General features: G+C 52.4%; 6 protein-coding genes, 1 long non-coding RNA gene and 1 other non-coding gene across 80 annotated transcripts in view; 3 read left to right on the forward strand and 5 right to left on the reverse strand.

Annotated features, from left to right (window-relative positions):
• The first annotated feature begins 4782 nt into the window (after positions 1 to 4782).
• On the forward strand, positions 4783 to 22943 carry PDE4C (phosphodiesterase 4C). 18 transcript variants are annotated; one of them, XM_081496399.1, is made up of 16 exons: positions 10609 to 10783; positions 10907 to 12539; positions 14212 to 14403; positions 14937 to 14973; positions 15061 to 15134; positions 15320 to 15372; positions 15639 to 15751; positions 15831 to 15924; positions 16454 to 16617; positions 16816 to 16914; positions 17338 to 17502; positions 17589 to 17688; positions 18280 to 18434; positions 19822 to 19944; positions 20200 to 20382; positions 20887 to 22943. In XM_081496399.1, the coding sequence occupies exons 2-16, from the start codon at positions 12511 to 12513 to the stop codon at positions 21256 to 21258; spliced, it is 1953 nt and encodes a 650-aa protein (XP_081352525.1). In that variant the 5' UTR covers positions 10609 to 10783; positions 10907 to 12510; the 3' UTR covers positions 21259 to 22943. The 18 variants fall into 18 exon arrangements, with proteins under 18 accessions (XP_081352520.1, XP_081352521.1, XP_081352522.1 ...); XM_081496401.1 differs by having other exon boundaries at positions 15642 to 15751; XM_081496405.1 differs by having other exon boundaries at positions 10907 to 12483.
• LOC145508838 (uncharacterized) lies at positions 8640 to 15204 on the reverse strand. Its single transcript, XR_014055620.1, has 3 exons — positions 14543 to 15204; positions 11772 to 11870; positions 8640 to 10777 (listed from the first exon to the last, which is right to left on the reverse strand). It is a non-coding gene; the product is annotated as an uncharacterized LOC145508838 (long non-coding RNA).
• A 3631-nt stretch (positions 22944 to 26574) lies between the features above and the next one.
• RAB3A (RAB3A, member RAS oncogene family) lies at positions 26575 to 32382 on the forward strand. The gene is made up of 5 exons (XM_081496412.1): positions 26575 to 26723; positions 27825 to 28052; positions 29190 to 29308; positions 30469 to 30593; positions 31539 to 32382. Exons 2-5 carry the CDS (start codon positions 27825 to 27827, stop codon positions 31727 to 31729), a joined length of 663 nt encoding a protein of 220 aa, XP_081352538.1. The 5' UTR covers positions 26575 to 26723; the 3' UTR covers positions 31730 to 32382.
• A 50-nt stretch (positions 32383 to 32432) lies between these two features.
• MPV17L2 (MPV17 mitochondrial inner membrane protein like 2) lies at positions 32433 to 35566 on the reverse strand. Its single transcript, XM_081496411.1, has 5 exons — positions 35341 to 35566; positions 34520 to 34690; positions 33453 to 33529; positions 33187 to 33315; positions 32433 to 32921 (listed from the first exon to the last, which is right to left on the reverse strand). Exons 1-5 carry the CDS (start codon positions 35525 to 35527, stop codon positions 32829 to 32831), a joined length of 657 nt encoding a protein of 218 aa, XP_081352537.1. The 5' UTR covers positions 35528 to 35566; the 3' UTR covers positions 32433 to 32828.
• Positions 35567 to 47069: 11503 nt separating this feature from the next.
• TRNAW-CCA (transfer RNA tryptophan (anticodon CCA)) lies at positions 47070 to 47142 on the reverse strand. The gene has a single exon. It is a non-coding gene; the product is annotated as a tRNA-Trp (tRNA).
• Positions 47143 to 60397: 13255 nt separating this feature from the next.
• On the reverse strand, positions 60398 to 79073 carry PIK3R2 (phosphoinositide-3-kinase regulatory subunit 2). 2 transcript variants are annotated; one of them, XM_081496389.1, is made up of 22 exons: positions 78931 to 79073; positions 76358 to 77102; positions 73520 to 73612; positions 73152 to 73193; positions 72913 to 73044; positions 72609 to 72822; positions 72042 to 72127; positions 71784 to 71892; positions 71605 to 71703; positions 71281 to 71461; positions 71044 to 71169; positions 69638 to 69780; positions 69228 to 69404; positions 68358 to 68429; positions 68006 to 68176; positions 67522 to 67687; positions 62512 to 62694; positions 62342 to 62416; positions 61991 to 62083; positions 61000 to 61152; positions 60779 to 60832; positions 60398 to 60689 (listed from the first exon to the last, which is right to left on the reverse strand). In XM_081496389.1, exons 2-22 carry the CDS (start codon positions 76677 to 76679, stop codon positions 60627 to 60629), a joined length of 2754 nt encoding a protein of 917 aa, XP_081352515.1. In that variant the 5' UTR covers positions 76680 to 77102; positions 78931 to 79073; the 3' UTR covers positions 60398 to 60626. The 2 variants fall into 2 exon arrangements, with proteins under 2 accessions (XP_081352515.1, XP_081352516.1); XM_081496390.1 differs by lacking the exons at positions 67522 to 67687; positions 68006 to 68176; positions 68358 to 68429; ... (11 more) ...; positions 76358 to 77102; positions 78931 to 79073 and adding an exon at positions 63709 to 63887.
• A 1099-nt stretch (positions 79074 to 80172) lies between these two features.
• Positions 80173 to 121561, reverse strand: MAST3 (microtubule associated serine/threonine kinase 3). 46 transcript variants are annotated; one of them, XM_081496352.1, is made up of 31 exons: positions 116730 to 116967; positions 116006 to 116066; positions 115398 to 115435; positions 115123 to 115154; positions 112302 to 112660; positions 111940 to 112029; positions 103640 to 103728; positions 103485 to 103554; positions 102683 to 102761; positions 102070 to 102230; positions 101801 to 101876; positions 101285 to 101494; positions 101074 to 101175; positions 100677 to 100809; positions 99085 to 99152; positions 98586 to 98671; positions 97598 to 97806; positions 96829 to 96967; positions 92312 to 92444; positions 91991 to 92156; positions 91000 to 91101; positions 90183 to 90305; positions 88975 to 89084; positions 86998 to 87137; positions 86221 to 86465; positions 85566 to 85772; positions 84797 to 85023; positions 84448 to 84570; positions 83549 to 83685; positions 83254 to 83435; positions 80173 to 82234 (listed from the first exon to the last, which is right to left on the reverse strand). In XM_081496352.1, exons 5-31 carry the CDS (start codon positions 112346 to 112348, stop codon positions 81702 to 81704), a joined length of 3987 nt encoding a protein of 1328 aa, XP_081352478.1. In that variant the 5' UTR covers positions 112349 to 112660; positions 115123 to 115154; positions 115398 to 115435; positions 116006 to 116066; positions 116730 to 116967; the 3' UTR covers positions 80173 to 81701. The 46 variants fall into 46 exon arrangements, with proteins under 46 accessions (XP_081352478.1, XP_081352469.1, XP_081352513.1 ...); XM_081496343.1 differs by lacking the exons at positions 115398 to 115435; positions 116006 to 116066; positions 116730 to 116967 and adding exons at positions 103277 to 103297; positions 121510 to 121561 and having other exon boundaries at positions 103485 to 103557; XM_081496387.1 differs by lacking the exons at positions 112302 to 112660; positions 115398 to 115435; positions 116730 to 116967 and adding exons at positions 103277 to 103297; positions 121510 to 121561.
• An 8058-nt stretch (positions 121562 to 129619) lies between these two features.
• IL12RB1 (interleukin 12 receptor subunit beta 1) overlaps positions 129620 to 137206 on the forward strand; it is a 19742-nt gene continuing 12155 nt past the window's right edge. For 2 of the 10 annotated variants that reach the window (XM_081496418.1, XM_081496420.1), the window contains exons 1-6: positions 129620 to 129767; positions 133264 to 133326; positions 134237 to 134458; positions 134752 to 134921; positions 136175 to 136314; positions 136725 to 136758. In XM_081496418.1, the coding sequence (XP_081352544.1) occupies positions 134298 to 134458; positions 134752 to 134921; positions 136175 to 136314; positions 136725 to 136758 (505 nt within the window). In that variant the 5' untranslated portion in view covers positions 129620 to 129767; positions 133264 to 133326; positions 134237 to 134297. The remainder of the gene's footprint in view (positions 129768 to 133263; positions 133327 to 134236; positions 134459 to 134751; positions 134922 to 136174; positions 136315 to 136724; positions 136759 to 137206) is intronic. The other 8 variants (XM_081496419.1, XM_081496421.1, XM_081496414.1 and 5 more) reach the window with 4 other exon arrangements.

Below are 137206 nucleotides of genomic sequence, written 5' to 3' on the forward strand. Positions count from 1 at the left end.
ACCGTGTGACTAGTCACCCATCGAAATCATGAGTTACCTTTGAATGCCCTTGAACATCCTATAGCTATGGCCTGTCTCTCAACCACCAAAACATGTCCCAAATCCACTCATGGGCCCCAGGCTGGCCCATGTCCCCCCCCCAGATGCTGCCCCAGCCTCTATTCTCCCCCAGAGGTCCCTGCTCCCTGGCAGGCACAGGAGGCTTCTTAAAATCATAAAGGGAAGGACTTCCCTGGTAGTTCAGTGGATAAGACTCTGAGTTCTTAATTCAGGGGGCCCAGGTTTGATCCATGGTCAGGGAACTAGATCCCAAATGTCACAACTGAGACCTGGCTCAGCCTAAATAAACAAATAAAATATATACATTTTAAAAAGTCATAAAGCAAGTGGTGTATCTTGAGAGCTCTCAATCCACACCCAGAAGCAACACCCAACTCATCACCCCACCCCTGAGGCCCCACATCAGTTTCCCAGCAACTCACCTCCTCACTCTCCATTCCCTCCTTCCCTCACTGTTCATCTAATCTGCCAGCTTGATCCCACCTCAGGGCCTTTGCATGTTCTGTTCCCTCTGCCTGGTACACTACTTCCCTAGCTCTCTCCTGGCTAGCTCCTTTCCCTCTTTCCAGTCTCAGCTCAAAGTCCTCTCCTCAAAAGACCCTCAATTACATCTGAGCAACATTAATGGCCCCTCCTCCAATCACACTCCTAGTCCCTGACGTGGTTTCCTTTTCTTCCTAGCACCATACGAACTATCTTCTTGTATTCAATGAATAAATGAATGAACATAAATGTGGGCAAATGATTTTCCCATTTGGAAATCAGTTTCCTGAAGAAGAGGCAGCTGACGTCTCCATGGGCCTCTCATTCTGGGAGGAGCCCACTGTTTCCACGCTCCCCACCGTCAGCTTTCCCTGCACATCCTCCAGCTGCCAGGGATCCTCCCTGGGGAACCTAGGATGGAACACTTCGATTTCTGCATTAGAATTCAGATGCCCCTGGGAGAGAGGGATGACGTGTGTGGGGGGGAACAGTCAGGTGTCCTGCATCCTAGGAAGATCAAATTCATGCAAAGAGCTGAAGGGAGAGTGGGGAGTTGAGCTGCCCCCAGCTGCATGACCCTTAGCAGCTCATTTCCTCTCTGAGCTTTAACATCCTCCTCTGGGGCATGGGAATAAGAGGGACCACCTCACAAGGAAGGAAGTGAACCTAGAAGAGGTTCAACTGATATCCCCTTCTCCTACCTTCTTCCCCATCCCCCCTTGCCCTGACTCTGGCCCAGATTAGCCTTCTGGTCTTGGCCTTCAGGACTTCCCCGGTGGCTCAGTGGTAAGTAAAGAATCTTTTTGCAAAGCATGAGCCACAGGAGATGCTGGTTCGATCCCTGTGTTGGGAAGATCCCCTGGAGAAGGAAATGACAACCCATTCCAGTATTCTTGCCTGGAGAATCCCATGGACAGAGGAGCCTGGTGGGATACAGTCCATAGGGTTGCAAAGAGTTGGACACAAGACTCAAGTGACTTAGTATGCACGCACACTTGGATCTCAGTTTCCCCATCTGAATATTGAGTCTGATGGTGGGGACACACTCACTTGCGTGGTGCAGGGACAGAGCAGCAGAAGGCTGGTTCTGAGTTCTGCCTCTCCCAAGTCCTCATTTGTGCCTTTGGCTCCTACCCCCATCCCCATGGCCGTGGGTTCCAGTTTTGACGCTACTTCCTGGGGTCAGCACTGAGGACAGTTCCCAGCCTATGGCTGGCATACGCCTGCTGGACGATTCTGTTATTAGCAACTTCAAGGAATCTGTGTGGATTTCATTACTGGTTGACAGATGAGGAAACTGAAGCATGCTTGGCCTAGACCATATCACATGGATTGAACTCAGATCTGCTGGGCTGGAGAGTGCATCAGTTCATCCCGATTCTGTTTGATTTATATATACATATATTCTGGCTATGCACAAAGTGGGATCTTAGTTCCCTGACCAAGGATCAAACCCATCACCCTTGCATTGGAAGCTTGGTGTCTTAGCCACTGGACCACCAGGGAAGTTCCCTGTTTGATTTTTAAATGTCTCAAGTGTTTACGCAGAGCACGTTTGCAAACACTATCTCATTTAATTTTTCTTGTTCAGTCCTTCCAACAAGAAACCTCAGAATCCAGAATCTCATCTCCACCATTTCCTTTCCACCTGCAACCTTGGGCAAGTTACTTAACCTCTGAGCCTCAGTTTTCTTGTTTGTACAATGGGGATAATTGTACAAAATGATCTCATTGTGTTCTTGTGAGCTGATCCATGAGGGATCCTTAGAACACTACCTATGTGGAATGAGTGTGTAAGAAAGAGTAGCTATTGGTACTGTCATTATTCACTTGTTTATTTACTGCATGTCTTATCTTTACATTTTAATAATAATAAGACATGCTAGAATACCATTACAGTGCATATTATTATAATAAATAGTGATATATATATGTAATGTTATAAACAATAAATATACTGTATATGAGTTGATTGGTAAAAAATATTTTTTCAGTGCCTACTGTGGGCCAGGCACTATTCATATCCTGCAAAGTTTGAGATCCACATCCCCATTTCATTGGTAGGGTAACTGAGGCTGAGAGAAGGAAATTCACTGAGGGGAAAAGAAGGACTGAGATACAATTCTCTGCATCAGTCCAGGAATCTGGACTGACAGAATGTCAGTTCCTGGAAGAATGTTTTCTGGAAGAAACAGAATGTGCAAAGTCTTGGAGTCAAGGGGATCAGCTGCATGAGTTGAACATAGACCAATGTGGCTGGAAGATGGGAGGGGAGCCTGGAGAGGTGGGCAGGGGCTTGATCACACAGGATCTCATGGGGTATAAGGGGGAGCCATGGGTGGGTTTTCAAGGGAGTGAGTTGATCAGATTGGCATTTTAAAAAATTCCCTGTGGCTACTGTAGGGAGCACTGTCAAGAGCAGACGTGAAAATAACAGGAGTCCAATTAAGACATCTTGGAAGTTCTAGGCAGTAGATAGTGGTGCCTGGACCAGGGTGGGAGCCATTGGCTGGAGAGAAATAGGCAGATTCCAAAGTTATTTATAAAATAGACACACCAAGCTTTGGTGGGCACCAGCAGTGGGTAAGAGAGAGGGGATCTGGTGTGGACAGCTCCTGGTCTTTGACACTTCACATGTGACATTCCTTTTCATCCTTGTAACAAAGCCAAGAGAACACTATCATTATCCCCATTTTCTGGAACAGAAACAGGTTTGGGGAGGGAAAATAAGAGTCAGCCAGCGGCAGAACCCACATCCCCCACCACCGGACCAAGTTGTCTCCCACTATCAGCTTTGGAGGGCAGGGGACTGAGCCAGATGTAATGGACAGAGAGGAGCAATTTGTTTGGCACCACCCAGCAAGACATGATAGTATTGTAGCTGGGGCTCAGTCTGTCTGATTCCCTGGTACAAGCATTTTCCATTCTTCCCACTCGGGGACACAACTAGGGTAGAGGATAGACAGTCTTCATGGGAAATATCTTGAGATGACCTTGTGAGCTCTTTGAAAAGATCAGAGCTCTTCCTACCTCCAAATCTGTTGCACCAAATGGTCCCAAATACCTCCCTGCCTCAGCCCACACCCACCCTCTTAGACATGCTCTTGTCCATGTCTACTTCTGTTAACCATGATAGAAAATATGGTCGCCTTCCCTTTGCCACTTCCCAGAAAATTACCCCTGAGATTAGAATGCCCTGGTGGGCAGGACCTCGAGTTTCTAGAACTAGGGAAGGGAGGGGCAGGCCTGAGATTTGAGAACAGGAATTGTGGCTGTGAGGAGGGGCCCAGGGCGTCAAGGGGCAAATGAGATCCTGCCATTTCCGCTAAGGGTCTGGGCGTCAGTGTGGTTATAAAAGAGTGCCCCTCTCTACCCACCCCAACCAGAGGCAGCTTCTTGTGTGCGCACCTCAGGCATTGGAGCACCCTTCCATAGCCCTTCCCCATTTCTCTTTACTTCCCCGATTCCTGCCCAGCATGTATGAGGCTTCTAAGATCCCAAAGAGACCTGATCTGGGGCTGAACTGCTAAGCCTACCTTCCTGAGTAGAGAGACCGCCATCTGTGCCTACCTCTGAAGAATAGAGCCCTTGATTCTGCTTCCAGACACCTCTTTGCTACAGTCACAGGGGAAGGCTGAAGACCCACTACTGCTTTCAGCATTTCCTGGGCCATCGACGCCCCGATCTGGAGGTCTTCCTGAACCCCTGTCTGTCTTCCTGCCCTGCTTTCAGAACCGACAGGTCGCGGACAGCTCCTCTCTGTCTCTGCCACTGGGAGCTCCTGAATCTACTACACTTTCAGCATCAGGAGTAGGATCAGTGCTTCGGTGCTGGAGGTTTCCAGAGACCCTGTTTCCCTGCTCTCTGGCAGAAAACGGGAGGACAATTTCTGTCTTCACCCCAAGTCCATGTCTTGAACCTCTTTCGTTCAGCTCTAGAGGGGACGGCAGACCATTCTTGGCGCAGGGGTCCTCCCCAGCCCCTTTCTCCAACCCCCACCCTCAAGTTCTTTTTGCTCTGCTATCTATCCTTGAGCACCACCTCAGTGAGGACAGCTCCTCGGGATCAGCCCCACCTTGAGGCCCTGTTGCTACCTTTTCCTGCCTCAGCACCTTCAGCGTGGACAGCTCCTCGCTGTCGTCTCCACTCCCGACTCTGGCCGGACTTCGGCTCAGACGCTCTTCCCTCCCGGGAACGGCTCTCGCGCCCTGCTCTCCGCTTGGTCCCCAGTTCTGGCGCATGGAGACCCCGGGGGTCCAAGAAGGGCTAGAGGCATCCCACGAGTTGAACCGCGCTCGCAGCCGCCAAGGCATAGCCAGGGCCCCGAAGCACCTGTGGCGGCAGCCCCGGCGCCCCATCCGCATCCAGCAGCGTTTCCACTCAGACCCGGACAAGTCTGTGGGCCGCAGGGAGCGGGACTTGAGCCTGCGGCCGGCGCTCGAGAAGTCGCGGCGCTCCTGGCCCACCTCCTTCCACAGGCGGTAGGTGGGCGGGGGCAGGGCCCTCCCGCGGAGCGGGGGAGGGACGCGCAGGGCCCGGCGGGAGTAAGGGAGGGTCTCTGCTTTTCCAGGGGCGGGGGGTCTCTGCCTCGGGGCTGCGGCCGGCGCTTTAAAGGAAAAAGCTGTTTTACGCGGGGGTGGAGCTGGGGGGCTGTGGTGTCATGATTGCTTCTAGTCTGTGTGACACCGTGCTGCTGCATCCGAGCATGTGTGGGTCTGAGCAGTTACGATTCCGAGTGTGCGCCGATCTGTTGTCCACAGCTGGCTGTGTCTCTGTGGGTGATGGGATGTGTTCGGGTGTGTGTATACCCGTTATGTGCCTACTTGAGTGTTTCCCCTTGTGGTGTCCGTGTGTGTTTGTGGCCGGGTGTGTCCTCGCTGTCATCTAGTTGGGTGTCCAAGGGTCCTCCAGACCCTGGATTGTCCTCGGGTGTTTGTGGTCACAGAAAACATTTGAGGGGAGCTTGGGCTGGATATACTAGAGGGACAGGGTCAGCTGTCTGCTGTGCTGGGGGGAGGATCCTCCTCTGTTGCATATCCTGCCACACACACACACACACACACAAACACACATGTCCCCTGCTATCAGAGGGAAGCCTCTTGGGGAGCCTGAGCACAGGATGTTTCTTCCAATGTGAGAATGAGGTGGAGAAGAGAGGAGTAGAGGTGTGTAGGGGACTGCTCCTGATTCATATAAACTGAGAGAGGGGGGCAGAATAAGACAAAGACAGAAGAGAAACACAAAGAAACAGGGGCCTTGGGGGGGCCAGAGAGGCCTCAGCACCACCAAGGAGCAGGGTCCAGGAGTCCCAGACCCTCCTTGAATGGGTGTGTGTGTGTGTGAGTGTGTGCTCACTCCTGTTAGACTCTTTGCAACCACCTGGACTACATGTAGCCACCAGGCTCCTCTGTCCAGGGGATTTCACAGGCAAGAATACGGGAGCAAGTTGCCATTTCCTCCTCCAGGGGATCTTTCCGACCCAGGGATTGAGCCTGCGTCTTCTGTATCTCCTGCATTGGCAGGCTGATTCTTTACCACTGTGCCACTTGGGAAGCCCTTGGATGGGAGGGGGAGCTAAATCAGGCCAGACCTAGAGCTCTGGGTTTGAGGCCAGGCTGGGTGACCTTGAATGAATCATCTTCTTCTCTAGCATGCGTGCTTAGTCGTTCAGTCATGTCTGACTCTTTGTGTCCCTGTGGACTGTAGCCTGCCAGGCTCCTCTGTCCATGGGATTTTTCAGGCAAGAGTACTGGAGTGGGTTACCATTTCCTCCTCCAGGGGATCTTCCCAAACCAGTGATCAAACCCATGTCTCCTGTGTCTCCTGCACTGCAGGCAGATTCCTTACCTGCTGAGCTATTGGGGAATCCCTTCCTCTCTGGGCTTGTCTCCTATTAATACTTTGGTCCACAGACCTCCCAGGGCTACTGACTTCTTGGTCAACAAGCCTGGCCTAACACCCCAGGCTGGCCCCCTTTGATTGGTGTTTGGGGCAGCTAGGCCCCACCACCTGTAGTGCTGGAGCTTTCCCAGGTGACCCAGCAGGCCCCTTGCCCCCACCCTCCAACTCGGCTCCTCCTCCCCCCCACTCTTGGTGACTCATGATTTTCCATCTTCCAGAAAGAACAAACAGAAACTAGGTTTGGGCCCATCTGGGGGGAGAACCACATGGCTCTGGAAGGCAGGAGTGGTGGGTTGTGTTCCTGTGAGTGTGTGTGTGTGTGTGTGTCCTGCCTGTGCGCATATGTGCACATATGGTGGCAGAGGCTCAGCCCTCGGTGAAGCTAGGTTCAAGGCTGATGTTCTGCGCACTTCCAAGCAAGTGGTGGTGCTTCCCTGAGTCTCAGTGTCATCAGTGCAATGCAAACACAAAAACTCATAGGTTTGGAATTTTGTCAAGAACATTCTATGCCAGAGCATAGTCCTCAGCTGTGGCTTGCCTCCCTACCACCCCAGGCGGATCACGTAAGTCTGGGAGGGTCTGAGTATCTTGTTCAGCAAACATTTATTTAGCAGCTATTGTGTGCCACACCCTGGACTGGGGACACAGCCCAAGGGCAAACAGGTGCTCATAGGCTAATAGTAGAGACAGAGATACCAGCTGAAGACCATACAGAGTGATCTATACTGTGGTGGAATGAGATCAGGGTGCTGTAGGGCCCAGAGGAGGCTTCTGACCCAGCAGCTGGGGCCAGGAGGTGAGGAAGGACTGCTTGGAAGAAGTGACGTCTAAGCTTAGCCTGAAGGATAAAGTGAAGTCTGCTGAGGAGTGTAGGGAAGGGTATGCCAAGGAGAAGGAACAGAAAGTGCAAAGCCTCAGACTCAAGAAGATCAGATGCATGAGGAGCTGAACACAGATCAGTGTGGCTGGAGGGTGGGAGGGGAGGTTCTCTAATCATTTCTCAAGCATTTACTGAGTACCTACTAAGTGCTGGCCATGGAGGGCACAACTGGGAACAAGGCAGACCTGGTCCTTCCCTCAAGGGGCTGGTGGGTGAAAGTGAAAGTTGCTCAGTCATATCTGACTCTTTGCAACCCCATGGACTGTAGCCTGCCAGGCTCCTCTGTCCATGGATTCTCCAGACAAGAATACTGGAGTGGGTAGCCGTTCCCTTCCCCAGGGGATCTTCCCAACCCAGGGAATGAACCTGGGTCTCCCTCATTGCAGGTGGATTCTTTACCAGCTGAGCTACCTGGGAAGCTTTGGTGGGTGAGGCAGACACAGATCAAATAATCAGGACATTACATAGGAAATTTGTACCAATAAGAGGAGGGTGCTCTGAGGATATTCATTTATCTAGCTGGTCAGGGAGGGCTTCTTGCAGAGGACAATGCTTCAACTGTTACCTAAAAACCAAAAAAGTTAGCAGGGGAAGAGGCTTCCGGCGAGGGCATGGGATAGGAATGAGCCTGGATGCTTCCACAAAAACAGCAAGGAGTGGGAGATGATGAGCCTGGAGCAGAGTGAGCCAAGAGGAGGAGGCTGGGGAGACAGGCAGGGGTTAGGCTACACAAGGCCTCCAGGGAGGTGAGGACAATGGGAAGCCAAGGGAGGATCTGGAGCAGAGGAGAGTGAGATCTTACCCCTATGAGCACCTGCACGTGGGACTCAGCCTCCACTCTCCTCTCTCTCTAGATTCTTCAGGGAGACTTGGGCAAGTCATCCCTCCTCTCCAGACCCAGGTGTATTTGTTCGGAAAACGGGGTAACAGCACCCACCTCCTGTCTCACTAGGGCCACCTAGTGGCAGAGGAGATAAGTGCTTGCCCAAGGAAGAGGCTCACTCAAATAGGGGAAATGGAAACATTGCTGTGTTAAGGGCGCTAGAGACTGCTGGTCACCTCCCCAGGTCACATAGCATGCAGAGAAAATGTTAGGGTGAGACAAAGTCATGTCAGCAGCTCCTTTGGCCTCTGCCCTCCTGGGTGAAGCTTGGAGTCTCCCAAGGTCAGGCAGGCCAGGCTTTGAATGCTGAGTCTTGGCTCTGCAGCTGTTTCTCCATCCAAAGAGCAATTGATAACAGTAAAAGCATTACTGTTAAAACTGGTCATAAAATATTTAAAGTTGAATCTATTAATGAAACATTAACATTAAAACTTTCGATAAAGCATTTAATGTCAGCGTAGCATCTGGGACTACACAGGGGATGGAGCTCAGTTCAGTTCCGTTGTTCAGTCATGTCCAATTCTTTGTGACCCCATGGACTGCAGCACATGAGGGTTCCCTGTCCATCGTCAACTCCTGGAGCTTACTCAAACTCAGGGGATGGAGCTAGTTAAGCATTAAGTTGGGAGAGGCTGGGGAGCCTGCCAACCCAGGCTTGAGTGACTTCAGGCAATGAGCACCCTTCTCCGTGCCTCAATTTCCCCATCCACAAAATGAGAATACTAGTCCCCACTTTATAGAGCTGCTCTGAAAATCAAATGACTTTTACATGCACAGCCCTTGGCTCAGCACCAGAAGAGCAAGAAATGCTCAGTTTGTACCCATGTGTTTAGTCTTAACCTTCTATTTTGTGTCTGTGAGCTCAGGAAAGGGACTGAATCTCTCTGTGCCTCAGTGTCTCCTTGGGGCCACGAGAGCATCCTGAGCCTCTCCCACAGGGCTGGGGGTGGTGTCAAGCCTCCTTGGCCCCAACCCCAGTCTCTCCACTAGGCTGAGCCTGGCGGCCTTTATCCCCTGGGGACCAGCTATAATTAGGTCCAGTCACAGCCGCTACAGATGGTATTTTTGTCTTGGGGACAGAGAGTCTGATTCCCACCAGGTGTCCGGTTGCAGGGCCCTGGGGACAGAAGGGGGTTCCTGGCCAGACCCTTGAGACTCTCTGTCCTCCTGGGCCCCAGCATGGCTCCTCTGTGAGTCTCCAGTTTCTCATCTAAACAACAGGGACAACAGTATGATCTAGATGTCAGGGGAGGGTCAGGGTCTCCCCACTGAAGCCCAATCTCCTGAAATAATATCTCACATCCCCCCAGGACTGCCAGAAACCTGGGTGGCATTTGTCTGGGGACTCCCAAACTGGTGAAGTCCCCTGGAGCAAGGCTCAGGCAGGGGGTTGTTATCACACAGCAGGACACAGTCAAGCCCAGAGCTCCTGTGGGGCCTCAGCTGGGAGGCCCAGCCTCCTTGCACCTTGGTGACTTCTGTCACCAACAGGTGGGTGTTCTGGGTCTCACCTCCAAGCATGACACTCTCTGAGACTTGGTTTCATTTTCTGAAGAATGAGGCAGGACCACCTGATCCCACCAATCCGAGGGTAGGCCAGTTGGTACAGACTCTTGAATGCCTCCCCATCCCTGACACTAGGGGCAAAGCTTCCCTTTTCGGGGGTCCTTCCTGGGGTGGGCTGTGGCAGCTGAAGCTTCACAGGGCGGAAGGCCTGGCAGGAGGAGAGTGCGGATGTTTGTCCAGCGGAGACAGCAGGAGAGGGGAAAGGATCCAGAGACAGGGACTGGAGAATGTCAGAGCAGGTGGAGGTCACGTGGGGGCTTGTGGAGGTGGACAGAAAGAGGGGGAGGAGACTTGCAGTGAAGACTTGAGTCTGTTTCTACCTTTCTCCAAGCCTCAGTTTCCCCACCCAACAAAAGGTTCAAGGATTGCAGTTTCTGAGCAGGCTCTTGGTGGCTCTGGCCTCAGTTTATCCATCTGGAAAATGGGCAGAGGGGGACTGAAAGTACTGTGTGGGATCTGGGCAGCCCCTCGGCATACTCGGAGACTCCCTGATAATGGAGGGACCTTCCTTTTCTGACTTCCGTATCTCTCTTTTCAGCCCAGCAAGCTGCACCTCTGGGGGATACGCTGACAGAGGGAAGTGGTGTAAGATGCGGTTTCTGGGCTCCCCCAAAGAAGGGAAGCAGAGAGCCCTGTCTAGCTCAGTGCCTCAGTTTCCCCATGTGTCCCCGTGGGGGCGTCCCTGAGCGGGTCCCGCCGCGAAGGCGGGGCGGGTGCGCCTTGGGTTCGCTCCCCGCCGGGCCCCGCCCCCATGGCTGTCCAGAAAAGGTCCGGCGCAGCCAGTGCTGCGTCCAGCCTCCACGCGGTCTTGGCGATGCAGGGTCCCCCTGCTCCCGCCCTGGCCCCTGGGCCCAGCTCCCCTCGGGGCTCCCCGCGTGGCTCCCCCGGGCTCTTCAGGAAGCTCCTGGTGAACCAGAGCATCCGTCTGCAGCGGCGCTTCACCGTGGCCCATCCGCTGTGGTGAGGCGAGACAGGGCCTCGCAGGGGTCATCGGAACCGCCGGGCTGGAGGTGGGAAGGGCAGAGTCAAGGACAGTGGGAGCCAGGTTGGAGGGTCAGGGCATAAAAGCTCTGCTCCTTTGCCCTTTTTTCGGGGTTATCTCTCTGCCCCTGCTCTATCTCTGTCTCTTTTAGTTGATGACTGCCTCTCTCTCTCCATCTGTTTCCCTCCACCCACCGCCTGGATACATGCCCAGGGGACCAGCCGTCTGTCCCTTTCCAGCTGCGTGGCCTGGAGCAGGACGGGCCGAGGCTCACGTCTCCTTCTGACCCTTGCCAATCCGGGACGGGCGGGCTGAACGTTCAGGCAATGAAGGGATGAGGGTCACTCCCCGCCTTGGTCTGCCCCGGCCATCCGCCCCGGTGCCAACAACGGGGTGGCCTGGTGGCCTCACACTAAGCCCTCGGTGTCCTCGGAGGAAGACGTGATTTGATGGAGGCCTTTGAGGCAGGGTGTTCGCGATGTAAGAGGGCTTGTTGCATGTCCCAGGCTGAGAGCTGACAGGCGCGGAGCGCCACTTCTGCGCAGCCCCACTTGGTTGCCTCCTTCAAAGACTCGTCCCACCGCTTCGGGTTTAAATTCCGGCCCTTCAGGGAGCCACTGTAACATCGTGGGTTGCGGGGCAGAGGCTAGGGTTGGAGGTGGCGCTGGTGGGTGCCGACTGGGTCTGGTACCTTGCCCTTGGTTCGCGCGGCTTTAGCACTCAACTTGGTAACTTGGCACCTGGAGGCTCAGAGACTAAAGGTCCCTTCTCCAAGGTCACAAGGCCAGGGACAGCTGGTGGGGGGGGTGGGGGGCAGTCGTGACAGTGGTCCCTGATGGCACCATTTCAGGCCAGAGTGGGGTTCCAGGTTCAGGAGAACCACCCCAGTGCACCAGCCGCCTGTAAAGACGGGTCCCAGCCGAGGGCTTGGGAGTGAGCACAAAGGCGTCGAGGACGTCAAGGGTGTGAGGCTGCAGGAGGGCAGGTCTCTCCGAGGCCCCTGTGCCTCAGTTTACCTGTCTAACCGGTGGACGGACGCGCCGTTCCCACAGTCCGTGCGACTTTCTCCCCGCCGCCCGCGTCATGGAACCACGGCTTGACCCCGGCGCTCTTGGCTAAGTTTAGAGCAAAAAGAAAAACAGCGTCGTCCGCAGCGAGAAAACCCCGGCTCAGCCCTAACTCTCCGTACTCGCTTTTGGATTCGAACCCAGCACCCTGTGACCTCTCCTGGCCTCAGTTTCCCTATTTATCCACAGTTGCGCTTTTTCCAGAATCTTTGGGGAGAAGAGAGGGAGGGGTAGGTGGTAGCCATTCCCGAGCCTCCCCCTCGGATCGCAGGTTTAGGGTATCCACCGCCAGTAGCCCGCCCCCAAGTCACTCCGCCCACTCCAAGGACTGGGAAGCGCAAGGAAGCCCCGCCCTCCGGGTGACGTCACGAGGCGGGAATCAGAAGCTCTGGAAGTAGGGACTTCTGCGAGAGCCCAACTCGAACGGACCGAGAGCGATCGGACACAGCCGAACACCCGAATGAGGCCGGACTAAGCCGAATGTGCCCGACGTGGCTTGAGCGCCAACCCGACTTGCTCGAAAACCTCGTGCGGTCGCACACAGCCGAACATGCCCGAAAGCGTCCGAATATACCCGAGTGCAGTCGGAGGTAGCCAAATTCGACCGGATTCACCCGACTGAACTCACCCGACAGAACTCAGCGGGAAGAGGCCCAATCCTGTAAGACCAGACCCTCAGAGAGCCCAGATGCTTGGGCTTCCCGGCTGGTTCAGACGGTAAAGAATCCGCCCTCAATGCGGGAGACCTGGGTTCGATCCCTGGGTTGGGAAGACCCGCTAGAGGAGGGCATGGCAACCTATTCCAGTACTCTTGCCTGGAGAATCCCATGGGCAGAGGAGGCTGGCAGGCTACAGTCCATGGGGTCGCAAAGAGTCGGACACGACTGAGCGACTAAACACAGCACAGCACACTGACCGAACTCAGAGGGAAGAGGCCCAATCCTGTATGACCAGACCTAACTTAGGCAAACTCGGCCGTGCATGACTGAATCGGGCAGAATCCTGCCGAATTCCTGACCCCCAACTCGGTCTGAACCGAATTCCCTGCTCAGAGTCTTCCTTCTGGCAGGTGCCGATCCCAGCCCGCGGACTTGGATGGGATGACCTGGCAGGGGACCAGATGGACACTGGCCCTTGGCTAGGAGTCCTTTGTCGAGGGGCATCCCCCTGGGTCTTCTGTCTCCGCCTTTCCTGCCTGCTCCCTTCTCTGTGACCCACTTGCAACCCCTCTCCCTGGTTGCAAACTCCTCGTCTCACAGTTCTGTTCTAGCCCCACGCCCCGTGCCATTCGTTCTCTGACTACAAAGGGAAGAGGCCTAGATCCCCCTTACTTCGTCAGAGTGTGGCTGGAGGGAGAGATGGGGCTGAGAGATAGGGGGTTGGGTTTGGGGATTGTCTTGAACAGGGGAGGATCGTACCCTGGGTAAAGGGCACAGCCTGTGCAAAGACCTGGAGGAAGAGGAGAAGAGACAAAGCATTCAGGCCAAAAATAAAGCTGAGGAACTGGGGAGCTAAGGATAGGGCTGAGTGAGCTGGAAGCGAGGTTGATGAGATGGGAGCGGGGCTATATTATGGTTTAGGGTGAGGGCCTGCAGCTGGGGTAAGGGACAGGTGGTCCAGGGCATAGCCAAGGATAGCTGAGGATGGGGCCTCTCCTGGCTGTGGGGGGCCTTCCAGTGTGCCCCGTCTAGGCAAAACCCAGGTGCCCTCCTGAGAGGAAAGCCCAGGAAGTCATTTCCAGTCCCCACGAATTTACCCTTAGTAATCTGGGTAAGTTACGGGTGCCCTGTCGCCCTCCTCAGGTGTTTGGGTGTAACTCCCTACAAGTGCCCTGGGGATGAAGTCTGCACGCGAGCTAAGTTGCTTGAGTTGTGTTCTACTCTTTGCGACCCTGCCAGGCTCCTCTGTCCTCTGTCCATGGGATTCTCCATACTGCAGTGGGTTGCCGTGTCCTACCCAAAGGGATCTTCCCAACCCAGGGACCAAACCCATGTCTATTAAGTCTCCTGCCTTGGCAGGTGGGTTCTTTATCATGAGCGCCACTTGGGAAGCCTGGATGTAGTCTGTGATATCCATATTAGAAACAGAGTGGTTGATGTCCACAGAAAAGCTGTGACCCCTGGTAACACAGCCACTTAGAGACAAATCCAAAACTCACATGCTGGAGTCCAGATTAGTCCCAGTGGAAAAGACTCTGGGGTTAAGAGGCAGAGATGCAGGCGTGAGGGGCACTGTGTCCCTTAGTGTGGGTATGACTGTAGGACAGATGGACAAGCTGCAGGCTACTCCTGCCCTGCCCTGGGGAGGACATGAGAAAATGGATTTAGACTATGATGTGGCATTCATATGCCAGGACCCTCGGCTCTAACTATGTCTCCTTTGCCTTCAGCTTGGACCTGGAAAATGGGCTCTCGTGTGGGAGAAGCATCCTGGACCCTCAGGCCGGATCTGGCTTTGGCCGGATCGTCCAAGCACCTGCCCAGCACAGTCAGAGGCGAGAGTCCTTCCTGTACCGCTCAGACAGTGACTATGAACTCTCATCCAAAACCATGTCTCGGAACTCCTCCGTGGCCAGTGACCTGTGAGTTTGAGGCTGGTGGGATAACACCTCCTCCTCCTTTCTTCTTTCCTTTATTCCTCCATTTCACACACCTCCTTCAGGTGACCATTTGAGCTGGGCTTTGGAGTTTAGATAGCAGCTTGCCAGACAACTCACTTACTCATTTGAGCAGGATGCCAATGTTATCCCGTGATCCTTTGTGCTTGACTCCAGGTTGGGGTTGGGTGGTAATCCAGAAACATCAAAGTCAGTTAACAGCAACCCAACAAATTCCTTGATTTGAGCTTCCTAGTAGCCACCATTTTCTGCTTCTAAGACCCCTGTTGTCCCTGGGACTCAGATTCTCCATTTGTGAGATGGGGATAAAGTGAGTGATTGGTCAGAGGGCCTATGGTGGCCTTCAGAGAAGCGTCAGGTGAGGGGAGACCAGGGACTTCCAGGAAGACACTCCAAGGGCGCGCTCAGCCGAGGGCACAGTGTGGATAAAAGCTGGAAGATGGGAAAGTTTGGGAGGGCTCCTCCTGGCCGCCCTTTCATGTCCCGTCTCCCCGCAGACACGGAGAAGACCTGATTGTGACGCCCTTTGCCCAGGTGAATGCCCACCTCTTCCTTCCGTCGTGTGCCAAGCAGGCAGAGCCGACCCCTCCTTTCCAACGCTGACCACCCCTCTCCCGGCAGGTCCTAGCCAGTCTGCGGACAGTTCGGAGCAACGTTGCGGCCCTTGCCCATTTGCAAGATCGCGGGGCAGCCAAGTACGGAGGGGGCGGGGCCTGGCAAAGAGGGGCGGGTTCAAAAGGCAAGGTGGGCCAGGCAGAGTTGGGCGTGGGCGGAAGGCGTGCAGCTGGCAACTTGCCGGGGCGGGCAGGGGGAGTAGCGTAGGAGGGGGCGGGGCCTGGAGGTCTTGGGGCAGGCCACTCCTGAGCCTACTGTACTGCAGGCAGGCGTGCGTCTGTAACACCCCATCTGGCAGCCAGCCCCCTCCACCAACAGGTAATGTGCTTACTCCTATCCCCTCCTTCCACTGTGGGACAGCTGTGAACTTCCTCTCGATGGTGACCTCTCCAGTCCATGAATCTTTAAACTGTGCTAATTCTAAGCCCTCTTCCCCCAAACACCCTTGGGGATGGAGAGAGCCGGGGGTCCTGAGTGGCCTCATTGGGAAGAGCTGCAGGGTCCAGATGCAGAGACGGGGGCAGGAGGGGCGCAGTGTTCCCGAGTGGGAGGTGGGGCAGACCCCTGATCAACTTGGCCCCCAGAAGACAATGGGCAGAAGCTGGCTTTGGAGACACTGGATGAGCTGGACTGGTGTCTGGATCAGCTGGAGACATTGCAGACGCGGCACTCAGTGGGGGAGATGGCCTCCAACAAGGTGAGGGAGGCCAGATAACCGCGACCCCTTGCCTCTGTCCACAGGGCCCCATCATCACTGTCCTCGTCTTCCCCTGCAGTTCAAGCGGATGCTGAACCGGGAGCTGACTCACCTGTCTGAAACCAGCCGCTCAGGGAACCAAGTGTCCGAGTATATATCCCAAACCTTCCTGGGTGAGCTATGGTGGGTCACTGCCTAGGCCAGATTGCAAAGATAGAAATGGGGAAGAGAAAGAAAGGCTTCTACTACAGAGCTGAACTGAGGAAGATAGACATGGACACCTCCAGCCCTATGGGGTAAGGCTGGACCAGAGGGAGGAACAGGAGGATCTTCCAGGAGGAGGGGGACATTAAAGTTAGGGTTTTGAAGCATGAGTAGAAGTTTGCCAAGGAAGAGCTAGCAGGAACCACACAGCTGGGTCTCCAGTCTGGGAGACGGAAAGGACATTTAGTTTTTCAGAAAAAATACTAAGCTCCAGATGCGCAGAGGCCATGTCCAGCAGAAGGGGTTACTGAGATCAACCTTGAACAGAGGAGAAGGGTAGCTACAGGCCAGACAGAACTTTACTCTGAGATTACTTTGATTCAGGTAAAAAGGCAAAAAGTTGATCTCAAGTCTTGGCAAGTCCAGTACCTGAGGCCAAGCAGACTAATACTAGCAGGTGAACTGAATTTTCTGAGTCCTACCCTGCCCCACCTACAGAGCAGCAGACTGAGGTGGAGTTGCCCAGGGCGACCCCTGTGGAGCCCCAGAAGCCCATGTCTCAGATCAGCAGCTTGCGTGGACTTCCCCACAGTTCCAGTCTTTCCACAGCCACTGTCCCACGCTTTGGGGTCCAGACGGATCAGGAGGGGCAACTGGCCAAGGTGGGTTTCCAGTGGGAATGCTGAAAACCAGGTTTGGATGCTTGCTCTGTGTGGATACCCTATTTTGGGCCTCATTTTGCCCACCTGTATACTGACCAGGGGCGGCTCATGGTAGGACCTGAGGCCTGGGATGGGGGTCGAGGCTCCAGAGTCTGTGGAAGTTGGGTTGGACTTAAGCTCCAGTCCTTCACATTTTAGGAACTGGAAGACACCAACAAGTGGGGGCTTGATGTGTTCAAGGTGGCAGAGCTAAGTGGGAACCGGCCTCTCACAGCTATCATGTTCAGCATCTTTCAGGTACCTCCCCTGCCCGTAGCTTCTGATACCCTGTGTCTCCTTCACTTCTTCTTACCTCAGGACCTCAGGGGACACATAATCTTCAAATCCCTCCTAACATATCTGAATGGGATCATTTGAGTAGGGGCATTGAAGGATGGATAGGAGTTCATTAGGTTTAACAGTTCATTGCTGACTATCAGCAAAACTCAGACTTGAGCCAGGCCTGAAGAGACCCAGTCTGGAGGGAACAACTGTGCTGTCATAGGTGAGAAAGAGGGGAAGGACAGAGACCAAGGGAATTCAGAGGGAAAGCAGGGAAGGCATCCTGGAAGAGGGGGCACTTGAGAGATGGCTAGAGATTCAGAAGGAGAGAAAGCATAGGAATAGTGTGTGCTGCCACCCAGAGGCCGAGGCCCTGACTAGGTGCCTGTGATGGACCAGGAACGAGACCTGCTCAAGACATTTCAGATCCCAGCAGACACGCTTGCCACCTACCTACTGATGCTGGAGGGTCACTACCACAACGATGTGGCCTACCACAACAGCCTACATGCTGCTGACGTGGCCCAGTCCACACACGTGCTGCTGGCCACACCTGCGCTCGAGGTAGGGCCCTGGGGCTGCAAGCGGCTCTGGGGGGTGCAGGGCACAGAGACCCTGTCCCTCACCTCTTATGCTCCATGCCCACTCAGGCCGTGTTCACAGACCTTGAAGTCCTGGCTGCCATCTTTGCAAGTGCCATCCATGACGTGGACCATCCGGGGGTCTCCAATCAGTTTCTCATTAACACCAGTGAGTTAGGGAGCTGGGCCCTGCCACCACCTGTCAATCAAGTGATGTTAGGTGGTCCCATCCCTGCTGTGAGTCTCCCTGTTTGTGAAACAGCTGCCACAGTCTTCCCTCCCTTAGGTGCCCAGAGCAGGCCTAGATATACAGCTAATACCCAATAAATGAGAGAATAATAAATGTGGCAGAGCTGATGTGAACCCACTGAGATTCTAAAGTTTAGGATCCTTTAGGAGGTGTAAGCAATGGTTAGGTACCTCTTATATATTGATACATCTCTGGGGAGGTAGAAATAAAAAGTGGAGCCCTGACTCAATAGTTCATCCAACCAGCACTCAGCACTCTCTCCTGCCATGCCAAGTCCCCAAGGAATCACCAGTCTCAAGGAGGCAGAGCTGAACACAGATGTCCCCAGCCCTGAAGAACCAGGTCAGGGCCATGGGGAGAGACAGGGTCCTAGAAGGCTTCCTAGAGGAAGGGGGAATTAAAGTTGGGGCTTCAATGCATGAGCAGGAGTTTACCAAGACTTTACAAAACCAGCCTTTGGGTGAAGTGGGTTGGGTGTGCAGATCTTGAGACTCTCCACCTCCCCTACAGACTCAGAGCTTGCACTTATGTACAATGATGCCTCCGTGCTGGAGAACCACCACCTGGCTGTGGGCTTCAAGCTGCTGCAAGCAGAGAACTGTGACATCTTTCAGAACCTCAGCACCAAGCAGCGGCTGAGTCTGCGCAGGATGGTCATTGACATAGTGAGATGGATGGGAGGGTGATTTTGGCATGGCTGGGGGTTCAGGTGGATGAGGGCATCTCCCCATTCTGAGCCTTCCTGGTTTTGTAAAATGAGACGATGACTGTCCAGGCCTTGGGTGGGACTGACTTGTCCTTGGTTAGGCTAATCAAGTCTTGGATGCAATTCATGTGCAAACTATGTGGAAACTCTTTCTTTCTGGGAAACTTTCTTTCCCAGAAACTTTTCTTTCCCAGATTTCAGGTGCAACTTTATCTGCATTTGATTGGGAGACACCAGTATGTTTTGTGATCTTATGTCTCAAGTCATTTATTTAACTAGCATTTATTGAGCATCTACTGTGTGCTTGCCCTTTGCCAGTGCCTATTAGAATTCTTACCTTCATGAGACTTACACTCTGTGGGGGAGATGGACACATGGGTGGGAGCCACGATGGGGGACCCATAGGCAGAGCCATGATGGGGGCCTGTAGACAGACCCTGTGATAGAGAGGTGCTGAAGGGTGGGAGGACTTCCCCAGGAGGGAACACTGAAGCCAGGGCCTGCAGAGTGCAGAGGATCCTGGAATGGGGAGGAGTATTTCCAGCAGAGGAACTAGTATGTGGGGAGGGCTCAGAGGAAACCAAGGATCCAAGTGAAGGAGAACTAAAAGTTTGGTAAGGGAGAGTGGGAGCTTTGGGCAGTGGGCACCCCCAGCAGAAGCATCATTTGGGCCAGTTGGGAGGTTTGGGGAGAAGATTGGAGACTTCTGTCTGATTCTCAGAGAAACCTGTGAGTCATTCCTGGGCTGGCCCTGTAGGGGTACAGCTAACTAATTTTTAAACAGTCGTGTTCAAGGCTGAACTTCCCTTCTAATGGCTGAAAACAGCCCTCCCAGCCATGCAGCAGCCACAGAGAAGTTTGGGGAGCACCAAGTACACCTGTGATTCCCACAGCCCTCTGGATAAATCCCCCACTCTCCCCTGAGGCCCTCCCCACTCTTATCACCCTCACTTGCTCCTCTGTTGCTCCTGTACTCATTTGTTCCAGGCACAACTGTCTCCTCTATGTAGCCTCAGGGCCTTTGCACTAGCCATGCCATCAGTGGGGTCTCTACTGCCCTCAGGCACACTCATCTCAGCCCCCAGGTTTAATCTCCTTCCTCCATGCCCTGTCCCATGTGTGGGATGCACCCCACAAGTCCAGCAACCTTGGAGAAGGGACTATTGACTCAGCCTCTTTGTGAACTGGTTTTGCAATGAATCTCGTTACATGCCCCCATTTCTCAGGTGAGGACACTGAGGCTCAGAGGGTTGAAGAACCAAGTGGATCCAGCATCTGCGAGGTGGGGAATGGGAATGGGGCAGGAATTATCTTCATACCTGTCATCTTCCCTCGCCTGCCCCCAGGTGCTGGCCACGGACATGTCCAAACACATGAACCTCCTGGCTGACCTCAAGACCATGGTGGAGACCAAAAAGGTGACAAGTCTTGGAGTCTTGCTGCTCGACAACTACTCTGACCGCATCCAGGTGTGTGGCTGGGCAGCCCTGGGCTGATTTCCACAGCTCTCCTTTAGCTCCATGTATGAAGTGCCAACTGAATGCCCAACTTGAAGAAACAACGGCACCTATGGTCATGTGCCTTTTGTCTAGCCACCTCTTCCCCTCCCTGGCCTCAGCTTCCCCACTTGTAAATGGGTGTGTCCATGGCACCAGCCTCTTTAGGGCAGGTACCAGGCCTGGGGGTGGCCTGGCCTGAACCCTCCTGAGCCTCGATCTCACTAGGTCTTGCAAAGCCTGGTGCACTGTGCGGACCTCAGCAACCCCACCAAGCCGCTACCACTCTACCGCCAGTGGACAGACCGTATCATGGCCGAGTTCTTCCAGCAAGGCGACTCTGAACGGGAATCAGGCCTGGACATCAGCCCCATGTGTGATAAGCACACAGCTTCAGTGGAGAAGTCCCAGGTCTGAGAGTGACCGATTCGAGCTAGTGGGCGCTGGGGAGAGGGGAGAGAAAGGAGTGGCCGAACTGACCCTATGATTCCTGGCTTGACCCCAGGCTGGCAAATGAGGCAACATGGCCTAAGGGTCTGTACTGGGCTGGGTCTGACGTGTCCCAGGATATATTCCCTCTGGGATGCTTTAAGAGAAATCTGCACTTACTCGTGGAGTTAGGAAATGCTTGTTCTGGGTGACATGGAGTATTTTAGAAGGGGTCCCAGGCTGGGGGCACATTCATCAGCCCTGAGGAGTCAGGGCTAAGGTGCTGGAGAAGCCTAGAAGGGGAAGGGGAGGCGCCCTAGAGGAAGGAATTTTTGAAGAGGTTTTTGAAGGATGAATAGGAGTTAGGAAATGGCATTCCAGGCAGAGGGGAACAACCTGGGCAAAGGCCTGCCTGGACTGGGCTTAGGTTCCACAGTGACTCACCATTCAGCAACCTCTACCCTCTCAACTTTGTATTACCCACAGGTGGGTTTCATTGACTATATTGTCCATCCACTGTGGGAGACATGGGCTGACCTGGTACACCCAGATGCACAGGACCTGCTGGACACTCTGGAGGACAACCGCGAATGGTACCAGAGCAAGATCCCACGCAGCCCTGAGGACCCCACCAGCCCCAAGCAGGGTAGCCCTGACAGATTTCAGTTTCAACTCACTCTGGAGGAGGCAGAAGAAGAGGAGGAAACATTGGATGGGGAGGCCTCAAAGTCACCTGACACTGAACTCCTATCCTCTGAGGCCAGCCCAGACCCTGGGGCCAGCCCAGACCCTGGGGCGCCACACCTGGATTACCAGAGGACTGTGGCAAGCCCTGCATGGACCATGAGGGCAGTGTAATGGCTGAGCCTTTGGGCACCTAATGGCCCCTGGTGGGTGGGTGGACTTTCCAGGAAGAGGTCCCAGGTGGCCCCTGCTTTGCCTCCCCAGGGAGACAACTGGGCTTTTTGCTATAGGCAGGTCTCCGGGTTGAATCAGAGGCACCTGGCTGGGGTCCACTCTGACCCTGAGATTGGCTGGGAGAGCTCTCCAAGGAGCTGGGCTGGTAGGGGGCAGCCTCTTCCAGGGCCCTTGAGTTCTCTCTCCTGGACTTCCACCCCTGGTGTAGAAAGGGAGTGTCTGCAAGGCACCTTTGTCCATCTTGCCCAGTGGTCACTCTTGAGCCACTCCATCACTTTATTCTTTCAGGCTTTATCGGGTAGTTACTGGGCATGTACTGTGTGCCAGGCCTGTGCCTGTTATGTACCTCTGGGGTACCTCTGCACAAAGAGATGGGGAATCAGTCTTGAGGAGATGACCCCTCCCTTAGACACCTCCCCTAAGTCTACCAGGCAGCTCACTGAAAGAGAACAAAAATTTGAATGGGGGAGTTCTCAGCACCAAACTTCATCTGGACCCGATTCTGGCTCTGGAGTTCTGGTGGTGATAGGGGGGTGATGGTAGGGGCCAAGAAAGAGAGGGCTGTGGTCAGGAACTGTCTCTGAACATTGATTTAGCCTTCACTGCTTGTGCACTGGCTGTTGCTTTAAGTTGCTGTGGTTTCTGTCTTCAGGTCTAAGGATCCTGGTTCTCCCTGGCGCCAGGGCCTCCTGCTGGCTCCCTCATATTCTCTCCCTTTTCTAGAACAGTAACAAAAGCACAGAATTCTCCTTCAAGGAAGATCCTCTCCATCTTCTGATTCTGAGGCTGTCTAGACTCTCCCTGGGGAAAAGGAGGCCTCTGACACTTTCTTGTGAGTCATCACCCCTTCTGGGCCTCAGTTTCCCCTCTATGGCCTGATCCTGGTACTTGGGTAAATTTTGGTTGGAGGGTGATGTGTGTGACCTCCCTGAAATATCTTAGGAGTATGGGGCATTTGCTTGGATTAAAATAAACTTTATCACACAGAATTAGTACCATGCCTGTGAATGGGGAAACAGGAGCGGAGAGTCTGTCCTGTGGTCTCAGGGCTCAAGGCCATGCTGCTGGACTCCAGACGTTAGCCAGCGGCGCCCCCTGGTGGCAGGAGGCGCAGAGGGGAGGCGGGGAGAATTCGGGGGTCCTCGCCTTGTGGGAAGTCTCTCCGTGCCCGGCTAGCGCAGAGCAGGTGAGGTGGCTCTGTGCTCAAGTCTCAGATTCAATTTTCACTTCCGGAGTCCTCAGTAACCCCCATTTCCCCACCCCGCTACCCTGCCTCCCTGCGTGTCTGAAGATTTATACATGTCAGAAGTCATTACAGAGCAGCCTCTGGCTTCAAGAACAGCTGGCTTCATTCCTAAATAATTTCATTAATAATTCCATTTCATTGATAATTCATCGTCATCACAATTAATCATTTAACTTCACTGAGGGAGAATTAAAGGGCATCTGGATCAAGAACTTGGTACATTTTCTTCCAGGCTTTTAAAAGGCAGAGATTTATGGGATTTTTATTTATAATTTTTTTATCCTTCCCCCTTTATTTGCAAGTAATACATGGTCACTGTAGAGAATTTGCAAATAATGGAAACATGTAAGGATGAAAATAAAATTCTGCTGTAACCTCACCTTAGATCATCTGCCTTCAGCATTTCACCTTTCTGTTTTTTTCTCCCCCTCATTCATAAAAACATTCGTATGTTCTCCTTCAGTTTGGGCCACAGCTATTCCTCCCTCTCCTCCTTACTGTGAACACTATGCATGCTGGCTTTTCATACCCCAAGCACAATGCCACCTCATGCCCTTTGCACATGCTGTGCCCACCACCTGGAATACTTCTGTGCCTCATCCTCACCCTTTGGGTCTCAGCTCAGTATCCCCTCCTCCAGGAAGTCCTTCCTGACTCTCCCCCTCCCACTCCAGGCTGGCAATAGTAGAAGCTCTCTGGGATTCTTTGCTTTGTTTCTACCACCCTCTCCAGACTGAGATCTTCAGACTCCCCCAGAGACTGACTTTGACAACTTCAACAAATTTCTTAACCTTCCTGAGCCCTTGTCATTTCACAGGTAGAATGGGCTTGCTTTGTGCATGTGTGTGTGCTAAGTTGCTTCAGTCGTATCCGACTCTTTGTGACCCTGTGGACTAGCCCGCCAGGCTCCTCTGTCCATGGGATTTTCCAGGCAAGAATACTGGAGAGGGTTGCCATGCCCTTCTCCAGGGGATCTTCTCGACCCAGGGATTGAACCGCTTCTGTTATGTCTCCTGCATTGGCAGGAGGGTTTTTTACCATTAGTGTCCTCTGTCTTCTTTCCGTTTCACAAAAGTAGGAACTGAAGCTTACAGAAAGAGGGAGGAAGTCACTCGCATGTTCCAGGTCCCCCATTTTCTCCTGTTTAGGGTCTTTCCTGAGGGACACACTCTTTGCCTTTGTGGCCCACCCTAGACCCAAAGGGAAAGGAGAAGTTCTTTAGGGCCCCTGGGAACTTTCAGGCCTTGCTTCTAGGACCTGTTTGCCCTCTGTTTAGGGAGAAAATATTACCTGGCCCCCCTTACAGAGCTGAAGAGGGGCTGTCCCTTGAGCTTATTTAGTGAGTTCCAACCTCAAGGCCTTTGCACTTGCTGTTCCCTCTGTCCATAGCACTGTCCCCCCCTCTTTTCCCAGTGGCCAGCTCCTTTTCCTCCTTCAGATTCCTGCTCAAATGTCACTTCCTCGGAGAGGCCTTCCCTAACCTCAGTGGCCAAGGTCACCCTCCCTTCAATCATTCATTGATTCATTCATATCATAACATCACAGGGCGCCTACTGTGTTCTACAGGTGTAGGTGCTAAGGACACCAATCCCTGACTCTCAGAGCTCACAGTTGGCTATTGAATAAATGAGTTAGCATGACATTTCTGATGGGGATGTGTCAGGAAGGAGAAATACATAACATGATAGGAAGTGACAGGGTGAAATCAGAGCTTCCAGCAGGAGGTGGGTGTTGATTGGAGACCTGAAGATGATGAGAGAGCCAGGCACAGGGAGAGCTAGGGAAACAGCTCAGGCAGAGGAAACAGCAGGTGCAAAGGCCCTGAGGCAAGATTGCATCTGGAACCTAAAAGATGGAGTGACTCACCAGAGGAGAAAGATGAGTTAGTAGGAAGGTAGTGGGGTGGGATCTGAGAGGGTTTGGAGCCCTTCTCCCCACCCCCCACCCCGGGCTATGTCTCCCTGGCCACATAGGACACCTCCCCTGAAGTCTGTAGCTCCCACCTCCAATTCAACCATCCCTAATTTCCGATCCTTTTGCTGATTTCTTAACAATAAAGTCCTTCCATTATTTTTACTTTGAAATACCAAATACCTTTGGGCAGAACTGGTACACATTGTTGTGAGCTTTTACCCTTTGGGGAAAAAAAATAAGTGGGTATTGCCGACTGCCGCCCGAACATGCATCTGGGAGGCCAGGGAGCCTAGAAAACTCTCATGCCCTCACCTCCACCAGGGCAACGCCTGGAGCCCACCACTCCCCACCCCAAAGAGGGAACTCGACTGCTGGTCTTCCAGTGGGGAGAGTTGGAGGTGGATTTATATCTATATTTAAAAAATTTTCCCAATTCGCCGCAGTGGGTTTGTGATACTTTTATAGTCCGAGTGAGGAGGAGGGACAAAAATGTTATCCTTTGGAAAAAATAGATTTCCCAACTGCAGGGAGAGCAGGAGGGACTTCTCCGCACTTCCGGGGCGCTGGGGGCGGGGGGGCGGCCTCCAGGCGCTAAGTTATTCTCGTCTCTAGGCGCCTCTGCAGCTGGTGAGCTTTTTATAAACAGAACCAGCCCCGCCCCTCGTCTCCAGAGGAGGAATCAGGGAGATCAGAATTTTCCTGGGGCCACGCGCCACCTGCCGGGTGTGGAGACCGGAGTTGGGGCGGAGGGTAGCGACCTGGAATGGAGGCCGAGGTCTCGTTCTTCCGCGCCACACCCCCCCCCCATTCTGACTTTTTCACATCAAGATAGTTGGGGGATGACGGGTCATCTTGGACCCCAAAGTCTCCATCTCTGAGTCTCGTTTTGCCAGGATGGTGGAGGGAGGACTCTCCATCCCCGTCTTTTAGCTCAGGAGTCCGGCAGGAGTACAGCATCTCCCACCCCACCCCACTTCTTTATTTCAGGGTCTTTGAACCGCGCTGTTGCCCACGTTTTTGTTTTTTGTTTTTTTTTTTAACCGCAGACTTAGCAAGATTAGGGGACAGGCTGTTTTCCTGCCCTACTTCCGCCATTTGAATTTTTCTTTGAATTTTTCTCTGGAAAATGGGGCTCAGGAAGGAGAGGGGTTCCCGGAGCGTCCGTCAGTCCCCTCTTTTCCGGAAATTGGTGGCGGAGGGTGGCTCTTTTGAGCCTGATTTCTCCTTTCTTTATCTCAGAAACAGGGTGGAGCATCTACTAGCCCGACCCCCTTCAGTGGTCTTGAGTGTGTTAGTCGCTCAATCGTGTCCAGTTCTTTGCGACCCCATGGACTATAGCCCACTAGGCTCCTCTGTCCATGGAATTCTCCAGGCAAGAATACTGGAATAGGTAGCCATTCTCTTCGCCAGAGGATCTTCCCAACCCAGGGATCGAACCCAGGTCTCCCGCATTGCAGTCAGATTCTTCACCGTCTGAGCCACCAGGGTACAAATCAGAAATGAGACGGGGTCTATCTTGATGCCTATTTCCGCTATTCTTTTATACTTACTTTGAACCCCCTAAATAGGAGATATGGAGCATTTACTCGAACCTCGCTTCCTCTTTTCTGAAGTTGGGAATAGGGGGAGTTTAATAAGCGGTCACAGCACCTTGTACTGAACGGGGACCTCCTGAGTCTAAGACCAGGGGTGCGTGGGGCGGGGAAGGGGAACGCCCCCAGAAGACTCAGGCTCAGTTGAGGCCTCAACCTCTGGGCCCTTCAACTGCCCGGAAACCACCATTGGAGAGGAGGAGGGGGTGGCAATCTTTGATTGGTTACTTACCCCGTCGCTCGAGCACTTAAGCCAGTGAGAAGGCGCTGCGAAGCCCCGCCTGAAGAGAGGCGGAGCCAGCAAACGATTCCTCCCCTCCTGCACCGCTTCTGCTAGCTACTGGATGCTCTCCCTGGGCCCCGCCCCGTTCTCGCGTCAATCTGCGTAAGAGCCCCGCCCCTCCCGGCTCTGCCTGCGACAGTAGACCACATCTCCATCCGTGGCTCCGCCCTAGAATGGCATCACGGCCGTATCTGCATGTGAGGCCCCGCCCCACCCTTTGCAGGACGTCACCGAGGACTGCAGGGGCCTCAGCCGCTGCCGCCGCCTCCGCTGCAGCGCATCCCCACATCAGCACACCGGGGGCCCCGTCACCGCCACTGCCAAAAAAGTCGCCGCCGCTAGGGTCGCCACAGCATCAGTGAAGAACAAGGTGAGCTCCCAGGCCTCCGGGTGCGCTTCCGCGCCGAGCACCTATATAACCTTCATTTGACTGATGGTCTGGGTGGGATAGGGGACGAAGTTGGCCAGCCTTAAATGAGGCGGAAGGATGCGGCAGTCGCGAGCCTGGGGACGGGGAGGGCCTCGGCTCCCTCTACCTGCCCTGTCCTCACCCCCACTCCCATCCCTCCACCCTGGGCTCTGCGGTGGAGGGGGAGGGGAGGTGAGGCGAGTGCCTTGCGGGAAGCTGTGCGCGCGGGAGGCTCAGTGCGTGCGCGTGCGCGTGGAGTGCACACGCGTGTGCGCGCCCGCCTGTGCAAGAGGGTCTGTATGTACCCTTGCTTGTTTACCAGGGTATGCTCGTGCATACCTTGGGGATCCCGACCCAAGATTGTGAGTGTTACAGGCATGTGGAGGCAGACGCGTGGACTGCGCGTGTGAGTGCACAACAGTGTGCCTATGTGCAGAGATGTGTGCCCGTGTGGGTGACGTGTACTGGGCTGCATGGGTGGAGGACGCATTGCGCACGGGTGGGTTTGCACATTTGTATATACATGTTGGCGTGCAGACAGGTGTCTGCCTCTTTCCCGTGCACCGAGCGTGTCCCAGTGTGTGCCCTGCTGTGTGCACGTGTGCACGCCCCGTGCCTATCACGTGATTCAGCTGTCACAGCTCGAGCTCTCCCAAAAGGACAGCAGACACGCGTCCCCCCAGTACCATACACGCGTGTGCACGTGCACCCGCGAGGCTCAGTTCTGAGGAACATGAATGATTGATGGGGGGCGGGGCCGGCCGCAGTTAGTCACCTCTCCTGGCGCAGCTGTAGGGCTTAGGTTACAAACGGGCCCGGGGCGCAGGCCTGCTGGAGGGGGCTGCAAGGTGTCTCCATCCCTTTCGCTCTGAGGTCCTGCCCCGGAACCTCGGGCCTTTCAAGGTCACGGCCCGCCCTCTGCGGTGGGGCGCACTGTTAGTACTGGGGCTCCTGATGGGATAAGAGTAATCTCCATCCCTCGCTGGGAGCTCTCTAGCCTGAGCCTGGGCGTTTGGGGACGGAGGGGAATCCCTCACCTTCGCCTACGCCCCGCACCCCCAGATGGCATCCGCTACAGACGCTCGCTATGGGCAGAAGGAATCTTCGGACCAGAACTTCGACTACATGTTCAAAATCCTCATCATTGGAAACAGCAGCGTGGGCAAGACATCTTTCCTCTTCCGCTACGCAGACGACTCCTTCACGCCTGCCTTTGTCAGCACTGTAGGCATCGACTTCAAGGTCAAGACCATCTACCGAAACGATAAGAGGATCAAGCTGCAGATCTGGGTGGGTCCAGCTGGGGGGCCTTCTGGCTCCATCACTCTCCCTCCCAGGAACAGCAGCCCCATCTCTGCTTATTTCTTTCCTGTCTAGATTCACTCATTACACAGTGGGCATTATGAGGCGCTTACTGTGTACCAGAGGCTAGAAGCACAGAAGAGAGTGTCCTCTTTCTCCCATCAGTGCTCTCCAGGGGTGGGGAAGGGGTAAATGTTGGGTCCTGTCCTAACCCTGACATCATCAGATGCATCGCTTGCTTAGTGCCTCAGTTTCCCCATGTTCAAGTTCCTCCACGAGTGTCTGGATAAGGTTTCAGAGGGATCCTGACCCCCCAACCTCATTCTCTGGACCAAGAGCAGACTCCTCCACTAGGGTCTTCTGGCCATATCCCTCAACAACTCTGAGTCCTAAAGGAGTCTGATAAATCCCAAGCCAGAGCTGGTTGTTCCCTGCTCAGAGTCCTTCCATGGCTCCCACCTCACTCTTGGTAAAACCTGCAACCTTCCCCTGGCTGAGGAGACCATGCCTGGTCAGCCCCTGTTGATACCTCATCTCATCTGTCTCCCTCCATCGCCACCTCAGCCTCTTGTTCCTCAAATGTACCAGACTCAGTCCCACTTCAGGGCGTTTGCCTAGACTTTCCTTCCCCTGACCCCCATATGACTCCCTCCCTTACCCTTCAAGTTTTTAAATTGTCCCCCAACCCACACTGCCCATTCTTGCCTGGTTTTTTTTCTTCCCCTGTCTCATTACTTTCTGACAATACATTTCCATGATCTGAGGATACATTTTCCTTCTTGTCATGGGTTGATTCTGTTTCCTGCACAGAGCTGTCGGTTCCAAAAGGGCAGTGATTTTGGCCCATTTTGTTAACAACTGTGTCCTCAGTGCCCAGCAAAGGGTGTGGCTCAGGTCCATGTGTGTAGAATGAATGAAGGAATGATGCTGTAGGTACCTTGGGATCACTGGTACTACATTCCCTGGGACAGGCAGCCGACTCACTCTTCCTGACCCACTGTGCCTCTGGGCAAGCCCCTGCTCCTTTGAGCCTCAAGGGGGCTGGACTCCACCATCTCAGAGTTCATTCCCATGCTGAGGAACTTCCATGTATATCCTCTCTGACACCCCACCTCTTCTTCCCAGGACACAGCAGGGCAAGAGCGGTACCGGACCATCACAACAGCCTACTACCGGGGCGCCATGGGCTTCATCCTCATGTACGACATCACCAACGAGGAGTCCTTCAATGCGGTGCAGGACTGGTATGTGCGCCCCCACCTGCCCTCTTCTGAGCCAGGCTTCGTGTAAAGCCTGGGGTACAGGCCGAGATGAGGGTCCCAGCCCCTTGGCAGAAATGTAAATAATGATATCGGGGTCCCAGCTATGCTATCAATCTATAATCATTAAAACAATGTGGCATCAGCTCCAAATAATGGGAAAGAAAGATTTTAGGTAGGAAAATTAAACTATGAACATATAAGGGGAAAAACAAGTCTGGGAGGGACAGAAAATGTAAAGATAGCTTGCAAGTTTTGAAGGTATAAACATTTACATTTTCTGCTGAGAGTAATGATAAATTTTGAGAAAATGTTTGAATTTGTTCAAGAGGGAGAATTCTCCTCTTGAGTAGCCTGGTAGGCTACAGCCTGGTAGGCTGCAGTCCGTGGGGTCACTAAGAGTCAGACATGACCAACCGACTAACACTTTCACTTTCCAGTGGCTAAGACTTTGCACTCCCAGTGCAGGGGGCCCAGGTTCCATCCCTGGTGGGGGTATCTGGGAAGGGTGGGAAAGACTTCTTGAAAGAGGGACTCTCAAGTTCAGGAACTGTGGAAGCAGGCCCTGGCAGAGAGAGGAATGTTCCTGAAAGGACAAAAGCAGGAGGAGAGACTGAGCCTGCCTTCCTCAAGAATTAATGGGACAGGATTTCCCTGGTGGTTCAGTGGGCTTCCCTGGTGGCTCAAATGGTAAGGAATCTACCTGCAATGCAGGAGACCCCAGGTTCCATCCCTGGGTCGGGAAGATCCCCTGGAGAAGGGAATGGAGACCTACTCCACTATTTTTACCTGGAGAATTCCATGGACAGAGTAGCCTGGTAGGCTGCAGTCCATGGGGTCACTAAGAGTCAGACATGACTAAGCGACTAACACTTTCAGTTTCCAGTGGCTAAGACTTTGCACTCCTAGTGCAGGGGGCCCAGGTTCCATCCTTGGTCAGGGAACTAGATCCCACATCCCGCAAGGAAGATCAAAGATCCCGTGTACCGCAACTAAGACCTGGCACAGCCAAATAACTAAATATTAAACACAGAGAATTAATGAGGGGTGGAGGCGTGAGTAGGACGAGTGACAAGGAGATGGGGGAGGGAGGTGGTGCTCCGATTCTCCAAGCCCTAACCTTCCTCTGTCACCACCTCCTCCAGGTCAACCCAGATCAAGACCTACTCATGGGACAATGCCCAGGTGCTGCTGGTAGGGAACAAGTGTGACATGGAGGACGAGCGGGTCGTGTCGTCGGAACGTGGTCGACAACTAGCAGACCACCTGGGTGAGTACCCAGTGACGCTGGACATCCATAGGCTAGGAAAGGGACACTGAGGGGGGAAGACACACACCCAAGGTCTCACAGCTAAGCCAGGATGCGGCCTGGACTTGAATCCTGATAATTCATACTCTCCAAGAGCTGGCCTTTGATCCAGGGGCCATTTCAGGTGGGTCTTGAAGGATGTTTAGGAGTTCACTCTGCAAGAAGTTAATGATTCATTCTAATACTGTCACTGCCCAGACTAGTGCTGGGTGTTGCTGGGCCCCTGAGAGGCCTCCCGATTTGTGAGAGAGGGAGGGATCTGGGCTGGTGGAACTAGCAGGGAGCCAGGCTCTGCCTAGCATAGGTAAGGCTTCCTGGAAGTGGGGCATTGGAACTGGTATTTGAAGAAAAACGGTGATCTTTCAGACAGAAGAAACAGTGTGACCAGCTGTGGGAAAGATCTTTTTGGCAAATGGTTTTACCTGACTGGAACATGGGGATCACTTGGAGGAAATATGGTTGATCATGCAGGACCTGAACTACAAGCTGGGGAGTCAGACTCTTCAGAGGGCAGTAGGAAGCCACAGAGTGTGAGCAGGAAAGGACTGGATCTGTGTCAGATGCTGCCAGGACCAGGGCTGGGCTGGATGGTGGGAGCAGGGAATTAGCCCATCACCCTATTTATTATCGTAGCTATTTATTTATTGGAGATGTCCCCCAGGGGCTTGGGCACCCCCTTATTCCATGCAGGGGCTCTGGGGACAATGAGAAGAGGAAAGTTTTAGGGTGAAGAAAGAAGTCCAGGAAATAAAGGCTGACTCAGTCCACTGTTGCTTCGCCATGGGACTTGCCCATGCCTTTAACATGCATCTGGCACTGGGAAACTCCAGGTGTTAGCTGTCCTCAGCAAAGTGTGTCTGGGCGTGGGGAGTCCAGCGTCCTCACCCCTCCCTTCCCCGACCACAGGGTTCGAGTTCTTTGAGGCAAGCGCCAAGGACAACATTAATGTCAAGCAGACCTTTGAGCGCCTTGTGGATGTCATCTGCGAGAAGATGTCTGAGTCGTTGGACACGGCCGATCCCGCAGTCACCGGCGCCAAGCAGGGCCCACAGCTCACGGACCAGCAAGCGCCTCCACATCAGGACTGCGCCTGCTGAGAGCTGCCCTGCCCCGCCCCATCCTGGACCCGCCCCAGCCCGGCCCCTGGGCCTGAGCCAGGGCCCCTACTGGCCATGGGCGTGAGTCCCCTGCCCCGATTTAGCCCATCACCCTATTTATTATCGTAGCTATTTATTTATTTATTGGAGATGTCCCCCAGGGGCTCGAGCACCCCCCTCCTCCGCGCCCCACCCTGTACATACAGCCCTGTTCTTGCTCTGCAGTGGCGTGTCGTGGCCCCGTGAACTCACCACTCACTCTTCCCTCCAGACCCCACCTTTTTATAAATTCACCCCCATCAACAGTTATCAGTTTTGAAGAGGGGGCCAGATGACCCCAGGGCAGGCTGGTCGGGTGATGGGAGGTAGCCAGCCTCCTGGCTGTGGCATGGTGGGTCCAGGCGGCTGCAGGCATCTCAACGTGGACCACTGGGTGGGTCAGAGCCAGGAAATAGCCCACCTGGCTCTTCGCCCCCAAGGCTGTACCTTTTATGGGAGCAGGGTGGGGGGGCTGCTGCAGATATGCACCACCCTGGGATACCACTCCCCACCAGACCTGTTTTGATGTCATGAGTGTCAAACATGCCCCCCAGCCCCCCAGGAGATGTCATGACAACACTACACACACCCAATAAAGTGAATGGATGACACAATGTCCCTATGAGCGCCGGCCTAATAATGCTGGCTCTGTTCATCCACAAGATTTTCAATTACAAAGAGAATTTAATGGTACTTCCACAGTCCGTGACTAGAGGATGAGACTGGAGGCTCCAAATTCCAGGGCCCTGCTCCAAAAGGATGGGTGATATCCCCCACCTTGGTCCCAGCACCCAGCCTACAGTAGTGTTGAGGGCTTGGTGCTAGCTGGCTGGCTGAGACCCAGAGCTGAGGATGGCCCATCACCAGTCACTTGAAGCTGTCCCAGAAAGGTTGAAGTACAACTGTCCATCTTCATGGTTGTGTTCCAGAGGGAGAAACTGAGGCCTGGCAGTGGGCTTGGCAGGGGCAGCCCAAGCAGATGCCCAGGAATCAGGGTGTGGCTAGGACTTGGCCTAGGAGTCGGTTCCCCTTCCTGCCCAGGTGGCAGGTCAGCTGAGGCTCAGTCAGTCTTGCCTTGCTGTCTGGCATCTGGGGGCTCAGTCTGCATGGTGCCCAGGGCCACACAGCCTGGGGGTGTCAGGGGGCCTGGGATCTGACCATACAAGAGGATCTGGTTACATGTGCTGTTCATCCCCCTAGGCACCCCACTGAACCCTCCTCCAACCCCTTGGCACTGGGGTCAGCCTCGCTGGACAGATGCAGGCTTGGTCCTCACCTTGTTGGTGATCAGCAACCTGCCCACCCACCATGGGGTGCAGGCAGGCTGTCACTGGCACAGGCAGCCATTTGGGGCTCACACATGTGCCCCGCCCCCTCCCAGGAGTCCCCTGGGTGCTTGGTCCACCCACTGCGCTCACCCGGTATTTCAGGTAGGAGAGGTAGGTGTCCCACCCTAGCGTCAGGCCGTTGATGTAGGTGACTCGGAACTGGGGGGGCACGAAGAGGAAATTCACCAGCTGCGCAGCAGGCCACACGCACCAGTCAGCCTATGAGGAGGGGCGGAATGTAGTGGGGGTGGAATGTAGTGGGGGGCGGAGCCAGGAGGGACTGGGTGGGGCCTGAAAGGAGGTTCCGAAGCAAGATGAGGTGAAGGGATAGGCGGGGCCTGGGCAGGCATGCCCACCTTGTAGAATTCCCAGAACTTGTCCCGCAGCTCCTGACAGCTCTCGTCCAGAGTCTGGCCCTCCAGGCAGCCAAGGCCTAGGAAGGAAACCAAGACAAGAAATGAGAGTGTCAGAGGCTGGCGAGTATGGAGTACAGTGGTAAAGTGGGTAGGGTAGGACCCCTGAGGAACAGAGCTTCCCCGATGGCTCAGCAGGTGAAGAATCCACCTGCAGTGTAGGAGACACAGGAGACTCGGGTTTGATCCCTGGGTCAGGAAGATCCCCTGGAGGAGGAAATGGAAACCCACTCCAGTATTGTTGCTTGAAAAATCCCATGGGGAGGAGCCTGGCGGGCTACAGTCCACAGGGTCGAAAAGAGTCGGAATCAACTGAGCGACTAATCACCACCCCAGGCAGCAGAACAGTGTCCCAAGCAGAGGAACCGGGACATTTAAAGGCCTTGCAGTGGGAAGTGGGGCACAGCAGGGAGGCTGAAATGGGTAAACAAGAAATGAGAGGTCTGTCCAGTATAAACAGTATAAACTCGTACCCTGAGGGGTGTTGACACACCCTTGCTGAGGCGGTTTTATTACCAGTCCTGTACCTTCCTTTACCTTTACAGATAATGAAATGAAACTGACCCTGGGTGTCAGGAATAAACAACTCTCCAGAGCCAAGGGTTGGGATGATTGTGCCCTGTCAACTCTCCTTCCTTCAGCCTCAGGGTCTTTGCACCAGCTGTCCTCCCCCTCCGCCCCCACCTCCCTCCCGGCCCACTGGCTCCTTCTTCATGTCTCATCTCAGCGTCTTCTCCTTGGAGAAGTTCTCCCAACCATCGTCCAGGGCAGCCCCATCAGACACTGTCTTCATCCTTCCTACACGTAGCACCACTGTCTGTGATTCTGCCATTCACACCCGACCCCATTGGGTCTGTCCTGTTACCACTGTACCCCAGCCTCCAGTCCTGGGCCACCCACACAGGAGGTGCATCGATAACACATCTCCACATCCTGGACACAAAACTGGCTCTACCCCCCCTACCCCCTGATTCAGGAGGGACCAAGCCCAAGTTCACAGAACTCCTTACCCAAGAAGTACCAGACTCCAAGCATAGGAGAGGCCACCAGTTGGTCAATGAGGACCTTCTTGAGGACGTTTGGGAGGCCAGGGAAGCCGGATGCAGGGAGCAGGCGGTCCAGCCAGAGATACCAATAGTGCAGGAAGGGGCCCATGCTGCAGCCTACTGCAAACATGCTCACTGTGGACAGTCCAAGAGTTAAGGGGGGCACGTTAGGCCAGCAACCTTCCCCTCCAATCCACTCCCTCCCTAGCTAAGACCCGGGTAAGCCTGACATCTTCCCAGGGCCCAACCGAATATTCTTCCATTACTAGCCCCACCGCCAGGTACCATTCCAAGAGGTGCTTTTGCATCTTCTTCCCTCATTGCCTCACTACCCTGTCAAAGGGTACTACCATCGCCCCGCTTTCCGAAAGAGGAAACAGAGGCACAACTGATAGGGAAATGTGGGATCAGTGCGCGACACAAGACTAGCTGGGCGCCAGACGCTGTGCCTTTGACTACCCCGGGTGCAGCATATCGTGCTCAATGCTAAGTCTGTCAGTGCAAGAGAGAGGGTAGCAGATCAAGGGGTGGGCAGGGACCTGACCGTCAGGACGGCAGCGGACAGAAACCCTACGTATTGGAATGAGATGAAGACTCCTGAGGGGGAAGGGACGCAGAGAACGGGGAGGGGATGTCTAGGGTGCACGCTGAGGTCAAGGGTCTTGCCAGGAACTGAGGTCACAGGACATAGTCACGAAGCTCCGGTGCGGCTCACAGGTCTCCGGATCTGAAGTTGAGGGCAAAGATCTTCTGGGGTGAAAAGCCAGCAGCACCGGTCCCCTTACCTGAGCGCCGCGGGTCGAACTTCTGGCCGGGCCGGGCGCGAATCTCCCAGGATTGGCGCGCCCCATCCCCGGCCGCCATGAGAACGCCGCATCCCAGGGTGTTGGTGACGAGCAACGCACGGCCTTGGAACAGGGGCTGACCGGCAGCCCAAAGGCCGCGCAGCCAGCGCCAGCCGCCGGACGGCATCGTCCGCGGGACACAGGAACCGGCACACCGGGACGCCCCGCCCATGCCGGCCAATCCCAACTCGCCGCCGAGTCCCGGTTCCCGCCCCGCGCGGTGGTACCCAATCGAACGCTGCCTTCGTGATTTGTATGCCCGCCCCAAATCGCTCCAGTCAATCGCCGACTGCTTCGAAGCCTCACACCTCCTTCCGCGCCTTATGCACCAATCACAGAAGGCTCACGTCACACCGCGCACGCCAATCACTGACGTTCCACCCTCGTTTCCCCGCCCCTTTCTGCTCTGGCCTATGGGTAACCGTCGTCACACTCTTATTTGACCGCCCAGTATTTCACTGACCAATCACGAGCTTTAGGCTGGAAAAATCACAAACTGTTGTCCTGCCTCCCGCATTGAGATGGCCAATCTACGGCAGTTACCGAGTTCTCCCGTGTAAATCGCCCTCCAGGTTTCCAGATTCTCGCGCAATTCCAGAAAAGTGATGGCTACTGGGGCGGAAATCCAATCCCGCAGAGATTCGGCGGCGTGGAGGCGGGGGTTCCAGTTCTGCTGCGCGCGCAGGCTGCCGGGATGCCTGTCTGGACGTTGACCTTGGTCCTGACTACTGCTGGGCGTCTGACCTAAGCTCCGCAATAATGATAATACTTGAAACGCTACGCACTGTTCTGGGCACATGACGTGCTTTAAGAAATTTGACAGCAACTTTGTGTTGCTGCAGTGATAATTATATCACCATATTACCTCCTATGCTCCTGTAGGGGAAAATCTGAGTTTCAGTGGAAATCTGCATTACTTACAGGAGCAGGATGTCTGGAGCCTGTGGGCCGAATTCTGTCGCCACCTGTTTTGGTGAGGTTCAAGAGCTAAGAATTTTCTTACTTTTTTTGATTGGTCGATGAAAAAAATCCAGGTACTGTTCTGGGACGTGTGAAAATTGTATGAAATTCCGATTTTCGAATCCATAAATAAAGATATATTGGAACACAGCCATGCCCATTTGTTTTTTTATTGTCTACTCTCAACTACAATGAGTAGTTGCAACAAAGATTGTATGGTCTACAAAAACTAAACTGTTTTACTCTTTACAAAAAAATGTATGTTTTTTTTGCTCTTTGTTAGAGGACACTCTTCAGTTTTCTGATTTTGATTCTATGGGAGATATTTATAAACCCTGTGGTTATAACTGAGAACACCAAAAAGTAATTCTTACTTATAGACATGCAAATGAATTCTGCCAAGTAGAGAGACACTCACCCCTTTTTTTTTTTTGCCTTTATTTGCACATTCATTTTACACTTCCTTTTGTGTCTCTTGTTTGGAACTTCTTTGAAATGGTTTTAACACCTGACAAGTTCCCTTTATTAATAACGAGTTAACAGTAGTTTTTAACACATGCTCATTTTTATATCTGTATGAGAGGTGTGATTTTAACTTTTTGGGAAAAATGATCCTTCAGACACTTCCTATTGCAGTCAAGTACCTTATTCTGGTATTCCAGGCTCCAGATTTTACTGCATTTTGGTGGAAAACTTTCAAAATGGTTTAAAGAGGGGTAAAAGTCAAGTTATGATTCACAAAACAGAGTCAGATAAACTTTTTCCACGGGAAAGTACATTTCATGGTAGCTGAAGCCTTGGCAACTCCAAATAAGTAAGAGAATTTTGCTGTTTCTCTATTTTTCTCATTTCTGTTTTCCTTTCTCTAAATATGATTTTGATGCCTTTGAAACTGGAAGAAGAGGCATAGCACAATCTTTGAAAGAATGACATAGCCCAAGGATACAACATAAACTGATTAGAACCAAATGGGTTCAAGATGGTGGACAAGACAGCTTCTACTAGACCTTGAGCCTCAGTATATGCTCACTATAACACATCACCAGGCGAAGTGACACAGCCACAGGCACCATGACAGTTCTAAGGCAAACCAAAGATGAAAAAGTGGACAGTGGCCCAATTCCTAGAAATTTCTGCCTCCTTCCCCAAAATAGTTGGAATAATCCTCCTGTTTATTAGTTTATGAAATTACCCAACCCATAAAAGCTAACCATGTACCCTTGAGGCTGCACTCACCTTCTGCCACAGCCCACACTCTTGTCTGTGGAGTGTGTTTCTCTCAAGGCCACTCTTGCCTTCTGAGGTGGCCTACAATCTGTCAGTGGAATGTTTCTCTCTGGATAAATCCACTTCGTACTTATCACTTGTCTCTCACTGACTTCTTTCTGCAATGAGACATCAAGAACCTGAGCTTCCTGAGGTCCTGAAACCAGGTATCGTGGGTTTGGCTGGGTCTGTGTCCCAGCCCCTGAGGTTTAAGTCCCAAGCAGGATTTTGGCCGAGGTCAAGTCCTGGCACATGGGTTCAAGTCCCAATCTCAGGTGAATGGTTTTAGCTGGCAACCACAGAGGGACAGTGAAAAGGTAAGAAGAGGTTTAGAGTGAGGCCTTGGTCCTGTAGAGGCCCTTGGGAAACCATGAGCCAAGTGTATGGGAGAGGACCTTTTACAGCTGTCTGCTCATTTCCCCACCCTGCCCCCAACTCTAATTCTAGGTTTATTCAACACAATTACCTTACACAACAAAATACAAACACAACATTATCTCAAATGCTAGCGACTTGTGAAAGTCACTCAGTCGTGTCTGACTCTTTGTGACTCTAGGCCAGAATACTGAAGTGGGTAGTCTTTCCCTTCTCCAGCGGATCTTCCCAACCCAGGGATCAAACCCAGGTCTCCCGCATTGCAGGCAGATTCTTTATCAGCTGAGCCACAAAGGAAGCCCATCTCAAATACTATAAAGTTACAAAACTCAAAACAGAGAATTTATAGTACAATAAAGCCACCAGGGCTTTCCTGGTGGCTCAGACAGTAAAGAATCTACCTGCAATGTAGGTGACCTGGATTCAATCCCTGGGTCAGGAATTTCCCCTGGAGAAGGGAATGGCTTCCCAACTTCCAGTATTCTTGCCTGGAGAATGCCATGGACAGAAGAGCCTGGTGGGCCACAGTCCATGAGATTGCAAAGAGTCAGACACAACTGAGCGACTAACCATGCATATACGTATAATAAACATCAAAAACGCAATGGACACATTGCCAAGGTAACCTTCACCACTGCCGTGAATACCAACATAATGAGGGTTTCAGTGATGATCTAGATTTAAACTCACAGTTTCAGAGAGGGTGGAAACGTGTGTGTGCGCACACACACACATCCACGCATGCACATGAGTACATGGGAAAAGAACTCTTGGAGAATATAACATCTGCTCACTTTTGACCTGGTGGGTAAAATCCATATGCTTTTGCACATCTGTGAAACATTTCCTGCCGTAGGGCAAGAAATGTCACAGCTATCCGATATTCTGAATTTCTGAGCCTTGCGGACAAGGGCAAGTGGTGCCATTCCCTACACAAAGAACTTAAGGATGTCACAGTCATCATGAATACAGTCCTTCAGTGTGACCTAAGGGAATTCAAGAAGAGAAGAATACTGCTATAAAAATGCAGGATGCTGGCCCCAGATAGCTGAGATACACATGAAAGGAATGAATTAATAATCCCAGACTCTTGCATCTTTCCATGCATAGAGGAACTCTAAATTCCTTAACTTGATGTCTGGTTTTCCTTCCTTACTTAACAATAATCTTTGATGTTCAAGCTGCTTGCCCCCATTGCTGCAAACTTGTAAACAGCCTGACTCCCTCTCCTGCCTTCATGGAGCAGTTTTCCAGGGCTACTAAGATACTGTCTCTTGGGCTTGGAGTCCTTAACATTCCCACAAAATAAAATAACTCTCTACTTTCAGGTTGTGACTGTTTTTTTAGTCTACACATCCAACAGCAGGTCTAGGACAGAATTGTTAATATCTACACTCTTCTCCTTGACTCTTCTTGCTTTCTTGTTCACTCCTGCTCCACTTCTTTTTTCTTCTGTTAACCCCAGAACACCTGTGTGAACACCAAGGTGTACTGTTTTTACTTTTGCTCCTCTCCCTCTGACCCTTACAAGTGCTGACTCTTTGTTGTTGTTGTTGTTGTTGTTCAGTTGCTCAGTCATGTCCAACTCTTTGCGAACCCATGGATTGTGGTACGAAAGGCTTCCCTGTCCTTCACCATCTCCCGGAGTCTGCTTGTTGTAGCCACGCGTTCCGGGAAACAAACTCACTCGGAAGGACAATGCAGATAGTGGAGTGCAGTTTATTACACCGGCGGGCCCAAGGTAGAGTCTCCTCTTAGCCAAAGACCCCGACCAGTTTTTGTGAAAACTTTATGTACCCTAAGTGTACATGCCCAAACCCACCTCCCCAAATTCCAGAAACTAGTCTGAACAAAGGAAAAAGAAAGATACAATCAAAGTTAACGGGTGATTCAGTGATTCATATGCCTTAAGCCTAGGTAGTTAACAGTGGACAATTATCAATAGGCCTGTGGTCATACCCCAATAAGCATAATAGAATGTATGATTCTATTCGGTCACACAGATAATTAGGGTATTCTTTTAGGTGATGGAGAGCCCTGGGGCTTTTCCTTCCGGGGACCTGATTTTCCAGTTGGTATGTCGTTTCCATAGACACTGGGCATATAGCTCAAAGTCCACAGTCCAGCCCAAGATGGAGTCCTGTTTTCAAGATAGAACCTGTTCTGTTTCCTCCTTCATTCTCAGACTCATGTCCACTGAGTTGATGATGTCATCCAACCATCTCATCCTCTGTTGCCCCCTTTTCCTCCTACCCTCAATCTTTCCCAGCATCAGTCTTTTCCAATGAGTCAGCTCTTAGCATCAGGTGGCCAAAGTATTGGAGCTTCACCTATAGCATAGTCCTTCCAATGAGTATTCAGAGTTGATTTCCTTTAGGACTGACTGGTTTGATCTCCTTGCTGTCCAAGGAATTCTCAAGAGTCTTCTCCAGCATCACAGTTGGAAAGCATCAATTCTTTGGGGCTCAGCTTTATTTATGTTTCAACTCTCACATCCATACACTACTGGAAAAATCGTAACTTTGACTAGCTATAACTTTGTGTAGTCTCTGCTTTTTAATATGCTGTCTAGGTTTGTCATAACTTTTCTTCCAAGGAACAAGCGTCTTTTAATTTAATGACTGTAATCACTGTCCGCAGTGATTTTGAAGCCCAAGAAAATAAAGTCTGTCACTGTTTTCATTTTTACCCTGTCTATTTGCCATGAAGTGTTGGGACTGGATGCCACGATCTTTGTTTTCTGAAAGTTGAGATTTGTGGCAGCTTTTTCACTCTCTTCTTTCACCTTTATCAAGAGGCTCTTTAGTTCCTCTTTGCTTTCTGCCATAAGAATGGTATCATCTGCATATCTGAGGTTATTGATATTTGTCCAGGCAATTTTGACTCCAGCTTGAACTTCATCCAGCCAGCATTTCACATTATGTACTCTGCATATAAGTTAAATAAGCAGGGTGACAGTATACAGCTTTGACGTACTCCTTTCCCAGTTTGGAACCAGTCCATTGTTCCATGTCCGGTTCTAACTGTTGCTTCCTGATCTGCCTACAGGTTTCTCAGGAGGCAGGTCAGGTGGTCTGGAATTCCCATCTCTTTAAGAATTTTCCACAGTTTGTTGTGATCCACACAGTCAAAGGCTTTGGCATAGTCAATAAAGCAGATGTTTTTCTGGAATTCCCTTGTTTTTTCAATGATCCAGCGGATGTTGGCAATTTGATCTCTGGTTCCTCTGCCTTTTCTAAATCCAGCTTGAACATATGGAAGTTCTTGGTCCACATACTGTTGAAGCCTAACTTGAAGGATTTTGAGCACTACTTTGCCAGCATGTGAAATGAGTCCAATTGTGCAGTAGTTTGAACATTCTTTGGCATTGCCTTTCTTTGGGATTGGAATGAAAACTGACCTTTTCCAGTCCTGTGGCCACTGTTGAGTTTTCCAAGCTTGTTGGCATATTGAGTGCAGCACTTTCACAGCATCATCTTTTAGGATTTGAAATAGCTCAACTAGAATTCTATCACCTCCACTAGCTTTGTTCATAGTGATGCTTCATAACGCCCATTCCAGGATGTCTGGCTCTAAGTGAGTGATCATACCATCATGGTTTTCCAGGTCATTAACATCTTTTTTGTACAGTTCTTCTGTGTATTCTTGCCACCTCTTCTACTTCTGTTAGGTCTGAGGTTGGAAATAGATGGGCTCCGTTTGGACATTAGCATCAGCCAGCCTCCTCTTTGCATTTCCTGAGGCAACAGACAGGTGGACTCAAGTTGAGGAATTTACAACCAGCCTCCTGTTGTCTCTCTGAAATGAAAGTAACCGCAGAAACAGGGTAAATAGCCAGTCTTTGTCTCTTGTAAACATCTCATGGGAATAATCATGGCAAGGACAAAGAGAGGGGGGAAAAAAAAACCCTCACAGTAAAGGATGAGGGAGACAGTACACCTGCACAGAAAGGCTCCTTGGAATCAAAAGTCAAAGGATAATTCCAATCCGTAAGGAGTCTTGCTCCTCCCAGAAGCTCTCACTTAGAGATCCATCTTGGCTAGGGTGTGCCTGCGCACCCCAGGGGCAGGCACACCCTAGGAGAGGGTCCTGAGACAAATTAACCAGGGAGGGGACAGAGCAAGACGACTGGCCTGAGTGAAGACAAAGATCTGGAGAACTGCCCCCTTATACAGGATTTTAACTTCCCAAAGCCGCAGCTCTCTTTCTGAGCTCACCTGTATGCCTTTCTGCATATACTTTTCTTTTCAATAAACTTTTTACTCTTTACCTTCTTCCTCCTTGCCTGAATTCGTTCTTGACTAGGCAGGAAAGGACTAGGGATGCTAGTCCTAGCTGGTCGCCCTTGTGGTCCAGTGGTTAAGACTCCAGGTCTGGGAAACTAAAACCTTGCTTCCAGCTACCCCTTGCTTCTGCTTGCTTCAAGCTGCTGTTTACTGCTGCGCAAGTCCAAAATCAGGTCCATATCATTTCTGTCCTTTATTCTGCTCATCTTTGCATGAAACGTTCCTTTGGTATCTATAATTTTCTTGAAGAGATCTCTAGTCTTTCCCAGTGTATTGTTTTCCTCTATTTCTTTACACTGATCACTGAGGAAGACTTTCTTATCTCTCCTTGCTTTTCTTTGGAACTCTGCATTCAGATGGGTATATATTTCCTTTTCTCCTTTGTCTTTCACTTCTTTGCTTTTCTTAGCTATTTGTAAGACCTCCTCAGACAACTATTTGCCTTGTTGTATTTCTTTTTCTTGGATGATTTTGGTCACCACCTCCTGAACAATGTCACGAACCTGAGTCCATAGTTCTTCAGGCATTCTCTCTATCAGATCTAATCCCTTGAATCTATTTGTCAGTTCCCCTGTATAATCGTAAAGGATTTGGTTTAGGTCATATTTGAATGGCCTCATGGTTTTCCCTACTGTCTTCAATTTAAGTCTGAATTTTTCGATAAGGAATTCATGATCTGAGCCACAGTCAGCTCCTGGTCTTGTTTTTGCTGACTGTATAGAGCTTCTCCATCTTTGGCTGCAAAGAATATAATCAATCTGATTTCAGTATTGACCATCTGGTGATGCCCATGTGTAGAGTCTTCTCTTGTGTGGTTGGAAGAGGGTGTTTGCTATGACCAGTGTATTCTCTTGGCAAAACTCTGTTAGCCTTTGCCCTGCTTCATTTTGTACTCCAAGGCCAAATTTGCCTGTTACTCCAGGTATCTCTTGACTTCCTACTTTTGCATTCCAGTCCCCTATGACGAAAAGGATATCTTTTTTCCATGTTAGTTCTAGAAGGTCTTGTAGGTCTTCATAGAACTGTTCAACTTCAGCTTCTTCAGCATAACTGGTTGGGGCATAGACTTGGATTACTGTGATACTGAATTGTTTGCCTTGGAAACGAACTGAGTTCATTCTGGCATTTTTGAGATTGCATCCAAGTACTGCATTTCGGACTCTTCTGTTGACATATGAGGGCTACTCCATTTCTTCTAAGGGATTCTTGCCAACAGTAGTAGATATAATGGGCATCTGAATTAATTTTGCCCACTCCTGTCCATTTTAGTTCACTAATTCCTGAAATGTCGATGTTCACTCTTGCCATCTCCTGCTTGACCACTTCCAATTTACCTTGATTCATGGACCTAACATTCCAGGTTCCTATACAATATTGCTCTTTACAGCATCGGGCTTTATTTCCATCACCAGCCACATCCACAGCTGGGTGTTGTTTTCGCTTTGGCTCTCTCTCTTCATTCTTTCTGGAGTTATTTCTCCACTCTTCAGTAGCATATTGGCACCTACCGAACTGGGGAGTTCATCTTTCCGTGTCATATCTTTTTGCCTTTTCATACTGTTCATTAAGGTGGTGTCATATGCATATCTGAGGTTGTTGATGTTTCTCCCAGCAATCTTGCTTCCAGCTTGTGTGATTCATCCAGCTCAGCATTGCTCATGATGTACTCTGCATATAAATTAAATAAGCAGGGTGACAATATATAGCCTTGACGTACTCCCTAATTTGGAACAAGTCCATTGTCCCATGTCTCGTTCTGTTGCTTCTTGACCTGCATACAGGTTTCTCAGGAGGCAGGTAAAGTGGTCTGGTATTCCCATAACTCTCTACTTTCAGGTTGTGACTACTTTTTTAGTCAACACAGAAAATTCAAAAAGCATCTGCTGGTCTTCAGACTCCAATGAGCGGTCATTCATTACTTCAATTGCCTTATTTAGTTTTCAATAATAGAGATATGGCCACAAAGGCTGAATGATCCCAGAGAAATATGCATAAGGCCCAAATGATTGCAGTGGTTTTGTCTGCTCAAAGTCGACCAACTGGGAGACTGCTTTTTCTGGGCCAATATGGCCCTGGCAGACTACTAGGTCCATGGATACCCAAACAAGGAAGGTGTATCCTATGAGGACAAATGGGACACTGGAGGGAAGATTTTGATCAATGTGCCCTTTGCACACAGCCAGGGCTTTGGCAGATGGGTGCCCCAGGGGCCAGAGAGTGAGGTGGGGAGGCCCTCTGCCATTGTTGGTTTCACAGCCAGAAGACCTACCAGTCCGAAGCTAAAAGGGGCTCTGCCTGGAGATACTATCTACATAACTAGCTTCAGGTGGCTATTGATGTGGCAGGCTACTTGATAGAATTTCTTATAGATAACCTTCTCGATCTTAACCCAAAGGATTGGAAAACTTGGCAATCATAAGGAATATGTATTGAGGCTGTCAGGGAAGAAATAGGGGCACACTTTCCTGGAGCCGCTTTTGTGCAATGGCAATGGCCAGCTGTTTTTACATTCCTTTCAATTTCTGCCTTATTGTCCCATTCCTTTGATGGGAAGAGATTTGTTAACTAAGTTAGGGTCATTCTGTTTCTCACGGGGCAAGGGAACCACCCTTATCACCAAATGGTTCTAACAGAAAGCAGAAAGCGACAGACTGAATCTGAAGTTGAGATAGAAGCTTTAGTAGACCCTGGAGTGTGGAGTATCGAGGATCCAGGCCTGGCCGAAGATATCCAGCCAGTGGTTATTAAACAATATCCTCAAGGAATAGCTGTAGCTTAGGGGGCATCAGTCTCAGATCCCCAGGTCTGAAACTGGAAAGGGAAATCACCACGTTGACCAAGAAGCAAAGAAAGCACCTTGCATACCAACAGATAAAATAAAAGCAGTTTTACACATCCCAGGCTTGATAGAGGAAATGCCACAACCTTGTTATATGAAGGGAGAAGATTGGGCTAAAAATAGGGGATTAATAAGTCAAAAGATATGGTAAATGTTAGAGGAAAAGATTATGATCCCACAAACTCAGTGATGGAAAGTAACCAAGGCTTTACATGAAACCATCCATGATGGACGTGAAGCTCTTTGGAATTTACTGCAAAGACAGAATATTGTGCTTTTATTTCATATAACTCTGCTAATGTGTCTCAATTACTGAGTCACATTACACAAAAAATAGAGGCTGTAAATGAACCTCTCCCAGATTTAGGAACCATTTTGGGAAAATGGTTCAAGTCCCCAAGATCATGGCTAAAATTTTGGAACAGGAACTATGATGCCTCTGTGTTTGCTTGTGTGTGCATATGTGTCTATGTGTGTGTTATAGACATATAGCATTGCCAAAAATTGATTCATAAAATGGCTCTATTTGATTGACTTAAAGGAAATTCAGTTCAGTTCAGTTCAGCTCAGTCACTCAGTCATGTCTGACTCTTTGCAACCCCATGAACTGCAGCATGCCAGGCCTCCCTGTCCATCACCAACTCCCGGAGTTTCCCCAAACCCATGTCCTTTGAGTCGGTGATGCCATCCAACCATCTCATCCTCTGTCGTCCCCGTCTCCTCCTGCCTTCAATCTTTCCCAGCATCAGAGTCTTTTCAAATGAGTCAGCTCTTCGCATCAGGTGGCCAAAATATTGGAGTTTCAGTTTCAACATCAGTCCTTACAAAGAACACTCAGGACTGATTTCCTTTAGGATGGACTGGTTGGATCTCCTTGCAGTCCAAGGGACTCTCAAGAGTCTTCTCCAACACCACAGTTCAAAAGCATCAATTCTGCAGCGCTCAGCTTTCTTTATAGTCCGGCTCTCACATCCATACATGATCACTGGAAAAATCATAGCCTTGACTAGACGGACCTTTGTAGGCAAAGTAATGTCTCTGCTTTTTAATACGCTGTCTAGGTTGGTCATGACTTTCCTTCCAAGGAGTAAGTGTCTTTTAATTTCATGGCTGCAATCACCATCTGCAGTGATTTTGGAGCCCAGAAAAATAAAGTCTGACACTGTTTCCACGGTTTCCCCATCTATTTCCCATGAAGTGATGGGACCAGATGCCATGATATTGGTTTTCTAAATGTTGAGCTTTAAGCCAACTTCTTCACTCTCCTCTTTCACTTTCATCAAGAGGCTCTTTAGTTCCTCTTTACTTTCTGCCATAAAGGTGGTGTCATCTGCATATCTGAGGTTATTGATATTTCTCCCAGCAATCTTGATTCCAGCTTGTGCTTCTTCCAGCCCAGCATTTCCCATGATGTACTCTGCATATAAGTTAAATAAGCAGGGTGACAATATACAGCCTTGATGTACTCCTTTTCCTATTTGGAACCAGTCTGTTGTTCCATGTCCAGTTCTAACTGTTGCTTCCTGACCTGCATACAGGTTTCTCAAGAGGCAAGTCAGGTGGTCTGGTATTCCCATCTCTTTCAGAATTTTCCAGTTTATTGTGATCCACACAGTCAAAGGCTTTAGCATACTCAATAAAGCATAAATAGATGTTTTTCTGGAACTCTCTTGCTTTTTTGATGATCCAGCAAATAATTAAACACATATAAATATTCAGAAATACAGAATAATCTGGCCAGAATAGATTTCAGGTCCATGTTATCTGGAAAATATTCAGGGTAAAACTGATATCTGGTATTGAAAGGGAAAGGAAAGGGAAGGCGCTCAGTCATGTCCGACTCTTTGCGACCCCGTGGACTGTAGCCTACCAGGCTCCTCCGTCCATGGGATTCTCTAGGCAAGAATACTGGAGTGGTTTGCCATTTCCTTCTCCAGGGGATCTTCCCTGACCCAGGGATCGAACCCAGGTCTCCCGCATTGGAGGCAGACGCTTTAACCTCTGAGCCACCAGGGAAGTCCATCTGGTATTGAAGGTGGCTTAAACTTGTTGGTTGATTAATACAGACAAGTCTTTAGAGTCATCAATGTTAAGTATAATACTTCTGTTGTACCTAGGTTTACTAGATCTAATTATATCTATCAAAAATTTGTCAGCAAGAAAAGTAACTCAACATGGAAAAACAAATTTTTAAGGAAAATCAGATATGTGTTTTTAGTAAAAAAAGGTTTGAGGAATGAAAAAATACTGAAAAGAATTATGCATGATCAGGATTTTCTAAGATTGGATTAAATTTAGTTGGGTAAATGGATTGTGTTGGGAATGGGCTAGGACAAGACTGGATTTGGATTCTCCCTCAAAGTATTCTTAAAATGCTGCTTTTCACAACAGACTGTGTGAGTTTCTTGGCCTTTAATTGATTTGTATTTCCTGGTTAGATCTTTTGTAACTTTGGTTAAGAAATAAGTGTTGTCTCACAGTAACCTATAGTCTTATTTGACAAGTTTTAAAACTTTTTGACAAACGTCTGGAATACCAAATTTTAATTAATTTTAATTAAAGTTCTGATTTCCAGCTTTAGAGGGTCCCTGAGATATCTCAAAGAGAACTATTTAACACACATATTTGGTACACACATATTTAATACACATATTTGGTATATTATGTTAAATATTATTGTAATGTAATATAAACGGTTATTGTAACCAAGATTTTTTTATATCAATTATACTGTGTGCTGTGTGCTTAGTTGCTCAGTCTTGGCCAACTCTTTGCAACACCATGGACTGTAGCCCACCAGGCTCCTCTGTCCATAGGGATTCTCCAGGCAAGAATACAGGAAGAGGGTTGCCATGCCCTTCTCCAGGGAATCTTCCCAACCCAGGGATCAAACCCAGGTCTCTCACATTGCAGGCGGATTCTTTACAATTACACTGTAATCAGATATTTAACCATGCCTTTTAAGTCTTTTGTCATTTATAGATATTTTTGTACTCTGGTGCTGTTACAAAAAGTGCTTCATCACCCAGAAGATTCTTAAGAAGGCTAAGGAAGTATTTGCTGTAACAAATAATAACTGAGGGACCCTGTTATGGTAGCGCTTATCCAGTACTTGTTCTCTCCACCCATTTAACCTACAAATGTCCGTCTCCCTCTCTTGCTTAACTGCGCTCTGAAAATGATTGCCATCTAGCTACACTTGATGTTTATCCTCCCAAGGCAACACTCCCTAACACTCCTTCCCTCTGGGAGCATTCTTCATTCCAGAAAGAATGTTACTGGAGGATGATCTCTAAGACCACCTGAACCTGTCTTGGAATCATATGATGCCGGCCCTCATGATCTCGGTGACCCCAGGAGGAGGAGAAGAATGTAAGACCACAGCAACTCTGATACTTATCTTCAGCCTTATTTTCCATCCTAAAACTCTAAGCCCTCTTCTCACATCCCAGGAGATGGGGCACAGTCTTGAAAGCATTAGCTTGCTGTGGTCCCCCTTTGCCTTGCAAAGTAATAAACCTACTCCTTTCTACTCCTCCAAAATTCTTGTCTCCATATTCATATTCAGCACCGGTGAACAGAGCCCGGGTTTTTTTTTTGCGATACAGTGGCATCAGCTGCACATGAAGATGATGACTATGTGGGGGTTCCAGTCCATACGGATTAAAACAAGGAGCTGTCCTGACCTGGGGCCCCTAGGTCAGATATCTGGAGATTTTTAGTCACTGACAGGAGGGTCCACACCCCTATTCAGCCTTGAAGCCGTTACATAACGACCGTTGTCCTTCTGCTTCTCATAAGAATATGGGAGTAAAATCTCTGAGGGGAGAACGAAACAGGATGGGAGGAGACCGGGCACAATCTTTGAGAGAATGACATAGCCCAAGGACACAACATACACTGGTAAGAACCAAATGGGTTCAAGATGGTGGACAAGACAACTTCCACTAGACTTTGAGCCTCAGTATATGCTCACTGTAACACATCAGCAAGCTAAGTGACACACTCGCATGCGCCATGACAGTTCCAAGGCTGACCATCAAAGATCAAAAAGAGGCGGCCCAATTCCTGGAAATCTCTGCCCCTTCCCAAATAGTTGGAATAATCCTGCTCGTTGACTTATGAAATTACCCAGCCCATAAAAGCTAACCACGCCACATTTTGAGGCCTCACTCGCCCTCTGCGACAGCCCACACGCCTGTCTGTGAAATGTGTTTCTTTCTAAATAAATCCACTTCTTAACTATCACTTTGTCTCTCACTGAATTCTTTCTGTGATGAGACATCAAGAACCTAAGCTTCATTAGGTCCTGAAACCGGATGTTGTGATCTCAGTTGGAAGACTGGGTTTTGGCTGTGTTCCAGTCCCAGCCCCGTGGGTTCAAGTCCCAGTCTGAGCTGAAAATGAAGTGAAAGTGAAAGTTGCTCAGTCATGGCCAACCCTTTGTGGCCCCATGGACGAAAGCCTGCCAGGTTCCTCTGTCCATGGAATTCTCCAGGCCACAATACTGGAGTGGGTAAGCCATTCCCTTTTCCAGGGGATCTTCCCAACCCAGAGATCAAACCCTGGTCTCCCACATTACAGGCAGATTCTTTACCATCTGAGCCACCGGGGAAGCCCACAGTCTGAGCTGATGGATGATGTCATCAGCAGGGCTTCCCAGGTGACGCTAGTGGTAAAGAACCCACCTGCCAATGCAGGAGACACCAGAGACATGGGTTCAATCCCTGGGTGGGGAAGATCCCCTGGAGGAGGGCATGGCAACCCAATCCAGCATTCTTGCCTGGAGAGTCCCATAAACAGAGGAGCTTAACAGGCTACATTCCATAGGGTCTCAAAGAGTCGGACTGAAATGACTTAGCACGCACACACACGATGTCATCAGGGATTGGGAATTTGGCTTTATCTGACCAGTTGGCATTCCTTATCAAAGGATTACTGATTTTTCTGGTTGAAAAGAAATGGAAGATCCATTAAGGATTTAGTGCCCAGAGACTAGTTAGGGAATTCTTTGGCCATCCAGTGGTTAAAATTCCATACTTCCACTCCAGGGGTTTGATCCCTGGTCAGGGAACTAAGAACCTACGTGGTGTGGCCAAAAATTTTTTTTAAAGGTTAAAATGTCAAAAGAATTTAGCGCCCATCAGGAGGAACAGCTTTTGATGCCTGGACCAGTGATTTGGGGTGTTTCCGTTGAAAGAATTCAGAATATGCCACCCCCGCCCCCCGCCACACACACCAATATGCTGCTCTAGCAGATTGATTATTTTTTGAGTTCAAGGCATTAGTATAACAGCAAGATGCAAGAAGGTCTCTGGGAACTTCCTTTTTCTTCCTGAAAGCAAGAAATAAACTTCCCATGGGAAAGTTTTCTTCCCTGTACTGGGAGGAAGAAACCTTTTATCCTCAGAGACAGAGTCAATTTTTCTCAAAAGATTTTTTTCCATGAGGAAAATCTGTACCAACAGGGCTTTTGAAATAACTTATCTTCCTTGTCTCCCCAGGTATTTCATAACTTTTCTGTAGTTGCCCCTCTGTTCAACCTAGTAAATAACAAGTCTTTTTGGTCTTCATTTTCTTTTTTTTTTTTTGGCAAAGATTCCCACATACACATAAATAAATTTTGTGTGCTTTTCCCCCTGTTAATCTGTCTTGTATGTCAGTTTCAGTTGGAGACCCTAGAAGGCGGAGGAAAATTCTACATCCACTATGGTTCTGGAGACAAGAATGGGCTAGCATTGGCAGGGATGCAACTGACTTCTGGGTCTGCAACTGAGAGATCCAAGGACCAGGCTGGAGCAGAAGCTAGAATCTTTACCATGTCTGTCTCCCTGATTGCTCTCTGTGGTACCTCGCAGAGAGAGAAGTCGCTCAGTCATGTCCGACTCTTTGCGACCCCATGGACTGTAGCCTACCAGGCTCCTCCATCCACGGGATTTTCCAGGCAAGAGTACTGGAGTGGGTTGCCATTCCCTTCTCCAAAGGCAGAGAGGATGGTAAACAATTTCTCCTTATCCTTTTCTTTCTGGGTGGATAAGCCAGAGAAAAGCATTCGTAAGGATTAGTTCTTTGGGTAATTAAGTCTTGTGAACTTTTTTCTTTTTTTGGCAGTGCTGTAAGGAATGCAGGATCTTAGTTCCTTGACCATGGTTGGAACCTGTGCCCCTGGTAGTGGAAGCTCTGAGTCGTAAGAAGGCAATGGCACCCCACTCCAGTACTCTTGCCTGGAAAATCCCATGGACGGAGGAGCCTGGTAGGCTGCAGTCCATGGGGCTGCGAAGAGTCGGACACGACTGAGCGACTTCACTTTCACTTTTCCCTTTCATGCACTGGAGAAGGAAATGGCAACCCACTCCAGTGTTCTTGCCTGGAGAATCCAGGGGCAGCAGAGCCTGGTGGGCTGCCGTCTATGGGTCGCACAGAGTCAGACACGACTGAAGCGACTTAGCAGCAGTAGCAGCAAGGAAAGCAGGATCTTAGTTCCTTGACCATGGTTGGAACCTGTGCCGCCGGTAGTGGAAGCTCTGAGTCCTAACCGATGGACCACGAGGAAATTCCCAGAACTCTTGTAAATTTTGTGGGGGGGTACCCACTTGTTGAGCCTTTCCCTCTCAGAGACAGCTATTTCCTCTTTGTCTCCTATTTTGTGCTGAGAGCTTGGCTTGGCTTTCTGTCTGCCGGGACATGCCGGCATGTTTGGTCCTGAGTTCAGACCATCAGGTGAGAACCTTGAGAATATGCTGATGGCCACACACAAATGTATATTGCACCCCATTTGTGGCTAGGGTCCTACCAACCACTGGGCCCTGTTGCCAGCCTCTGAGGGAAACTGTCTAAGTCTTTCTCCCTTTTGGTCATCTTTGAGAGAGGGTCTGGATCTTGAAAGAGCTTCCCAGGTGGCATTAGTAGTAAAGAACCCACCTGGCAATGCAGGAAACATCAGAGATGTGGGTTCGAACCCTGGGTCAGGAAGATCCCCTGGAGGAGGGCATGGCAATGCACTCCATTATTCTTGCCTAGAGAATCCCCTGGACAGAGGAGCCTGGTGGGCTATAGTCCATGGGTCCCAAAGATCTGGACACGACTGAAGTGATTTAGCACACTTGCTGGATTTGAGAGGGCTCCATCTTTTGCACTCTCTTTGGGGAAATCTCATGCATCCACTAGAGGGCTTCTCTGGTGGCTCAGATGGGAAAGAATCTGCCTGAAATGTGGGAGACCTGGATTCGATCCCTGGGTCGGGAAGATTCCCTGGAGAAAGGAATGGCTACCCGTTCCAGTATTCTGGCCTAGAGAATTCCATGGATTGAGAAGCCTGGTGGGGTTACAGCCCATGGAGTGACGAAGAGTCAGACACGACTGAGTGACTAACACTTTCACTTTGCTTCATGTACCCATGGTTTAGTCACAGGAGACTGACTGATTTTGAATCACTTGAAATAAGTACGCTTTGGTTTAAAAAAAGTAGAAAAAAAAATGAGTTCAGTACTCTTGGGAAAATTTACTGTTTGTCTGAGCTGAAACCAGATATTGAAAGGATTTTTTTTTTAAGGAAGTCTATGGCTTATTTGGAGAAATTGGCTGAACTGGAGATATATTCAGAGTCTGATTGGAAGGGTAATCAAGGCCTTCTCTCCCAAGCTAAAATGGAACTATATATCAGAGGGCTATTTGGAAACACATCAGCAAGCAAAAAAGTTTTAAAAGCCTTTTTTCAAGGGCTTCCCTCGTGGCTCAGTGGTAAAGAATCCCTCTGACAATGCAGGAGACAAGAGTTGAATCCCTGATGGAGGAAGATCCCACATGCCTTGGAGCAACTAAGCCCATGTGCCATAACTGCTGAAGCCACCGCCCTCTAGAGCCCGTGCTCCACAACTTCTCCACAATGAGAAGCCTGTGAATCTGCTAGAGAGTCAACTAGAGAGTAGCCACCATTGTCCGCAACTAGAGAAAAGCCCTTGCAGCAATGAAGATTCAGCATGGCCATAAATAAATAAATAAAAAGCCTTCTTCACAAATATTAGTAAACTTTTTCCATCTGAACACACAATATGCATCCAACTATTTTTTCTTAAATAAGGAGTTTAAAATTCTTGTACCTGCTTCATGGCTAAACTTTCAAAATAAAAGCTACAAACTCTTGTTTGCTTCTGTCTCTGTGATGGTTTGTCTGCATATCTATGTTACATGTATGTAATATTTTTCTACCTCTAGGAAGTATTGCTAAAAATTAACTGGCAAAAGAGCTCTATTTGGTTGGCTTTAAAAAAGGTACTTACATAAACTGATTAGTCAAACAAACAAATTTAGTTGTCCCGGCTATATGTTCAAGATTTTAAAACCATAAACTCAACTTAAGGACAAAACAGATGATAAAAGTGAACTCCTTAACGTATATCAACAGTAAATTTTAAAATAACAGAAGTCTGCACTTCCCTGGTGGCACAGTGAATAAGAATCTGCCTGCCAGTGCAGGGGACAAGGGTTCGATCCCTGGTCTGGGAAGATCCCTCTTGCCGGGGAGCGACTCAGCCTGTGTGCCACAACCACTGAGCCAGTGCTCTAGATCCCATGCTCTGCAGCAAGAGAAACCACCGCAGTAAGAAACCCGGGCACTGCAGCGAAGATCCTGCAGATCCAAAAATAATCAATCAATTAAAAAATAATATAAAGGAAGTCATATATTTAACTTTTTACATTTTGACACTTGCCTGATTTATCAACAAGAAAAACAGTGTAAGGTCATGGCTAGCTATTTAATGACTCATGAAAATTTCACGAGTAATCTAATCGTTAGAAAACAAGTTAAGTAATACATATAAATGAGATACATGTTTATAAGTGAGCTTTTCAACAATAATTATGTGTTACAATATGTGTGCTTAAAAATAGCTTCCAGGAGAAGGAAATGGCAACCCAAATGGCGGGCTACAGTCCATGGGGTCGCAAAGAATCAGACACGACTGAGGGAGGAGCAGGTGCTTGCCAGAGGCCCCAGAGCTTTTGATGGCAGAGCCAGGACTGTGGCTGAGGACTCCCAGCTCCCAGGCCTCTCTCACCAGATAGGAACGTGGAAACCTAGAATCTAAAATACGCCTGAGTGCTTTCTTGGTGGCTCAGTGGTAAAGAATCGCCCCCTGCCAATACCGGGGACGCGAGTTCCTCCCCTGGTCTGGGAAGACCTCACATGGCAGAGCAGCTGAGCCTGTGCATCGCAGCCACTGTGCTCTGGAGCCTGGGAGCCGCAGTACTGAGGTCTGTGGGCACCACAGCCCGTGCTCTGCAACAAGAGGAGCCACCGCGGTGAGAAGCCCATGTCCCACCACTGGAGAGCAGCCCCTGCCCGCTGCAGCTAGAGAACAGCCCACGCAGCATGGAGACTCTCAGTTCAGTTCAGTCGCTCAGTCGTGTCCGACTCTTTGCGACCCCATGAATTGCAGCACGCCAGGCCTCTCTGTCCATCACCAACTCCCGGAGTCTACCCAAACCCATGTCCATCGAGTCGGTGATGCCATCCAACCATCTCATCCTCTGTCGTCCCCTTCTCCTCCCGCCCCCAATCCTACCCAGCATTAGGGTCTTTTCCAATGAGTCAACCCTTTGCATGAGGTGCCCAAAGTATTGGAGTTTCAGTTTCAACATCAGACCTTCCAATGAACACCCAGGATTGATCTCTTTTAGGATGGATTGATTGGATCTCCTTGCAGTCCAAGGGACTCTCAAGAGTCTTCTCCAACACCACAGTTCAAAAGCATCAATTCTGCGGCGCTCAGCTTTCTTCACCGTCCAACTCTCACATCCATACATGACCACTGGAAAAACCATAGCCTTGACTAGACGGACTTTTGTTGGCAAAGTAATGTCTCTGCTTTTAAATATGCTATCTAGGTTGGCCATAAGCTTCCTTCCAAGGAGTAAGCGTCTTTTAATTTCATGGCTGCAATCACCATCAGCAGTGATTTTGGAGCCCCAAAAAATAAAGTCTGACACTGTTTCCACTGTTTCCCCATCTATTTCCCATGAAGTGATGGGACCAGATGCCATGATCTTAGTTTTCTGAACGTTGAGCTTTAAGCTGACTTTTTCACTCTCCTCTTTCACCTTCATCAAGAGGCTCTTTAGTTCTTCTTCACTTTCTGCCATAAGGGTGATGTCATCTGCATATCTGAGGTTATTGATATTTCTCCTGGCAATCTTGATTCCAGCTTGTGTTTCTTCCAGCCCAGCGTTTCTCATGATGTACTCTGCATATAAGTTAAATAAGCAGGGTGACAATATACAGCCTTGATGTACTCCTTTTCCTATTTGGAACCAGTCTGTTGTTCCATGTCCAGTTCTAACTGTTGCTTCCTGACCTGCATACAGGTTTCTCAAGAGACAGGTCAGATGGTCTGGTATTCCCATCTCTTTCAGAATTTTCCACAGTTCATTGTGATCCACACAGTCAAAGGCTTTGGCATAGTCAATAAAGCAGAAATAGATGTTTTTCTGGAACTCTCTTGCTTTTTTGATGATCCAGCGGATATTGGCAATTTGATCTCTGGTTCCTCTGCCTTTTCTAAAACCAGCTTGAACATCTGGAAGTTCACAGTTCACGTATTGCTGAAGCCTGGCTCGGAGAATTTTGAGCATTACTTTACTAGCGTGTGAGATGAGTGCAATTGTGCGGTAGTTTGAGCATTCTTTGGCATTGCCTTTCTTTGGGATTGGAACGAAGACTGACCTCTTCCAGTCCTGTGGCCACTGCTGAGTTTTCCAAATTTGCTGGTATATCGAGTGCAGCACTTTCACAGCATCACCTTTGAGGATTTGAAATAGCTCAACTGGAATTCCATCACCTCCACTAGCTTTGTTTGTAGTGATGCTTTCTAAGGCCCACTTGACTTCACATTCCAGGATGTCTGGCTCTAGGTGAGTGATCACACCATCGTGATTATCTGGGTCGTGAAGATCTTTTTTGTACAGTTCTTCTGTGGAGACCCTGCACAACCATAAATAAGTAAAATCATTAACAAAACAAAACAAACAAAAAAATAGCTTCCAGAATCATTATGGAAACTTGAAATCTTAGAGTTACACTAAGTTAAGAAATAATGGATATTCATTGAATATCTAGATCATTTTCAAATAAGGGAAAATACTACAATATTAATTATTAACCATAAGCTTATCTCCTTGGCTTCTTAATTTTTACAGAGGCACTAATGATGTTTAGATTACTAACGTGTCCTTTGCCACATCAAAAAATTGTATTATAAAGAAGCATATGCCTCTACAAATTATTAAATGATATACTCATAATTTTGTGAGTCTACTGCAGAATACTGGGATAGACATTAGTATAAATGTCTAGTTGTATAAATTAGTACAATTAGTATAAATTAGTGTAAATGTCTAGACTTTAGTTGGTATGGCCACAGACAGTTTACAATTGCTTGCTTCCTAGTTTTCATTGGAAATTAGAGTTATTAATGACTATACAGTCCATGGAATGCTCCAGGCTAGAATACTGGAGAGGGTAGCCTTTCCATTCTTGAGAGGATCTTCCCAGCCCAGGGATCGAACCCAGGTCTTCCGCATTGCAGGCGGATTCTTTACCGTCTGAGCCACGAGGGAAGCCCAAGAATATCAGAGTGGGTAGCCTATCCCTTCTCCAACTGATCTTCCCGACCTAGGAAACAAACCAGGGTCTCCTGCATTGCAGGAGGATTCTCTATCAGCTGAGCCACCGTAGAAGCCCATAATCAAGGGAAGTAAATAAAAAAAAAAAAGAAGACATGAGTTTGAGCAAATTCTGGTTGATAGTGAAGGGCAAGGAAGTTTGGTGTGCCGAACGAAGTCCATGGGGTCCCAAAGAGTCAGACATGACTTAGCGACTGCTGCTAAGTCGCTTTAGTCGTGCCGACTCTGTGCGACCCCATAGACGGCAGCCCACCAGGCTCCTTTGTCCCTGGGATTCTCCAGGCAAGAATACTGGAGTGGGTTGCCAGGCCCGCCTCCAGGGATTCTTCCCCACCCAGGGATTGAACTTTCATCTGCTTCCATCTCCTGCACTGCTGCTAAGTCGTATCAGTCGTGTCCAACTCTGTGTGACCGCATAGACAGCAGCCCACCAGGCTCCGCCGTCCCTGGGATTCTCCAGGCAAGAACACTGGAGTGGGTTGCCATTTCCTTCTCCAGTGCATGAAAGTGGAAAGTGAAAGTGAAGTCGTTCAGTCGTGTCCAACTCTTAGCGACCCCACGGACTGCAGCCTACCAAGCTCCTCCGTCCATGGGATTTTCCAGGCAAGAGCACTGGAGTGGGGTGCCGTTGCCTTCTCCGCTCCTGCACTGCAGGCAGATTCTTTACCCACTGAGCCACCAGGGAAGCCCCTTCGTAGCATATTATACCAGATAGTCTGTATCTCTTAATCCCTTACCTCTATATTGCCCCTCCACCCCTCTCCACTGGTAATCACTATTTTGTTCTCTATATCTGGGAGTCTGCTTCTTTTTTGTTATATTCACTAGCAGGTTGTATTTTTTAGCTCTGTGAAACATTTCTATGTGGCAGATTCCTGAAGGGGCATTTACTGACATTAGGGAACCACAGGACAGATTTATCAGTCCAAATTCCAGTTATTTGTTCAAATGTAAACTTGGCCATGATCCTACCATATTGCATTTAGTTATTCCTTTCCTTAGGCTCCTCTGGTCTGTGATCTTTCTGTTTTTTTCCATGTCTTTCAGGGTTTTTTCTTCTTTTTTATGACCATGACACCTTTGAAGAGGACCGGTGGGGCATTTGTTAGAATGTTCCTCCATCTGGGTTCAGGTGCTGTTTTCTCATGGTTAGATTGGAGTTCACAAAGGTGGTGTCCTTGTGAAAGCGTGTGATACTGCATGACTTAATCCTGGTGACGCTAACCCGGATCATGTGACCCTGACCTGGATCACGTGGTTAAGGGGCTGTCTGCCAGCTGTTTCTGCTCCACTGTCAAGTTACCCGGAGAAGGCAATGGCACCCCACTCCAGTACTCTTGCCTGGAAAATCCCATGGATGGAGGAGCCTGGTAGGCTGCAGTCCATGGGGCTGCGAAGAGTCGGACATGACTGAGCGACTTCACTTTCACTTTTCCCTTTCATGCACTGGAGAAAGAAATGGCAACCCACTCCAGTATTCTTGCCTGGAGAATCCCAGGGATGGCAGAGCCTGGTGGGCTGCCTTCTATGGGGTCGCACAGAGTCGGACACGACTGAAGCGACTTAGCAGCAGCAGCAGTCAAGTTACCATTTCTCACCTTCCCTGCTTTGGAATTGAGTTCCCAAATCCAGCCCACTCTCAGGGTTGGGGTGAGGGGGTGGAATGAAGCTCCACTTTCCGGAAGAGAGACCATCCCCAGATAGGACGTCACCAACGAGTGTCAAGAGACTAAGCCAGACTTTTGGGAGCAAGTGCTACAAAACCCTCTCAAGAAAGCTAGCTTGCAGGGTAAGCTTTACAGATCCAGCCAGGCCAATCAAGATCCTTTGCATATTTCGGGGACATCAAAGAAGAGCCAAATTCACCAAAAGGCATAGATACTGCAAGTGAAGCTCAGGCTCTTATCTTCAGTTAGCAAAGGATAGAAGCTTTTGGAAGTCCACTTTGAAATTCCTTACGGAAACTTTCAGTAAAGCAAGCTGAACTCTTGCTGTACCTGTGTGAAATAATCAGGGCAAATTCAATGAGACCTGGCAAGGAAGGTCTTTCTTTGAGATTATTTTTTAACAAAAGGGACAGCTCAAATATTATTTAGTCATAAAAAAACAGAAGAAAATCCTAGTATCTGCGGCACTGTGGATGAAGCTGGTAGGTGTAATGCTAAGAGAAACTAGCCAGACAGAGAATGATTAAAATCTGCATGACTTCACTTACGTGTGGAAGCTAAAATAGCCAAACTCACGGAACAGAAGAATGTCAGTTTTCAGGAGCTAGGGGATGGGGTGAGGAATGGGGTGATGTTGGTCAAAGGTACAAACTTTTACCAGAAGTCCTGAGGATCTAAGGTCCAGCATGGTGACTATAGTTGGAGTGCTGTATTGTTACATGTGAAAGTTGCTAAGCAAGTAAACTGTAAGCATTCTAACCACATACACCAACTGCAGATCATGTAGGACTGTAGTACATATTTACTGGGCGGAAAAAAATCTGTGCATGGTGTTTCCCTGGTGGTCCAGTGGTTAAGAGTCCGCCTTGCAATGTATGGACACCGATTCCATCTCTGGTCTATTAAGATCCCACATGCTGAGCAGCAACTAAGCCCGTGCGCCACAATGACAAGCCTGTGCTCTAGAGTCTGTGAGCCTCAATGAAGCCCGAACGCCTTAAAGCCTATGCATGGCAACAGGAGAAGCCACTGCAATGAGAGGCCCATGTACCGCAGTGAAGAGTAGACCTCAGCTCACCACAACTAGAGAAAGCCTGCATGCAGCAACAAAGATCCAGCTCAGCCAAAAATAAATGAATAAAATTATTTTACAAAATCTGTGTAGAAGTGGACCCACGCAGCTCAAGCCTGTGTTGTTCAAGGGTCAATTGTATTATAAAAAAAAATTATAAAAACATCATAAAACTGGGTGCAAAAAACCAGAAAGCTGATCATTTCTCTGCTCCTGTGAGTCAGTTTTGCCCAATCATTTCAACATTCTTGATCTATAAACCTGCTTGTTCTTTGAATATCTGACCAGTTGCCCCTCATAAATCATGACATAAATAAAATCTTGAACATGTATTAATTTTACACCAGCATGAGAACCATGACTTTTTTCCCTTCTTTGAAAATTATCCTATGACATGCCCTGTTGTTCTTAGATGCCTCAGCCTTGCATTCTAACTCCAGATCTTGTGGCTGTCTGGGTCTTTTCACACTTGTTTCCCTTCCCTGGAACTCCATGACTTCTCCCCAGTGAACATATTCTTTCAAACTCCCCAGACAAGGTCACTGCCCCATCTGTAGCCTTGCATGACTCCAGTTACCACCTTCTGGCTTAACCCATAACACCTAGTGTGGGGCAGCGAAAAAGAGTAGCTAGGGATGTGTGTTGATGTAACAGATATATTTTCTGCCTAATGAACTCCTAGTCACACTTCAAAATCCCAGCCCCAATGTCCCTCCTTCCTATGAAGAACCTTCACTTCTCCTCTGGGCTCCTCTAGTACTGGTGCCTCCCCCTCTGGCCCATTCACCCCCAGGACAGGGAGCTTCCCAGGGGTCCCAGCATTGTGCAGATCTGGAAAAAGGAGATTTGCTGAATCACAAAATCCAGAAGTGTTTATTAAGTGAGTTTCGATGTAGCACCATTCACAGTGAGGCAAGATTCTTGATCCTGGGGCAGAATTTTGAGTCTGGTCTTCATAGAATAGGTAGAAGTTTTCTGGATGACAAGTAGTGGCTTTGCCGAGTCAGGGATCAAAAAATAAGGACAGGTGTGATTTCGTTCTTCTTGCACCAGGTCCCTCCCAGGACACTGGCTGTCAATCACTTGAAGTGGACTTCCTTGGACAGGTCAGCTGTGAGTTGGCATACATCTGGCTTCTGGCCCTGGAGAAGGTGGCCATGAGTTGGGGTTCTGAAAGGAGACCCTACCCTACCCCCACCAGCGAGATCCCTCCATTCCCTGCCTGGCTTACCTGGTACAACCGGCAGACAAGGCGTAAGAGATGTTCCTTGTCTTCCATGTGTTCCTGAACAAGCAAGACAGGCGGTTAAAAGTTCCACTGGCCCCAACTGACCCATGCCTGCCCAGAAGGGGCTGCAAGTAGCCCCCAGTCTGGCCCCTGCCTTCTGCCTCCCAGATCAATGTACATGTCCATCAGCCTGGTCCTTGCCCGGGGGCTGCAAGAGCTCTTACCCCATTGACGACGACCCAGGGCACGTATTTGTGGGGTGGCCGCAGAGCATCCGTGAGCTGAGCATTGATGTGCAAGAGCTGCATGCCACGGTTCCCCATAGCACACTCCATGATGGAATCCGGGGACACCTTTGGCGCATAGATCTGCAGGCACTGAGGGAAGATGGTGAGCTGGTCAGCAGGCGCATTGCCTCAGCTTCCTCCCTGTTATCTCCCCAACGATCCTCCTTCTAGCAACCCCCATTCCCTCAAGCTCAGTTTCTGCTTCCTCACTGACAACAGAAGACAGTTGGGTTTCCAGGGATGCAGCAAGGCTCCTAAACAGCAAATACTTAATACATGCTTGAGTGGAGGCCCCCAGGGCAGGGGCTCAGGCTGCTCCTGCTCAGGTTGTCTCTCATAAGACCAGACCTGCAGCCCCAACCCTGCAGTGTTTTATTTTCCCCAGAGCATCCTTAGTTGCTGTTCCCTCTGCCAGGAACACCTTTCCTCCTCCTTCCTCTGAGTCTCCCGAGTGTTCCCTCCTCCTTTGAACACCCCCAGCCACACTATGACTCTGCAGTGCTTGGAGGTGTCTCAGGGAGGCTTCAGGTCTCTTGGGTGGCCCAGATGCTTGATGAATAAATAAACAATCAGGGCAGATGAGTCACCCTTTTGGGAGTTCTTTTTCATAATCCTCCAGGGAGGGAGGTGGGCCAGGTGTGTCATCTCCATATCCCAGAGAAGGATCACTGTCTGTGTCCCTGTATATTCCTGTTCAACCAAGCCCAGCTCAGAGGCATCTCGTCCAGGAAGCCCTCCCTGATCTACTAGGCAGGCCTGCAGAAGATCTTGGTTCTCTCCATTCAGAGACTGAATCTTTGAGAAAGGAGGCTGTATTCCTTGGACTACACAGAGAGTGGCAGTCAGGGCCAGGACTTGAGCCTGGGTCTGTCTGGCTGCAGGGAGGCCAGGGACCCCCAACCCAGGTAGAATGAGGGGTGTTACTCACCGGCTTCAGATTTTGCTCCATGTCATCCATTTCCTCTAGGCAGACAATGGTCAGGAAGGCCATTTGCTGCTCCAGCTGGTCCAACAGGCAGGCCTGGGGGTGGGGGCAGACAGGCAAGGATGTGAGTGGCTCAGAGCACCCTCCACCCACCCTAAGGACCACCCCAGGAATAACCACAAGGTGTCCACCAATCAAGTGGAGAACAAAGACACGGTTAAATGGAGGCACACAGGCAAGGGACAGAGCTGTTTGCAATCCCTTCGGAGTCACAATTTCACCTTCCTTATTAGGGCAGTAGCCCCAGCCTCCATACCCCTCCCTTGGGAACTGGGGGAGAAGGGAGCTGCTCACCTCCACTTTGTTAAGCCTGCACTCCCGCTCGCCATGCTGGCATGTGAACTCCCACTTGCCGCTGACATTTCTTTCCTGAAAAGCAACAAGGTGAGTGCTTGCTGCCCCTCCCCCAAACCTCCTTCCCGTGGCCACGTGCCTCGTGCCTCCGTTTCCCGGTCCCCAGGCACCTGAGCGTTCCCATAGGGCACCAACGTGACGTTGAGGATTTCCCACAGCATCAGCCACGTTGGGAAGAGCTCTCGGATCAGGAATTCCCGGCAGCCAGGGCACAGTGCCTCATAGTAGAGGCTCACGTTGACCAGGGGAACATCAGGCTTCTGGGGCGATGCCTGCAGGCACAGCTCACCGACCTGCGCGGGAAGAAGGGGGTGTGAGTCAAGTTAAACTTTCGAAGGAAGGAAGCTGCAGACAGTAGGTGCTTCATCTCACACTCCTTCCCCACCTTGCCAGGTGGGAGTCTGATGCTGAGGCTTCACCGAATCCCTAAATCTTCCTAAATATCAGTCAGATTGCAAGATGGATGTGACACAGATTTGCAAACAGTAGGCAGTTAATGGAGGCACAAGTCTTGCTTTCCTCCAGGAGAGGTGAAACTTCCTAACCAGGGGGCGACAGGGTGGAAGAATCCGTGCCCTTCACCGGCCTGGGTCACTGCTGTCAGTCCTGCCTTCCGGTGGTGTATATCACCATCGCGTGCTCCTTTGTGGCCACTTCATCCCCTCGAGTCATGGCCCCGAGTTGAGCAAGGCCCTACACCTCACTGACTCCTTATTTACTCTTCCTCTCCACCAGCCCATTGAACTCCTCCCAAGGCTACTGCAGAGGCGGCGCCTAATAGGTGCTGACTTCCGGCTCCAGCTGAGGGGTGGCGGGCGGCCGGGTCTGTGAGCAAGTGGTTTAGCCTCCGGAGCATCCGTTTACTCCGGACCAGAAAAACGCGCGCTCTTCCCGGAACGAAACGCACCCTCGATGAGTGCCCGTGGCCAGGGGCCGGCAGCTTAGCTAGTCTGGGCTTCCTTCCCCTGGCCTAAAAGAGGAGACTCTGATTCTCGCTCCAGATGTACACAGTTGGTGCTCAGTGCACCTTGGGGGGCGGGGGGAGTTGCGGGAGGATGGGGTGGGGGACAGCTGAGGGACTCGGACTCCAGATAGGAAAGCGAAAGGGAAAAGAAAGTATAGCCAAAGTGCCGGATTGAAGGGTGGGGTTGGGGAGGGGGTCGCCACCCCACTCCCCCCAGGTAGCATCCTCTCCGGACCCCGGTGGTCCCCGTCGAAGTCGGGGCCGGGGTGGGAGGAGAGGAGCTGCCAGCCCCCTACCTGGGCGCGGGTCCCCGCTGGCCCGCCCGCCGCGTCACCGACGCTACCTGGCAGGGGGCCGCCCCCTCGGGGAGTGTTTCCAGCGAGGACCACCGCGTTGCGGCGGGGACCTCCGGCAGCAGCAGCAGGAGCGGCAGGAGCAGGAGAGGCGATGAGGCCATCACGGCGGCGGCGAACGCGCGACGGCGGGGAGCCGTGGCCCCGGGGAAGAAGCCGCCTTTAACTCGGCGGTGGCCCGGCCCCCAGGCGGGACCCGCCTCCCGGTGCCCACGCCCCTCGGGGCCCGGGACTGGTGCCTCTAGGTATCTCTACTTTTCTCTCTGGGTCTTTCTTTCCATCCCACCCCCACCCCAGCCCCAGCGCCCCCCCACCCCCCGCCAGGTGCTGCGCCCCCCAGTCCCCTGAACAACGCGCTGCCCTTCCGTCTCCCCCAACCCTTCCCGCAATCAGCCCGGCCCAGTCCTGTGAAGCTGAGGCTGAGCACCTTGAGCAGAGGTGAGGTGGGGCTTAGAGACAGAGAAACAGAGAGATCGAGAGACAGGAGGTCTCTACGGGCCAAGGAGCCCTCTGGGGGCCATCAGAGCAGTCCTGCGCGCCCCCCCCCCGGCCCCCATCCTAGCCCATGGACCCGACTCTGACCTCCCTACTCTGTGTTCCCAAGGGAGGTGATCCCTTGCTCCGGCGCGGGCAGCCAGACCCCCTCTCCTAGCTTGGCCCATACCCCTCCTCACCCAAGCTTCACCCCTCCCCCTCTCAGGCTCCCCAACCCGGACAGCGTGGTCCCGTGCGGCTGACTCAGGCTTGACCACAGCAGGGTCAGAAAGCAGAAGCCAGTGCAGGGAGGGGCACCTCACTTCTCTTGGCGCCCCCATCCCTGGCTGGGCGGTGGGAAGAGAAAGCTGGTGTTCCTTCTTTCCACTCTCCCAGGCTTGAGGAGGGGTGCACCCCTGCCCTCTGCCAGCTCCTTTGGTAGAAGAGAAGCCTGGGTTGGAGCAGTCATTATCTGAAGCCTGTACGATGTATTAATACATGGGATGTAGGACTGGCCCTGTAGGACCCAAATCCAGGGGAATCAGGCAGACCCAGGTTTGCTCGAGGACTGTGCTGGACACCTCAGGTGATGAAGCCCCAACTTCTCCTTCTATCAAGTAGAAGTGAGGTTTAGGGACTAAAGCTATCAGGAAGGGCTCAGAACAGAGGGAGCATTGCCCCAGGCTGGGGGTAGGGTGGAAGGTGTTCACAGGACGGCAGAGTGGGCAGAGAGAATAACCCAGATAAAGGCTTGGAGGCTGGGAGTGTTGAGGAAGTAACCAACACATTCAGACTTTGCAAGGCCAAGACAAGACAAAGATTTGGGCCCCATGGGAGAAAACGCTCCCCACCCTGGCCTGGCAATCAGTCCAGCCCCCAGCTCCACAGCCCATGTCCCCCTCCAGTTCTGGGGAAACCCCAGCCCACATGGCCACATTCATAGCAGCAGGTTTGGGAGATGGGGTTCCCCTGAAGTCCCCATGGCTGGATGATCCCACCTCATTCTTTTGAACCCTTCGCAGAATCCCTTTCCTTTGTGAAGCCTCTGCAAGGCTAAGAGACACAGTTTTGGGGAACGTAGTCTGTACTCCATCCTGTACTGGACTGAAGAAATAGCAATAAATATAATTGCTACAATTTTTCCAGTGGGTATTAAGCACCAGCCTATTTGGAGGAATTCCTAAAGGTAACCTCACCCATTTGATCATGAAATCCTCAGAGATGCCCAGTGGCAGCAGCAGTAGAGACTGTTGGCTCTACCTGGTAAGAGGAAATGGGATTGGAGATGGGAGGTGACGTTCCCAAGGAGACACAGTTGGTTGAGTGTGGAGACCAGCTAGAGGCTATGTGGGGCGTTCTCTTCTGTGCTCAGGCTCCACCTGGCTGGGCTCACAGGACTGAGAAGGTGAGCTTTACCCTGCTTCCACTCAGGCTGTGGGTGAAGGCCTCAGTGGGGGCAAAGTCTGGCCTGGAGTTGTTTAGAGGGTGCCTCCTGACTGGTCAGTCACTTAAGTGGGGACAGTGCTTGGGGAGGACCGGAGCTTGGAGGCCAAGCAAGGTAACTCCTGTCCCTCTCCCTCTGAGAGCCCAGGGGAGAGATGGATCAGACAGCCCGGCTCCTTCATCCCTGGGGGCTGTCTCAGCCGTGCTGGGTCCCGACAGGTGCTGTGCGCTGGGGGTGGGGAGGAGAGGAGGTTCCCAGCTCTGGGGGGGCGGTGTGAGGGGAGGGTTGAGAGACAGGGACCCTGGGGAGGGCGGCAGGGAATGGTGAATATGAGTCCTGGTCAGTGACACCACAAGGACCCAGCTCAGTGTACCTAGAGCCATGGCAGGCTGCACTGGGCAGGTGTGGAGAGGGGGTCAGTGGAAGAACAGCAGAGAGGGGCTGACACTGAGGGGATCGAGGACACAGGAGACCCCTCTGGGTGGCATGGGAGGGGTTGTGACAGTCCTTTCTGCTTGGCCATGAGGAACCTGCACATTAGAGGGGTGGCGATTTTCTGGGGACAGGGATGGTGGCGGAGTGTCAGAACTCAAACTCAAACCTGGGAGCTATGGTCTGGGGTCCCTGCAGCAGAGTTTAGGGTCTGAGCCTCTCTGTTGTGTGACCTCAGGCAGGTCTCTCAGTTTCTCTGGACATGAGCAATCTAAACTGCGATGGGGAGGGAGGTGGGGGAGGAGGCAGGGGTTGGCAGCCTTCATTTGGCAGCCCAGAGCTAAATAAGCCTGTCACTGAAAACAGAAGCATTCATCGAGTTCAATGTTTTATATCCATATCAGTATCAACGTACCATACAAAACCCACCTGCCAGCCTAGCCAGACAGGCAGGAAAAGGGGGGTGGGGTCCATGGGTGGCATAGAAAATCAGGGCTCTCGTCCCAAAAGAGGAGAGAAAAGAGGGCTTCACGTACACTTAAGGAAAAATAAAATCAGAGCCCAACATGATGGAGAAGAAGCCTTGAGTCTGCGTTGACTAGGGTGCTGTGGGCAGCATTATGTGCCGGCTGCCCCAGAGGTGCTGGTGGCCTCAGTTCCTGGGAGGCCTGGGGTCAGCCTTTGAGTTTATTTTTAATTATTTTCGTTTTCAGGGGTACTTCTTGGCAGCAGCCCCACGGTTGGGATAACCCAGGGCCAGGTTTCACTTCAGGGTGTGAAGGGGAAGTTGGGGTCTATGGGGCAGGTCCCGCCTGGCCCCAAATGTCACGGCTGAGGTTCTTGGAAGCGGCCAAGCGAAGTTCCTTCCTACCCTGACCCCAGGTCTATGGCTTAAAAATCGGGGCACCCAGGCAGGGGCCACGCAGCCCAGGGGCCTCTGTAAACATGGCAGGTGCAGCCAGGTGGGGCTCTGGGAACCCCTGGAGGCCTGTGGGGGACAGGGCACAAGGTTGTGGGTGGCCAGAGCCGTTGGAGGGCAGTGATTGTGGGGGCAGAGGGTGTGGAGTTGGGGAGGCGGGACCCCCAACACGGATACATAGAGACGGGGAGAGGGAGAGAGAGAGGACAGACAGATGAAGCTAGAAAGAGACAGAGTGACAGCGGGAGACAGAGAGAGACTCAGAGAAAGAAAGATGGAGAGATAGGCAGACACAGAGGAGACACAGAGACAGAACTGCAGAGAGAGAAAGAGAAAAACAGATACACCTGGAGAGATTCACAAAGAAGAGAGAGACACAGGAAACCCAAGGAAGAAGAGACAGATTAGAAAGACAGACTCCAGACGCAGCGGCCACCCCAGCCTCCGGCCGGGGGCGCGGCTCTGCTCTGGGCCAGCGCTCCTGCTCAGCACTCAGCGCGCAGCGGGCGGGGGCCCGGGACCGGGGGCACGCACGGGATGAGCCAGCGTGACGGTCAGCGCATCGTTGTGCTGCACCAGTGAGGCGTGCTGGTAGTGGAGCACGAGCTCCTTCAGGGACCCGTACAGGTTGTAGGGCTCCGCGAAGCCGAAGCCCGTGGCCGTGCGGTAGATGACGCAGTGCTTGGTATCGCCGTCCACCCTGCGGGGGCGGGCCAAGGCCTGGGTCAGAAGGCTCCCACCCTCGCAGGCTTTCCCACCTATGCCCCACAGCTCCTCTCAGGTGACCCCACCTGGGGCCCCTACTTCCCCATTTCCTGGGTGCTGGCTGCCAACCTGGCCCAGCCTCTGCTTTGATCCTGCTTTGATCCTGCCCCAGCTTCCTCCCCTGTCCCCAAGAACCCAGGGCTTCTTCCCAAGGCTGAACATACAGGTGGTGCTCAATGAGAGCCCTCAGAAGGAATGGGTAGATCCCCCTCCCAACATTCAGCCGTTCTCAGTTCCCTTGCCAGGCACTCACACCACAGAACAGGCGTAGCAGCCCCGCTGGCTGCTCTCACGGATAAGGAAGGTGCCGTCCCGCTTGCCACTCAGCATTTCCTCAGCTTGGGTGCGGTTGATCTTGCCTACATACCATGTGCGTTCCTCGTGGTGGGGGAGGTCATCCTCATCCTCCATTAGCGAGTACTGGCTGTGGGAGAGGCAAGGAGGGGCCTGGTCACTTACTCACCAGCCTCCAAGGTCCCCCTGTCACCTGGACAACGCTCCTTCCCTGGTGAACTCTTATTCACCCTGCAAAAGCCACACAAAACGGCCCCTCCTCTAAGAACACCCCTTCATCCCTCCACCCCCTGCCCGAAGTGGTCACTCACTCCTCAGTCTCGTTCTTGATCCCCAACCATTCGTTGATTTTCTTCTGCCGGGCACCTTTCTGAGTGAGCCACCTGGAGGGAAGAGGAAAGGTGGGCTCCTGCTGCTTGGCTGGGAGGGGAACAGAGGCTGAAGCATAGGAAAGGCAAGCCCTCCGTGGTCCTGGCCAGCCTGGAGGCAAGGGCTGACCAGAGTAGGTTCTGGGTGCAGTACCCCCGGTTGCCACAAGGGGTCAGCCTCGGCCAGGACAAGGACAGCCTCAACTCAGGTGGACTCCCCAGGTTCTGCCAGGGAACCACCCCCCATATTTCAGAGGACCAAGTGAGCTAATGTATGCACGGTGCTCAGCACACACTAGGTGCACATAAGTATCAAAGGCCCAGGTGGGAGGGGGAAGCTTCAGTAGGTCAGCAGGCAGAAACGGGATCTTGGGCTCAGGTTGGGCACTGCATGCCGGGTCACGGAGCTGGCATTCATGGAGTGGATCCTGTTGGGGGCTCCCAGTGACTTAGCCGTGTAGGAGCAGTGCTTCCATTCCACAGCTGAGGCTGAATGAAGCTGCTGTACAGGAAGCCCTTTTTTTTTGGCAGCACCATGCTTAGTTTCTCGGCCAGGGATCAAACCCGTGCCCCCTGCCATGGAAGCACAGAGTCTTAACCACTGGATCACCAGGGAAGTCCAAGAGCCCTTCTGAGCGGGCCAGGAGGGGCCTGATCTAGAGGGAAGGGGGCTGGTGGACAGATGAGGGGGTAGGGAGGTAGATGGGACTACTTGGTAGAGAAAGTGAGTGAGATACATGCAAAGGTCACCACTCCAGGTGCCCCTGCATTTACGGGGGGGCCCCCACAGGCAGCGCAGAGCCAGGCACTCACACAAGGTACTGGTCTCGGATCTTGCGCAACTGCATGAGGTCTGGTTTGAGGCTGTTCATGCGCTTGTCGATCTCTCGGTTGTCAGAGGCCTGTGCCCGCAGCTCCTGCTCCAGCTTTGTGCGGCTCTCATGGATCTCGGCAATGCGAGACTTGAGCCGCTCTGAGTTTAGCAGGATCCTGTGGGAGGAGTGGATCAGAGGCCTCAGACTGGCTCCCAGTCTCTAAGCCTCTGGACAGGCTGCTTCCCTGAGTTCTCTTTCTGGCAAACTCCTACTCATCCTTCAAAGTCCATTTCAACTGACCCTCTCTCCCCCCTGGAACCCAGGCTGCCCACTCTGTTTCCTTTCTTTTCCTACTTGTGCTGTGTTGGATCAGGGTGCGGTAGGGCAGAGAAGAGAAACTAGACTCACCTCTGCATTTCTTTCTCATTGCCCTCACGTCGGAAGCGCTCCAGATATTCCTTGCTGCATTTCTCCTGTGTCTGGCCCTGCTCTTCAAAGATCTTGATGGTCTCATTGAAGGCTTCGATGGCTGTGCGCTTCATCTGCAGTTCCTGGAAGAGGGGGTAAGTCTAAGCACCTCCTGGGACTCCCGGCAAGTCCCTCATGAGAGGTAAAGGCAGATCCCAACTCTGATATGGAGACATTGCTCAAGCTGTTCCCTCCACCAGGTGCATTGTTCCTCCAGCTCCAGATGCACCAAACGAACTCCTATTCAGCCTTCAAAGCCCACATACCCCAACCCACTCTTCTTTTAGATTCTCCTTTGGGCATCTTACAAAACAACTAGGTGTGTGAGCACTGCTGAGAATTAATGATAAATCTAGTTGCTATAATTCATGGGGTTCCTTCGCAGGGAGCTGCACCAAGCCCCTTTCATGCATCCTCTCATCAAACCTCCCAACAGCCTATACAAAGTCAGAATTGTTAATGGGGAAACTGAGGCTCAGAAGGCCTAAGCCATTTCCAAAGTCATGATGCTCCTAACTGATCCCAGACAATTGTCCTGTCCACTCAGAACCTCAGGTGACCCGTCTCTAGAAAGGAGACAAGAAAGAGATTGCTCAGAGACTACAGGGGAGACAGAGAAACTCCCTAGTGGAGATGGGATGTTCATCTGAATAAGTTGCATCTCAACTTACAAAAGAAGTTTATTAACATAGTCCTGGAATCATAAAACCTTTCCCCACTTGCCTGTTTTAAAAGATACTGCTCTTTCCCATGACCTCCTGATCCTTTGTCTTAGGCAACTCTTGGTGAAGTGGTTATCATCATTTTGACAACATTCAGGTTGAAGGGGATGGGGAAGGAAAGGAACTGAAACTCATGGTTCCAGTTTCCAGATGGGGAGACTGAGACCCAGAGGCTCAACCAAGACATCTCCCATGGCTTAGCTGCTTGTGAGGCTGCTTGGTACCTCCTCACCTGTGTTTTTGTTTTTTTGTTTTTTTTAGAATCACATATATTAATTTCTGGGCTTCCCTCATAGCTCAGTTGGTAAAGAATCTGCCTGCAATGCAGGAGTCACAGATTCAATTCCTGGGTCTGGAAGATCCTCTGGAGAAGGAAGTGGCAACCCACTCCAGTATTCTTGCCTGGAGAATCCCAGGGACAGAGGAGCCTGGCTACAGTCCATGGGATCGCAAGAGTCGGACACGACTTAGCGACTAGACCACCACCGTGTTGATGTCTATGTTTTCAGGGCAGTCCCTGGTGCTAAGAGCCTGCTCTGTGACCTAGAAGTGGACATCTGGCACTGTGACCTTAGCACTGCCCTCCGTGCCTAGGCCTCCTCGGGGTGTGCTTGCCCGTGGTACCTGGGAGGTGCGCGTGTACTCCTCATAGAGTTGGTCGTACTCGCGGCTCTTGTCCTGGTACTGCTGGTGGTAGACCTTGAGCTGGGCACCCACCGCCTCCACGCTGTCCTCCTTGACGATCTGGTCCTGGGAATACCCGGTGCCATCAGGCAAGCCACCTGGGAAACTGAGGCCCAGTGCCAGCCGGGCACCACCAACCCCCACCCCCAGCACCCACCTCCACCCCCAGCCCCTGACCTGTTGGTACTTGGACACTGGGTAGAGGAGCCGTGTGTCTAGCTTGGCGTTGTATTGGGCCAGTGACTCATGGCGGTAGTGGGTGATGAGGTCCACAACAGAGCAGAAGGTGAGTGGCTCTGAGAAGCCATAGTGCCCGTCTCGGTGGAAGACCTTGATCAGCTTATTGTTTCCGCCTTTCCTAGGGGTGGGTGAGAGAGGGTGTCAGTGCCCAGCAGCAGATCCAATACGTGTCCCACTGCCTGTGCGACCCCCAGTCCTTTGACCTGAGTGTCCTCCTTCCCACCCCTCACCCCTGGTCTCCCTGAAGGGACAGGCCCCCACCTGAGGGTCAGCGTGTACTCTCCCTGGATCTTGCTGGAGGCATCTCGAACCAGGAAGGTGCCATCAGGTGTGTCCCGCAGTTTTTCGTTTACCTCCTCCCTGTGGAGACAGCAGGGATGGGGGCTGCCCACTGGGAGACCCTGCCCCTCGGGTCTTGTGGCCCTACCCAATAGTCCTACCTGGAGATGTCACCCCAGTACCACTCAGCATCCTGCAGGGAGGGTGGGCTGCCCCCATTGGCCAGGCCTGTGGGGGCTGGCTTTGTCTTGGGGGGTTTTGGTGGCAGTGCTGGGGGACAGGAAAACAAATACACATTGAGCACCAACTGTATACCAGGGTGAGCTTCCCTGGCAACTGAGCCTGCTGATACTGGCAGGGGCCTGAGTCATCATTCTCATCCCCAACAATAAGAGCTAATCCAAAGGGGTGGGGGTCACCTGGGGGTGCAACCTCCTGCTCCTCCAGATGTTCCTGAAGCAGCTTCTCCACCAGCAGCGCAGGAAAGTCGGGGGTGGGCTCAGTCCTAGGGGGAAGGGGAGTGTGGTGAGTGCTGGTGTGCACATGGCCTTGTGTGTGCTTGCACACCTGGCAGAGGGTATGTGTGAAAGCACGCGAGTGGAAGAAGAGTAGATGCTGTGGGCAGGCGTGGGAGACCTACTACTGTTTCTGTATATGCAGCAAGCGATGGGTAAGTGCTCATACGGCAAACAACAGGAGTCCAGCACGTGGGGTGGGGAAGTAGAAAGGAGGTACAGACACAATCCACTTGCCTGCTCTCTGGTCCAAGCCCTGATGGAGTGTTCTTGCAGCTCAAGTCTCACCCCCGGCTAGCTTTCCTAGCCCGCCCATCACGACAGCTCTGGCCTCTTCCCTGTGGGGCCCTCATCCACACTCCTCTCTCCTTTCTAGACTCCTCCCTGGCTACGTCTCCAGCCACACCTTCCTCTAGAGCCCCACCCCTTTCTGCTCCAACTCAGCCCCGCCCCCCAGCATTGGCCTCTCACCCGTCGGGCGCGCCCCCTGGCGGCGGAGAGGGCGGCGGCGGCGCGCGCAGCAGCAGCGGCCCGAAGGTGGCGCCCAGGGCACGGACTGCGGGGCCCGGGGCTGGGGCGCGCCCGGCCACCCGGCCCAGGTGCTGGAGCAGGAAGCGCAGCGTGAGCGCATGGTGCAGTGGCAGCGTCGGGGGCTCCAGCGCCGGCCCCACGGGCCCCGCAGCCTCTGCGGACAGATGGCCAGGGCTGGGTGAGCCAGGGCCTGCGCCCGCCTGCCCCAATTTCTTCACCAGCCCGGGCTTCCCGCCAGATTTACCCCGCAGGGCTCGGTGTGCCTCGGCCGCGGCCTCGGGTGTCACGAGGGGCGCCGGCAACGCCAGCAGGAAGCCTTTCACACCATCTGACAGGGCTGCCGCATCCCACTGCTCCACATCACTCAGGGACCAGTCTACGGGAGCAAGGGGGATACCTCGGTCCAAGCTGGGCGCAGGGAGGGGACACATCCGTCCAGGGCAGGTTCCTTTCCCACTCTCACCCACTGAAGCTTGCCCTCACCTGTGCGCACAGCAGGTGGCTCAGGCCTGTAGCTGTCCAGCCCTAGGGGGAAGGGATGGGGTAGGTCAGCGCTACCCTAGGTGCCAAGGCCAGCTCTCAAATGCTGCCTCCACCGCAGTGGGGTCTGGGGTGGCTACTCAACCTCCCAGAGGTAAGAGCAGAGGGAGGGGAGGGAAATGGTAGCAGAGGGCATGGCACATGGTATGAAGGGGTCCACGTTCCCTAGGGAGTTATTCCTTCCCCAGCTCAACATGGAGACCCAGAGCATCCAGACTCAGCCTCTCCATGCAACCTGAGCCCGGGATGAGTTGCCCATCCCCAGAGGTAAGCAAGCAGAATCCAGGGGCTGCAGTCAGGCCAAGGCTCACCTGTCCGTTCAATGGCCTCCACCAGCTTCACCAGGATAGGGGGAGCCACATCAGGGGGGGAGAACTGCTCGGGTAGGTCAGGGAGTGTAAGGCCTGGCAGGAGGGGACACAGTGTTGGCAGGGTCCCTAGAAGGACCTCAGCCCCATCTTTGCCTGCTGCGTCTCAGCCCAAGGGCCTGGCATCTGGACCACCACCCTGGGGGAGACAGAAGGCCCAGCTGGTAGAGCTGGGAGGGCTGAGTTGGTGGGAAACAATGTTCTGGGTTAAAATATCAGTTCACACAACTTCAGACATGAGGTGGAGTGGGTTGACCAGTGTCAACCAAATGGGATGTCCGCTTCCTAATCTCTCAGATATAATTAATATAAGGATTTCAAGATGAGACCATCTTGGATTAAGGGTCCTAAACGCAAGGACTGGTGTCTTTATGAGAGAAGGCCATCTGAAGAGAGAGGCAGAGATTGGGGTGATGTAGCAATAAACCAAGGTATGCCTGGAACTCCTAAAAGCTGGAAGAAGCAAGGAAAGCTCCTTCCTTAAGATCTCTGGAGAGAGCACAGCCCTGCCCACACACCTTGGTCTTAGACTTCTGGTCTCTAGAACCATGAGAGAACATGCTCCTGTTATTTGAACTACCACTGGTTTGTGGTAGTTCATTACAGCAGCCACAGGACACTCATGCAGCAGGTTTAGGACTCTGCCATTGCTTGCTGGGCAACCTCGGGCACAGGACCTACCCTCTCTGTGCCCCAGATTCTCCAATTGAGAAACTGGTCAATGGCATCATCTCTCCTTTCTTAGCAGGAACAACAAAGCAGTTGAAAAGAATAAAAGGAAAAAATCTCATCGGGGTCAGGACATCTCATCCCAAGAAAATTTCTCCATTTTCTAAATCATTTTGCTTTAAAAAAAAAATGTCCCCCCTTTTAAAAATGCTGACCCTCCTTCCCCGTCCCAGCCCCCTCTTGGCCCCACGTTTCAGCCCCACCCAACCTTTTGTGTTCAGGCGCTCTCTGCCGGCACAACCACCATTTGATGCAGCTTTGGCCCTTGGCGGGGACGCCCTGGCACACAGCAGGGGCAAGCCAGGGCCTGTGGGGCCTCCCTGAGTGATGGGCCAGGTGCTGCTTGAGCTGCAGAAAGGCCCAGCTGTGGCAAAAATGCAAAAAAAAAAAAAAAAGCAAACAAGGGGAGGTGGGTGACATCCAGCTGGTAAGGGGGCCACAGTTCTGAAACTCCACTCTGAAATTTGCCTGTCTGCAACGCAGGGAGGGAGGTCCCATTAGAATAGGCATCACCCCCTATTTTACGGATGAGAAACGAGGCTCAGGAAAAGAGCAACCTCCCCTAGATGCACAGGCTGGTGGGGGTCCAGGTGACATCAGGGCTCGGCACGCAGCTCCCTGTGCAGAGTTGCATGGAGGGAAGGCAGGCAGCTACAGCATGTTGTCTAGTGGTCCTCGGAGAGTCAGGGCTTGAACAAAAGGACCAATACCCCCCCATTTCCAGATGAGGAAACCGAGACCTGGAGAGGGCTGGCCCTAGCCCATGTCACATGGCCCTGGGAGATTGGGAGGGCGGAGCTGGGTGGCCGCCTGGGAGTGGGGATGTGTGTGGTGGCTGGACCCAGGCCAGGCAGAGGAGGGAGGCGGCTGTTACCAGGGGGAGAGGCAGACTCTGGCTGGGAGCCCGGAAGGGGCCGCCTCCTGCTCCTCCAGACTGAGGCGGGACGCAGGCACAGGCCCTGGAGACACCAGATGCTGCAAAGCCCAAGCCTGCAGCATGCCGCCTCAGCACCCCGCCATCCCACCCCACGCCGTGGGGACTCTGGCCTGATCCTCTTTGGACATCAGAGTCCCTTGGGCACAGACCAGGCGGGCCACTGGGTGGGGCCATGGTGCCTCTCAAGGCTTCGGCCTTCACTGGGTGACTCCCTGAGCAAGTGGTTCGACTCCCTGGCACTTGGTCTCCCCATGTGTACACGGGGCCATGCTGGGCCACCGTGAGTGTCGAAGCAGACCATGCTGGGTGCTCAGCACTCATCAGCCTCCTTCCTACAACTTGTGCCTCAGTTTCTCTGCCCAGCATACAGCCTGGCATGCAGCCACAATGTATGTTCAGTGCCCTGGTTCTCCACTCCCAGCATGCTCTCTGGAGGGAGGGGTGGCTGAGGGTCTCTTTGAAAGGGATGGAGCATCCTCACATGCCACTGTGCTGCGTGGCCTCGACTGAGTAGCCCACCTTGGGCTTTTTGGCTCCCATCATTCTGGAAATCAGAAAACCAGGGTTACAACAAAGGGGGGGTTTCGCAAGGGATTCCGTCTGCAAACCACAAGATGAAGTTAAATTGAGCCTCTGAATCTTACTGGACACTCCCTATTGTCTTCAAAATCAATCCCATGAAATCCAAGGTGAGGACCCTGCCCCTTCCTCACTCTGCTCCACTTGTCAGGGCTGGTTCCCTGAACCCGCTGTGACATTCCCTCAGGGCCTTTGTCTTTGCTATGCCTGCTGCCGGAAGCCTTCTCCCCCTACTCTCTGAGAGGCTTCTTTCTCTCGGCATCTGTCATCACTTAATCACCTTCTTCTCACTTCTTGAACCAGAAGCCCCATGAGAGCAGGGCGAGGCCAGTGTGTCTGCCTCTGGGTGCCCAGTGCCATGAACTGCACCCAGCCCTCCATAGCAGTGTAACTGATACCTGCCAACCAATCAGATATCCTTATTCCTCCTCTCCCGGAAGAAGCACCATTGCCTCATGGGAAAGAAGAAGAAACTGAGGGTCTGAGGGCACTCCTGCTTTCCCTCATCCCTGCCAGGGGCCCAATCTGCTGCTCACCTGGCTCAGGGGGCCCATCTCGGGGCCTGGCAGGCAGTGGGCGGGGGCCACGTGGACGAGGGCCAGGCCGAGCCAGGGCCACAGGCCCCAGGAACTCAACATAGGTGCCAGGGAAGTCGCCGCGTTGCCGGGTACGCTCATTGAGGCCAGGCATCCAGCCGACGCTCTGCGGGCAGCGCTCATTGCCCTCGGCCACGCCCAGCGCCTGCAGGGCGGCCCTGCTCACCACCAGCACATCACCCGGAAGCAGCTCCAGGTCCTCCGGGCGCTCCCGGCGGAATGGGTACAAAGCACGGTACTGGAAGCCTTCAGCGCCAGCCATGGCTGGCAGGGTGGGGTCTGGATGGTCAGGTGGCTGCTTGGGGCCCCAGTGGCCCCATCAGCCCGGGGTGGGGGGCCAGGAGGGTCCGCTGGGTGGGCTTGGGGACTCAGGCTTCGATTTCCGCCAAGAAGTTACAGGTGACCACCGGGGATGCTCACGCTTTGCTTCCCGCCATTATTTCACGACCCTAACAAGGGTCACTCGTTGCTTGTTCCACCATTCGTCAACGGGTGGGAGGGGGTCGGCAGCCTGATCTCAGGTCACTCAGCTGCTGCGTCCCCCCTCAATCCGTAGGGCGGGGCCAGTTCGCTCACTCCCTCACGTGGGGGGCCATCGGCTCCCGAGGCTGGCGGCTCTTCCAGCTGCGCCAGGCGAGGGGGCCGAGGGCACAGGCTGTCACCATGCTCGGCTCGGGACACTGACCTAGGGGGAGAGGGGCGGGGCAGCATGAGTCGGTTTGAACTCCTGCCACCCTCAACTCACAGCCGAACCCAAATCCCAGGTTAGAACCCCCTGACTAACTGGGTACCTTTGGGTCAGTCCCTGCACCTCTCTAGGCCTCTGTTTCCCCAGCTGTAAAATGGGTGAATAGCCCTCCCTTGGGGTTGTTGGAGGCAAAGCTCCCAAGAATCTGCCCTGGGCATACTGCAAGTTCAGTAAACAAGCTCTTCATCACCCCTGTTAGAGATGGGGGAACTGAGGCTCAGAGCAGGGAGGTCTCTGTTGGACCATTCAATGGGCCAGGAAGCCAGGACTGAGAAAGTCCGAGCTGCCCAGTTTCACAAGGCCCAGGATGCATCCATCCCAAATGGCCAGTTAAAGGCTGAATGCTCAGGGTGTAATGTGCAGGGTGTAATGGGTGATGATGCTCAGCATGCTGTGGAGCCCTGAGGAGGGGCTGGGATGGCTGAGCGCAGTAAGAGGCAGCAGGGGCCAAAAGGGATAGGGAATGAAGTCCAAGCACATGTCATAGCACAAGCAAAGGTGAGTCCAAGCAAATGGATCTCTGATCTCTGCAGGAGGAGGAGAGAACGGGGCGGGGGTGTGTGTGTGTGTGTCCCTGACATGCCTCAGCTTCAGGCCCACAGTAGGTACTTAAAACGGAAGAGGGTTGGTGGGAGCCCAAGAGGACCTTAGCCCCAGAATAGACATGGAGCTAGGAAAGGGTAGAAGGAAGGAAGGCATTGCAGCTGCCAAGGGGGTGGCTGCTGTATGCAGGGGCAATGATCACCCGCAAGGAGTCACCAATCTCGGGAGACACAGCCCAGCACAGACACATTCTCAATCACAGCCCTGAAGGTTGGGTCTTCCTGAGAGATTGGGGGTGGGGTGGGGGGGCGGTGTTTTCCAAAAGGCGGGTCCTCACAGAGGACAGGAGGCACTGGTCAGAAAGACTAGTACAGGCAAAGGCTTGACAGCAAGAAATGCTTGTCAAGAGTTCAGGATGGCCTTAAGAAAGCCACAGGCCATGCAGTCCTTGGGTGCCAGGTAGAGGGTCAGGCTTTATCCGTCGACCACGGGGGACCGCAAGAAGTGTCCAAGTACTAGGCACAAGCACCACATTCCAGAACGCCCCAACTTATCCGCACCCTGGCCGCTGGACCCCCATTCTACAGGTGGGGAAACTGAGGCCCGGTGACAGGGACGTCCAGAAAACCGCCTGAATCCGCTTGCCTGCCTGCCTCCGCGCCCCGCCGTGCACACGTTTGCACACGCCCCGGTGTGCGCGCCTGGGAACCAGCGCTCCCCGAATCCAAGAGGCGGGTGGAGGGGCCAGGCCTGGCTGGGGGCTTGGCGGGGACGCAGGGCCTGCGCGTTCACGCGTGTGCAGACGCGCACTCGGGCCTGCGTGGACCCCGAAGCCCAGCTCGGGGGCCGGAAGTGCAGTCGACCCTCTACTGTCTTGCACCCCACCACCCCACTATGCCCCACACAATGCCTGGGCGCCCGCTCTTTACTGCTCGACGCCCCACTCCCGGCAGGGCCTCCCTCAATTCAGGGCCGCGGCTCCAACCCCTTATCTCTGCCTACAGTCCGCCGTTCCACCCTCATCATCCAGGGCAGACTGCACCAGAGCCAGGTCGAGCCCGAGGCCTCCCGCTCCCTGCGGCCCCCAGTTCCCGCGGGGCCCCAGTTCCCGATGCAGCCCTGCTCGCGTTCCAGCTTCCACCGCGGCCCCACACTCTGCCTGGGCGCCCCGCATCTGAGCTCACCCCCAACCTGGCCTGCTACGCGGACAGCTCGCACTTACCTGGTCGTGGCCGCCACCGCTGCCGCCGCGACCACCGTCACGCCGAACCGAGCCAGACCCGTGGCTTCACCGCGGCCGCCGACGCCGCAGCCGCGGGATCCCCGCCTCTGCCGCTGTCGCCGCGGTTCCGAACGGTCCGGCCCGCCCCCCGGCGGAAACGGCCGAATGCATTCGGGCCGGGCGGGCCACCTGGGGCCGAGGCGGGGCCAGAGGACTCCCGAGTGCTTCCGGAAAGAGCCGAACGTACTCCCGCGGGACTGGAGGGTAACGTGGGGGGGGGAACGTGCCCCGAGACAGCCGATCATTTCCGGAAACAGTCGAGCACAATCGGGTCAGATGAGTCATTCGGAGGCTGGGCTCGGCTAGGTTCGGCTGTACTGAAATGCCCGAGCCGAGATTCCGGAAACGGCCGAGCGCTCTCCAGCCGGACCTGCGAAACAGGCTGGGCCCCGAAACTTCGGAAACTTACTGAAAAGAACCAAGTGTGCTTGGCCCCAAATGAGGCCCTAAGAACTTAGATCCAGAGGCGACTACCCACTTCCGGAAACTGCCGAGGCAGGGACGGCTCCCGAGAGCAAGTGAGGTGGCCCTGAGCTCAAGGAAATGAAGGTGGCATTTAGGGGGAAGGGGCTCGCCACAGAAAGCTGAGCTTTTCAGGAAACAAGCTGAGCGCCGAGAAGGGATCAGGCTTCAAAGCTGGAGTTTCCATGGTAGCCCAGAACGTCTAGAAACAACAGAACTAACTCGCCGGCGGGGAGAACTCTCATGCCGGCCCACAGGCGTACGACTGTTTCCGGAAATAGCCGAAGACACTCGGAAACAAGGGGCGTGGCCAAAGCCTTCCGACCCTTCCGAACACTTCAGAAGTAATCTGAACGAAGGCGCTCAGGCTGGGTTCCGAAGTGGTGAGGGGAATTTTAGGGCACAGCCCAAGCGAAGAGCAGTATAAAAAGGTAACAAAGATGGTTTATTTGTTTATTATTATCACAGCTTCAAGGCCTGGACGGTGTCTGTATGAAGCTTTTAGGGACAGAGCCCATGATAGGTACTCAATCGGGAGAGGGTAGCAGGAGCCCTGGATCAGAGAAGGCATCAAGAAGGATCTCAATGGTGAACTCCCAGCAGCCTTCAAAACCCACTTCAGGCGACTTTGAGCCAAGGGTCTATTTTCATCCTGCCCACACCCCACTCTTCCCTTACCCTTTTCTCGGCCCCTCAGAAATCCAGACATCGGACCTCCTCTTTGTAAATGTGAGCTTTTATTCACTGTCAGCTCCAGGATGGAAGGCAGGAGCAAAAGTCATGCACAGCCTTGATCTAGCTCCAACACTGTGTGGGTGTCTCCAGAAGGACCGCAGAGTGGGCTGCAGAGCCTGCAAAGTACCCTTACCATGTGGGACATAGCCATCATGTTAGCCATCTCCCAGTGGAAAATGGAGGCTCTGAGATGCCCGGTGGGTCACACAGCATTTCAGGGGAAAGGGTTGGAGTTGGAGTCTGCTGTATCTGACCACAGATTCTCCACAGCTCTCTTGACAATGCCCAGGACAGGGGCTGGCTGCATGACTCTTACCAGGAAAGCGTGGGGCATGTCTCCGCCCCTTGCCAGGCCTTAGTTATGGGGAGGACAACACCACCTCCAGCCTTCTCAAGGCTGACTGAGGGAGAAGCCACAAGTAAAAGCGCTTGGCATACAGTAGGTGCTTAATAAATAGTCATTAGTATTAGTTTTGTAAACACAAGGAAACTGAGGCACAGAGTGGGGAAGCCATTTTCCCAGAGCCAGTGAAGCCAAGATTTCAACTTGGGCCTCACTGCCCCCCAGTTGGATTTTCTCATTCGAATTTCATCCCAGCAAGGCTCTGACATATCGAGGGCACTTCCCAGGGGGTGTTTCAGACACATCATGGTCAAGTTCTCACCCTGGTAGGCATCAAATACAAAAAAATCTTGTTCAAAAATCTTGTCCAGGGTGGATATTCTTCCCCTGTCCTGGCAGTGCCCTTTGAGGCCTCTGCCTTCTGGGGCATCAGTGTCTGCCTGTGAAGTGGATGACTCCTGTCTATATTTGGTGAACTTCTGCTTATACATCAAAGCCCCACAACCCCTAAGCCTATAGGACTGGAGGCAGACTCTAGCAAGTCTGGCCTAGAGATGGAGGCCATGATGGTGGGAAGTAACCTGCAGAATCCAGTCCATCATCAGAATTACTTTGTTTTGTGGTGGAGGGGAATTGTTTACAGACTATCCCAAGTCATCCAAACTGGGCCTGGACTGATAAGCTAGGCTGCATCCCTTCAAATGTATGGGTCTTGAGTCAGGGATGGGATCAAGTAACACACACAAAAAAAACTTTAAAAGAACAGAAAAACCATAAAACATGAACACGTGTTGACTTGTCCAAAGTGCTTCCTTCTCAGCCCAGGGTTCACAAATGGGTCCCAGGTGCCTGGGGCAAGACCCAGGCAGTCGCCTTAAGGGTGGCGACTCAGTCTGACTATCGCTTATAAAAAGTAATAAATTAGTTGCAGCGATTTGCTGCTATTTACAATGCCACCCTAGTCTCCCATTCCTGCCCCTACGGCCCCCTGATTGACCAGCTCCAGAACACGAAGGAGGCACTGTCTACACCTTCCGGCAAGAACTGCGATGGCTTCTCTTCTTTCAGGTGTCAAAGGCTGGTGGCTCAGTCTCCATCCAGGTGTCAGTTTATGGAACACACATTCCACAGAAAATGCATTGACTGCCAGGCCAGGGGGAGGCCAGGTAGATTAGTCTTTCCCAGAGGGTCCAAGGGCTCCTGACACAGCCTCAGCGCCCTCCACGGCAATTTGTGGCACCAAGATGGGTGGCCCAGTGGCTTCTTCCAGTGGCTCATCAAAGCTCACCTCCTGCACGGCCTCCTGCTTCTTGAAGGAGTCTCGGCGCTCAGACAGATGCAGCCGTCGCATGATCACCAGCTCAGAGTCTTGCCCGCGGCTGCGGCGCCCCAGATCCCCGTCCAGTCGCTCACCTGTACCCAGCTTGTCAGCCGACTGGCCTCGGCGCAGCCTTGGGGATCGGGCAGGCACAGGCGGGTGCCCTGGCAGGGGTGAGGGTGAGCGGGGTGGGGGCGCGGGCACAGGTGGGCAGGCCAGTGGGGAGGGTGGGATGCTGCTGGTGGACTTGCGGCGGCCGGCTTTGGGGCGAGGTGGCCCAAGCTTGGCGGCCAGGCCATGCAGGGAGCTGGGGCGGGTGTGGCCAGTGGCAGCTGGAGATGCAGGGCTGCTGGAGCTTGGGGATATACTTGGTGGAGACGCTGTGTCTGCGGGTGACAGGGGAGGGTCAGGCCACCAGTCTCAATGTCCCAGCCTCAAGGTGGGGCCCTGGGACTGACTGCAAAGTCCATATCACTTCCAGGCATGTGGTCACCCATCAGGCCTGGTTTTCCCTTTGTTTGCACAGGTTCTTCCTTTGGCTTAGATCTGGTAAACTCCTATTCATCCATCAAAGCCCTAGCACCTTTTCACCCACTTCGTATCTAAATGTCCCACCAAATCATTCGGCCAAAGGTACCTGTCCACTGTCCATCCCATGAGCCATCCACCCACTGGTTCAGAAAGTTATCCAATAAGGGCCCTGCCTCTGCCTGTACCCACTCTCCACCCCTAGGCCTCAGCCTCAGAGGATGTCTGGTCTAAGGAGGGCAAAGATGGCACAGATAACCCCAGCCCCTTGAGGTCAGGGTAGGTTAGAGGGAGAGACAGCAGTGGGGTCCTCAGAGGGCAGGGAGGGCTTCTTGGGAGAGCCTCTCTGTGGCTCTCCTCTAGGATGCCTTCCTTCTTCTGTGGATTGCCCCAGCCTGTCTCTCTCTCTCCCTCTAGACTGATGCTAACCCAGTGGAACTAGGGGTGTCCATTCTGGCTGTCTCTCACAGACTGGGGAACCTCAGCGTTGGACTAAGTCACCATCCTTTCCTGCTCTAGAACTATCCTTCCATATCCTCTCTAGCTCACTCACTCTCTGTGGCTCCCTATTCCACGCCCCGCCCCCCCAATTTAAGCCCAGCTCTTTGGCTTGATCCATCCCCGAATCCCCTCTCCCTAGCCTCCCTCTAGCTTTCGCATCCCTCTTGTCTAGACCCCGTTTGCTTATGATGTTCCCTTCTGCTAGACACACCCTTCCCTGCCCTCACACCTGCCCTGCCCACCCCAGGCTGCCTTTGAGGCTGTCATTCATCATGTCACTCCATCCTTCCAACTCTGTTCCCTCCCCATCCCTGTGCCAACCACGGCAGCCCTGTGTGGCCCTTCTTCCCAGGGTGGTCCTGGGGGGTGCACCCACCTGCTGGGGCATCAGGAGCCGGGCTGCGGCAGGGTGTGGTGGGGCTGGGGGACAGGCTGTGGGTGGGGGAGCCTGGGAGGCTTTCGCTGGATGATAGGGACTGGTGGAGGCCAGAGGAGAAGCTGCGGCTGGTGTGCAGCACAGACGACTGTTTTGAGATCTTCTTGAAGAGCGATTTCCGCCTAGGGGTTAGAAACCCAGATTTTTCACAAGTCCCACCCCCCAGTGGCCAGGGCTGCCCAGACACGCCACACATCCTGCATCAACCCTCCACAGTGGCCGGCCCACTGCTCACCGGTCCTGTGTCTCCCGCCTTCGGCTCCGCTTGCTCCTGCGCGCCATGCGGCCCTTGGTCACGTTCTTCCGAGCGGGGCCCACCTTGATGGACGTGTTCTCCAGTGCTGTGGTCCGAAGGGCGATCTTGTTGCCACTCTGCAGGAAGGATGGCGAGGGGTCGCCAGTGTGCCTCCTAGCCAGTGAGCCCTCCACCCACCTACTCATCCATCAAAAGCCCTGGATCCTAACCACCCATTTCTCAACTAATGACCTCACCACTCACTGGGCCAAAGATGGATGTGTGCCATCTGTCCATCCATCCAATGAGCCATCAACTCACCCACTGGTCCCAGGAGCTATCCAACCAGCGGCCTGCCTCCTCACTTGTGCCCACCTTTCCTCCCCCGGGCCTCAGCCCTCGAGGAGGCAGGAGGCAAAGATGGCACAGATACCACCCCCACAGGGTCAAGGTGGGCCAGAGGGAAAGTCAGGAGTGTGGCCCCCAGGGGGCTTCCTGGAGGAGTGGCTATGAGGGGTGATATAAGGGGGCTAAAGAAGGAAGCTGGGACTTTCCTGGCTGTCCCGTGATTAGGACTTGCAATTCCACTGCGGGGGTGCGGGTTTGATCCCTGTTCAGGGAACTAAGATGCCGCATGCCACTTGGCCAAAAAAATAAAAAAGAAGAAAGAAAAAGAGAAGAAGGAAGCAGAGGGGAGGAGGAATGCAGGGCCCAAGTGGAACGCTGTGGTTGGAGGGGGAGGACCACCCAGAATCGGCAGCTGAGACAAAGGGGAGGGGATGGGGGTTACAGGAGCAGGGAGGGGAGATCAGGGCACTTTGAGGGGCCAAGTGTGGGGGCTCAGAGCCTAGCAGGTAGGCCGGGGGGGTGGTGGGGGGAGCCGGGGGGGGGTGCTACACCTTCAGCAACAGCTCCACGACGTCCATGTGCACCAGTCCCAGGACGGACTCCCCGTTGATGTGGGTGATCAGGTCCCCAGCTCGCAGGCCCGCCTCCTGGGCGGGGCTTCCTTCCTCCACACTCTGGGGTGGGGGTAGCAGGGGGTCAGTGGTCCGGGCCCCCCACAGACAGAGACTCCAGCCCAGCTGAGTCAGCCTCGGGCCCCCAGCAAGCTGATGCTTCCACACTGCCTGGTTTCCCAGCTTTCCCAGACTAACAAACGCAGCTCCGCAAGGGAAGCCCCGCACCAGGGCAGAGCTGGACTCCAGCCAGGTCCGGCTGTTCCTGCCCATCCCGGGGCCAACTTACCCACACCATGTGGTGCACAGTGTAGACATCACTGTCGCCCATGTAGACGCGGATTGCCCGCAGGTTGAAGCCGTACTTCTTGCCCGAGCTGTGGATGACGATGGGGGGCCGCAGGCTGCCACACACGGGGGAAGGGTCTCGGCTTGGAGAGGAGTCGCGGGACGATGGGTTAGAGGACAGTGAGCGTGGGGACAGGGGGCTCATGAGGGGACCACCGCTGCCATCATCTGCAGGGACAAGGTTCAGGGAGGGGGTCACTGCCTTGGGGGGCCCCTCACAAGGCACATTCCCCTCCCCCTCCACACTGATCACTGTTTAATGTTTTTGTTTTTTGACCACACCACGCGGCCTGTAGGATCTTAGTTCCCTGACCAGGGATCGAACCATGCCCCCTCTAGTGGCAGCACAGAGTCTTCATCACTGGACCACCAGGGAAGTTCCCATACTGATCACTCTGGCTGCTTTGCTGCTGCTTCAACGCCTCCAAACACCTTCTCCCTCCCCTTCGAGTCTTGGCACATGCAGTGCCCACTGGCAAGAATGTGCCCACTTGCCAGTGCCCACTGGCAAGAATGCCAGTGCCCACTGGCAAGAATGCCAGTCCCCTCCCCCTGCTGCTTCCCCTCTCCTGGGCTCAGCCCTAAATAGCAGCCCCCACATCACCTAGAAGGACCCCTGCCAGCTACCACTGGCCAAAACTGCCTCCACCCTGTGGTTAAAAATGGATGTGGGCAGGCACGCCAAGACAAGGCTGGGCCCTGGGTGCTACCTGCTGTGATGATGAGTGACAGGGCGGACACCGAGGCTGACTTGGGCACGCGGCCTCCGCTGGGGGAGGTCCTGGATTTTTCCGGGGCAGAGTCTCTCGGGCTCCCAAGGCGGCGGCCCCGGCCGGCATCCAGGGGCCGTGGCGTGGAGTGTCGTGCACCGGTGCTGTTGCTTCGTAGGCGCGCATGGCTGAGGGCGGCGGTGTCAGCTGTGAGGGACAACAGGGTCAGGGGTTAGTCTGCCCCACCCTCCAGCTTACCATGTGGCCCCTCTGCCCTCAGGAGGCAAAGCCTCTTCCTTCCTGGTCAGCGTGCACACAGTCCAGTCTCCTGGCTGTTATGCAGGCTGTTCCCTTTTCTTGCACACCCTTCCTGCAATGCTCTCCCTGGAAAGCTCCATTCTTCAGGTCCCCTCCTTCACGAAGCCCTCACTCCAGTTAGATCCCTACTCCCACTCTCAGAGCTCCCCAGTTCAATTCCTTTCTCCTGTCCTGATCCACTGAAGCTGAGGGTATCATCCCTAGATTGAGGCCTTTGTTAGACAAGCAAATGTTCTCTCTAGAGAACTCCTACTCATCCTTCAAAACTCATCTTAAATAGTCCCTCCTGTGGGAAATTTGCCATAAGACTACCCCTCCCATCCTGGATTCTACCTACCAGAAAGGCTGGAGGGCTTGGGTATCACTGGGGTGGCTTCTGGGGGAGCATCGGGCTCCCCCAGAATGAAGACAGGCCTTTTGGGGCCCACAGGACCAGGGCCAGCTCCTTCATCCTCTGATGAGAAAGCAAACTTGGGCATCGTGTCCAGGCTGATGGTGTTCAGGAGAGATGGGCTAGGGCCCCGCTCAGGCTGGGAGGAGGATGAGTGGCAAGATGAACCAGAAGATGTGCAGGATCTCAGCCTGTAGTGGGGAACAGCCTGTGTCACACTTGCCAGGTGCCCTCACCCCAGAGCACCCAGTCTCCTCTAGTGGCTGCATCTTAACCCTCAGCCTAGAGTCAGAGGTAACCTGTAAAGACAAAGTGAGCTCCCTGTGCCTGCTCCATCCTCTGTGACTGCCCAGAGAACTCCTATTCATCTTTCGAAACCCAGCTCCCAATGCCTCCCAATGCCCCTCTTCAAGCAGACACTGATTATTTGTGTTGAGTCTGGATTTTGACAGATGAATGAGACTTTGTGAGCATGAACAAAGGGCATTCTGGGCAGAGGAAACAAGCAAAAGCCTAGCAGCATGACGGTGTATGGCTGCTTTTACCTTTAGTGTGGTTAGGAATGCAAATCCAAAGGGAGTGATGATAGAGGCCAGGTTGGCAGGGGTCTGATAGGCTGGCCAATATGTTTGACCCTTTTCTACTGGGCCACTGGGCAGCTCTTTCCAATGTTAGGCTTGGTGGCTCCACCTCACAGCAGGCTCCACTCCCCAGCCCACCTACCGGACCTCAGTGGTGCTCAGCCGGCGCCCATAGTCCCCCTCATTGCTGCGTTCCCACCCTTCCACCAGGTCCTCACTGAAGCTCCGTTCAGCGAAGGTTGGGGTGGGCTGGGCGGCCAGGAACTCAGAGCTGCTATAGACCTGGGAAGCAATTAAAAATAACAGTCGCAACAACCGCATCCCTGGGGGATGGCTTAGTTGAGTGCTTCCTACATGCCCGACGCTTCTGAGTCATTTCCTCAAATCCTTTCTCACCACTTCTTTAAAGACAAACAGTCTTTAGCCTACTGTACAGATGGAGAGACTGAGGCTCTGACAGGCCTGGTTACCAAGGGGCCACAGCTGAAGTTTCCTGCCCGTGGGGCCCAGGCCCATGAGCAGTGCAGGTTTTGGGGTTTTTTTTCGGTCGTGCTGCACGGCATGCAGGCTCTTAGTTCCCTGACCAGAGATTGAACCCATGCCCCCAGCAGTGGAAGCTTGGAGTCTTAACCACTGGACCGCCAGGGAAGTCCCTGTGCAGGTTTTTTGATCCAATTATAAACAAAGGAAGGAACTTAAGTGAAGCTAATGATGTTATAAAATAACACCCAGCATACTAGGTCTATTCACAATGGCCCCAAAGTGGAAACAACCGAAATGGTTCATCAACTGATGAGTGGATAAACAAAACTGTGGTCCAGTCACACAGTGGAATATTACTCAGCCATAACAAGGAGTGAAGTACTGACACGCTATCACGTACATCAGTCTTAAGAAGCCAGAAACAGGGAATTCCCTAGTGATTCAGTGGTTAGGACTCCGAGTTCTCATTGCTGCTGGGTTCAATCCCTGGTCGGAGATCTAAGATCCTACAAGCCATGCAGCGAAGCAAGAAAAAAAAAAGCCAGGAACTTGGCTGGTGGTCCAGTGGCTAAGACTCTGAGCTCCCAATGCAGGGGGCCTGGATGTGGTCCCTGGTCAGGGAACTAGATCCCACGCACTGCAACTAAGAGCCCACACAGCCAGATAAATAAATATTAAAGAAAAAAAAGAAGAAGAAGAAGCCAGACATAAAAGCCCACAGAGTGTATGGAGTAAAAACATGTGGAAAAGGGCCCCAGAAGGAATCTCTCCTGAGGTCCTGGGGTTTCTCCAGGTGTTGGGATCTCAGGATCAAGCAGATGGAAGATCAGGGCCTAGGTTCTAGCCCTAGCTTGGTTCCCCTCTGGGCTCTTAAACGATGGCTAATTTTCCCTTCCCATCTTTGTGGCTCTGCACTGGCCAAGTTTGGGTTCATAATTGGCCCAGGGGGTCGTGGAGGGTGGGGACCAGCAGGGCTCAGCCAGCCTTGTCTGCAGGAGGCACCCATGAAGTAGAGCAGCACCCCTTCTTCTGGACGCTGGACTGGGTGATATATGATATGTACCACATACACATATCATGTATGTGATATGTCCAGAACAGGTAAATGCATAGAAACAGAAAGCAGATTACTGGTTGTTGAGGGTGAGGGAGGGGAAACAAGGAGTGACTGCAGACAGGTACAAAGTTGCCCTCTGGACACGATGGAAATGTTCTGGAACCAGATAAATGTTGTGATGGTTGCACAACACTGTGAATGTGCTAAATGTCACTGGACTGTACAGTTTAAAAAAGTTAAAATAGTTTATTTTATATGTGTTTCACTATAATGAAAACAAAAATTGAAAAAAAAACACAAAAAACCCAAACTGGGACTCCCCTGATGGTCCAGTGGTGAAGAATCGGACTTGCAATGCAGGGGGCATGGGTTTGATTCCCAAGTCGGGGAACTGAGCTTCCATATGCCTCAGGGCAACTAAACCCGTGAGCCTCAACTAGAGATAAAGCCCACAGGTTGCAATGAATATTCCACATGCCGCAACTCAGATCTGACGCAGCCAAAAGAAACAAAACAACCCCAGACAAACATCTTGCCCTGTTTCCTGAGTGCCAGCTACACCGAGGGTCCCAGACTTACCTTGCTGAAGCGGTGGGAACAGGATGAGAACTGGGGGATCTCTGTGGATGACTCCTCATCGTTAGTTTCGTCATCTTCAGAGCCCAGGTGGCGGTAACGTTCTGAGCGGGCTGCAAGAGGGAAAGGCATCCCCCACCTGATGCCCGGAGGTGGACACAGGGGCTATGAGGTGATGTGGGGAAGGCTCCCTGGTGGAGAGACACTGTCAGGGCACAGGCACTGAGGCGGGACTATGCCTGGTACGTGTAAGGACAGAGGAGGCTTGGGTGGCAGATTTAGTTGTTGTTTAGTTGCTCAGTAGTGTCCGACTCTTTACGACCCCATGGACTGTAGCCTGCCAGGCTCCTCTGTCCATGGGATTTCCCAGGCAAGAATACAGGAGTGGGTTGTTGTGCCCTCCTCCAGGGGATCTTCCTGACCCAGGGATCAAACCCACATCTCCTGAACTGGCAGGCGGATTTTCTACCTGTGAGCCACCAGGGAAACCCTGGCAGATTTAGTGTCTGGGAATAAATCCCAGGTGTGTCCCTAAATGTTGTAGGGCCGTGGATGGGAATTCTTGTATCTCAGTTTCCTCACTCTTGAGATGGGTTCCCTAGAGCTGGGTAACACTGCACAGCTCAAACATAAAGGATGTTCCTCATTTTACAGAAAAGGAAACAGATGCTCAGAGAGGACCTCTGACACACTCAAGGTCACACATCCAGTTCTGGAGGAGGCGCTGAAAGCCGAGGGCATTTACTCTGGGATTGGCCAGAGCCCCACGTAGGGAGAGGGAGATTTGTCTGAGCCCACCTGAAGTGCTTGAGGGGACCCCCTCCACCCAAGTTGAGCGAGGCAGCCCATCCTCCTGTGTGACAGGCAAAGTTCCATGCCTGGTCAGGGCTGAGACTCAGGAGGCCGAACCTGCTGGGGGATTCCAGGAAAGGGTCTGCCACCCGAAGTAGCTTGGTGTCCCCTCCCGCAACCTGAGGGGGTGCTGCAGTACCTGAGCTCAGATGCAAAGGAAATCCTAGCAGGGGTGTGTGTGTGGGGGTTGGGGGTCGGGCAGCCAGCACACACATGCCCAGAGTCCTGGAAAGCCCAAGAAGTCAGAAGCTCCAGGCCCAGGGTGAGGCACCAAGCTGGGAAGGGGACCCCAGCAGAGACCCCTTACCACCCTAGGAGAGTGTGGGACAGCAGAGCCCATCTCCTGGATCCCCGCTTACTGTCGAAGTAGCTGGTGTCGTCCTCAGCTTCAAGCTGCGGCACAAACTCGGCCTTGTGTCGCAGAAGCCCGGCCCAGTCCAGCGTCCAGAAGAAGGGGTGCTGCTTTACTTCATGGGTGCCTCCTGCAGACAAGGCCAGCTTATCCCTGCTGGTCCCCACCCACCATGACCCCCTGGGCCAATTATGAACCCAAACTTGGCCAGTGCAGAGCCACAAAGATGGGAAGGGAAAACTAGCCGTCATTTAAGAGCCCGGAGGAGAACCAAGCTAGGGCTAGAACCTAGGCCCTGATCTTCCCTCCACTGGATCCTGAGATCCCAACACCTGGAGAAACCCCAGGACCTCAGGAGAGATTCCTTCCAGGGCCCCTTTCCACATGTTTCTACCCCAAGGAGCAGGGCTGACCGCACAAATGTATCCTGTTCTCCAACCTCAGCCCTTGTGGTCCTCTCCAGTGGCCAAGTTTCATCCTGAAAGTGATCCGTAGTGGCCATATACTGGGTAGCTGCATCAGTATTAAATAATCCTTTTATCACCATTTTGGTGACTGGGGAAACTTGGACAGTGGGATCCACTGCGCTGGTCCTTAGGGACCTTAGGACACAGCCCATGGTGACCTGGAAGGCTCACATACACAGCCTCAGTGCCCCTTGTCTGCACTAGACCCAGCTGCTTTCAATTTCAAAGTCTTATGTAAGTTCCTAGTGAGCTTATATGCATCCTTCAAAACCCCAGCTTCAAGTCCCCTTCCTCTATGCAGCCTCTCAAATAGAGCTCGTGTTTACTCCAGCCTCCAGCCCACCCATACCGACATACCAGTGCCCAGACGGTCCAGTGGGCTCTGTCGGAGCAGCCTGGTGATGAGGTCCTGGGCATCAGCTGGAAGGGCCTCATCTCCCTCTGGCCACATGATCTCGTCTAAAGTGAGAGGAGGGAGTGAGGAAGTGGGGATGGTGCTTCCTAGCATCTCTTAGCACTTCTGCTTTCTGTGCTCCAAGCTATCAGCCTCCTCTGCTCCTTCAGCATTCCAGGTTCGGTCCCTCACAGCCTTTGCTCTGGCCATGCTCTCTGCCTTGAGCACCTTCCTTTTCTCCATCTCTGTGGCTCCCTCTTGTTCCTTTAAAACTCTGCTCACATGTCACGCCAGTGTCGTTCTCTGTGACTCTTTTAATACAGCTCCTCTACCCCACACCTGGGGCTTCCCCCCACTGCAATGCCGGAGACCCAGGAGACTTAGGTTCAATCCCTGGGTTGGGAAGACCCCCTGGAGGAGGAAACAGCCACCTACTCCAGTATTCTTGCCTGGGAAAATCCCATGGACAGAGGAGCCTGTTTGGGCTCCTACAATCCATAGGGTCACAAAAGAGTCAGGCATGACTGAGTGACTAACCACCCCACACCTGCCACCCCGCGCCCTCCCTTCTTCCTGCTTCTTTTCCTCCTCTGCATTTTTGCCTCTGATTGTTCTACAGTTTTTTTTTGGGGGGGGCCACACCAGGGGGCATTCGGGATCTTGGTTCCCCGAGAGGCATCGAACTCCCCACCCCCGCCCCCACACAGGAAGGTGGAGTCTTAACCACTGGACCACAAGGAAAGTCCCTCCATAGTTTGCTTATTTATCTCCCTTACTGTCCATCTTGCCCTTGGCTGTATCTCCAGTGCTCAGCCAGGGCCTGGCATACCAAAGGTGCCCAATCCATCCACACATGGGGCTGCTCCCCTTGCCGACACAGGCAGAGGGACCGCTGAGCAGAGCCAAAATAGCGGTTAGACCTGGGCCCAGGGGGGTGGGGGGCGGGGAACGCACCACTGACCACCTGGCCAAAGAGTTCCTCGGGGGTATCGCCGAAGAAGGGCACACAGCCCACCAGGAATTCATAGAGGACGACGCCCATGGCCCACCAGTCCACTGGCTTCCCGTAGCCCTGGCGGAAGATCACCTCGGGGGCGATGTACTCAGGCGTCCCGCATACCTGGGCCAGGTGGGACAGGGAAACTGAGGATGGCTCCCAGCCAGGGAGGGCAGGGTGGGGAGGATTATGTGGATGGTTTATATGCTCCTTTTTGCTGCAGAGCTTCCCCACGGCCTGGGGTTGGGCTTTGGGCAGGGGGAGGCAGTGCTGCCTACCTGCTTGTCCACGAACTCCCGGGTGTCTTTCTCGATGTGGCCTTCGTAGAGGTTGGTGGCCATACTCATGAGCCCGATCTTAGACAGGCCGAAGTCAGTGAGCTTGATGTGGCCAAGCGAGGTGATGAGCAGGCTGTGGGCAGGTGGGTGGGGTGCTCAGGGCTGGAGGTACGTGGCTGCTCCTGCTGCCCCCCTCACGAACTTTGTCCCATCCAAGGTGGCCCAACCCAACCATGGATCAGAACGCATGTCCTACGCTTGATTACATTACTGAAAGAAACAGAGGTTCTTGGGGAACGTTACAAATTTGGCAAACATCTCTGTGCACCTTCTGGGTGCATCGGGTATTACTGTTGAGCACCTACTGTATACTTTGCTGTGCAAAAATTAAGTTCCTGAGAATCATGGCATTTCCCCACTAGGCAATGAAACGTCTCCTGAACACCTCCTAGCAGGAGAGCTACGGCATATTTTTTCACCTACAGCCATTATTTTTAACAAACTAAATATTGTGCAAGCACCTACTGTAAAGTGAACATGTTTTTAGCACCTGCTACATACAGAAATATTTGTGCCCCTCATGGGTGCACCACTTGTTTAAAACTCACACACCTGTCATGTACGCTGCACACACCTACCATGTACACTGCTGTTCACGTTCTCCTGCAAGTTTAAATACACAAATATTTTAAGTGATAAAAATCACATGCATCAGCTGTATAAAGTCACATTTTTCATGCACCTCCTGGGTGCATCTGCCCATTTAAAAATGAATATCTGCAGGACTTCCCCAGTGGTCCACTGGTTAAGACTCTGTGCTCCCAGGGCAGAGGGCATGGGTTCAATCCCTGGTCCGGGTGCTGAGATTGCACATCCCACATGGTACAACCAAAAATAAATAAATAAAATGAGAAATAAATAAATAGGGGCTTCCCTGGTGGCTCAGTGGTAAAGAATCTGCCTGCCAGTGCAGGAGACACAAGTTTGATCCCTGGTCCAGGAAGATCCCACATGACATGGAGCAACTAAGCCCGGGCGCCACAACTATTGAGCCTGTGCTCTAGAGCCCGGGAACCGCAGCTACTGAAGCCCGTGAGCCCTAGAACCTGTGCTCCGCAGCAAGAGGAGCCACCACGAGGAGAAGCTTGAGCTCCGCAACTAGAGAGTAGCCTCCGCTTGCCGCAACTAGAACAAAGCCCACGCAGCAACCGAGATCCAGCACAGCCAAACATAAGTAAATAAATAAAATTATTTTAAAAAATAGTTTAAAATAAATAAGTAAATAAATTTCTGGAGAATTCACTGTCTGTATCCAAGTTGTCTGAGGAGTCATTTATTTGACACCTACTGCGTACCTCAACTCTAGAAAGAAACAATTCTGTGTGCCCATTCCGTGCCTCTGCTGGTTTTTGTTTGTTTTTTTAAATGATGCTTCTTAAGCAACTACTGTGTATACCAGCTATGGAAGAAACACTTTGGTGTAGCTACCAGCTAAGCCAACTTCCTCCAAAAACCAAGGCCTCGTAGCAGGCCTTTGGCCATCTTCTGCTAAAACAAACCAATGTTTCCTGAGCTCCTATGGGCATGTCCCTGCCTCAAAAACATTCATTTCCTGGGACTTCCCTGGTAGTCCGGTGGCTAAGACTCCACGCTCCCAATGCAAGGTGCATGGGTTCGATCCCTGCTAAAGGAACTAGATCCCACAAACTGCAACTAAGACCCGGTGCAGCCAAATAAATAAGTAAAATAATAAATAAATAAATCTTTAAAAAAAGTTCATTTCTTGAATGTTGACTATATGTGGTATTTAAAAATTCGTTTCCTCGTCACAGAGAAAAAGAGACAATGCCTGGCATTTGCTTCAACTCACCCAGTGGGGAGGACTGAGTGGCCTGGGAGGGAATGGGACTGGATGAACATTGGGAGCTGTGGGGGTGGGGTGCTGTAGCCCTCTTCCGTTATGGACTGAACTGTGTATCCCCCAACTTCACACACTGAGCTCCTAGCCCCCAGGAACTATGATGCGATCTTATCTGGGGACGGGGTCACTGCAAATGTCACTAGTTAAGATGAGGTCATTCTGGAGTACGTAGCCGCTGTGCTGTGCTCAGTCGCTCAGTCGTGTCCAACTCTTTGCGACCCCATGGACTGCAGCCCGCCAGGCTCCTCTGTCCACGGGGATTCTCCAGGCAAGAATACTGGAGTGGGTTGCCATTCCCTTCTCCAGGGGATCTTCCTGACCCAGGGATCAAACCTGCGTCTCCTGGGGCTCTTGCATTGCAGGCAGATTCTTTAACTGCTGAGCCACCAGGTGACCACTAAGCCAACAGGACTGGAGTCCTTATAAAAAGCAGGGATTTGGACACAGATTTGCACACAGTGGGGGACACCACGTCAAGGTTAGAATTACGCTGCCACAGCCTAGGAACTACCAGAAGCCAGGAGAAAAGCCTGGAATACATCCTTCCCTGGTACTTTCGAAGGGAGCCGACCCTTTGATCTTGAACTTCTAGCCTCCAGAGCTGACAGAATAAATTTTTTTTTTAATTAAATTAATTAATTTATTTTTGGCCACACTGTGTGGCATGTGGGATCTTAGTTCACTAACGGGGGATTAAACCCATGCCCACTGTGGTGGAAGTGCAGAGTCTTAACCACTGGATAGCCAGGGAAGTCCTGAGAATAAATTTCTTGTTGTTTAAGCCCTTAGTTAGGGCAGCCCTAGCAAATGAATGCACTTTCTCTTGATTTGGGGTGTACTTGAATTTTTCTGAACTGCAAAGGAAAAATTATTTTTCTCCAGACCAATTGTGGGGACCTATCCCTTCCTGAATCCTCTGGGGCTGGACCCCTTCCCATCCCGTTTTGCAGCTGAAAGTTGTAAGCATGGGAGGGGCCAGTCCTGCCTTGGGAACACTTGGAAGACCCCAGTCCAGGATGACGGCAAAGAGGTCTGATGGGCACAAAGCAAGGAGCCAGAGAACATGGAGCACGGAGGCCCAGGTGCACAACAGGTGCCAACTACACGTCTGCTTGTTTCCTAAGCCAGGGGTCCCCAACCTCCAATATCTAATGCCTGATGATCTGAGGTGGAACTGATGTAATAACAGAAATAAAGTGCACAATATATGTAATGCACTGGAATCATCCCGGAACCGTTCCGTGCCACCCTGGTCCGTGGGAAAATTATTTTCCATGAAACGGGTCCCTGGTGCCAAAAAGGCTAGGGACCGCTGTTATAAGCCTCTGGTAAACTATAAGATGCCCTGAAAACATGCAGGGCTCTTAAGGCTCAGGTTCACACCTCCACATGGCAAGTATCTTCATTGGAGAAAAGGACCCCTGCCCCCAGTATACAGCAAGTGTTCATTCCATGCTGACCTCAACATAAAAACTTCATATAAAAAGACAGTTGCCGTGTTCAGGGCCTGACACACAGTCCTTGCTTAATAACACAGTTATTAAGCAGAGGTGCTCTGATCACCTCTACACAGCTGGTGACCAATAAATACACACCAGCAAAAAAAATGTGCTTTATAGACTCAAAAGTCATCAGTGTGTAAGGAGTCAGTTATACTGCCAGCAGGGCTCCTTAAAATGAGAGCACAGGCCCAAGAGAGACAGCAAGTGCCAAACACATGTGCTTTGTTTTCTAAGCCACTTGCAAAATGTAAGATGGCCTGAAAACATGCAGACTCTCCTAATTAATTAATTATTGGCCACACCGCGCAGCACGGCACGTGGGGTCTTAGTTTTCCGGCCAGGGACTGAACCTGTGTACCCTGCACTGGAAGCGCCGTGTCTACACCACCGGGCCACCAGGAAAGGAAGTCCTAAAGCATGCAGACTCTTAACGTTTATGTTCACACCTCCACACAGCAAGTACCTGAGAGCTCACGTGTCCTGCCTGATGTCCAGAGGGTACTTGATATAAGAGCAGCCCTTTCCTCTGTACACAGCAGGTGCTCAATTAATGCAGGAGGAGCGTGCTTGGAAAATTATGGAGGGGTTACAAAGCCTGAGGGGTTATTCACACTCACACTCGTGTTTTCCAGTCACTCACAGAGGACCTGGCACTCAATAGGTGCTTACTAGATGCTAGAATAAAATAAACAGCCTGAGACTCTCTTCCCTACACTAATACACAGCAGGTGTTCAAGACACACACAGTCCCTTTCTTCACACATAAGGTTTTGCATGCATGGCCCTGCTCTTTGTATACAGCTGGTGCCTCATATGGTCAAGTTCACTTCTGTTATGTTGTAGCCGCGCTCTGAGTGCATGTTCCTTTCCCCTGTCTGGTCTGGGCACACTCTTTGCCAGAGCACCTCCATAAGCGCACTGTACTTCCTCTGCACACAGCAGGCATTTATTAATTATCTGCTCTCCGCTGTATACACCAGGTGCTCATTCCACCAGCAGGGGCCCCGTGATGCCAGCGGGATCAAGATAATGGTGCTTCAGAGCAGCCCCAGACCCACTCAGAGACCCCTTTCCCAAAGGTCCCCGTCGCTCACTTGTCAGGCTTGAGGTCACGGTGGACGATGCCATAGTTGTGCAGGTACTCCAAGGCCAGGACCGTCTCGGCGAAGTACATGCGGGCCATGTCCACAGGCAGCGGGCCCATGTTCTTCAGGAGCGTGGCACAGTCGCCACCTGTAGAAGCGTGGACATGCTCACAGAGATCTTTGGCTCTGCAGCTGTGCCTAGACTTGTACCTACATGCCCTCCCCACCTCCTGCACAGTGTCCCCAGTCTGTCCCGATTTTGGGTGGGGAGCTGGTAGGGACGGGAGGGTATGCAGACCCTACTTTCTGATTTGCCCTGGGAAGGACAGCAGCTTTGTTAAGTGCAGTCCCTTTCCTTGTACAGAGCTGGTGCCTCCTATCCTAAGTGCATGCTCCCTCTCCTTGCCTGGCAGCTACCTTGGTAAATGCTTGTCCCTGCCATTACCTGAAGACACTATTCTTTCCTGAGCTGGAAACCTGATCCTACAACTCCTCAGCCTGGCCTCCAACCATCCTAGTCCTTCCAACCCACGCCTCCTGCCCTCCCTTGCTTTTATTCTAGTCTCCAAGCTTCTGCCCACACACTCGTCTTTGGGCTTCCCCATCTCCCTCCCCACTGCTGGGTCCCCCACTGCAGACTGAGCCCTTCCTCTCACCAAGGCAGGCTGGGACCCCATGGAGGACAGAGCAGACTCTAGCTGGGTCAAAGAAGAGACTGTCTCCTGAATAAGGGGTGAGCACCCCATTGCTGGAGGCATGCAAGCCCTCATGACCACACCTTCCACATACTCCATGACCATGCACAAGTGGCGCCGGGTCTCGAACGAGCAGAACATGCTGACCACGAATGGGTTCTCGGCAAAGGTGAGGATGTCGCGCTCCACAAAGACCTGCTGGATCTGGTTGCGCAGCATCAGGTTCTGCTTGTTGATCTTCTTGATGGCAAAACGCTGCCTTGTTTCCCGGTGGCGCACCAGGTAGACGGCCCTGGGGTGGGGTGGGAACGAGGGTGGGGGGCCTGCTGAAGCCCCGGCAGGCACGGGGACCTGACGTAGGTGGTCTGGAGCCCTACATGCCGTGCTTTGGCCTGCGCCCTCCACCCAGGCAGCCACTCCGAGGGTTTAAGCCACACTCCCTGGTGACATATAAAGAGTCAAAGATGGCTCCTAGGTCGTTTATCTCTTCACAGCTGACTGAGACCCGTTAGTTCAGAAGCCTCGCTGGCACAAACTCAAATTGTGTTCATTATAATTCAAATAAGCAGATTTTTAGCCATTTAGAGCCTGTTGGTTTTGCATACCCTCAGATAAGGTAAATGCTGGGGCTATGAAAACCCCAAGCTGCTTCTGCCTGATGGAGCTCTCTGACTCACAGACTCCCCACTGCGTTGCTGACACTTAAGCCTGGACACATAAGCCCCCTCTGTAATTCCCCCCTCTGCCTTCTCCCACATGACAGTCTTATGCTATGAGGGATTCCCCCCTACCACCTCCTCCACAGCAAATCTGTCAAAATGGCATTTAAATAATGCTCGCTGCACACTACTGCCATCGCTTGCTCAGCCCTCAAACTCCTAGAACCCTACACTCGGGGCAAGTAAGGACCAAGATCATGGATGAACCCTTCCAAGCCATGTCCCTGCTGGGTTGTGCCTTTACTTCCCTCTGCAGGTCTATTTCTCTGTCTACATACTCAGGGACTGTGTGGGCTTCAGTCATCCCCAAGGGCATCTGAGAAGTGGGTCTGCAGGGGACCCAAGGACTCACCCATAGGCCCCATTGCTAATAAGTTTGATAGTCTCGAAGTCGCTCTCACATGGCTTCCTCCGTGAAGGGCCGACCAGGGCACGACTCTGGGCGGGGGGGCAACAGGGGTCAGGGTCCTGCCCTAGCTCAAAGCAGGCTGTGTCCTTCCTGCCCCCAAGTCCCAACTGGCACCTAATGCTACTTCTCCTGTACATACTTCTTAAACTCACCCTCCAAGTTTGAGATTTTAGCTGAAGCCACACATGCCCTCCTACCAGAAAACTCCTACACAGCCTGCAAAACCCCACTTTCCAGTGCCCCCTCCAACCCTGCCCTGCCCAACCTCCCCAGCAGGGCAATCTCACCTGCCCCCACCTTCCCCCAAAGTCACAGGCATTCATTAAGCACCTACTATATGCGCAACCTCAGCAAATGGCAAATCTAGCGCCTCTCAGGGCGACCTGGTCTACCATCAAAAGAACAAGACAGGTGGGGGCGCCAAAGCTCTGTGCTGTCTTACCTCAGGGGACTCCTCTGGTGCTGGCGGTTGTCCTCCATTGTCATCAAGGTGACTCAGAGGCACCATCTCTGTAAAATGTGGGAGAAGCCTCAGATGGGGTTTCTGAGCCCGGCCCCTTCACCAGTCAGAGACTTCGTGAGGCCTCCAGGGCTCCTCTTGGACTGGGGAGAGCATGCCTCCCATGACCGGCTCCCATGATTCTGTTGTTGAGTCCCTACTGAGCCCAGGTTTCGGTCAAATCCAGGAGGCTGAACTGAGCAATGACTGAGGAACTTTCTAGACAGGCCAGTGGGAAGCCCAGGTTCTGATTGCTCAGGCTATCTTGAATCCTGGCTCCAGGTCTCGGGGCAGTGAACACCTGCTGTGACGCAGGCCCTCTAGGTGGTGGCTGACACGCTCCTCAGCTCAGGGTAGGGCCCTGGGGAGCCCCCTTAGTTTCCAGCCTCAGCTGGGGTTTAGTAGGGGCAGTCTTGAGTGAGAGTGAGCGGCTGGTGAACATCAATGGTGACGGTGACCACGAAGACAGTGTCTCGTGGTCACAGAGCAAGGCTGAGATGGGGCAGCACAGCCTCGGGTGAGGGAGGCCCGGGTTTGGATGCAGCCCCTCACGCTCTCAGAGGGCCCCGGTGCTGGGCGGGTGATCTGCACTCTCAGCCTCAGCTGCCACCTGCCTGCCCAGCCACTTCCTGTTTCCTCTGACAGCCGGGGCCCCGCCCCCGCCACAGCCCTGCCTGCAGAGCACAGTCTCGACCAGATGGCTAGTCTTAGCCTGATCTGGCCTTGGGCACACCTGGAGCTGAATCCAGCTCAACGGCATAGAGCCTCAGTCTCTCCAACTTTAAATGGGACAACGGCAGCCTGGTCCCCGTAGGTGCTGGCCACTGCGGCTGGGTCCTGCTGAAGGGGAAGGTCACCCCTTCCTCAGCCACACCCCTTCCTCACTGCTCTTCCAAAACGCCAGACACACACCCATTTCACGATCTTTGCCTTCACCATTCCCCCAGCCTGGTTCACTTCCTCTCTCCCCCAAATCTGCATGTGGTCACTTCTCCATCCTCCAGGCCCCAGTTTGAATATAATCTTTTCCCAGCGCTCCCCTGACCACCCCTAGACCAGGCCAGGTTCAAGTTCAATGCTTCCCCCAGCACCATGTCTTTTTTCCTGTCCTGACTGTTTGAGGGAGGTTCCTGACCATTTCAGTTGTGCCCATGGATTGCCCTGTCTGACACCATGTCCCACTTCCTGGGCCACAGTCAGAAGAAATTGGGAAAGTGCTTTGGAATTCACACGACAAGTGAATGCCATTGCTCAAGGTGGTTCGCTGGCACCCTGGCCCAATTTGATTTAGCATTTGAGGACGCTGAGGCTCCAAGGCAGCTGGCAGGTCAAGGGGTCCAACTTGTGGCCACCTTACCCTGGAATCCTGGGCACTTTACCCAAAATGTACCCTGCAGGTGGCTGAGGACAGGGCCAAACAGAGGGGAAGGACAGTGTGGTACACTCTGGAGTCACATGGGCATAGGCTGGAACCCTGGCTCCTCCCCATTTTCACCCCAGTTTCCTCTTCCGGCCCCGCCCCCACTCCAGCTCACCCTGGAGGGGATCCTTAGCCAGGCCCAGCTGCCCAATGATGTACTGTGGCAGGTCAGTCTTGATGCCCTGGCCCTCTCGGGCCTGGCCCTCGGCAGCCTCCAGCAGGTGGTAAAACTCCTCGGGGTCAAACTCCTGGGGATGCAGAGAGATTGGTCAATCAAGGCCTGGTCCCACCTTCAGGCCTTTACACACCCACCTCCCTCTGTCTGAAGCCTTCTTACCAGTGGCTCCAAGTTGTCCCTGGGATCCTAGCTCCTGGTCCCTCTTCTGGGAAGCCCACCCGAGTCTGGCAGCCCTCCGTGTTCCTCTCAAAGCCCTACATTATGGGGACTGTCTCTTTTTAATCTCAGCAGGACTGCTGAGGCCTTGCACCCGGCCGTGTGCCAAGACACTCACCAGGCACTCGAGGAGCCTCGCTGGCCGTGAAATGATGATCAGCAGCTTCCGGACGAGCTGGACAATGAAGCCAACTTCCTCACTGTCTGAGCGCTCGTGCGCCTGGGAGCAGATGGGTGGTAGCATCATACACCAGCCCCTGGTCCTGCCCTGCCCTGCCTGGGGACCCCGAAACCTTGTACCCACTCCCCCCCGCCCCACCCCCACGCACATCCTGCAGCAGCCGCTCCAGCTTCTCCTGCATCTCCAGGAAGTAGCGGGAGGTGACAAGCGCCTCTCCAGACTTGGCCAGGCAGTCGCGGGCCAGCTCGATGATTTGGTGGTGGATGAAACCCAGGACACCGTCAGCCAGTGCCAGCCGGGCACCGGGCGAGAAGGCGGCCAGGAACTCCTGCAGACGGCCCTCCATCTGTGCTGTGGCCTGGGCAGAAGTGGGGGGCGGGGGGAGATGGGGTGACCTGGTCATCGGATGGGGCCTGGGAGCAACGTGTGCAGATGGGGGCGGGAGAGAGAGAAGATATGACGATGGGGTCCAAGGATTGGAGGGGAAGAAGCAATGTGTACAGATGCGAGAGGGGGCGGGGGGTGCGGTATATGACAGAGTGACAGGGAAAAACAGAAACGCACAGATGAGGGGCAGGACACAACCAAGAAGACAGCACGCGCCACAGAGGGACAGCAACAAGGAGTGGAGCTGGGGCTGGTCCAGCCACCAGGTGCTGCCCACCTTGGGGAATCTCTCCCGGTACACATGATTCATCATTACGATCTCATTGTCGAAGGTCCCTGTGGTGCGTCCAGGGCTGAAGGAGGGGACAACTGGCTTAAGACATGGGACCCAAAAGACAGCCCAGGGAAGGGTGGCTAAGTCAGGACTGAGGGTCCAGGGCTAGAGGCCAGGCTTGGGCAGGGTCAGGACCAGAGGTGGAGGAGGAGCCACGCAGTGGGTCCCTAAGCCAGCCCAGGGAAGGGCTGGGGTCAGAGGTGGAGGCCCACCTGAGGCTGCGGGAGCGGGGGCGGAGGCGAGGGGAGCGGTGGCCGCCCTCCTCATCAGCCACACTGTCTGAGCTGCGGAAATGCTTGGACAGGAAGCAGAGTTCGTCCGGCGTCGGCTGGAAAGGAAGCTGGTGGAGGCGCTCCCGAGAGGATGAGCTCGACTGGCAGGAGGGGGTATCAGGGCCATGGGTTCACGGTCAGCACCACAGCCAGGACCCCAGCACTATCCTAACACTCAAGGCCCATCTGTCTATCGGTCATCATGGTAACTCTCCTGCCTCTCTCCTGTGCATCCTTCAAAACTCCAGCTTTGATGCCCTTTCCTCGCCGCTCCCTTGGCAACTCCAAGACCCCCTCTGACCAGACCTTCCCTGACCACACAAGGATGCAGATATCTGTGTATACCCGACCAGCAGCCCTTTGGGCCAAGGCTGGGTCCTTTCAGGGACCCCCACATTGCTCAAAATGTAGCACAGAGGGGGGAAGCCAGGATGTTTCACTGACTAGACAACTATTCAATACCTTAAAAAAACCAAAACAAAACAAAGATGTGTCTCCCCCACCCCCAACCTGGCACTCCCTGGTCTGCCTGCCAAGGTAGGACTGTGGGTACCGAGACAGTGGAGCTGGGCGTGTTGGTTCCATAGCCAGAAGACGGGAGCGACGCGAGGGACCATCTTCTGCCGTCGGCCCTGGGGAGGAGAATGAGCAGTTGGAAGGGAGGCATGGCCTCTGAGGTTTGTGAGGACCAAGGGCAGGCACTATGGCTGGCAGATCCTGGCCCCGCCAGAGGAAGGACCTTCTGCAAAGGCCAAGAACAGGAATACAGGGTGAGCAAGTCCACTATGTTTTTCTCCTTGTTCTCCAGACGCCTCCTCCAGGAAGTCCTCCCTGATGCCAGCTGCCATCAAAGCTGCTCTCTGACATGCAGCTGCTAGGGTACCTGCTGGCCACTCCCACCAGCCTGAGGATGCCCTGAGGGCCAAAGTCCAGCCTCCCATTCCTCAGCCCCCCAGCGGAGGGCATGGCACCCAGCAGGAATGCAATAAATGTTGAATGAATAAGCGACATTTAAATGCCTGGCACACAACAGCTCCTCCGCCAGCTCTTGTTAGGTGAATTAATAACTTTCAGTGAGTGAGAGATTCCTGGACCAAGCCACACCACCCCCGCCCCCACCCCCTCCCCAAGGGCTCCTAGAAATTACCTGTCTGTGCGAGTGATGTGGCTGTAGGAGGTCGTGCATGCATGCGTTTGCCAGGGGCAGGAGCCAGAGGGGGGACCACCGCAGGGCAGAGGCCAGGGGAGGGGGAAAAGGCTGATGAGGAGGCAGGTCCAGCCACCAAGTGCAGGCCCCTGCCTGTCCCCTTGCCCATGGTATCAGCCCCCATCCCCCAAAACTGGCAACCACTCACCTCCGTGCGAAAGGGAAGTTGATGGCAGAGGCAGCTGAGAAATTCCGAGGACTATCTAGGGGGCTGCTGCCTGCTGAGGAGGAGGTGGGGAAACTGAGTCAGCAGGAGTGGAGACAGGACACCTCCACCCCACCCCGCTTGCCCCCCGCACTCACCTGTTGGGATGGACAGCGGCGACAGGGGCCGGGAAAGGGTGGGTGAGGGCGTCCCTACCACCAGGCTCTTGCGGTTCCCGCTGCGGCAGCTATTGGGGGAGGTGGGGATAAGGTCAGGCCTGGGGCTCCTGGCTCAGAGAACCACATGCCCAAATGGGAGCCCATGGGCGGCAGCTTCGGGGGCATGGCCATGCCCTCTCTGCTCCCCAGGTGGACTCCCCCATGGCCCTAAGTTCAGCCTGGGAGCCCCTGGCCCTGCTTCTCCAGCTTCTGTGTTTACAATCCCACTCCCAGAGCCTTGCCAGGAACACTGGCAAACAAGACAGAGGGTGGAGAGGACCCTGGAACCCACAGGTGGGTTGCGGCAGACCCTCTACTCCATATTAAGCATCTCTTTCCAGGACCACTGCTCCAATCTCCTGGCCAATCCCCTCCCCCAAGACCCCTCTAAAACTCCAATTTGACCCTTGGAAACCCTAAAGCCGGCATTATGCACAGTTGCGTCTTGTTCTGCCAAACTTTGGCCCATGTCTTCCTCCCTTCATCCCAGCTCCTTCCTGGCCACCGGATCCCTGGCCCAGGCCCCTCCCTCCTGCCCTTGCCCAGTTTCTCCCACCTGGGCCCTGGCCCCAGCCCCCGCTCTGGCACAGGGAAGTTGGGAGCAACATGGTTCCCTCCCCCAACCCTGGCAGTCGCCTGGCAACGGCTCTGCTCGCTCGCTCGACAAGTGCATCAGCCCACACAGCCAGAGCTGCCAACGCAGCCTGGCCTCGGCAGAACTGCGTAGCGCGAGAGAGATGTAACGTTGTGGCCTCACGGGGCCAGGAATGGTGTCCCCGGCAGAAGGCACAATGCAGGCCAAGGAAGGCGAGGTCAGCAACCCACTCAGGAGACTAAATGTACAGGGAGGAGGGGTTCAGCCTACCCACTGCTGTACTTGCCACTGCCCCTCTGAGCCTCAGTTTCCCCATCTGTATACCTTGCAAGGTGCATACACAGAACTCAGCGAGCGGGGAACAGGGTAAGCTGTGGTGGGTACGTATATTGTCATCTTTCTCCCGACATTGCTCACAGGGCTTGGTGCATGGTGGGAGAGAAGGCAATGACTCACCAGAGAAATCACCAACATTCACCAATACCAATAAGCCCAGAGGAGGGAGAGACTGGCTACACTGATTTCCCAGCCTGGAAAACTGAGGCCACGGTTGTCACCAGCCAGAGACTGTCCTCTAGTCTGAGGTGCAGAAGCAAAAGTGAAACCCACAGGTTCCTGCAAAACTTCCTGTCAACCCCCACCCCAACACTGCCCCCCCCAACAGCCCACATCCTCTTCCAACCCCTCACCGGACTCTTCATCCCGATGCATCATTTTTCACTTCCAACAGCATTTGGGAAAAACACTTGGCCTCCTCCCTCTTGCTCTCAGGCAGGGCCTTCTCAAAAACAGCTACATCTGAGCTCTCAAAGGGGAACTGGGCATCCTTTGTTCAATTCCTGAGCATCTATAGAGCACCAACTGTTTGCTCAGCCCTTCCTGGAGAAGGTTCAGGACCCCAAGAAGCTGTCTAGTTTTTCAATCATCACCCTTATGGTTCAACAGAAAGTGAGAAGTATGTCAGAAAAGAGGGGCCTGAGGTCAGTTTCCAGCACCTGATTCCTGAGGCGCCCATGAGCCTTCTGCGGCTCCCCGGGTTCTGGAAGAAGAGCCTAAACCCTGAACTGGGCATTCAAGGTCCTTCAGCAGCTGGTCCCATTACTCAGCCTTTGCCTGTGTTCCCTCTGGGAATGCCTAGACCAAGCAAGCACTGGTGAGACACTTAAGCACAGAGAAGTTAAGGAACTGCCTGAGGTCACATATCCTGACATTGGCTGAGCTGGAATTTCCACGCAGGTCTAGCAGGGCTCACAGCCCTCACTTAGCTTCTCTGCTTTCCAGAAGGAGAAACTGAGACTCTACTTTGCTCTGTATAGAACAAAGTGATTTTCCCCCCCTGATAACCGACATGTACACCAGCCTCCTGCAGCAAATATTTACTTCTGAAACAACATTTCCGCTGACTGGGCCCCAAGGACCAAAGAGCCTCAGTTTTTCCAAGAAGCTCCTCCCCAGGTCTGGCCAGAGGACTGACCCAGGTTCGAATCCTGATTCAGTCCCAAATCCCTACAGCCTCTGTCACCACCTGAGCTGACCCTGGCGGACAGACACCCCAGTCTGGGTAAGGAACGGTGAGAGGAGGGTACCTGGGACCCCAGGGGATACCTAGATCCCAAAGTATCCTCCCACTTCCCCCTGCCGCCGCACGCTGTGGCCCTCCCCACGCTGCCGAGACGCACTTTCAGCAACTCGTGTCTGCTCGGTCGGCCGCCGCGCGAAGCCCCCTACCTCTTGGAGCGCTGCAGCAATGCCCCCTTGGCCAGGCGGCTCCGGTGGCCGGGCGCCGCCACCGCCGTCCAGTAGCTGGGGTCGGACATGCTTCTTCCCTTTGTGCCGCCGCCGCCGCTAGAGGCCCGAGAGGCACGGGGGCACAACCAGCGGCGGCGGGGCGCGAACCTTCGCCGTGGAATCTGCTCCTGGAGCCCCACGGTGAGGGACGGGGGGCGCGCCGCGGGGCCGGGGGTAGGGGGAGAGGAGGAAGCGCGCGCCCGGGAACCCCGCCCCGGACCGCGCGGGGGCGGGGCCTGGCCTGGCTGGGAGGGGTGAGCGACGCGGAAGCAAGGCCGGCAGGCTCGCGTGCTGGCGAGTGGGCGTGGTGTTGCCATGGCCGCGGGCGGAGGGGCGGGGCGTTGCCATGGCCGCGGGCGGAGGGGCGGGACGTCGCCAGGGTTGCAGGCGGCGGGGGCGGGGCGTTGGCGGTACCTGGATGCAAGGCCTTGGAACTTGGCTCTCTTCCAGCAAAATGTAAATACGACCGCTTCTCCCTCTACCCACTCCCTAAGCATTAAGCCCTTCGGGAGTGTGGCACTCAGACCCATCCAGTGGCCCGGTTCAGCTCATGCTACCGCGCCCACGCTGGCTTTACTCCTTGGAATGCCTTTCCTGTCTGGCAAAATCCAGTGTCCCCCTCCTCCAGGAAGACTTCTCTTGTGTCTGTCCAGCTCTGTCTTTCCCTGGCTTGGGCTTCTTTGTCCCAGCATCTTCCAGTAGTGGGCGTGTTTAGCAAACTGAGTCAAAGCACCTGATAGGCTCTTCCTGTCTGTATGACAGGAAAGGCCATCAGCCTGGCTACTATCGGGAATCAGACACCTGATTTAACTTCTCAAGCCTCAGTATTCTCAACTGTAAAATGGGAGGAATATGGGGTTGACACGAAGATTACTCTGTGTCTCCAAGAGTGCTTGGTAAACAGTTGATAAATGTTAGCATTAGGTAAACTTCCAGGCCTCTGTTTGCCCATCTACACATGTCCGTTTGTGAAAATGCAATAAAAGAGCTGACTCATTGGAAAAGACCCTGATGCTGGGAAAGACTGAAGACCAAAGGAGAAGGGGGAGGCAGAGTATGAGATGGCTAGATACCATAACCAACTCAATTGGACACGAATTTGAGCAAACTCTGGGAGACAGTGGAGGACAGAGGAGCCTGGTGGACTACAGTCCATGAAGTCCCAAAGAGTTGGACAGGACTTAGCGACTGAATAACAATGAAATCAGAGTCACGAAAGTGCCTGGTACAGAGCTGGGGTACAGATCATCTTCATTATGTAATGCATCACACAGAAGACTGTGAGTTAATGCTTCCTCCTTTCACAACAGCCCCCCCAGGAAATCAGGGACAGTGTCACCCTGAAGGTGAACACTCCACAGGCCATACAACACTTTGGGAACTAGCCCAGGCAGGACTGACCTGGAGCCTGACCCCACACCTGAGAAAACTGAGGCATACAGAGGGTGTTGCTGCCTGGTACCTAGACCTAACCCTTCACATCCATCTTGCCACTGATTTTGCTTCTCAAGTCTCTCTCAGACTCCCCACCTTGCTCCCTCCAAGCCCAAGGTCACCTTCTGGTGGCCCAGATGTTGCTGAGTGTCTCCCCAGGCCCTCCAAACTGAGGCTCATCCCGTACCTAGCCACTCGTTCACTCAAAATACACTGAACACCTACCCTTTGTACTGAACACTGGGGATGCAGGACACGAATAATGCCTGCAGCCAGGGTCCCCAGTCTGGTAGGGGAGGCAGAGAGTAGACAGGAACAGTTATGTGAACAAGTTAATTTCTGAAGTCAAAGAAGGCAAAGAACAGGGGTAACACTGGCAAAGGACAACTTTAGCCTCTCTGAAGTGACACCGCAGCCAGCCACACATTGAGAAGGAAGAGGGGCCAGACATGGAGAAAAAGCATCTCAGGCAGAGAGCACAGCTCATGCAAAGGCCCTGAGGCAGGGATGAGAGGAAGATACCAGCAAGACTCTCCATATAGGCCTTGTGGGCTGCAGGGAGGATGGCAGTTTTACTGCAGGGGCAATAGGGAGCCATGGAGGATGTGTTAGCAGAGGAAGGGTGTGATCGGACTATTGTAAAACATCCTCCCTCATGTCTGCCATGGGGAACAGGAGCTGCTGGGGCAGGAGTGGAAGGTGGAAGGAGGCTAGTGAGGAGCTGTAACAGGGCCTGGGAGGAGGATACTGAGGGTTGGACCAGGGTGGGGCCATAGAGTAAAATGGGTAAATTCTGGATGTATTCTGAGGCTAAAGAAGAGGTGCTGTTAAGGGGTCAGATGAAGAGATGAGGATAAGAGAGGTCACCCAGGATCCTCAGGTATTTAGCCAGAGCCATGTACAGGGAACAGAGCCTCCTGGCTGGGAGGAATTCGGGGTCCCATAGGTCTAGGAGCCCAAGTGGGGATGAAGTCATGGTCTCATGCACCATATGCTAACACGCTGTATCCACAAGCTCCTCCCCACCACCACCACATGTGCCAGGGACACTTCTGCACAGTTAGGAAAGGAGCTGCCCATCATCCCCAGCCTGCACTGCCTGCCTGCCTCCCATTACGCCCACGATGCTGGCATCCCCAGCAGCTGCTTCTCCCACGCCCATCTGGCCTCAGTCTTCTCCTCTGCAGACCAGGCCTACAGCTGGCAATCCAGGGGACCCATGGCCATGGCAAAGACCTCTCATGAAAGGCTAGCTGAGCCAGTAATCTCCAGCACCAGCCCACTGCCCACCAGATCAAGGTCCTCCCCTGCTCACACACCCTCCACGGCTCATTTTACAGCAAATCCGCACTCTGGGTTAATCCCTTTCCTAGAGCTCAGATCCTAGCTTTGTGCCTAGGGCTTTGCCTCTCTCTGCCTGTGCCAGTAACTGTGTAAACAGGAAAGCCCTCAGTGGACATACAGACCCCCATTCCTGACCCCACATTGGTCAGACCATCGCAGCCCCTTCCACCTGCCCATGAGCTGTCCACACCCCTCTAAGCCCCGTACCTTGCAGGGTTCCCAGTACCCTCAGTAGAAAATCCAAAATCTTCCTGTCCTTGGTATCCAAGGCCAGAGGGAACCCTCCTCTGACAATGCTGTTCCTGCTTGGAACAGCCTCTTTGTTGTCCCCTTGGCCACATGGACCCAACTCAAGACCTTCTCTTCAATCTGCTCCCTGCACCCCAACACGGGTGGGGCCCTCCAAGCCACTTCCTATTTGTGCCCCAAGCATTAACTGAGTGCCTGCTGTCTACCAGGCTATGCCTGAGGCTATAGGATGACCAGGACAGATGAAGTAAGGCCCTCAAGGGGCTCCCAAACCTTTGGGTGAAAAAAAAAACAACCCAATTATCACACAAGAAAACATAGAGGGACTTCCCTGGTGGTCCAGTGGTTGAGAATCTGCCATCTAATGTAGGGGACACGGGTTTGATCCCTGGTTGGGGAACTGGGATCCCACATGTCGTGGGGCAGCTGACCCCGCCCCATCTACTGAGCTCACAACCTAAGCCTGAGTGCCACAGCTAGAGAGAAACCTGTGCACTGCAATGAAAGATCCCACATGCATCAATCAGGAGCCTCAGTGCTGTAACTAAGGACCACCGCATCACACTCATGGTGGGGTCAGGATGCACAACATGAATGTAAGTGGAACTTGGGGCCCTTATGGTGGGGCAGGGGCAAGGAGGGTTGGTCAGGAAAGGCTTCCTATCTGAGAGCTTGACAGAGACTTGACAGATGAATAAAGGAGTAAATAGAGAAAATGGAGCTCTAGGCAGGGGCGGGGGGAGGGGGGCCGGCAGCAAATGCAAAGGCCCTGAGGCTGGACCAGCTTACACTCTGGCAGCCCAGGAAGCCACATCAGTAGTCAGGTGAGCTCCGGAGAGAGATGGATGGGCTGGGGTGGAGGAGTGCATCACTGTGTCCACCTAACACTTTCCCGTTTACACAGTTACTGGCACACTGTGGGCTGGACCTATAGGGCTTTGGAGGCTGAGGGGACAAGTGTGGCCTTATTCCTAACGTGCTCAGAGCAGAGGAGGCCGGGACCCAGTTCTTTGCCGGGTCCAAGGCAATGTGGCTCTGCTGCCCCCTGGTGGCGAGAAAGGGGACCAGCGGACTCAGCTTGGGCCCCAAACTCTCTGCCTCCATTTCCTCCTGGTAAAACTGGCTTATCTGCTTTCAACAGGTCCCTCCCCTCATCTGGTCCTCAGCTGGGGTTGAGGCCAAAGACTCAAGAGTCAGATCTGGCCTGATACTGTCTCCCACGGTGCCCCTGGACAACACACTCAGAGGTCCTAAGCTGTAATCTCCTCCTCTGCTAAATAGGGGGTGACACCATCTCTGCTTTCCACTGAGGCACTCCAGCCTGGTCCAGACCACACCATCTCCTACCTGGATGTTGCTTCCCTGTCACTTCCCTGTCTCCGTTACCTCCATTCCTATCTCCTGTCCCCAGCCAACCTTTCTTCCCCCAAGTTGGCCACAGAGGCTTTAAAAATCTTGGTCCTGAGACTTCCCTAGTGGTCCAGTTGTTAAGACTGTCTGCTTCTACTGCAGGGAGTGTGGGTTAGATCCCTGGTTGGGGAACTAAGATCCCACATAGTGTGGGGAGCGTGGCCATAAATAAATAAATAATAAAGTAAAAAATTTTGGTCCTGCCTCAGGACCTCTGCATGTGCAGTTCTCTCTGGTGCTTTCCTTCTCCTAGCTCTGCTCAAGCCTTGGCTCAAACACCATATTAAGAGGTCTCCCTCTGAATGTGTCTTGTTTGCCCATCTCCTTGTTCATTGCCTACTGCCTGAGAACTGACCGAGAGTCCCATGAGGAAGAAATTATGTTCCTCTTTTTCACAGCTATGCCCTTAGCACCTGGTACACAGTAGATGCCTACTTAATGAAGGTATCTGCCTGTTGCCCAGCACCTTGTGTGGGCTCCAAAGTGTTCTCTCTTCTCTCCATTAAAGGCCCAGGGAAAGAGGCCGAGCAGCTCATTCATACTAAGGTGTAAATGGTTGATAGGCCATCAAATTCTAGACATCACTGACCTGTACCTCTGTCACCTCCCTAAATTTTGCCCAAGCTGTGCAAGGAGCCCATTATAACTTTGATGTTCTTTCCTGTACAGGGGCAAAACCCTGAGATGCCCACTTCTCCAGTTATAGAGGGTAGTTCAAACTCTTAACAAACTCTGATGGCAAAGCTGGTCTGGACACTTAGCCCCCAGACATACTGAACCAGGAGAACTGATGTCTCCTCTCTGAACCTCAGTTTCCTCTGCTTGGAAATGGGATCAGAAAGGGCGCTTCTCTCCCAAGGTTGTGGAGGGGAAAGAAGGCATTTGGTAGAGAGCTGGTGCTCAGTCAAGCTGGTTCTTTTCTCCCTATACCACTCTGCCTGGTTAAGTTCAGTACTGGGGCTCCAATGGTGGGCTCTCAGCCTTAGGGGTGAGTGAGTGAGTGAGTGAGTGAGTGAGTGAGTGTGTGTGTGTGTGTGTGTGTACATTCAGAGAGAGGAGTTTTCAGGCCAGCTTCAGCTGGGTCACAGCCCAGGAGGCCAGGCCAATTCATCAAGGCCCTGAACAGGCTGGGAACCCAGCACCTGTCTCGAGGAAGTTCTTGGGCAACAGCTTAAGTTCTGGCCTCGCCCTGGCCATCTGCCAGAAGGGGGACCTGCTGGCTCTGACTGAATATGGAATTTTCCCATTATGGTCCTAGTGTGGATCACAGTGTCATTTTATGGAGGGGTAAACTGAGGCCCAGAGAGTCCATGTCACCAGCCCACAGTACCTTGGGGGAGGGAGCTGGATCTGGGCGGCTTCCAAGTCTCTGGGGAGCCAGGGCAATGTCCGTGCCCAGCCTGCGTGCGCTGTCACTTACCTCCAGGGGTACAGGCCCAGCGAGGGGCTGCAGGGGCTGCAGGGACTGCTGGGACTCAGCAAGGACGGGCTCTGGCTGCTTGGAGACAGACTGCAAAGAAAGAGGCCGGGGGACGGTGAACCTGGTCCCTGCGTGTGGCTGGAGACGGGACCAAGGTGTGGTTCCCTTACGGAGAAGGGGCCTGAGGCTGGGGATACTGGGTCTACCGTAGGCCACAAGGGCGGGGCCAGACCGATGACCCGGGAGGGCTCCCCGGAGGCGGTGGTGCGATTCGGGGCGACTTGAACAGAGATGTGGAGGAAGGGTGGTTGTCAGCCTGCCCCTCTTCCCCTCCCTCTCCCCTTCCAGGGTCAAGCACTCACTCGAGGGTCAGCGCCGGGATGTGCAGCTTGTCCCTGCGGGACTTCATGCCGAGGCCGCGTCTATGCGACCGCGACCGAGTACTGACGCCCCCTTCGTGGCCGCCCTGATCGTGTCGCAATCGGACGGACAGACAGGACGCCAGGACAGCACGCCTAACAGGCTAGGCGGACGCGGACTGGGGGCTGGGCTGCGGGGGGCGGAGAGGGCGGGCTCTCTCCGCCCAGGGGCGGGGCTCCGAGCCCGGCACCTACGCGCAGGCCCAGCCTGGCAGGAAAGATCGGATTGCGGGAGGCAGGAGGCACCGGTCCCACCTTCTCCCAGGAAGAGCCTGCGAGGGTGCCAGCTTCGAGTCACTGAGCTGCACAGTCGGAAAGGAAAGGCGGTCACTGCCTTCTCAACCGGGTTCATTGCTCCATCAACTGGCCCCGCCCCCTCCCAGCTGAGACCCGGCGCTCGCCCCGCCCCGCCCTCGGTGGGGGGTGGGGTCTCTCGACCCGGGATTGAGCGTGCCCCGCCCCTATCCTCCCACTGGCCACCGCCGCGGGGGCTCAGCCTGGCGTTCCTAGCCACCCGCAGCCGGTGTCAGCATCTCCCGGCACACCGGAGGCCCCGACCACGCCTCCGGGCCTTAGCTTCCCTGGGTTCCCTCTGCCTGGGCCGTCATCGCCCTCATTCATATACGAATTCAGCCCCACCAGCCTCCCTAATACAAGTAGACCTCCGGCGCGCCGAGCCCCAGCCTCCCTCCTCACCAGCCCAGACTCCCGAAAGTCTGGGCTTGTCTGTGTCTGGCCGCAGCCCCCTAGAAATCCTGGTTAGAACGAGTCAAGCACACCACAGGTGGCTGAGTAGACAACCTTCAGGGAGTGTTTGTCCTGGTCCTATACCGTGGTCTCGGACTTTACCCTCTGTAGTCTGGACTGATTCACCGCCCACCACCCCGCCCCCAGCCTGGGCAAAGGCTGGGGACAGTGCCGGCCTTCCGGGCGGCGTGCAAGCCCCGCCCCTACCGGGGCCCGTAGGTCCCTCCCCACCAGCTGCACTATCCTCCGTCCAATAAGAGATGGTCTGGACTTGGGGGCTACTCTGATAGCAGCCCCACCACCAGACTTCAAACTCTCATCCAACCCCCAGGATCTACCCCTTTTCCTCTCCGCTCCTGTCTCTATGCTGTTTCTCCAATCCTAAGCTAGTTCACACCTCAGGACCTCTGACCATGCAGTTCTCTCTACCTGGAATGCTGTTCCCCCTACCCTTTCCCCAGGCCTCTCCCTCCTCTTCCAGATCTAGTCTCAAATGTCACTTCCTCTAAAGCCACCCTCCAGCCCCCTATGTCTGCCTCTAATTTCTCCCCTGTACAACATCACTTCCTAGGTGGCACAGTGGTCAAGTATCTGCCTGCCAATGCAAGAGACCAAGAGACAAGGGGTTCAATCGCTGGGTCAGGAAGATCCCCTGGAGAAATGGCAACCCACTCCAGTATTCTTGCCTGAAAAATCCCATGGACAGAGGAAGCTGGGAGGCTACAGTCCATGGGGTCGCAAAGAATCAGACATGACCGAGCGTGCGCGCACGCGCGCACACACACACGCTATAGAACATCACTTCATCATTTTGCCCAAGAGAGTGCAAGCTGCATGACAGTGTCCAGCATTGACTTCTCACCCTGTCGCCTGTGCCTGGAACAGAACCTAGTACACAGTAGATACTCAAAAAAAGTTTGCTGAGGGAGTGATTTCACTGAGGCGCAAGGGAATTCCCACCCTCAACTCAGGCAAACACAGCTTCCAAGCCTCCAAAGAGGGAGTGTTTACCATCACACTTCCCCCGCACAAGGCAAATTCCTCCCCTTCCTGGACTTTGGTTTTCCCACCGGTGCTGCTAAGTGTGCTAAGTGGCTTCACTTGTGTCCGCCTCTTTGTGACCCCACGGACTGTCGCCTACCAGGCTCTCTGACCATGGGATTTCCTAGGCAAGAATACTGGAGTGCATAGCCATTCCCTTCTCCAGGGGATCTTCCTGACTCAGGGATCAGTCCTGCATCTCCTATATTGCAGGCAGTCTCCTGCATTACATGCAAACTCTTTACCAACTGAGCTACCAGGGAAGCCCACATAAACTTGTGTAAACCTGGGGGCTTCCCAGGTGGCTCAGTGATAAAGAATCTGCCTGCCAATGCAAGAGACACAAGAGATGCAGATTCGATCCCTGGGTCAGGAAGATCCCCTGGAGAAAGGCATGGCAACCCACTCCAGGATTCTTGCCTGAGAAACCCTATGGACAGAGGAACCTGGTGGACTACTGTCCAGGTGGTCACAAAGAGTGGAACACGACATCAACAAACCAGTGAAGACACTTAACAAATCTTCTTTGAGTTTGAGGGATCTCACAATGCCAACCACCAGAACATTAATGTGACCCTGAATTGTATGATTTTCCACCAATGTCCCCTGAAATAGAGTAAGCTTTCTGTCATGGGAGGCATGCAAGTCAATTCCAGGACACCCGATTGGAATGCTATAGTCTGGACCCTGGATACCACCCTTTCAAGTTGGGTGCTTTTGAGCCAGTGATGCAACCCTTATGCACTTCAGGTTCCTGTTTGCAAACTGGCATGATTTGTACCTCACCTCCCAGCCTGTGGTGAGGTGTCTGTGAAGTACTTTGCAAACACCAGGGGGAAAAGGGGGCAGGGCAGGATCAAGGTGAGAAGGTTTGTAGTAATTATTAAATAAATTCACAATTCAGATGCTGCTGCTGAAATATCTGTGCCCAGGACCATAGGGCTCCACCCAGCCAACTGGCCCCAGGTGAACTCACCCACGTCCCCGGCGTGGTAGGCTCAGCTCCTTCTGAAAAGAAAACAGGAGTCATTCCCAAGGAGACAAACCCCTCACTTCCCTAGCCTTCCACACTCACATCATCTCCCAGTTGGCCCCTTGTTCACCCTGTTCCAACCAATGTCTCTTTTCTGCTCATCCCATACACTGAACTCAGCCCTGCCTCAGGGCCTTTGCACCAGCTGTATCCTCCGTTAGGACCACTTTCCCTCCCTTCCGGTGCTAGTTAATTGAAGTTCATCCCTCAGGTCTCACCTTAAACATCCTCTCCTCCAGGAAGGCCTCTCAGACTCCTTACATTAAAAATAATTTCATTATTTAAAATAAATTAGTTGATTTAACAAAGAACTATATCAGTAGTGGCTAAATATTAATACTAATATTCTATTGAGGAAAGTAGACTTAGAGCCAAAGAACTGATGCTTTCAAATTGTGGTGCTGGAAAAGACTCTTGAGAGTCTCTTGGACTTCAAGGAGATCAAATCAGTCAGTCCTAAAGGAAATCAACCTGTGAATATTCATTGGTAGGACTGATGCTGAAGCTGAAGCTCCAATAATTTGGCCACCTGATGAGAAGAGCTGACTCACTGGAAAAGACACTGATGCTGGGAAAGACTGAGGGCAAGAGGAGAAGAGAGTGGCAGAGAATGAGATGATTAGATAGCATCACTGACTCAATGGACATGAATTTAAGCAAACTCCGGGGGATAGTGAAGGACAAGGAAGCCTGGTGTGCTTCAGTCCATGAGGTCACAAAGAGTCAGACACAACTTAGCGACTGAACAACAACAATTGAGGAGAAGGAGATTCCTGCATCATCCTTACCCTGTCCCCTCCCAGATCTGAAAGTCATTTCTGCTCACCCTCTGCAAAATCCAGGCAGGTTTGGGTCCTGGTCATCAATGGGGGCTGGAAGCACAAACCCTATTGAAGATGCAGAGCTCAGCAAGCTGATATGCACCAATCCCGGGTTTTCTTACCATATACAAGAAATCCCTATGCTTGGGGTCCACTGTTATCCCAGAGTCCACCCTCATATGTGGTTTGCCCAAGAGGGCTTTTTAATTCTCAAAAGGCTGTGTAGCACAAGTTTAGAATCCGAGGACACTCAGACCTGGGTCCAGATCTATTCTCTCTTCTTTCCTGTCCGTGGGACCCTGAGCCAAGTGATTGGTACTCCCTGTGCTTTGCTTTCCCCATGTGTAATGTGGAGATAATGTAAAGCGGGGTCTGGGGTAAAAATGATCAGAAATTATTACCGACGCGTGTTGTTGCCTGGAAAATCCTATGGACAGAGGAGCCTGGTAGGCTGCAGTCCATGGGGTCGCTAAGGGTCGGACACGACTGAGCGACTTCACTTCCACTTTTCATTTTCATGCATTGGAGAAGGAAATGGCAACCCACTCCAGTGTTCTTGCCTGGAGAATCCCAGGGACGGGGGAGCCTGGAGGGCTGCCGTCTATGGGGTCGCACAGAGTCGGACACGACTGGAGTGACTTAGCAGCAGCAGCGTGTTGTTGTTGTGTTATTTTTGAACTTAGCAAGGGCCTTCGCAGACTATCACAATACTCGCTAAATTTTACTCACATTCACTGAGCCGCTACTACGCACAAGGAGCAGAGGCCTTTTTACAGGCAGGGTAACTGAGGCGCGGAGGGCAGTAGCTGCCCACATCTCTTGACTGAGGTAGGGTCGGGAATCCAGGTCTCTGGACACCGCACACAAACACACACGCTGGGGCGGTAGCCTAGAGGATGCACAACTATTTTTATCTGGGTGGGTTCAGGGCTGCCCACATCGAGAGTTGGGCGTTCGTCATGGCAACAGTGACGTCATCAGCCCCCGCAGCCAATTGGAGGGGGCCGGAAGCTGCTGGGCGCACAGATGACAGGGCTGGGAGGGACTGAAAGGGTCTCCAGGCAGAGGAAGAGATGGATCTGCGGGGGTGGGGCCAAGCCCCGAGGCTGGACCCCAACTATCTTGAGCTCAGAAAATCAAGTCAGAGCCCTTCAAGATGGGAGGAGGTTCCCCTGCCAACCTGAGGTCTCCTTGTTTGGTTGAATACCTCCAGGGATGGAGAGCTCAGTATCGTGCAGGGCAAAGGGTCCCAGACCCACCACCATTAGGGGCTCCATTGGCCCCCTCCAATTGTTGTGAGCTCTTATGCCAGCTTCCTCCTTCCCCTACTAACCCACAAAACAGTGAGGAGCTGGGATCTGGGCTCAGGGGTTTTTGCTGTGCCCACACGTGTACACACACACACACATAAACCCCATTCCAGCCATTTCCTTCTAAAATCCTGACAGTCCTTGGTTCCCAGTCTGGCTCCCCAACCTGGACTGTATGATCTCCGCCAAACAACTTCAACCCTCTGAGCCTCAGTTTCCTTGTTTGGAAATGGTCCAGTTACATGGGACCCTGAAGGAGTCAAGCAGCAGGCTCAGGGCCTGACGCTGGGGGAGGCTTTGATAAAAGGAAGCCAAGACAATTATTTTGTGAGGTTGATAACTCACAATTAATCCATAAATTTTCCTTTACTTCCAAAATACAAAAAGATGTGAAGTGGCAAAGAGAGATGAGGGAAGGTCAGCAGCCCCCTGCATTGGCTCAGTGGAATGCTGGGCCCACATGGAACTCTCCCGGAACCACCCCCGGACCCTCTGCTCCCTGCACCATCTGCTTCTGCCTTCAGCCTCCTCTTTGCCAGCTGTTCCTCAGGGAGTGGCTCTCGCCTAGAAAGGGGGTGGAGGTGGGGGTATCCAACTCCCTGGAACCGCCCTTTAAAGATAATATTTATGGTATCCTCTTCTGGGCTGGGTGATGCTGCCTCTTCACCAGAAGCCTCAGCTCCACCTGGAGGAATCCCCAGTCTGAAGGAGACAGGGGAAGGCATGGACACCCCCATACTGAGGCAAGGACCCAGAGGAAGAGAAGGGGCTGGAGGGAGTGGGGAGCCAAAAGACTTCCTGGAGGGGTCTTCAAGTTGGACCAGCAGGCTAGTGGGAAACAGTAGGGTGGAGGTGGGACTCAGCCCAGTGGATACCAAGTCTCATGGGAAGATGGCAGCTGGAGTAGAGAGAGAGAGATCAGTAGGGACCACATGGCACCAGCCAGAGGACTTCCTGGAGGAGGAGAATAGTTGGAACTGGGCCATGAGAATGCCAGATGGCCCTTTCAGGGAGCTTCCCCAGCAGCAGCAGAGACAAAGTCCAGACACAGACTGGCTAATTTCTCTGTCCCTGGATGCTCTGTTTGGGGATCTGGTGTTTTAAAATTCTGTCATTTGTGAAGCAAAGGGCCAAATGGGAGATGAAAATGATAGAATAATAGTGGTAGTAATCCTAGTAATAACAGCTTATGTTAACTGGCGCCGACAATCGCTACACAGAAGGCTAAGCTTAACCCAAACCAGGAAGGGCCAGTCTTCTCTTCCCTTTACCCACAGCCAAGGCAAACTGGTGGCCCAAGGGCCAAGCCAGGTCCTATTTATGACCTCCTAGTATTCATTCAGGCTTCCCTGGTGGCTTAGTGATGAAGAATCTGTCCACCAATGTAGGAGACAAAGGCTTGATCCCTGGGTGGGGAAGATCCCCTGGAGAAGGAAAGAGCAACCCACACCACTATTCTTGCCTGGGAAATCTCTTGGACAGAGGAGCCTGTTGGGCTACAGTCCATGGAGTTGCAAAGAGCTGGACACACTTATCAACTAAACAACAACAAAACCACTCAGCCAACAGTATACCCTGCATTGCCACAGTCAGATTGGCCAGGACACCTCCAAGTATTGTCTGGACTGGCCAATCAGCACATGACTTTCTCAAACTTTTATGAATTGACTCTTTGACCTGTGGCAAAGATTAGTCTTCAGGATAAATGATTGACTCTGATCAGCAGGCTGCCCCCTGATTGGCTAGGGGCACTCAGGGCTCCAGTTAAATGAGTGTGTCACTGATGCCCCAAATCGAAGCCCTCAACATCTTTGCACTCTCAAGTGCCAGACCAGTTAGAATTTCAATTCTGACTTCCTGGCTGTTACTTTCCCTCTCTGAGCCTCAGTTTCCCCCTCTGATAAATAAAGCTAATAATCCCCTGGGCTGTTGGAGACGTAAATGTATGCTTAGCATTTAGCATTTGTAGGTGCCCCATCAGTGAGCAGTTATTTACACTTCTACTGTTATTTTTAAAAAAGTTTTCATTGTATCTCCTACTTGGTCCTTTACTGTAGATGCTTTCTTTGTTTCTGGCTCTATTTTAGACCCTCACCTGCTCCAAAGGAGTCTTTCAAAGCTCTCAGACCTGACATGACCTCCCCTGCTCCAGCACCTTCCACAGCTCCTAATCACCCTAGGGAGAAAGTCTAACCTCTTCAAAATCAGCGCTAAAAGCCCTGGAAGTAGATGAGTCTATCTCACAGGCCCAGTTCCAGTGCTAAGAAATGGCCTCTGGTTGCCCCATAAACACATATGTTTGCATACCTCTGAGCATTTCCACATGCTGTTCACTCTGCTCAGGTTGCCCTCACTCACCTGGGCAACCCCTACTCATCCCTCCACCTCCTTGGATATAGTCCTGCCAATGTGCAGTTGGTCTGGAGGGAGAGCCAGGTCTGTGTGGGTTCAAATCCTGACTCTGTTACCCACTGGGACACCTGGACCGAGCCTATGATTCTACGAGCCTTAGTTTCCCCATTTGTAACGTGGGATTCTTCCTCAGGGAATGGGTACCTCCTCCCCATGGAACAGGCCCCCACTTTCTGACGTCAGTTGCACCCCCATTCGCCTACCCGAAGGCAGTTCTCTATTTTAAGAGGCTGCGGGCGGGGCTCAAATCTATCTGGGGCTCTGGGAGGGGCCGGTTCCCCAGTGCTCACTAGTCCAGCTGAACTCCTTCATCTATGCTCAGGCCCCCCGTTCTTGCTTCAGGCAATGACCCCTGCCCTTCTCCTGCCCGCTCCTTCCCCATGCCGTCAGGGTCTCTGCCTTGCAGCTCTACCCACACCCTCCCTGATCCCCAACCCAAATCCAGGTGACCGCACCCCCCTGCACCTTCAGACAAGTTCACAGTCTGGCAGCCAGGTTCAAGGCCTGCCTTTCCCCATTCTCCTCAGCTTCAGTGCCCATTTCCCCACCCCTGTCCTTTCTGGCTTCTCTCAGCCTCATTCATTCACCAAACACCAACCCCCTGCCCTGCCACCAGGGGCTGCCTTCTCTGTCCCAAAGCCACTGGCAACCATCAGTTCAGGTACCTTCTCCAGGTGTACCTGAGGGTGCCCCATGGCACTTGACCCCTCGGTGGGGTCACTGCTGCTCAGGCATTCATCTCCCCCAACAGGCTGGGAGGTCCAGAAGGGTAATTCCAGGGGTGAACACCTCTCACCACCACCGCTGCCTCTTGGAGCCAGGAGACTACAGGAGGCACTCAATAAATGTTTGTTGGGTAAATGATGAATCCCGGTTTCCCCACTTGCAACTGGTGGCTTCTACATGTGTGGTCTAAGCTCGAGGGAAAGGGCTAGATTGTCTAAATTCCCATTGAACAGACTGGGAAACTGAGGTCCAGAGAGATCAAAGGAGTTGCCACCCGAGGTCACCCACACTGGAATGTCAGCCTCTGCTAGCTGTGATGCCTTTTTTCCTATCTCCTCGTGGCCCTGCCTCCCCAACACAAACCTGAGGCCAGGGGTCAGAAAAGGAGGGCCCTTACAGTGAATCGGGAAACTGAAGTCCGGAGACGCAAGAGTGCCTCTCACCGCCCCTGCCCCCACTCCCCACACAGCCAGTTGGCAGTGGCTTGTGCACCAGAGAGCTGGTTAAGGGTAGGCACATTACATGCCTGCTGGGCGACCTCGGGATTGTGCCTTTCTTAGACTGGAGCCTCAGTTTCCTTGTCTGATGAAAGGGCTGCCTGACAGCCCCAACCTCCCCATCTCGCCTTATGGGTGAGCTGAGACAGGGGTGCGATGGCGCTGCGAAGGCACGAAGCACGTATTAATACACATTAATTAATATTAATATATCCCTAGTAAAAAGATTAATACAACATAAAAGTAAAAGGATTAACACCAACGACATGAACATACGATGACCGCTCAAAGGCTGTCGTTGCTCGTATTATTAGAGCTCCTGGTGGAGAGAGCGAAACCCTCAGCCCCTTTCCCCCAAGGACCCTCAGTTTCTCCATATGGCAAATGGGCATACCCTCTTTTCACCTAGCGAAAAGCACTTTGAGATGTGAGTGCACAAGCGGGAGCCCCCGGAGCTCGCCCCTCCCTCTGCCTCAGCTTCCCCCTGGTCCGTCCAAGCCCCGATCCCGCATCCAGGCAGGTTCAGTCCACCAGCGATCTCTACCCGCTTGCACGGGGCCTCACCTGGAGCCCACGGCGCCGCAGGAGGCTCGGCTCGTCCATCGCCCGCTAGTCCGCACTGCCGGCCGGCGCCCAGCCCCGCCTCAGCCAGCCAGGCCCCGCCACCCCGTGCCATTGGCCAAACAGGTCAGCTGACGAGGCCTGACCCCGCCCCTCTTCAGGAGCCGGTTACGAAAGGCCCGCCCCTTCGGGAGAGCCTGCCCCGCCCTTCCAGGCCCCGCCCCGCCCCTAGAGCCTAGAAGTAAACATTTTTCAATACATCTTCCTAGAAGAGAGAATTATCCCCCTTTTGCAAATGAGGAAACTGAGGCCCAGGATCCATGTGCCTGGGGCACACAAGAAGGGTGAGGCGGCTGGGGTATTCACTGCTGTGCAAAATTTAACAAGGGCTCACACACACAAAAAATTCCTGAAGATACACAACTTTTTAAAAACAATAGTGTAAAGAATCAAAGCTAACGCAAAAATGCATGATGAGCTAGACATCAACATTTTAAATACAGGATCAGACTCTGCCCTTGCATGACCCTGACTGCTTGCCTCACTCCAATCCTGGCCCTTGTCCCAATAAAATTTTATTTAGAAGAATAAGCAGCCACTGTAGTTACCAGTTTCTTTTTTGATGATGACTGCCTTTGCTGAGTGTCAACTGAGCACCCAACTAAATGCTTCATAAGGACCTCCCCTCATAGGTATCTGATGGTAATTGTTCAACCTGACTTTGCAGAAGGGAAAGGGAGGCTGGAAAAAGCCTAAAGTCCCGAGGTGGCATCTACATTCTCTCTTTCCCTGAAACTCCCGCTGTCTCTGCAGCTGCAGGTTCCTTCTTTTACCCTAATGTTCCACCTGACATCACCTTACATTCTCAGGTTGGAGGTGACCTGGCTAATCGCCTGTGAGGTACTGTAAGATCCCACCAAGTTATGGTAGCCAGACTGAGCACATAAAAATATAGGTGGTTGTTGTTGTTTAGTCGCTAAGTTGTGTCCAACAATTTGTAACCCTATGGACTATAGTTCGCCAGGCTCCTCTGTCTATGGAATTTCCCAGACAAGAATACTGGAGTGGGTTCCCATTTCCTTCTCCAGGGAATCTTCCTGACACAGGGATCAAACCCATGTCTCCTGCGTTGCCAGGCAGATTCTTCACCACTGAGCCACCAGGGAAGCCTGTAAAAAAAAAAATACAGGACTCCAAGACAAAATGTGTTTTTCTCATACATGTGTTGAAATTGGCATGTAATTTGCCTACCCTAAAGTTTGCCTTTTTAAAGTGTACAATTCTGTGGTTTTTAGACATATTCACAGAGTTGCACAATCAGCACCACTATCTAACTCCACAACACTTTCATCAACCCCAAAAGAACCCCTATACTAGTGAGCTGTCACCTCCTATTCCCCTTCCCCTCAGCCCCTGGTGAACACCAGTCTGCTTTCTGTCTCTGTGAATTTGCCTTTCTGGACATTTCACGTAGAGAATCATGCAACATGTGGTCTCTTGTGCCTGACTTCTTTCACTCAGCACGATGTTTTCAAGATTCATTCACATTGCAGCAAATGCCACTTCTTTCCTTTTTAGGGATGAATAATATTCCATTGCATGGATAGTGTTTTGTTTATTCATTTATACATTAATGGATATTTGAATTTTTCTACTTTTTGCTTCTTGTGAAGAGTGCTGCTGTGAACATTCATGTATTACCTGTATTACAAGTTTTTGTGTGGACGTGAATATGCTTTCAGTTCTCTTGGGTATATACCTAGGAGTGGAATTCCTGGGTCCTATAGTCACTTGTGCTTCCAAGGTGGTGCTAGTGGTAAAGAACCTGCCTGCCAATGCAGGAGATGTAAGAGATGCAAGTCTGATCCCTGGGTCAGGAAGATCCCCTGGAGGAGGGCATGGCAACCCACTCCAGTATTCTTGCCTGGAGAATCCCATGGACAGAGGAGCCTGGTAGGTCCATAGAGTCACAAAGAGTCAGGCACAACTAAAGGGACTTAGCACCCATGCGTGGTAACCCTGCTTTTAAATATTTAAAGAAACTACCAAACTGTTCTCCAAAGCAGTCACTGTTAGGGGTTGATTTGTGTTCTCCCCAAATTCATAAATTGAAATCCTCATCCCCCAGTACCTCTGAATGTATTTGGAGGCAAGGCTTTTGAAGAAGTAATTAAAGTAAAATGAGGTCATATGGGTGGATCCTAATCCAATATGGCTGATATTTTTATAAGAAGAGGAGGTTAGGGGCTTCCCTGGGGGCTCAGACAATCAAGAAGAGATGAGTATACAAATATGTATGTGAAGACAGGAGGAAAAGATGCCATTTTCAAGCTGTGGAGAGAGACCCTGGAAGAAATCAAACCTGCCAACACCTTGATCTTAGACTTCTAGCCTCTAGAACTATAAGGAAGAAAATTTCTGTTGTTGAAATCACTCAGACTGTGATACTTTGTTATGGCAGTTCTACCAAACTCATACAGACACCTGGTTACATTTTATTTCAGATAAACAATGAATACTTTTTCAGTATATATTCTCCACAATAATTGGGATGTAAGTATGCAAAAAGCTCTCTATTATTTATCTGATTCCCTGATAACTCAGTTGATAAAAAGTCTGCCTGCAATGCAGGAGACCCCAGTTTGATTCCTGGGTCAGGAAGATCTGCTAGAGAAGAGATAGGTTACCCACTTCAGTATTCTTGGGCTTCCCTTGTGGCTCAGTTGGTAAAGAATCCACCTGCAATGTGGGAGACCTGGGTTCGATCCCTGGGTTGGGAAGATCCCCTGGAGAAGAGAAAGGCTACCCACTCCAGTATTCTGGCCTAGAGAATTACATGGACTGTATAGTCCATGGGGTCCCAAAGAGTTGGACGTGACTTTCACTCTTCACTTTCATTTATCTGAGATTCCAATTTAACTGGGGGTCACGTATTTTATCTGACAACTCTGCACTAAATGGGCTTCAGTTGGAGCTTGCATACACCCAGGTGATCATAAACTCATGCCCTAAAATAGCCAACTTTCTGTCTCTGGCTAGTTCCGCCTTAAAGTTCTACTATAGTCCAGGCTGGGGTGGACATGTGACCTAGAGTCTTGCATCCAGCCACTATGATTGGTTCAAGATGGAGATGTGACTCAAACTCAGCCAATCAGTAGCTTCCCTAGGACTTTGGCTGGAATCTGGAGGAGGAGAGGTTCCCTGTATGAAAGGTTGCTGCGAGCTGTGTGTTACAGAGGAGACCTCCAGAGGAGAGGATTTTGATCCAGGGTCAGAGATGAGGCTTGACTATTTGAAGCTTTTTGTGTAGCCAAGTTTTATTAAAGTATAATATAGATAGGGAAAACTTCTGACATAGACATCAGAAGTGGACAGAAAGAGTGCCCCCTTGATAGTTTTTAGCAAGGTGTTTTATGTCTGTTAGAAAACTCTTAATCAGATAAGAGACACCTCAAGGCTGAGGGAGTTTTACCAGGCCCCTCTCCCACAATAGATAGGGTGGCACAAGGTGTGTCATCCCCCAGCCATAAAACAATTGACAGGAATACTGGCTTGTTCAGCCATTATCAGCCCAAGATTTGAGAAGAGTAAAAAAAGTTAGTCTTAGGTGGATAAAGAAAGGCAGATTCCAAAACAAATACATAGTTTCACTACCATAGCTTAGGAAAAACATTTCTGTAAGAAAAACTCATTGGTTAGGTCAAGGCAGAACCAGGTGTCTTCAACACATAATTAAAAGAAGCCTCTTTTAATTTTGTGTAGAGAAGGAAAAAAACGTCTGCCACGTGCAGTTTATTTCCTCCTGCAGCTTGGGGGCCTCTGGCCTTCCTACATGTTACTCATGTACCAGAGGTGGTTGGGTGGACAGATGAGGAGCTAGTAGAGGGGAAGCCACCAGAGAAGTCTCAATGTCCTTGATCCCTCTGAAGAACTCCTTCACAAAACTCCTTCCCGAAAGACCACTTCAGTGGGTGACAGGGAGCATTTGTTGACTGACAGACTGACGGACTGAATGAATGCAATTTTCCCACAGTGAACACCTATTCTTCAAAAGCCACTTCAAATTCTCTTTGGGAAACATCAGAGATCATTTATTGAATGGACATAAATGGTTTTTTTTTTTCTTGTAATCTTCTACACGTTCATCAAAACCCTCCTCAAATGTCTCCATGAGGGGGGCATCAGGGAGTGAATAATATATATGTATATGGGCATCCCTGGTGGTTCAGATAGTAAAGAGTCTGCCTGCAAAGCAGGAGACCTAGATTTGATCCCTGGGTCAGGAAGATCCCCTGGAGAAGAGAATGGTTACCCAGTCCAGTATTCTTGCCTGGAAAATCCCATGGACAGAGGAGCCTGGGGGGCTACAAAGAGTCAGACATGACTGAGCAACCAACACACATACTTTGTATGTATTCTTTTTTAAAAAAAAAATTCAATAAGGGACTTCCCTGGTGGTTCCAGTGGCCAAGACTCCATGCTCCCAATGCAGGGTGGCCGGATTTGATCCTTGGTCAGGGAGCTAGATCTTACGTGCAGCTAAGAGTTCACATGCTACAACTGAAAAAAGACCCCACATGCCAGGTGGCATTACTGGTGAAGAACCTGCCTGCCAATGAAGGAGACACAAGGGATGTGGGTTTGATCCCTGGGTGGGGAAGATGCCCTGGAGGAGGAAATGGCAACCCACTCCAGGATTCTTGCCTGGAGAATCCCATGGACAGAGGAGCCTGGTGGGCTACAGTCCATAGAGTCATAAAGAGTCGGACACAACTGAATCGACTTAGCATACACATACATGCCACTGCTAAGACCCATCACGTGCTGTGCTTAGTCACTCAGTCATGTCTGACTCTTTGCAACCCCAGGGATTGAAGCTTGCCAGGCTCCTCTGTCCATGGGATTCTCGAGGCAAGAATCCTGGAGTGGGTTGCCATTTCCTCCTCCAGGGAATCTTCCGGACCCAGGGGTCGAACCCAGGTCTTATGTCTCCTGCAACAGCAGGCAGGTTCTTCACCACTAGCGTCACCTGTGTCCGCTAAGTAGCTCTTTGTGACACCATAGACTGTAGTCTGCCAGGGGGAAGCCCACTAAGGCCCAGCACAGCCAATAAATGTTTTTTAAAAATTCAATAAATAGACCTACAGCATTATATCAGTATATAATATATATATAATATAATATATATTAGTTCAATATTTCTATACCTTACAAAATGGTCACCACTATGTATCCTTTAAAACATCCTCAAATAATCCTCTGGAAGCATAAGAAAGTCCTGGCTGAGTGAATGAAAAATGCTCTTATTGGTGAAAAAATGTTCTTATTAATAAATGTGTTTGTTAAATGAGCTAATGGATTGTTTCCTTGCCAACTCCTACTCATCCCTCAAGATCCTCCTTAGATACCCCCCAAGGGCATCAGATCTCTTGATCACATGGAGGGAAGCTCAGTTCTTCTCAGGCTAAAGGTCACTACCCACCCTCCCCACAGAAGACGGAAGCTGAGGGGGTGGGGAAGTTCTGTGGTTCCTCCTGTTACCATTTCCTGGGCAGGGGGGCCTATGACCCTATCCTTCCTGCCCCTCTTCAGTTTGTGGGGCATCTGAAAGTGGGACGGCCCTGGGGACGTATCTCAGTTGTGCTTCTGGGGCAGCTGGGAGGGCTTCCTGAAGTAGGTGGCAGGCAGGCCAAGAGAGGTGGATGTACAAAGATTTGACATGGGGAAGGTGGGCTGCGGTGAACCTCAGGGTGAGCCTCCAGATGTGACCTCAATAAGGGAAGAAACAACATCTCACGTGTGGCTGAATCCTGCTCATACTGCTGCCATAGTTCCTTGGGAAAAAGCCCAGCCCTTCAGCCCAGCAGTCAAGGCTCTGGTCCACTCTACCATCTTCATCTCTCACATGGAGCCCCAGACCTGCCCATTCATCTTGGTGTTCCCCAAAGCGTGTCCCCCAGACTTTTGCCTCTCCTTTGACCTCTGTTGGGAATGCCCTTTAACTCTACAAAGCCAGTTTAAGACTTCCTTCTCTGGGCAGCCCTCTCTGGTCCCCCTCAGAGCCCCCAACCTCTACCCCTCCCTGCAGCCAGCCCCTAATCCCCAAGGAGCTGGGAGCATCTGTGTCCAGCTCTGCTCCACCCCCTTGATGTTTTTTCAGTGGCTGCTCTAACTTTGGGGGGATGGGAAAGAGGTGTGATAAGAGCCGAGGTCACTGAGAGCCCCCAAAGAATGACAAATCGTACTGGCTGTCTGGTGGGCAGCAACCCTTGTTTATCCTTGTGCTCAGTCGCGCGTCATGTCTGACTCTTTGTGAACCTGTGGACTGCAGCCCATCAGGCTCCTCTGCCCGTGGGATTTTCCAGGCAAGAATACTGGAGTGGGTAGCCACTTCCTTCTCCAGGGTATCTTCCTGAACCAGGGATGGAACCCACGTCTCTTGTGTTTCCTGTATTGCAGGTGGATTCTTTACTGCTGAGCCCCTGGGGAAGCCCCATTTATTCTCACTCTAGCCCTTTTGCAGATGAGGAAGCTGAAGCTTGGGAGGCCTGAGTTTCCTAGGGATAGGAGGTAGCCCTAGGGCATGAGCCTTGCTCATGGAAGCTCAGCCTCACTGTGTGGGGGGCTCTACCTCAGGGTTTGCATCTATGTCTTTACCTCTAGCCAGGGCCCTGAGTAGACTGAGTGTCTCTGGACTCAGTTTTTCCATCTGTGAAATGGGGCACCTGGGGTAAGAGTTTCAGGATCATCGAGAGGGGGCCCATTGATTTACCCCATCTCCAATGGTCTCTTCCATCTTTACATTTCTCTCTCTTTGTGTCTCTCATTTCTCTCTCTGTCTCTGCCCCTCCCCCAGACTTCACAGCTACTCCGCCCCTGGCCTGGCCTGGGCCCTGCTGCCAGTGAAGGCTGTTCTGTACAGGATCACAGGGTCCCCGTCCCCACTGTGCCAGGCCTGGAACACTGCCTCTTTGTTTTAATGGCTCTGACTTCACGGCCTGCTGGGCGCCTGACCCTGGCCGGCTCAGCTGCCTCTCGGAACCGGCTCTCAGAAAAAGTGCTTCCTCCCACTCACCCCGGGCCTCAGTTTCCCCAGATGCTTTTCCCCAGGAGAGACCCTTATCCTGTTTTTTGTCCACCCGGGTTCTGAGAACAGCCTTTTTTTTAGGAGAAAATCACACAACATATAATGAACTGTGTTAATATATACGATTCAGTGGCATTTAGAACATTCACTGTATCGTACAATGATCACCTCTATTTAGTTCCAAAACATTTCCAGCATCCCCAAAGGCAGCCTCATCCCCATGAACAGTCATTCCTCATCCCCTCCCCCAGCCCCTGGCAATCACTATTCTGCCTTCCGTCTCTGTGGATTTACCTGTTCCGTACATTTCATATACATAGAATCGTACAACATGTGGGCTGCTGGGTCTGACTTTTTCCACTCAGTACGTTGCTTTAGGGGTGCTATCCACTTTTTGTAGCATGAATCAGCTCTTTTCCATGGACATTTTGGACCTTTGTTGACAGTGGGGAGAGAGGATCAGAAACTAAGACAACTCCCTCCCCCCCGACCCCCGTCCCCAACCTCCCCATCTCTGGCCAAGAAACAGACACAGAAAAAAGACTAAGTTGAATCTAAAGGAAACAAGGAAATTCTTCAGACACGGGACCCAGGGTGCCCTGAGGTTTGAGTTTGGGAAACGATGAGGTGGACATTTTGCGGGGGGGTCCAGCCTACAGAAAGCACTTCATAACAATTTGTCAAGAGAGCGAACTCTGACGTCCAAAGGCCTCTGGCCTCTCATTTAGCTCCTGGATCTCAGAAGTGGGCCAGAGAGAGCTAGAGACCTAGCCAAGTACACAGAGCCCCAGGCCACCCATGAGACTCTCACCCGATGTCCGGCTTCCGTCTAGAGCCAGCAGAGAAGACCCCAGACCCCAGGGCTCAGGGTCTAGGGCTCCGGTGGGTTTGTGGCCTAGATGAGGCTACCACCCTCAAGCTGATTTCCTGGGTTTCTCTTTCACTTTGACTTGCCCTGGGAGGGGCCATGTCTCATAACTTTTTTTTTTTTTAATCTCTTTAGTCTTTCTTTATTAGCTTCAGCTTGTTCCTGGGTGAGGAAGGACCTGGTGGCTGGGGCCTCACCGGCAGCACAGACGTTCATCTGGGGCTGCTGCCCTCTTCAAGGACCGGATGGGGCAATGGGTGTTCAGGCTGGTTGCCCTCCTTCTCCTCTTGCTCCACAGACAGGGCGGTGAGTCCCCTACCCTGACAATTCACCTCTTCTTATTGGGGGTGGTGGGGTTGTGTGTATGTGGAGGGCTGTGGACTGGGTTCCAGGGTTGGTTCTGTGTCTTTGTGCCTCAGTCTTTCCCTCTGTCAAATGGGACATTAGTAATTATGACTTCTAATGTCAGACTTGGGCATTTCCTCTCCGGTCTTGATTTTGTCTTCTGTACTTTGTGCTTAGTCACTCAGTTGCGTCCAATTCTTTGAGAACCTATGGACTGTAGCCCGCCATGCTCTTCTGGGGATTCTCCAGGCAAGGATATTGGAGTGGGTTGCCACGCCCGCCTCCAGGGGATCCTCCCGACCCAGAAATCGAACCAGATTCTCCTGAATTGCAGGCAGATTCTTTACCAGCTGAGCTACCAGAGTGGAGTGGGCTAAATCTCTGAATCTTTCCCACTTCCCAGAGTCTAGTGAGGAATAGCTAAGGAAGGGATGAAGAGCAAGTATGTATATAATAGATATGTATCTATTGTATGTAACATACATACTCTCTCTCCATCCTGTGGAATCCAACCAGAAAGGACTCAGCCCTTTCTAAGAGCCAAGTTTGGACTCTCATCCAAACTCTGCTGTTGTGTAAACTTAGATAACTTCCTTGTGCCTCAGTTTCCCTCTCTGTAAACTGGAGATCAGCAAGGTTTCGCGACTTTTGGAGGTCAGTTCAGTTCAGTTCAGTCGCTCAGTTGTGTCTGACTCTTTGAGACCCTGTGAATTGCAGCACGCCAGGCCTCCCTGTCCATCACCAACTCCTGGAGTTTACCCAAACCGATGTCCATCAAGTCAGTGATGCCATCCAACCATCTCATCCTCTGTCATCCCCTTCTCCTCCTGCCCCCAGTCCTTCCCAGCATTAGGGTCTTTTCCAATGAGTCAACTCTTCGCATGAGGTAGCCAAAGTATTGGAGTTTCAGCTTCAACATCAGTCCTTCCAATGAACACCCAGGATTGATCTCTTTTAGGATGGATTGATTGGATATCCTTGCAGTCCAAGGGACTCTCAAGAGTCTTCTCCAACACCACAGTTCAAAAGCATCAATTCTGCAGAGCTCAGCTTTCTTCACCGTCCAACTCTCACATCTATACATGACCACTGGAAAAACCATAGTCTTGACTAGACGGACTTTTGTTGGCAAAGTAATGTCTCTGCTTTTAAATATGCTATCTAGGTTGACCATAACCTTCCTTCCAAGGAGTAAGCATCTTTTAATTTCATGGCTGCAATCACCATCAGCAGTGATTTTGGAGCCCCCAAAAATAAAGTCTGACACCGTTTCCGCTGTTTCCCCATCTATTTCCCATGAAGTGATGGGACCAGATGCCATGATCCTAGTTTTCTGAACGTTGAGCTCTAAGGCAACTTTTTCACTCTCCTCTTTCACTTTCATCAAGAGGCTCTTTAGTTCTTCTTCACTTTCTGCCATAAGGGTGGTGTCATCTGCATATCTGAGGTTATTGATATTTCTCCTGGCAATCTTGATTCCAGCTTGTGTTTCTTCCAGCCCAGGGTTTCTCATGATGTACTCTGCATATAAGTTAAATAAGCAGGGTGACAATATACAGCCTTGATGTACTCCTTTTCCTATTTGGAACCAGTCTGTTGTTCCATGTCCAGTTCTAACTGTTGCTTCCTGACCTGCATACAGGTTTCTCAAGAGACAGGTCAGATGGTCTGGTATTCCCATCTCTTTCAGAATTTTCCACAGTTTATTGTGATCCACACAGTCAAAGGCTTTGGCATAGTCAATAAAGCAGAAATAGATGTTTTTCTGGAACTCTCTTGCTTTTTTGATGATCCAGCAGATATTGGCAATTTGATCTCTGGTTCCTCTGTCTTTTCTAAAACCAGCTTGAACATCTGGAAGTTCACGGTTCACGTATTGCTGAAGCCTGGCTTGGAGAATTTTGAGCATTACTTTACTAGCACGTGAGATGAGTGCAATTGTGCGGTAGTTTGAGCATTCTTTGGCATTGCCTTTCTTTGGGATTGGAACGAAAACTGACCTTTTCCAGTCCTGTGGCCACTGCTGAGTTTTCCAAATTTGCTGGCATATCGAGTGCAGCACTTTAACAGCATCATCTTTGAGTATTTGAAATAGCTCAACTGGAATTCCATCATCTCCACTAGCTTTGTTAGTAGTGATGCTTTCTAAGGCCCACTTGACTTCACATTCCAGGATGTCTGGCTCTAGGTGAGTGATCACACCACTGTGATTATCTGGGTTGTGAAGATCTTTTTTGTACAGCTCTTCTGTGTATTCTTGCCACCTCTTCTTAATATCTTCTGTTTCTGTTAGGTCCATACCATTTCTGTCCTTTATCGAGCCCATCTTTGCATGAAATGTTCCCTTGGTATCTCTAATTTTCTTGAAGAGATCTCTAGTCTTCCCCAATCTGTTGTTTTCCTCTATTTCTTTGCATTGATTGCTGAGGAAGGCTTTCTTATCTCTCCTTGCTATTCTTTGGAACTCTGCATTCATATGGGAATATCTTTCCCTTTCTCCTTTGCTTTTTGCCTCTCTTCTCTTCCCAGATATCTGTAAGGCCTGCTCAGACAGCCATTTTGCTTTTTTGCATATTTTGCATTTCTTTTCCATGGGGATGGTCTTGATCCCTGTCTCCTGTACAATGTCGCGAACCTCTGTCCATAGTTCATCAGGCACTCTGTCTATCAGATCTATTCCCTTAAATCTATTTGTCACTTCTACTGTATACTCATAAGGGATTTGATCTAGGTCATACCTGAATGGACTAGTGGTTTTCCCTACTTTCTTCAATTTAAGTCTGAATTTGGCAATAAGGAGTTCATGATCTGAGCCACAGTCTGCTCCTGGTCTTGTTTTTGCTGACTGTATAGAGCTTCTCCATCTTTGGCTGCAAAAATATAATCAATCTGATTTCAGTGTTGACCATCTGGTGATGTCCATGTGTAGAGTCTTCTCTTGTCAGGCAGGCCTAAAGACCAGCAAAAGGGAGGGGGCAGAGGACACTGAGTTGCTTTAGAGGAGAAGCCTGAGAGGCAGATGGGTGAATGGATAGATGAATGGATGGGCAGATGAGTGGATGGGTGAGTAAATGGATAGATGAGTGGATGGGTAGATGGATGAATGAATGTATAGGTGAGTGGATGGGTGGATGGATAAATGGATGGATAGATGAGTGGCTGGAAGGATGGATGGATGAATGGATGGAGAGCTGAGCTGATGTGTGGATGGATGAATGGATGGATAGGAGAGTGGACGGGTGGATGGATAGATGTGCGGGTAGATGGAAAGACGGATAGATGACTGGATGGATAGATAAGTGGATGGGAGGATGGACGGATGGATAGAAAGGTGGATGGATGGGTGGAGGGTGCATAGATGGGAAAGTGGACAGGTGTGTGGATGATCCCTGGGTGAGCTCCTCTTCCTCTGCAGTGAAAGGCTGAGACTGTCATTATCTCTTCATTGTCTTTGCAGCTGAAGCCTGCAATACCATCGGATGCTGTTTTCAGAACCCACCATACCCAGATGCAGACTCAGGTCAGGGACAGTTCCCCGTCGTGGGAGGGAGGGCTTGTGCTGGACTCTGACTGACCCATCCCTAGCAGCCCCTCCCTTAGCTCCTTCCTGCTCAGCCAAAGACTGGGTTCTTGGGAGCCCTGACCTGACATCCTGCCAGCCTGTCCACATCAAACTCAGTGAAGTCATCCACCTCTCTGAGCTTTGTCTGCTCCCTAACAGAGTGACAGGACAGTGTCTGTGTCTGTCCTGACTGGTCAGCATGTGGGGTTAAGCAGCTAGTAAACATTTTGCCTCCCCCGAGGCAAGCATTGCTGGAACACTCATGCTTATAACAAATTCACTAATCTGCCCCTGGGCAGGCGTTTCATCTATTCTTTTGTTCAAGAAATATTTACTGAACACTTAACTATGTGCAGACATGGTCCTGGATGTGAAGGAATCAGCTGCGAACCCAGCTGTCCTCCTGGGGTCACACCCTAGTGTAGGAGGTGGGTCACAGAGACACTAATGCACATCCTGTGTATAATGATGTGCTATGAAATAAACAGAGCAGAATGGGAGGTGGCGAGGGAAGGGGCTGCTTCAAATAACCTAGTGTTTGAAGCGGTGACTCTGAAGGAGAAACTGGAATGTGAAGATCTGGGGCAAGGGCATTTCAGGCAGAGGGCACAGCACGTGCAAAGGCCCTGAGGTAGGAGTGAGTCTGATATGTTTGAACACCAGGGAGGAGGCTGAATTGGCTGCAGCAGGAAGTGCAGGGGAGATGGCAGGAGACAGGTGGGAAGGGCAGTGGAAGGCGCTAGAAGCCACAGTGCGTTTAAGCTGAGATCATACTGGGTTACATCAGTGTCACAAAGATACCTCCCTGAGTTGTGTCAGTTTGGGGACACCCCCTCCCTGACACTGTAGCCTATTCCCAAACCTCCAGGCTCAGCTTCAGGCCCCCGAGACCTGAACTGCTACCGGGTATTCAGCAGTGCTGGTTATGAATGTTCCTGGGAGTACGAGGGCCCTGCAGCTGGAGTCAGCCACTTCCTCAGATGCTGGTGAGGATGCTACCTTCTGCTCTGCAACCCCCGCTCTGCTCTCAGAGTCTGTGCCCCTTCCTGGGCCTCTGTTGGGGGCTCTGGGTTGCGGGGGCTCAGCACAGGTGGGTAACCAGTTTGGGCGGCAATTAGGACCCCTCTGTCCTTCCCTCATCCTCGCCCTCTCACTTATTCATACTTCTATTCACTCATCCACCCATTCATTTCTTCCTTCTCTCCATGACAGGCCTTGTTAGGCGATTCTAGGGTCCTCCAAACCCTTAGTCCCAGGCTGATCCCCGAGAAGCCCCTCAGGCTGGGGAGGAGGAGTGAAAGGGGCAGGAAAGGAAAATGGGATGTGATGTACATCATCCACTGCGGCCGCTGAGACTCAGCACCAGTACCTTCCTTCCTGCAGCCTCAAGTCTGGCCGCTGTTGCTACTTTGCCACAGGCTCGGCCACCAAGCTGCAGTTCTCCGACCAGGATGGCATATCTGTGCTCCACGATGTCACTCTCTGGGTGGAATCCCGGGCCGCCAACCGGACAGAGAAGTCCCCCAACGTTACCCTGAACCTCTACAGTTCAGGTCAGCACCCCGTTCTCCTCCCCACTACCCTCTCCTCACCCAGAGAAGCTTCTGGTCCCCAAGCCAAGACCTGGGGGAGATTCTGGGTCCCTGGCAAGGGGTTGAATAGTGCCAGCTGTTTTCCCATCCAACACTGCCCTGTGACTTGGCAGAGTCTTTCATGGTCCCCTTACCAATCCCCTACTGCTGGACATTTAGGTAGCTTCTGGTTTCTCCTTGATACCATAATGCTCCCAAGATCCTGTTGGGTCTTTAAAATCTGTTTTTGTTAATCAACAACACACCCTTGATTTAGATGTATTGAGCTGCCACTGTGTGCCATGCTCAGTCATAAAGGACACGGACAAGGCCAAAGGAGGTCAGAGCCCAGGGCTGGGACGAGGGAGGGGTGAATGAGGCACCCTCCTTGGCCACAAAATTTAAGGGGGTGGTGGTGGCGAAAAACCTCAGTAGTCAAGATAAACAGTATCATGATGCAATGTTAGAAAAAATCAATATTGATGCATGCAAAAAAAAAAAAGCCATGACGAACAAAATATCAAGATTTTAAATGAAGAGAGGATCTGACCCTGTATTTGTACAACCCTGCCTCACTCTCTTCACCCTAATCCCAACCCTATCTCTGCTTCATGGAGCCCAGATTCAAGTAGGGTGATGGACAAGGCTTCATTGGAGCCCAGAATCAAGTAAGGTGATGGACAAGGCATGACCATTACACATGATGAGATACTGCTGGCAGGTCAGGAAGGCCCCTGGCTCAAGCTGAGTCTTTGAAGGATGAAAAAGGTCCAGCAGGAATAAAGATAGGGAAGTGTGGTCTAAGCAGCAAGTGCCAAGGCCCTGAGGTAGAATCAAACACCATATGACCAAAAGACAGGAAGGGTGACAGATGTCTCTCCTTAGGTCAGGCTCCCTGAAGTGAGCTTAAAAAGTTAGTAAGAGTTCCCCCAATAGTCCTCCAGAAACAGAACCAGTTAATTACACTCTCATCAGCAATTTACAGAAGTATGTCTCACCATAGCTTTGCCAGCAATGAGTATTAATATTTTAAAGATACTTTTACTAACAGGATCCTGTGTATAAATCTTGACTCTTTAACTCATAGGATCCCAGGCGTCGATGGGACCTGCTAGGCTGGGCCTTGGGGATTTCTCTGGACTAGGAGGATCATGTGTAGGTTTTCTGGGATTTTTAGGACCAACAACTCACACACATGCCTGCTTCCCTTCCCCAACCCCCACCTCTGCTTCCAGTTAAATACGACCCTCCCCCAGGAAACATCAAAGTGTCCAAGTCAGCAGGGAAGCTGCTTATGGAGTGGGAGACCCCAGCCCGCCAGGATGGTGCCGAGGTACAATTCCGGCACCGCACATCTGGCAGCCCGTGGAAGCTGGTGAGTTTATTCCCCAGATCAGCGGTTTGCACAGGGCACAGGGCACCTTCACATTTCCCCCACCAGCTTTGCAGTCTCTGTATCTATCACCCCTTCCACCTGGCCTCTACTCTTGCCCCATATTTAGCCTCTGGGATCTGTCTCTGACTTCAAGATCTGATTATGACTGCCCTTGCTCACACAAACCAGGGATTGAATCTGCATCCCCTGAGTTAGAAGGCGAATTCCTGAGCACTGGATCACCATGGAAGTCCCTCATTTGCTTTCCCAAGGATGTCCTCTTGCTGTTCCCAGATCCAATCCAGGGTTCTATGTGCATTTAGCAAAATAATTGTTGAAGATTTCAAAGCAGCTAACTAATATCTTCAACACCAAATGTAAAATAATGTGAAAATATGATCTCATTTTAGGGTGACTGTGGACGTCAGGATGATGCCGGCTTCGGTGAGAATAATAATGAACAATGACAGCAGCAGCAAGTTAGCATTAATTAGGCACCCACTGTGTGCGTGCTAAGTCACTTCAGTTGTGTCTGAGTCTTTGTGACCCTATGGACTGTAGCTCACCAGGCTCCTCTGTCCATGGGATTCTCCAGGCAAGAATACTAAGTGGACTGCCAAGCCCTCCTCCATGGGATCTTCCCAACACAGGGATCAAAACCGCTGCGATTCCTGCATTGCAGGCAGATTCTTTACTGCTGAGCCACTGGAGAAGCCCCCACTGTGTCATAGGCCCAGTGCTAAATTCTTTGTAGACTTGTTTGTGCCTCCTTGTAGTTCAATATTGGATGATTCCCATTTCACAGGTGAGGAAACACAGGCTTGGGCTTGAGAAGCCATTGGCCAAGGTCACATCCCAAGGAATGGTATTGCTGAGACTCGAACCCCAGACA

Source organism: Giraffa tippelskirchi, chromosome 6 (genome assembly GCF_054371585.1).
Source record: "Giraffa tippelskirchi isolate mGirTip1 chromosome 6, T2T-mGirTip1v1.2.pri, whole genome shotgun sequence".
Taxonomy (NCBI): Eukaryota; Metazoa; Chordata; class Mammalia; order Artiodactyla; family Giraffidae; genus Giraffa; species Giraffa tippelskirchi.

What these genes read in the sequence shown, in the direction of transcription:
- MAST3 (XM_081496341.1), bottom strand. Translation starts at nt 116,816, where the DNA reads ATGTGGGCAGCTACTGCCCTCCGCGCCTCAGTTACCCTGCCTGTAAAA. An exon ending in GTCACTCATCATCACAGCAG is followed by an intron (nt 85,024 to 85,565) that starts GTAGCACCCAGG and finishes TTGTCCCTGCAG; the next exon opens with ATGATGGCAGCGGTGGTCCC. An exon ending in CTGTGCACCACATGGTGTGG is followed by an intron (nt 84,571 to 84,796) that starts GTAAGTTGGCCC and finishes CCCCCACCCCAG; the next exon opens with AGTGTGGAGGAAGGAAGCCC.
- RAB3A (XM_081496412.1), top strand. Translation starts at nt 27,825, where the DNA reads ATGGCATCCGCTACAGACGCTCGCTATGGGCAGAAGGAATCTTCGGAC. An exon ending in GGATCAAGCTGCAGATCTGG is followed by an intron (nt 28,053 to 29,189) that starts GTGGGTCCAGCT and finishes TCTTCTTCCCAG; the next exon opens with GACACAGCAGGGCAAGAGCG. An exon ending in TTCAATGCGGTGCAGGACTG is followed by an intron (nt 29,309 to 30,468) that starts GTATGTGCGCCC and finishes CACCTCCTCCAG; the next exon opens with GTCAACCCAGATCAAGACCT.
- MPV17L2 (XM_081496411.1), bottom strand. Translation starts at nt 35,527, where the DNA reads ATGCCGTCCGGCGGCTGGCGCTGGCTGCGCGGCCTTTGGGCTGCCGGT. An exon ending in TGGAGTCTGGTACTTCTTGG is followed by an intron (nt 33,530 to 34,519) that starts GTAAGGAGTTCT and finishes TTTCCTTCCTAG; the next exon opens with GCCTTGGCTGCCTGGAGGGC. An exon ending in TCTCCTACCTGAAATACCGG is followed by an intron (nt 32,922 to 33,186) that starts GTGAGCGCAGTG and finishes TTGTATGGTCAG; the next exon opens with ATCCCAGGCCCCCTGACACC.
- PDE4C (XM_081496394.1), top strand. Translation starts at nt 4,783, where the DNA reads ATGGAGACCCCGGGGGTCCAAGAAGGGCTAGAGGCATCCCACGAGTTG. An exon ending in TGGCCACACCTGCGCTCGAG is followed by an intron (nt 17,503 to 17,588) that starts GTAGGGCCCTGG and finishes ATGCCCACTCAG; the next exon opens with GCCGTGTTCACAGACCTTGA. An exon ending in TCAGTTTCTCATTAACACCA is followed by an intron (nt 17,689 to 18,279) that starts GTGAGTTAGGGA and finishes CCTCCCCTACAG; the next exon opens with ACTCAGAGCTTGCACTTATG.
- PIK3R2 (XM_081496389.1), bottom strand. Translation starts at nt 76,679, where the DNA reads ATGGCTGGCGCTGAAGGCTTCCAGTACCGTGCTTTGTACCCATTCCGC. An exon ending in AGATGGGCCCCCTGAGCCAG is followed by an intron (nt 73,613 to 76,357) that starts GTGAGCAGCAGA and finishes CCCTCCTGCCAG; the next exon opens with GCCTTACACTCCCTGACCTA. An exon ending in GGAGGCCATTGAACGGACAG is followed by an intron (nt 73,194 to 73,519) that starts GTGAGCCTTGGC and finishes CCTTCCCCCTAG; the next exon opens with GGCTGGACAGCTACAGGCCT.